Source organism: Anoplopoma fimbria, chromosome 13 (assembly GCF_027596085.1).
Source record: "Anoplopoma fimbria isolate UVic2021 breed Golden Eagle Sablefish chromosome 13, Afim_UVic_2022, whole genome shotgun sequence".
Classification (NCBI taxonomy): Eukaryota; Metazoa; Chordata; class Actinopteri; order Perciformes; family Anoplopomatidae; genus Anoplopoma; species Anoplopoma fimbria.
Window position 1 is genome coordinate 17,747,859 of NC_072461.1, and position 124,728 is coordinate 17,872,586.

Below are 124,728 nucleotides of genomic sequence, written 5' to 3' on the forward strand. Positions count from 1 at the left end.
CAGAGGTGCTTTCAAACACCAACACCACCAAGCTATCCGGCTCACAACGCTAACAGGCTGATGTCAAGCAAGTATTATGTTCAACATATTCAACATCTTGGATAAGCAGACATGTCCACCTGACAAAGCAGCAAAAGCACAGGTGTTACATATGACATTAACGACGGCCTTGTTCTATGTTACAAAAAAACTCCACAGGGCACCTCTGACTACACCGGTGCTTTTCTTAATGTAACATCTCAAAGAGTTTATACTTAGAAAGGTCTATCTAATCTCCCATGTGAATTTAGACTGTTTTACCAAAGAGTCCTCACTGCAGGGGTCGCTGTTCAAATCTGACCTATGGCCCTTGGCTGCATGCCCACCCCCTGTCTTTACCATCACGATTGAATAAAGGAAAAAGCACAGCCCAAAAAAAAAATGTAAATGCGTAGGTCTAGACATGCAATGTATACTATTGCCGTTTTTTTGTAATGCTTTTTATCAAGCAGCCATTGAGGCAACAGCTCATTGCTACGTTGTGATGAATGATGAAAAAGACTAAACTCCAAACATCTTTAACTTATAACTTTTTCTTTTCCCCATTTTCTTTTTACATATTGTTAATTGTTGAGTCCAGAAGAGGTCACTTATGCTGCAACTTCTAGCAAGAGTAAAGTCAATAATTTCGAGTCAGTGCCCGACTTCTTATCTAAATCTGTCTCAGTGCATCTGTTCGGAAACAACATTGACGCCTGTGGAAAACGTTTGTTCAGCAAGTTTCTGAGCTTCACAAGCATCTACAGAGGACGTACATCAAAAACCACAGCACCATTAGAAGAGAAACCACTTCTATAGCAACCATCTTTTAATCAACATCTATGGAATCCTCTGGGTGAATATTTCTGAAAATCTAATTCAAGACATTTCAAGGGATGGGAGGAGTAGGCTGGCGAAGGAGCACAAATAAACTGAATATAAATGGCAGTTACAACATTTGTGCAGCAGGTTGTCTTTGTTCCCTTTAAGGGTCCCAGTGAGCCAGCATGCACACTAGCAGAGCCATGGCACTTATACGTCCAAATGCAGCCTTACTTAATGTTATTGATTACACCGGTGCTTTTTCTGCACAGGTTCTTGGTATATTCTGTTTCCCATGTAAATTAATATGAATATATACACTGGAACTAGAGGATTTAAATATGTTGGTACATGTACTGTTGATTGCATAAAGTTAAATCGGTGCCTAGTTGACACTTAATTTTCCCTCCTGAGGTTTTTGAATGCCTGTTGTGTTTCCATCAAGCAGCCGTTTAACTGAGCTGACAGCTGAATTACAATGAAAAGAAGTTGAGCTTTCTTCACAATGTGCGATTAGAGTCAGAACATGAATAAAGTCTGCCACAGTTTCCATGGAGGATGACTTGTTTAGTCTATCAACGTTCTTCAGAGAATTCACCATCGCTGGCTTCTCACAAGAAGCACAAGGGAGACAGATACAGATGGGATATCTTCATCAAAGCTGCCTGTGTGTTCTGCCCTGCTCTGGAGATGTCACATCCTTTTGTCACTCTACTCTAATCAAGTCTAATCAAGAGGTTAACACTTTCAGGAAAGCTGGGTAGCATTCAGAGGTGAAGGGTATACCTATTTAAAACAGAGAATACACACCTTCTTTATGGACATTCATTTAATGCATTGCCAACTTTTGCACTGCTCTTAGAGTACAAAATACACAAAATTGTTACGTCACCAACCGGATCCACTGTTTATCAGCAGACTGAGCTCTCCATCAGTGTACGAGGAGCAGCCTTGCTATGTATGGGAGTGAAAGTGCAGCTGGATGTTCCAAGATTAGCGTATAGAATTAAACAGGATTTTATCTGTGTCAGTGTGTGCTACCAGTGCACACACACACACACACACACACACACACACACACACACACACACACACACACACACACACACACACACACACACACACACACACACACACACACACACACACACACACACACACACACACACACACACACACACACACACACACTCTAGTAGCCTGCCATGTGTCCCTGAGCAAGACTAAAATAAGCACCAGCGGAGCCACCAGAATCCCACGGCACATAATACATATGCTGCATGTAAGGAATGCTTGAATTAGCACTTAATCACAGAAACATTCCCAGGTTGTTTTGACTTTGAATAAATAAATAAAATATATAGGAACCCATTCAAATGAAAGGTATTAGCTGGTACCTCTGTCAACCTGCGAGTGTCGACTCTATAAGACAGTTAGCAATAGGATCAGCGAGCAGGAAGGAAGAGGAACAAGCTTTGACCCTTTGGAGGTCAGTAACCTTTTTACATTTCATCCCAGTCCAGTGACAGTTGGTATGATTAAATCTTTGACCCCTTATCTGACGAGCTGGTCCACCAGTGATTCTTCTTAACTGTATGTGTGTTAGCATGCGCTCTAGTAGCTGTTTCTTTTCGAGGACTAAAACTCTCACATGGACAGATAGATGTGGAACATAAATGTTATCTGAAGTAAGAATTTCATGATCAAAAACCCAATTAGAATGACCAGTTCAGATAAAGGTACAAAGGATTTAGAAGTAAAATGAATTCATATTGTTTTTATGTTTTGGTATTTGATAAAAGTTACGGTAAGAGTTACGGTTAAGCATGAAATCAGAGCAATTAACATTACTTTGCAAGAATGTGGTGTCTTATGAACTTTTTTTTTCGAAACTGCACAACCAAAATTTGCAAAAGACAAACTTACAGCTTCCAGTTTGTTGTCAGTGTCTCTACCGTAAATGGAAATCACTGCTGATTTTTTAAATACATATTCAGGCTCTTAACTATACAGCTAACAAGAGGAGAGATTAATGCAATGTTAAAAACTTTTTTAAAAAGTGAAAAAGACTGGATGTTTTCAATAAAATCTACATAAACACATAATGTCTATACCACGTTGAGGCTAAATTATTTTCTTTGGGTGAATCACACAGAGCCTCCGCAAACAGCTTGCCATCTCCCATGTGGGCTGGTATCTAGTGCGTACAGTCTTCAGAACCAGACAGCTGCAACGCACACGGTGGACATTTGACTCACACGCTTGCACACACATACACACACACATAGTTCTCACTGTTGCTGAGGACCATTTGTTTGGAGCACATTTGCCAATGTTCAATTAAAAATCCCTCTGATAAAAGATTCAAATGGCTGTCATTGTGAGTAATGAGCTCCTGTATAAGTGAAGAGGCGTTTACTGCGCAGCAGATGAAGACAGATGAGTAAGACCATCCCCTTAGGCTGGAGCTACCATTCGTGCCTCAGTGGCACTAATGCAAATGCATGCGCAAGAGAGGTGCATCCACAGCGATCTGTACTACCTCCAAGTCTCTTATGTGCTACAGTATAAACAGCAGGAATTTAAAATTCTGTGTCGTGGCAGAACATCTTTGAAAATCAATATCTTGACAACTTTGTTTCAGGTTAGTGTTGGGTACAAGGTCTGCATAAAGCTTATGTTTTAGTTTTAGGTCAAAGACAAAAGTACTGTAATATAGTGGAAAATGTATCTGAAAATGTGTGGTATTTAAGTTTGATGCAATCAACAAAATATGATTTAAACACATTTTTAATTATATTCTCATTAACCAGCTTTTCAAATATGAGGATTTGCTACTTTCCTCTGATTTATATCATTGCAAAATTAATATTTAGGTTGTCAGCCTGTTGGTTGGTTCACTACTTTGGCCCAGACTAAAATATCTCTGAAATTTTGTAAAGGCATTCACTGATTATATTCATGTATTATACTAATTACGAGGATCTTCAGATTTTTATTCTAAAGCTACTAGCAAGTCAAACTTTTGAACAACTTTTTTGAACAATTTCTTAACAAATAAAACTTACTTTTCCCTTGTAGTGCCAACATCAGGTCAAAATGTGAATTTGTGTAATACTTTGTTTCGTGACCAAAAACCAGCAAAACATTATAACATCAGCCTCAGCTGTAGTTTTGTGCCAATTAGCAAACGTTAACATGCCAACAGACTCAAATAAGACGGTACACATGGTAAACATTGCTCTGTCAACATTAGCATTGGCTTAGTGACCATGCTAGCATGCTCATTTTATCTCAGAACACCACATTTCTGAGCAGACTCACAAAGCCACAAGCATGGCTGTAGATTTGTACCCTTGTTGGTCTTTACTTTCTGTCAATAAAAGATGATGGTATGTTTGACAGGACCCTTGTGCACAAAGTCTCTACCTGGACTATTCTTGACAAAGAAACAAAACAGCCATCATCAGTATTTACTTCAAGTTACTTTCCCACACTTTATGTTTTTCCTTTTACAAATAAACTCACAATGAACACCTTCAAATCTGGCTTGACTACTAATCATCATTGACTTTACTTGCACTAAATCAAGCTATAGAAGTTAGTAAATATTTTGCTAAAGAAAGCGACTGAAAAAAAAGGTGAGCCTCAGCTGTGAGGCCTGAACACAGCCGTGTTGGTGTTCAGCACCATGGAGAGTTCCCTTGGGACAACAACAGTAGCATGTGGCGTAAACACGGTTGAGTTCAACTATTTTTGTTGATTATGACTCTCCACTGTGAGTTCAGTGCACCGCAACATCTTGATGAAATGAGGTGCACATGCTACATTATCATTTCTGCAATGACTAATTAATACAGAAGGCTTTCCCCATCCTGTTCTCAGCGTTCGGTCTTCTGATCTTTTGTAGTTGGGAAAGCTCTGTGTATAATCTCTGGCAAGCAGGGTTAACCTCATTACTCTCTCTCTTTCATCCCTTGTTGTATTGAATATGCATGATGCGTAATGATGGGTATAATCCTGCCTATGGCTGTGCAAAAAAAAAAAAAAAATGCTAACGTTTTCTACCAGGGGGTCGATTCTATGGGAAACAGAAGATATCTGACGAAGATATCAAATATAGACAGACATGCAGAAGAGTAAGACGTGCTCCAGGATGAGTTTTAAAGCAGCCTCTGTTCTTGTTGCAAAGTATTTTAGGTTAACTTCACATCTAATTATGACACTGAATGATAATCCTTTAAGAAATATGCAGGCACAAAGTGTGCTACAGCTCAGCTGAGCTAAATTATAATAAAACTGATGGCCACCCAAAAGAAAAAGCACTTGACTTTTTACTGGGAGTAGTTATGCTTAGAAACAAACAGTACATCACCTCTAACTGTGGCAAATACTGTAGCTTTACAGCTAATTTGTTGCCTCTCAAAATGTCAGCAGTGCTCCCCGAGATATAAAGTGTCCCGAGACACTTTTTCTTGATATTATGTTTTTGTTGCTTTTCCCCAGCCAAGCCACAGCCAAAGGAAAGGCCATTAAGGAGGCTGGAGGAAAGACTTACAATGTGGAGTGTTCTCAGGGAGGATTTCCCTCTATTACCTAACATCCTAGCACTAGTTTCACTTAGCACCATGTAGTATATGACTATACTGCACATACTGCTGGCCCAGTAATACAGTAATCTAGTCCAGCACAGCAAGCACTTCCGATTTGAAATCATTTGAAATGGCAGAGTGAGTTACATAACCCCTACAGCTTAACTCTGTGTGCGCAGGCACAGATGCTTGCACACCACTAATACTGTACTCGCCTGCCGTCTGCAAGAGCGTATCTATGTTTGTGTGTGTACTGTGCATGCGTGTGTATGCTCAGCAACATGCAGACTGACTGCTGAATCACACATTTACAAGAAAAACAAGAGTAAATCCCAGAGGTCAACAAGTACATTCCTGCACACAGACAGAGAGACCAAGAGCAGAGAAGAAAGGGTATGGGTGAGGTGAGGGGGGAAAAGAGAGACAGTGAATGAACGTGTGATCATGTGAGACGAACGTTAAAGCAGGGAGACCTAGATAGGAGAAAGAATGGGAGAATCGGCGAAATGAAAAATGGGATGGAGGCAGGATTTACCGTCTAAGCTCCTCAGCTCTGCAGCATTCTGTCCCTGGTGTAAGACCCCGGCTAGGCGTCCTCTATCAGGCATATTAAACATCATGCAGCAGTGGCAAAAGGAGTAGCCTAGTCTGGATTCCACTTACTCTCTGCATTTCTCTTTTTTTTCTATCACACTCTATCTGCCTACCAGGATCCACAAGCATCGGCGTGCTGCAGAATCAGAAATGAAGCTGCCACTATCACCGAGGTCTGACCTCTCTGAGCAACTTACGCTACACTACCTGCCTGCTGATGTCTTAAGAGTGTCACGCTTATGAGTCAAGAGCACAAAAGGCGGAGGAGAGAAGAAGGGGGCACAGCAGGGCAGAAGTGAATGAATGATAATGAATGAGGAAAAAAACAAAAGAGGAAAGATCCCGCTACTATCAGAGGCCTTTATAATCAAAGGAGTGATGAAAGGAGAGTGACAGGAGAAGAACAAAAACTGGGTTCTATTAGAAATGAAAGTTTGTTGTAGGAGGCTAATTTGAAAGAGCAGGCTCAGTGTGTGTGAGAGGCTCCAGAGAAAAGACTGTAAATCTGATAATCCCACTGCATGAACACAAAGATGTCAGATGAGACTTTTACCTTAATGGAAACTAAAACAATGACTCATGCAGCCACAACAGACTCCAGAGATAAAAGCGGTTGCCTTTCAGTGCTGTTATATCTATTCATTATGACAATACTGGATTCAATAATGAACGGTTATAAAACTACTGTATGATCAGAAAATAAACAGGTTTTATTTTTGAGTTTTGGCAGCTGAAACCATTTCGCTGACCAAAGGTCCACAGAGAGAACATCTGATGATTACTGCTGCAACCAAGCAAATGCTGGGAGCCCACGGCTGCTGCCCACTCAGACAGACACGGAGGCTTACTCATCCCCAGCTGGATTTGCTGGCCCAGCTTCTGCAGACTGTCATTCGGTTCACATGGTAACCTTCATCTTTCATGGCAGCTCAGTTGATGCCGTGTAACAAAAGACAGTTCTCTTTAAACATGCATCACCTCTGCAGCTCTTATTGTGACTGTTGTCTAGAGAAAACTCTTCTCACCAAAACATCAACCTAAAACTACAGAGTGCTATGTGATGTGTGTGTGGGCGCTACGAGAAGTTATTTTAAATATGTGGACTGTTAACTTTGGGAATCGACTCCCTGCACCATAATGTTTGATAGTAGTCCAGAGATCTATAGCTTCAGAGGTTCACAGCAAGCTTAGTTACATAGACACACACACAGGCCAAATACTCTAAAACCAGGAAAAAAACATGCCAGGAGGGCATCATAGCATCTTTAGTTCAGTAATAATTTGAACTATTACAAATTCAAACAAATCCCTGATAATTTGCAAGATCTTGCAGGTTTTTCAATCCCGTAAACATTTCTGCAAAAACTGGTCAATTTACGGCAATTGTTCATATTAAACTATTATACTACCATTTATTCCTAAAAAAATAAAGTAAATACCACAAATGCTCCAATAGTGCTTTCTCAAACAAGTTAGTTTACTGCCAGGCTGGATATCACTTCCAAACAAGTGCTACAAACAACATAGCTTTTTTTCCTCGCAATTTATTTCTGACAAAAAAGGCTGCCAATTGCGTCCCAATATTTCTGAACAGCCCCTACACAATCAATCACTCTGGCCAGATTCACTATTGACAGTGTGAGATCCTGCTGGGCCTGATATTTCAAAATATAAACAACCCAGCAAGCATTTTACAAAAATGAGTGCCGTGGTGGCCAAAATAATAAGGTAGTGCCCATGGACAACTACAGAACTAGAATCAGCTTGAATTTACATTAAGTTTCCAGTGTTGGTACAGTCTGTCGATATCAATTGAAGGTCAGAAGTTTTACTGTTATATTTTACTGTTAAACTATTAAAAGACAACAGAAATATATCAAACAAATAACTAAAATAATGCCGAAATTCATTACAAGAGATGTATAGCATCACTTGGTTGGAGGCGTTGAGGCACGCAGATGGCCTGTATGTAAACAGACAACACTGAGACCAGAGCTTCACGGCTGGCTCGGTCTCATTAGAGTGGCCAGTAGCCGTGCAGGTAGATGAGCCACTGAGATGATTGACTGTTCTCTGAGCAGTCCAGACGGAGTGTTCAACCCTCAGGAGATGGTGTCAACATTGGAAACTGAGCAGAGAAGCAAATACAGGAGGTCAAAGGAACCATGAATCGAGACCCATTAATACGATGCATCTGTACACACAGGTTATCAAGGTACTTGTAGGGCACAGTTTACCCATTAGCAATAGCAGAGGCCTCTTTTATTCTTTTAGCAGCCTGTTGGCCACAGATACAGAATGTACACAACGTAATAGGTGACATAAATGACAAAATAACTTGTTACTCTTCTTTAAATGTGAAACTGGAAACGAGCTTCCATTGTCTGTAACGCTGATTAATAACTTAAGTTTGCCGTTAGTTAAAATGTTTATGAAATAAGCTTTCTGGATCTGTAAGTACGCTTAATATGTGTTGCACTCTATTGTCAGAGTTCACAATCACAATCATCATATTTCAAATTTAAATATGTGAATAAATAATTTTGATCCAATGTTAAAAGCTTTCTAAAGATTGAACTACAAGATGTTCAGTGTTATACTTTGCAATCATTATCCAAATGTTTAATGTCTAGTGGCACACAAAAATGAAATATAAACAAAGCAGTAAGGACATATTTGATTAGGTCACACTAAAAGGCCCCAAAGCAAATGCCCCTTTGTGTCTGGACCACAATGATTGTGTGTTGCTCTGACTGCAGGTATTAATATGGATGTATAAATTACACAATACTCTGTTGTAAAAATACACATCATTCAGAATAGTTTATTGGAAAGTACAAACAGACAGATTGCAAGATCAGGCAGACATATCAGGAACAGCCATGTCTTAGTATAAAATGACTGTAAAAAAAAATAAGCAAAAGGAGCAGCCATCTTCCCCTTCATGCTGTCTATTTTGCCAGAATCACTCACTCCCTGTCTACGAGGAGTTGTGCTCTCACATCTGCGCCCCTCTCAGTCAGATGCCAACAGAGAAAGAGAATCTCACAAACCTGCCATGATCAAATTAATTCACATCGAACCAGGCTGCCTGTTTGTCTGCACACTTGGGCCCCAACCAGATAAGCTGATTATAACCAAATATTACATGCTGTCCTATTTGTTCTGATCCAGTGTTATCCCAATGTCTCTGGTAATGCAAAATCACTGACCTATGAAATGTCAAGGTAGACTAAGACGGATAATTATGAGGAATATATAGCGATCCATCAGATCCAAACTGGTGCAGCCTTCGACACGAATGGGACTGTTTTAACTGTGAGAATTATGTCCAATATATTCAGCTACACCTGTAATTTATAAAATGATTGAGGAGTCTGTCTTCCACCCACTGGATTACCACCTGTGCTCTACTGTATCAGACAGCAATAACAGCTCTGCGATAGTGCTGTTGTGATTTTGTGATTCATAGCATTAGTGCAGCAGACTCTGTTACACAGCCTGCATTAACCAACACAAGCTCTGATGGTACATGTCCTTTCTTTGCCTCAGTTTAAACCTAAATTCAAAACAACGTCGTGATAAACTCTTAGCAACGTTTATTCTATACTGGCTAATTCAGCCATCTTCCTGCCCCACACAGTGATAGGGCTGGCTGATATAGGCGATGGGGCTGTTGCCAGCTGAGGTGGCCTGTCTTCCGCTTTGATCCTCGGCCAGAGCCACAGACATATGCTGCTCCATCCTGCAGGGAGGAGCTGTGCTGGATACAGGGAACAGCTCTCTATTGCCTTCCCATTCATTAACTACATTTCAACAGCTGCCGACCAATTAGTTGGCTCTCCAGATTGCAAAACCAATATAATGAGTACACCTTAACTTGTATATCCTTTGTCAAAGGGGTACAAACTTAATGTTGGCAAACTATAGTTTGTACAATACTGCTAGTCGAAAGCTGGAATATTTTCACACTAGATTGTTTCCATTTAGTTCAGGCGGAGAATGAGCAGATCATTGTTTTTTTTTTTACTTGAACCTCGGCACCTGGTTTAATCATCTCTCCCTCAGCCCAATCTTCAATGCTTGCCAAGGGCTGCTGTCAGTCTGGCCCCACAGCAGTGTCCATTAATGGGTCTTTAATGCCAGAGAAAGGAAAATGGAAAGGAAGGTCGTACGTGGTCTGTTGTAGAGGATCATCAGTGTGTAAACGTGCGAGTTAGAAAGGCTGCCTGTCTGTGAATTGATCATTATGAGGTGTCAGACTTGGCTTTTGGCCTCAGCAAAGCCAGACAGACTCTGATGTGAGGAGTTTTCACATTAGGGTGTGGGTGACGAGATCCTGTGTCCAGTAATGGAAGACAGGTGGTGCCCAGGAGGAGATAAAGAGTGAGGCTCTCACCCCACAGGAGTCTGGCACAATCGCAGCAGAAACAGACGCCTTTACAGCCAATATGGGGGACACTCTCTTACCATCACTGCCAATTTACAGGACACTCAATTACTGGTCATTATCTGAGCGTGGACTTACTGCCTTCAGCGTCCTAGTGTCAAATCATACATGTGGACAGTTGAAGAAACTAATGATTCCAGCAATGGATACAGGCAAATTTGATTCAGCTATTTTACGGTCATAAAGTTTGCATTACAACCTGTATGAGAGTCATAGGAAAATAGAATATGCAAAGAGGTTTTAAAGATACGAGCCACAACATAGACAGACACATAAAGTGTGTGTGTTTGTGGAATTGGTGTGAGTGTGTGTTTGTTAGCCATTTTGTGCATGCAAGTTATTTCATTGAACAGCATAACACATTGATACAGTAGAGCATGTATAAGACTAAGACTCTACAACCATGCCAGGTGCTCTGTGTTGCTTTGCTAAATGCTAACGCTAGCCACATGGCAAATAATCCAATAGTGGCTGTTCAGATATTTCAGTCTGGATCAAAGTGGTGGACGGACAAACTAACAGACCGATAGCGGCATTAATAGAGCTATGTCTTCTAGTATGGCTAAAAATAATTTAAATATCAAAAGCATCCTCTATGGTATTTCGAATTTTTATTTGAATTTTTTTTTTTTTTTAAAAACAGTTAATGAAGCAAAACATACATGGGAATATATCAGAAAATGTACACAAAAACGTGGTCACCCTGACAAATTTGCTTGAAACAAATGAGGAGGCATCCTTGCCTAGGCTCAATTGAGAACAAATTACTTATCTTTACAGCAAAGTACCCTGTAACTCCAGGGCTTAAAGGAGTCTGAAACTAATTTGCTTCGGGCTTAGCCACAGTGAGGTTAATATTGTGATCAGTGGACATTTTGCTGGTAGAGTTAATTTTACTGGTATCGTGATCTCACAAATGACAAAAGATGCTGTAAAAAGATCATGACAGGTGACGGTTTTGTCCAAAAGAAATTTGAGTTAAGTGTATTTTAACATGCCGTGCCCAAGCAACAGTATAGCAGAAAGTGAGTCATCGTGCAGGTTTGACAGAGTGCCATTAGCATATAAACAACAGCCTGGACTAGATGGCTGCTGCTGCACAAGGCTTGATTGTCAATATGCTCGCTGGTCCTCATCCAGGGATCAGAGAGGAGCTGTCAGGACTTTGATTCCTGCTCACATGGGAGAGGATAAAAAGCTGAAAAACAACACTCCAACCTGTCAATCATTGGACTCTCTATTTCTTTCACTATGGACTCCAATTTGAGCATTCAGCGTGACAAAAAGAGAACTCCAATTTAGCTTTCTGCTTTCGAAAAATTGACTCAGAAAGGTCCAAAACAGACGACTGGATTGGAGACAGGGAGAGGCTAGACAAATGTCCTACTGACGTAATAACCGTCGCAATTGGCTTTTCTGTTTTCACAAATCTAATTCACTGCACTTCACTGAATTTTAACAAGCACGGTGAGGGTTATGATTCCTTTCTGTATTAAACAAACAGCAGAGGAAAAAAAACATATTTCAGGTTAATTTGGAACGGATGGCCATCTAAATTTCATGCTTCCTGCCACAAAAGGTGAAGACATAAACCCGGAGACCGCCAGGGAAAGCGGAGCTTACTGAGCAGTGTTAAATGTGTGTGTGGACACTACTGTAGTGCCATCAATTTCTGCTGCCTCCACTCAGCAGGGGCAGGGTGATGCTGGTTCGGAGGGAACAGAGCCAACACTTGTACTGATTTAAGCACTTAATGCTCACTGGAACTCACTACAAATAACTTTAATTAGCCCTCATACAGTAACACAGCAGCTTGTATGTTTTAGAAGTCTGAACACAGACACTATTGAATATCTGTTTGAATACAGTGACACCAAATACAATGTATAGTGTTCAATGGTTGCTTCTACCGAGGCACAGTCCAGTATAAACAGTGAATACACATTGCAAAATAAGCCTTATTCTACCCTTGGTGCAACACGGGACCACACTGATTATCTTTCCGCTGAGAACACTTGAGCAAATGTTGCACTGCTCTCAGCAGTTACCATGGCATTTGTGCTGGCAAAGCAAAAGTTAGTCTTTGAAAATGAAGATATGCTGTTGTGCAAAAGCTTTGTACATCTTGATACAAGTTGAAGCAGAACTTCACTGTGCTGAGATTCTCATCATTTCCCCCACACAGAATAAAAAGCCACATCAATAGTGTTTCGGTGGAGTCTTAAATGGCTCAAACTGCACTGCTGTGGATTGTTTTATCATTCAGAATGTCTCCATGTCTTCCAAAGCATTTCTGATGCTTTGAAAACAGAGCAACAGAAGGAATAAGATACAGCGTGTGTGTTTGTGTGTAAGTGTGTGTGTGTGTGTGTGTGTGTGTGTGTGTGTGTGTGTGTGTGTGTGTGTGTGTGTGTGTGTGTGTGTGTGTGTGTGTGTGTGTGTGTGTGTGTGTGTGCGTGTGCATGTGTGTGTGAAAGAGAGCGTGACATTACTTCTCTGATATCCCAGCTCATTCAATTAAAACTCTGAACTACTTCAAATATCTGTCTGAGGCTCATTTAGCACCTTAATAGAGTCTCAGCTCAATGTTGATGTCTGAGGTTCAGCTGGTGTAAGATCATGTCAAAGCAGACATACTCTCAACACACTGATGAGACTTGAATGGAACATAATGTGCTTTTAATTTGTGGGACATAATTTTCCTGTAATTTCTCACTTTGAATTCCATGGTTGTTATGATGTTTCTGGAACTGCAGAAAAGTACACAGAACATGATTTAGTTAGTCTTTACTACTCTAACTAAACTACAACTCTTACGACTTAAAGGAATAGATCAACATTTTGGGAAATAAGCTTATTCGCTAATATATATCATTTCCATTATTTACACCAACTCACCATTCTTAAGCAATTAAACCTATAGTTACCTGGCGATTTGGTCAAAATCTTCTATCTCGATATAGGTCATTTTATATCTCAATAACAATATAAATCACAATATAGCTTGTTTTCTGGAAATTCAATAAAAAGATAGTCGATATGAAACTATTTCCACACCCTTGAATCAAAATTACTGAGTATTTTCTCATTTAATTAAGAACTTTAGAGCAGAAATTTGAGGTAACCTGTGCTTGTTATTATCAATTTAGATGACGTTATTGTGTATCACCGTATCTCAATATATGTTTTCATTACGATATGATTCCAAAGACAATAAATTATCATATTGAATTATCACCCAGCCCCACCTACAGTAAACTTATGTGCATAGAGAACAATACATCAATTCCTTAAAACAACAGGAAACTCATCACACGCAGACATCCAATGAAATCTTTGGTAACGGTGTAGGTTTCCATGAGAATATGATAATGATCTGCATGTTACACTTTATCATTATCAGTGGATGGCGTATTAGGAATTCAAGGCACATTCAAGGCTTAGTTTAACCTGCCGAGAGCACTGTGAGTATCGCAGACTGCCCGATACTTCTGAAAATACAACCCTCTACTTTGCATTAAGATGAGGCAGAGCACACAGGAAGCCGACTGACAACAAAGGACAGATCATCCTCTCCTCTTCCGCTGGCCCCTACTGACCTGCCTTCACACTCCAGTACACCGAGAGAGAACCACGCTGCATGCCAGCGGCGATCCACAGCTTTTACAGACTCCCAAAAACATAGACTGCTGTAATTTGGTTTACAAAAAAATCAGTGCACCATGCATTCTCCTTCACCTTAAAAAAAAACTATGAACCAAAAGAGTAGCAAAGAGGAGGGGGGTCAGGGCAAAACAGACAGACGGGGAAAGAGATGAAAACGGGAGAGAAAGGGAGGATGGGAGGGAGAGTGATTGGTAGCTGGCTGCCATTCTGGCCCAGCGGCCCCATGGCTGATGCACAGGGTTGCGTAATGGGTCTGCATGCAGTGTGAAGCTCAGCAAACAGGGCTTCAGCACATGTAGCTGAAGAGACCACTCAAGCCTTCTGGGGCAGGGAAGTTATTTCAGTGAGTACATACATACACAGGATGAGACAGCCGTGTTTTGACACAGTGTGCTAAAAATAGCACGTTCGTAATAGAAGAAAAACTGAGTGGCAGTCAAATCCAGAGTGGCACGAGAGGAGAGAGATAAAACGTTTCTTCTAAAGACAGTCCTGAGAGCTGAACTAGGGGGACGATGGTAAATACGAGGAGAGCGACCCGTTGCAGGGCAAACCACTCTGAATCCTAGACAGCTCACATCTCACTGAGACTGTGATCCCACCTGACACGCATGCTCCGCACAAGGCCACGCAGCCGCAATCCTGTACAATGAACCAACCGAAGCAATTAAGAGTCAGCATGAGCAAGTTTGCAGATCTGTTGTTATGCAATTCTCAGCCTGTGGGGCCGTGTGTTAGGAAATGGCGGCAGACAGGCCTGTTTTGTTTTCTGCTGCACATATATGGCCATTAATCACGCTCTGTCTCTTTGCTCTTTTTTTTTTTCTATTTCCAGAGAACAGAAGCCTGAGGGTAGCGGACCTACGGCACTGCAGCACGTGCAGGATGGACTTCAGCATCACTGCAAATGTCACACAATGTTAGCCCGTTCACTGGAGGGCAGACTACGGTCAGAGGATCACGAGGACAATCTATAAATGGCACCTTTGCACCTAACTCTTAATGGATGTAATGTTTGCTAATGCTTAGGTCTGACACTCACCTCCCTCTGATAAAATGATGAGCCTTTTGTGTTATTCCACCTGTTTGGGAGGTGAAGCACCTTTGTTGCAGAGAATCAAATCGGTTGCCTAAATAAATCAAAATACACCAAAGGGTTTAGCCGTACAATAACACGAGTCTCATTTACACCCTGCAGGGAACTAGAGGGAATACTGATGAGTACAGGTATTTCTGTAAACAGACAGACAGAGCAGGTATCAGGATACATTAACAGGTACTGTGTATGTTAGAACCATATAGAAAACACTTTCCTCTATTTTCTCTTTCTCCCTCTCTCTCTGTCTGTCTCTATCTCTCTCTCTTTCTCTCTCTCGGGTGCATGAGAGAAGATTTTTTCTGAAGGGTGTGTTGGAGTGTGAGTCATCATCGGTGCAGAGAGAGAAAGAGGGGAGAGGCATTCTTTAAGTCGAAGGCAGTGCTTATGGCAGCAATGCAGCAAGGAAATACAACACTCCCTGCCTCTTTAATAGGGTTAAAATCCAAAGCAAATATCAAACAAGCGCAGGTAAAGGACTCCCAGCAGGCACATGTATACGCCATCCAGTCGTTATGCAACAACAACAGATCAGCACAGCAGCTCCAATGTAACCCATTGAATGATCAGAGCAACAGACAATGTTGGGCCAAAGCTGAAGCTTAATGTTTTATGGGCGACTTTCCATCGTGGTCAAGTTACTGTAATGAAGACAGGCCTGCACACACCACTGCATTTCACAAGGTATGACACAATGTATGACAGAGTGTAGGATAAATATGAAACGTTGTCAAGAACAAATTCAGTAAATTACATCTTTAAAGTGCTCATTTTCATAGCTGAAAAAATGAGTCTATTCACTGATTGGCTGATTGACAGAAAAAAATCACTAACAATGTATCTCCAGAGTCCAAAATCTCAAATAAGAAAACTTTTTCTCTGTTTTATATTACTGCAAACTGATTTTTGGGATATTGGACTGTCATGAAATAAAAATGAAACACATGAAGGCAGAATCTTTTGATGGACATTTTTCGCAACTGTTTGATGTTTTATAGACTAAAAGAATAAATGATTAATCCAAAAAAAACCTCAGAGACTGGATCCCCTTGCGAAAACATCAAACAGACATAATTCAATCCACTTGCCTGAATTTTCCTCATACTTATTGTATTTTTCTCACCCACACTGTACAAAGGTAAAGTTTTTCACAGCGCTCTTGCCGGTCTGAGCTTACCTTCTCCCAAACAGAGACGGTGCAAGCCTTAAAGACTAGTTCCCTCATATCCACACAAGCAGCAGGTAACAACGGTAGGTTTCTGTCTCCTCAGTTCTCCACAGGTCTGTCCGGACCGTAGCAGAGGTGGTGAAATAGACGGACCTCTCTTCACAGAGTTCTGAAACCGCAGCATAAGTCTGCAACCTGATCCTGAAGTTCAGCTGAAGTCCAGGCTGCCAGTGCAATACAAGCCTGCTGATTAAATTACTGCATACTGCAATAGCTCCAGTCACCTAATAATACATCATCACAGACTAATTGATAAGCTGCCTGTTTGACAGAGTAAATTCATTTGAACTCAAGGCCAGCATAACAAATACATGTGTTAAAGGACAGTCTCTTTATAAGGAAGTGGTTAAAAAACAGCTTCTTTTTACAATGTTAACATGTATTTTTTTAAACCACCCATTTACTGGTCTTTCTTTTACTCTCTAAAGAAGTGCAAGTTAAAAATTCAGTCCCTTGTAAGTGGCTTGATGTGATATTTGCTCTGTGAGACCACTGTCAGACTACAATTAAAGCTTGTAGAGCACATTTATATGCAGCTCCTAGAGTCGGAGAGTAACTCTGTGGCATCTTTTTTGGATCTTTTGGATCCGTTAAAATATACAAAATATAACAGATGTTTATTCACTCTGATTTTGGAATAAACGGCATATTTAAAAGGACTTTCCTGAGCTGGCTCTCGATTTACTTGAAAGCTGTGTGATATCTAAGGCATCAACTTAGAAGAAAAAAAACCACGAGAAAGAGAGCTAAAAGGAGGGCGAGGCAGTTCAAGCAAATGACCCAGAAAACAACCTTTTTCAATAAACTCATTGAACAAAAAGCAATTTCAGCTGGTTGAGTCATCCCAAGTCAGCCTGTCAGGAGCACTTGCCCCTCACACTCATCCTGATGCACCTACTAAGAACAAAACCTCACAGAAGACAGCTTCTCAAATGCAGCAAGAGGCAGGAGTCTGAACAAAACGCTCAGATGAACAAGCAGTCTCAACTGAGAGAAAGGAGCATTTCAAGGAAGCAGAGAGGGCTATAGATGGATACACTAACAACACTCCAGACACAGGCAAAGCTCCTCACTACTCTTCTGACACTGTGAGTGTCCGGCTTATCAGTCAGCTCCTCTGTCTGTATGAGAAACGCTGGCAGCCATCGTTGGCCTTTAATTCCACCCAGGCACCGATCTAATTAAGGGGCACTCGAATGAGCATAATCACCCACCTCCTGATGATTCACCATTACACAGAGATTTAAAAATAAAGCTTATTCTACAAATGTATGTATGAAATAAATGAATAATACATACAAACATTCAGTATAAAGAGTACTTAGTCTCAAAATCAATTTTTATTAACGGATATCTGGTTAGGTGTTGAAAATGAGGTTTGGAGTTAACACAAGCTGAAGAGATTCTAATGTTTTGTCCTATGACAATAAATACTTCAATAGATATAGATGTAGCCTTATGTTAGCTTTTCTTTATGCTGGGTGCACTTCCGCTTCAAACATCATGTTGCTGAACATAATGTGTAAATATCATAAAACTGTGTTTTCCACAAAGCTTATTTATTGTCTTATTGGCTTTTTATTTAGGGAACCAGTATAATGCTAAATTCCTGGTTGGCCTATAATGACTCTATGACACCAAAAACCATGTAACCACAACATCCCCTGTTTGATTTTGACAGAGGATTGTTGTTGTATATCATTCCAAGAGATCATTTTATGTCAAAAATGTCAAAAGATTGGATTGGAATGGATGGATAAAACCACTTTGAGTGAAAGTGGAGCACACAGCTCAGACGAGAACAGTGGGGCCACGTTTCTTGTGATTAGGCTGAAAAGCTGGACACAGTCTGGTCTGGATTTACAACCTTGGTACCGCCCTGGACGATAATGTTTTCAAAATAAACACCTGTGAGATCACTACTTTTGAATATATATATTTTTCCATATATCAGGTTGACCAAAATCAAGCTTGTATTTATATTTTCCCCATGACAATGCTTACGTGCATAATGTTTAGTAGGCATAATGATGTCATCTCTCTGCCTTGTTTACATTGTTATTTCTTTGATTGTATCTGTCTTTACTATGTAAAGTGCCTTTAAGTACATTTTAAAGCTCTATACAAATAAAATGTATTATTATTATTATTATAATATGTATGTTCACAAGTTTAGCTAGCTAACATCCGGTAATTTGCTCATTATAGGGGCCAGCTGAGGCTCACAGTAATGTCCGCCAAAATGCTCACTGCCCAAAAAATGTAATCTAAATGTAGTGATAAACTGCCCTCTGGGTGAAAGGTTTAGGCGTGAACTGTCCCTTTAAACTGCTCTTTTACTTGACCATGTGCAACTTGGGGTCTTCAATGACAGGCATTGTAATTAGCCACCACATAATGGGAGTGACCTTATTAAGCTGCTGCTAGGTCACAGGCTGACTTAGGTTGCCAAAACATATGAGCTGTTCTTTTCTATCAGGTACTGATAGAAACTGTTGTCATATTTTTTTCTTTATCTCAATTGGCACATGAGTGCACAAAGTCAGATCTTTCTTTAGGAGAGCGTGTATCAATATTTATGCGCTGGCTCCATAAATACCAGTGGCCAGTCGAAAAATCAATGCACGCCTGCTACATATTTTAATCTGCCCATGAAGGTCACATTACTCCAACAACGATTGAGAGGGCGACGCTCACACACACACACACACACGCACACACACACACACACACGCACACACACACACACACACGCTCAACTAGATCAGCCAGCAGCTTTAGCATTCACACCACCCTGACCCAAGCCCAAGTTCAACTAATGTCCCTGAAACACACACTGTATAAAAACGTGTAAAAACAGAGAGAGCTCATGAGCCATGAATGGATTATGAATACCATCACATGGCAGACGCTCTAGCTGCGTCTGAGACGGCTGTGTTTTCAAGGTTTAGCCCTGTGTAACTCATCTACATTATAGATGAGGCAGAGGAGAAGGGGAGTGTTCAGCGGAGCACTATCAGTTACCAGAAGGCCAATCTAAATCTCCCTCATCATGACTAGACTCTATTTCAGAGCCACAGGGGTGACACAGCAACAAGCTCAGCCTTCCCTGCAGGCAGCTGTAAACTAAGGCACAACTCTCCAGCCTCCAGGGAGCTGAAGCAAAAGAAAGAAAAAAAAAAAAACACTGTTCTCATTTCTAAAACTGAGGTGACTGCCAAAGTGATTCCTGCCATCACATGAATGTGTCACTTTGCTAACAGGGCTTATGAAAGTTGGATGAACATTTTACGATCTTGTTAAAACCGGTTACATTATTAAAAGGGCACATTCATCCTGCGAGGCGAGAAAGACAGCCTGTAGCAGATTGAAATTTTAATAAGCTCAATGCAGTGGCTAGAGATTGAGAAACTTGGCAGAGATTTAGCTTTGAAATCCTGAATGTGGGCATGAGATGATTTAGCCTCATTGTATCATGCATGCACTCCGGCGGGTCAAAAGACAGGGGATTCCGCAAACCTGTGATAAACCCATTAACCAGCTTAACTTCAGACACTTCCCCCAGCATTTTAATCTGTGTGATATGAAGCAATGTTTCTAACGCTATTTTTAATGTAGTCCCACTCTAGCCCAGCGTAACAAGATACTATCAGGAATACTAACCGTATATTTTCCAGGTATATTTAACATTACTTTACCGGCATATTGTTATCTCAAACCAGCATGTTTTGCAGTAATGGTGTTTTTTCCCCTACATGGTAGCAGCACAGCACTGCTGGATGAATGAATCTAGAGAGAGCAGGTTAATGCTGAAGCCCATTGCCATCGTGACAGCCCAGACTAGAGATGAAGAGGGCTGGTGTCAGCAGGCTCGGAAACACCGACCCTAGAGGAGAATGGAAAGGACTCCCTCCCTCTCTCTGCTATCTCTGATAAGGCTGGGATAACCGGTATCTCAGCATCATAAGTGTACCGTTATCTGGTAAGGCAGAGGCATTGACGACAGTGCTGTGTATGTATGTGTGTGTGTGTGTGTGTGTGTGTGTGTGTGTGTGTGTGTGTTTGTTTGCCCTTGTCCCATGTGTGCATGCTGGCACCAGACACCCCGTGTGTGTTAAATCATGCCATAGATTCCTCCAGCTCCTTGCAGACTTGTTACGACAGAGAGGCAGTGGGCCTCGTTCCAATAGCAACACAGTCTTACAGTTTACATTTAAGGCTCGTTTCTCGGTCAGGAAATGAGACAGGAGTGAGAACCGTGTTTACTGCTTATGAATGATAACACATGTTCTCTGTGAACTGATAAACAATCATTAGATTTTTCATTTTTTCAAAAAATACTAAACATTCACCATTCACAGCTTGTTTTACTTGCTTTTTCTGTTAAATCATTGCAAATGGATTTGGGTAAGTATTGGTTCCCTGGAGGGGTTGAATGAAAAGCTATTACTGGTATCTGTTTATTTCACAAAAATATTTATATTCATATCTAAATTCAGATTTATAAAGGAAGAGGACAGGGCTAAAACCAAATGTAAGGAATTGTCTAGATTGCTAAATGTTGGTGTTTAAAGTGTTTTAGCCTGCCATTTGTGCTCTTCATATGTATCCTGTAAATTTAGCATGCCAAAAAAATCTACAAATTAAAAAAATATTTAATCACCTAAACTAATCAAATAATTGACAATATTCTTTTTTTATTTAAAACCTTTCTTCAAAAAAATGTAAGTTTAAATTAAATAAAAGTTGAGTAAATGTTATGGTCAAGGAGGAAATGACTCATGGAAAAACACAATTCAGAACTGCACAGAATCATATTGCATAGCACACATTAACTGCAGTTTGATTGATTAAGTTGGTCTAAAGACACATAATTAAAATAAATGAGAAAGCTATTGTCAAGAAAACAGGCCATAATAGTTTGATGGATCGTATTGCGTGATTCTTTAAAAAGAAGATCGCACATGCAATGGGATGAGGTCCAGATGGAAATAAAGTTAGTTTTAAGTGTCTATGGGAAAAAAATGACAGCTGTATGACAATCATTCAAGTTTTATCCTGCATTGCCAAACAAGTATTGCCAGTATTGAGAATACATTTTGCTATATGTCTGAATATTGAACATAAAACTATTTACACTTCATTGTTTTTATAAATAATCACTGCTAGCAAGAAGAGATGTGACAGAAACATAGGAAAGTGGAATAAAAAAAGCATGCTCCAGTGTTGTAGATATTTAGTACAAGTATTTGACTTGGAGCTGCTACTACAGTCATAAACAAACACATTGGTATGAAGGAGAATCCTCTGTGACCCCTTTGCATCAGTAAGAAGATCACTAATAACTAGTTAGTCCACTGGTGAAGCAGAATGGGCCGCTGAGTGAATGTTGTGTAGCAAAAGCAGTGTGCGGTCCTGGGTCAGCCAGCAGCATCTGAGCGTTAATAAGGGGGGTAATTGAATTAGAGGATCAGCGGAGGCCTGTAGTGTGGGCGCCACACCGCTCTAATTCCATTACAAGTGATGTAAACATGAGGTTGGCCCCCAGTGCGGGGGCCTCCCACATCAATACATGCACGAACACATGCTCACACACACAACAACACAACGCTCCTATATAAAAATAAATTACAAACCCACAAATCTACACCTGCTTGTTTCATGTAACATCCTGTCCCACCCTGCAGAGATTTCTGCCTGTGTAATAGTTTGTGAGAGAGCGACACTAATGAAGTAATAAAGGTGAAACAGGGGGGGTAATCAGCATTATGTGGCACAAGAAGAGCAGGAACACAGCATCAGGTATTCAAATTCAAAGTGTCGTGCAGCATGGGGGCTCAGTTGTTAGCACTGTTGTCTCATAGCAAGAGGGAGATCGATTCTCTGCTCTTCTGTGTGGTGTTTATGTGTTCTTAAAATGAATGATCTATAAATCTGGCATTGATGGTCGTGTAGGCAAGAGTATATGAGACATTAAGTTGACACCAGTGGATATTTTTAGTTATGTTGTTTAGAGGAACATGATGGGTAACCAAAATCTATGATATCTATCCTGCGAAGTGATTTTTTCCAATCTTTGTGATGCATATTAATGATCAGCACTCAAATGTGCCTCGACCTAATGATTCACTTGACCGTCAAACCGAGCACAGCCAAAGTAAAACCGTAGGCTTGACTGTAGGCCCTTTTCATATGATGAATAGTCATGAGGAACGAGTTAACCAGGGAAAAAACTGTTCATATCCCTAATATTTATTTTCCCTTTCCATCTCAGCTCTGACAATGAATCACTCCCAGAGACATATGGGTTATAGGTCTTATCCTCAGCTTTTCAACATGCAGGTGGGCAAATCAGAGCACAGGAATTAACCTGACGGATATAGAGACACAAGGTAAGAGAAACACATTGCCTAACTCTTTGCCAAAACATCACACATCCCATTACTTCATTGGGAAGTAAATCAGTAAATCTTCCCTACTTAAAAAAGCATATATGTTCATGCTACTCCCATATATCAAACGCTGAATGTAAAAAAAATGCTCAAACCTTGCTTTGACCAGTCTTTGACAGATGCCCCTGTTCTATTTTTTGACAACCTGCAGAGCCTGACAATTTACCTCACAAGTTTACCCCTGCAGCAGAGCAGGAGGAAAACATGGATGAGGAGAGACTTATCAGGGTTAGGGATAAACAACACACCTCCTGTTTTTGTCAAATAATAACACCTTTTGCAGATAAAAAGGTGAATACATGAGCAATAACACACCTTTGCTCAAGTCAATACACCAACTGTTTTTGCCGATACATACCGGACATTACTGGATCATTTTACTCACATAATAATTCTTCTCTGTGTGTTTTTGTCTTTCTATTCTTCTCTACAAAGTTTACCATTATTAGGTAGTTGGTCATTTCTGGCCACAGTGTCTTCTGCTCAGTCAAAGTTACGCAGTATCGCCTTTAAGAAAGAGTAGGTTTGGGGGGATATAAATGGAGGTGAACCTGGGCTGTTTATATTGTTGTTTCTTTCTGCTCTTGTATTCTGGAGAACAGCAACAACATCTCTCATCTTCTACGTACATAAGAAGCTTGTCTATTGGTTGGTTTGGATCCACATTATCCTGCTCATATCAGCACAACAGGAATACAATATGGAGCACTGTACATTATTTCCAAATGTGACTGACACGTGAGGCTTTAATAACATATATATCTGCGTATTTTTCAAAACTGTTTTGTAGGTGCATAATTTATTGTTAGGAAATTGTCTGAAGTCAGAGAACTGCTTCTTTCCTCTGCCACTTTCCTTGATCTCAAAAACTCCTGCCACCACACACACACTTAAAAAGTCCTATAAGAGAAAAAAAGGTATTGTTGTTGACAGCTTTTGGAGAACAAAGACTACAACTCAGTATCTGTGAAATTCCCTCTTCAGTTCAAATATCCATGCCTAAAAGACGACAAGCAACAAAGGTAAAAAAAAAAATCTCATTAAAGAAAAAAAAAAAACTCTATAAACATCACTCCCTTGAAAACTCCCACGCTGCAATAGACGGGCAGACAGCTGTGTACACAAGGAAAATACCTTTAGCAGAGTACGTCTGCGGTTTGTTGATTGCATCTCCATCATAAGATAACAGAGCTGCAGGCTAATGGGGCTTGCTTTAGAAGTGCCTCATGCTCTGTCAGTTTTTCATTACCTCTTCACTCATCCTTAGGTAGACCCATTCAGTATTGATAATTACTGATGCTGTACGCCAATCTTTCAGTATCCATAATCAGCTGTTTTTTTCACTTCAGGGAACTAACTACACCACCCACATCCTCACCAGTACCTCTGCCCCTCCCAGTCCATTTCTCTGTTGAGTAAGCGGAGCAAAAACACCAGCTTAATGACCCAATAGGTTGCACGTTGACTTCAAAAGCACTTGTTTCCCAGCAACCGCCACAGGTATGAGAGAAGAGCTTCATTCAGCAATGGTATAATTACCAGAAGATTTAGACCTGAACGAAGGCAACAGATGCCATAAAGTAATACCATAAACTCCATAAATAATAATAAATGATCTTTACACAGAATTGTTGCAGGAAGCTATACATATGTTTCTACTTTCCACTATTTAAAATATGTGATTATTCACATTTGGTTTCTTTGAAAATGCTGCTGCATACGGCTAAAATTGCAGCAAGAAATGTTGACAAGCTAATTATCAAGTAGCCCTGTCACAAGCAGGCGGAGAGTTTAAAAATAAAGTTCACACCACCCTCATTATGTAAACAATCCCAGTCAGCAGTGCTAACCTCACACCCCTATCGACTACAGCTGGTGGACTTTACCAAGAAGGCCGCACTCTCTCAGTGTGTGAGACAAGAAGGTTTGAGCGCTGTGAAAGGCGTGTGAGAATATCGTTTGTGCAATGTGTCCAAACCAAAGCCAAGGAAGTTAAAAAGAGAACGATGATACAGTCAACACCTTTGATAAGTTTCTTATGTCACCATTATCACTGATACAATGCATCTCTCTTCAGAGCACAAATATCACTCAAATGAACTGTTCATTAACACGCGAGGAAAAGCTGCTAATAACAAATCTTCAGTTTACGGTTCAGCCCAAAAGATGTCACCCATAACGTCGCCCACTGTGAAAACAACAGTCTGGTAAGTGCTGAGGGGACGCAGGACAGAAAGCCAGCAGCCACACACACACACACACACACACACACACACACACACACACACACACACACACACACACACACACACACACACACACACACACACACACACACACACACACACACACACACACACACACACACACACACACACACACACACACACACACACGACTCATCCCCTTTGTGCACCATGCTGAGGTCTAATCGATGCAGCTCATTCATATTGTACCACAGACGTCAGGGGAAGCCGGGGGAATTACAAGCAGCCTCCGCTGTGATATTGTAGTCTAGAGGAAGCCTGAGGAAGACTTCGCTCTGTTAACCTGCCGCTGTCCAAGGCATTTTCAACAACATGGCTACTGGGTCTCTTCGCTCCACAGGAAATGACACTGAACAGGCAGTACTTAAACCACCTTGTTAAAAATACAATTGTGATATGTAAACATTGTCTTATCTGTAGGAAAATCATACGTTTGACCCCAGATGGTTTTTCTCTGGGGGTCTGTAGTAGCATCAACATACACTGTGGTGAATTAAAACTACTTGAGTACATTGAGTGCCCATGTACATGACAGTGTGTCGAGATAACTGTGGGTAAAAATGCAGAAGTCACTTTCAGCACCCTTATCATTTCAGTGTATGTTTTACATAAGTGGTGCATTGACACATTTATGATTAATGAAATTACCTAAATTGCTCAGTGAACCCCGGCCTTTGGGGTTGCTTTGATATGTAGGCCTATTTATTTCCCTAGCAGTAACTCTACAGTTCCTATTAACATCTTCACTCCCTTTAAAATCAGGGACAATTTTCTCTACAATCTTCTACACAAAACTGATGCTGCAAACATTGGTTGCCAAGTATCACTGACAATACATTTAAAAAAGGAAAAATTACCTCTAGCCCTTCATTCATGAAAATATGGATGATTTGATATCCTCATTTTTCTAACTTAAAGTAAGTGAATGGGCCATTCATCCTGTTGGCCCGATCTTGTCCTCATGAAGTGAACACACAAGCCTTTAAATTAAGGGACATTGTCTCTTGACTTTTCCCTCACATGGTCAATGGTCATGAAATGCAGAGAAAACTGCCCCTTTGACCCCAATTTGTCTCAATGTTGACTCTGAATGAACACAAATAAAAACCAACAACTGGAGGAAAAATAACTCATGGTTCACAAGTTCACCATCCAGAGCAGAGAGAGGAGCATGAAAGCCAGACAACTGCTGGAAGCAAATGCCTCCACAGTCTTCAACTGCCCCTAATGGACCATGCAGTCCAGCATCAACAAGCCTTTATCTCCCTTTCACACACAGAACTCACCAGTAACTTCTGCTTTAGCTTTTGGTGGCTCAGTGTTTCCGGGTTGAGTCTTAGAGCTCCGCTGTTGTCCTCTAGAAGACGAAAGCTGTCCAAACGCTGCACACCTGGGAGCTGGAGGGGCAAAACTTCATTTCTCAGCTGTGATGGAAACAGAAAAGAACACATGATGAGGTCATTTAAAGCATTTCATTAAAATCAATTTAGTAAAAAATATTACTTTGCATTTTCTTATTACAAATAACTTTTCACCACTGCCGGTCCCACTGGTGATGAAATCATCCAGCACTCTCAGTGTAGGAGAGCAGTTAGAGCCAGCAGGTGGTCTGAGTGGAAAAACAGCCAACAGCTACACTCAAGCAGAGCAAACAGTGTGTTCTCTCTTCATTGATCTTCACAGGTTCAGTGTGACAATGACACTACCTGCCCACCTCCTGCTTTAAGCATGTTCGACACAGAATACAACTAAACTTCTAACGGATGTTAGAAGTTTTTCTAATGGATCAGCTGTAAAATCAAGTCCTGAAGGGCTGGGCTTGTTAATCTGTGCATGTCACAAGACATGATTGGTATAATGGTGACTTAATTGTATTATCCCAGTCACCTAGATGCTTCCCACAACTCTGTTTACACACACCAAAATCTTCAAACAACCAAGCAACATGTTGACCTAGTGTATCAATGAAAAATAACACTGAAGGACTCATTCAACCAGATGCTTACAAACCCACACTAGTATAAGATGCCAACAAGGTAAAATAACATCCTCTCTCCATGTTCAACCACTTAGCCGGCAATGCTGATAGCACTACCTAAACTGCTTGTTATTGCCAAGCTAGTGGAGCTGGCTGCAAATAATAATGCCCCCTATTAAATTATTCATGGCTCCAGTCAGGTGGAACCAGATGCTGCTTTTGTGTCATAGAGGGAGCGCTGTAACTCGACTCAAGCATGGAAGGCCATCGCTGCATGGAGGTAAAGACTTCATGGAACCAGCGTGGATGCTGCTGGGCTACAAACAAAACACAGGATGTCATGACACTCACTCGGCTGTTTCCATGTGACATTTTCCTGCAAGTGTTCAAACAGAGGACGGAGATGCAGCAGGCTGGACCAAACGGGGCGAAGCCTGAAATGCTGCTCAGAGTTCACCCACCCTGTGTTGGTATTGCTGCACCCCACCCTGACATTAGTGGCCATGGCCAGAAGATGACCTTCTTTTTTCTTTTTTTTCTTCTCCGTGCCATGCTTTAGTGCTGAATGCTAATGCTATGGTGCCCGCCACTCATGGGAACAAGCAGTGCTATTTTTAGCCGCATGTCCCCAGCTGCACATGTCCAATCCCGGGGCCAATGAGCAATTAGTGTTTGTTTCTAATGGCAGGAGGCAGTGCCGTAACCTCCCTAACGCAAACAGACATCTGGACAAAGACGGTCTCTGTCCTGCCCCGTAACCCCTGCCGCAAGACAGGCAAGACACCTGAAGCCATGTAGTCCCTCCATCCACCTGAACCTTCAAAGGTACCGAGAAGCTCATCAGCTGCCATTCAGGCTGGAAACTAGATGACTTATTTACCTACCTATGTAATCATTTGTGGCCTTTTAAGTACAAGAACCTGCTTGTCTGTAAAAGGGGACATTAACTCTAACTGTCCGAATATTTCAGGAGGCTACATGGAGTTATTTATGGAACTGCAATTTATGATTATTTTCCTCATTAATTAATCTACAAATTATTTCACCCACAGCTTTCTGAAGCCTAAATTGACAGAACAAACTACAAACAAAAAGTCATGGTTAGGTGATGTTCAATATTTTATTAAATTAATTTAGTTATCTTAAATTATTTGATTCATCATTTCACTTGTAGGTATTTATGGTAAATGGTAAATGGACTGTACTTGTATAGCGCTTTTTCTAGTCTTTCAACCACTCAAAGCGCTTTTGCACTACATGTCATCATCTACCCATTCACACCCATTCATACCCATTCATACACTGATGGCAGGGGCTACCATGCAAGGTGCCACCTGCCATCAGGACTCTAACTAACATTCATACACATACATACACCGCAGGAACAGCCTGCTGGAGCAATTTGGGGTTTATGATGACTTCAATTTTTTAGAAGTAGAGTTCAAAACATTTCATCACTGTGTACGTGATCTGATTGAATGACATTTCAGAACAGTATGGGCTCATCATTTGTGGTAATGTGTAATGATAATGCCGAGGGTAAGCTTTTTACTAGGATGAATATTCCATGCAGGCATTTTTAATTAAGCAGAATTAGACACCATTTTCGAGCATGCAGACAGTTCCTGAAACCCATCTTGGGCTGAGGTCCTTGACAGTCAGCTACTCTAAGATAATACAGAATATTATGATATATCTGGCTGAGCGGGTGTAATGAGTCAGTTTGGGAGTCCGTATGTCATGAAGGCCTCTTTAATTCATTTTAGTCAGGGCAAAGCTAATTCAATCCACCTTATTACAGCTTCTTCATGCAATTACCCTGTGCCCCTGTTCATTGATGGACCAGCATGGAGGCAGTGGATAGGACGGCAGACTTACCAAGCCCACAGAGACCTAGAACATAGAACAATGTAGCATGGCCTATCATACAGTTAACAAAGATGAATCACTGCAGAAAACAACAAATAGTTCACTGCACACCCGAGCACTTCTTTTCTAGTAATCTGCTGTGAAATTCCACTTGATCGGGACATTAGAATCAATTATATCCTCACATAAACACAAAGCATTAACTCTGAAGCACATTAGCACCCTATTAATCATCCACAACATTAAAGTGTTGAAGAAACTGCAAGTGTGCCTTGAACTGACTGGCACAGTGTGTTGGTAGCACTGCCTGCCAATAACATGTTATGAAAGAGAGTGCAATTAACCTCCAACATGGTGGACGATACACCGAGTACAGCATGTACGTAGAAAGAACATGAACACTGGACATGGTGTTCAACAACCACCACAGACATCAGAGGACTCGGCTCTGGTTGCCTACTGTTGTCAACTATAAGCTGAATAAATCAAATGAACCAGGGTTCACATCACTGTGCATTGCCTTTTGGGAAAAATAAAATTTAGCAAGTTTGTGTAAACGTATGCAACATGAAACCGAATATGATTACGCTTTTAAAGAAAATATAAGTAAAGTGTGGACAAAGCAGATGCAGTGAGCAAAACCTGTAAGCAGAAAGGCAGAGAGAGAGAGAGAGAGAGAGAGAGAGAGAGAGAGAGAGAGAGAGAGAGAGAGAGAGAGAGAGAGAGAGAGAGAGAGAGACCGAGATTGAACCTGTGGAGATAAGCTTTTTTATTACAAAGCAAATCCTGACGAATAATCATCACTGCTTGTGGATTTTGGCAAGATCCACATAATCTTCCCCGGCCCCCACCCTCAGGCGACATCGTCCACCTTTCAGAACGGATCCAAGCGCTCCCGCACTTATTCCTATAAACACAACCAATGAATTGTCCGTAGCAATGTAACACTAATGAAGCTTTTTACTACCATGGCAGGGCCTGCAGCTTTTAATGCAAACATTTGTTGCTGTGATAAAATGTCACAGCTGTCAGTCACATCTAGAAAATAAACTGGAGCGGGAAAACAAATTGCAATGTACTACTGCAGCTGACTTCTGGGGTCCCATCTAATCGCATGCTGTTTACACCAGATCAGTGTTGTCCATCTGACTGAGTGGACAGTGCTGATCAACTCCAGGAACAATCAATTATGAATGCAGTCAGATCCCCGAGGTGATTACCGGCTACTCTCCTCTGACCTCCAGAGGAGTCAGCATCCAGTACTGTGAGCGGCCTGTGAGCGACTTCAGCAGCCCGTCAAACTGCCTACATGTCGACAGTTGACACAACATATCTACTTACATGAAATTTTAGCTGCAGGAGCTATGGCGTAACACAAACATGTGCTGTAAACATACACATGCACATATGTAATGTGATACAAACTGCAACAATCACACACTTGTGTAAAGACACATGCATGCAGATAGACAAAAACATGTACACACATACATTGAACATGTGTTTAAAGCGGATCTAATCCAGTGGCTTATATGGCGCAAAACATCTACATAAATCTGCCCTCGCATGGAGATTCCCTCTGGACACACAAGAGACACATGCTGGCTTTGTCATGCACAGGTCAGTCCAACAATCAGAGCAAGTGATGCAGTTGCTGACAATGATAATGCACTTTCACTCTCAGTCTCCCAGAGCCATCTTTACAGAGATTTCCCAGTGAAGATGGTGTTATGTAACAGCGGCCGTGGACCCTGCTGTTCATATCACTAATGCCTCACACCGTGGCGGGGTCACGTGCTTTATCCAGGCCACATCCAGCAGCAGCAGCAGCAGTAGCAGTGTTCCAGCTGTTACTACAGCAGAGTCTCAGCCACTCAGGAGCATGCTGAGCCATGCTCCTCTCACACTGCCACATCCTCCACTGAGCAGCCATGTTCACCACTTAAGCGGCACTCCTCCTTTCACTTTTGTCCCTCTAACAGCAGCAGTGGAGACAATGCTTCATACCGCTTAACCACCAAGCAATGTGCACAATACCAATTCTAGGAGATGCTGATGCACTCTGATGGTATTTCAACTGAGAATTGATTACATACTGAAGAGGAATGGTATCTTAAAGAAAATTTTAAACACATTTGTGTCCTGCATTCTAACTTTGTTGCCAGCTGCTATCTTTGTACACATCTAGATTGTTTAAAAGGTTGCTCTTTGTGTCTTTATCCAAGGTTGCAAACGCTATCAACACAAGCTGTAAGGTGCCTTCAAAGTGTTAACCATCTTTATATAGACCTTAACAGATCAGCTTCAAAGGGAATTTGCAAATAACTTAGCATCTTTATAATTTCTTCTGAACACGTTTAGCATTTGTTTTAACCTGCTTCATGTGTTCAGAGTCAAACTGATAACCCTGCATGGCAATTTCATGATTTTAACTTATCCCAGATAAATCAGTAATTAAGGGTCAATATTATTTTATTGCAATTATAAATAATCTTTATTTGAATCAGACAAAACTCTGTTATAACACTTAATAAACTTCTTCATAAACTAATATGGGCAAATACCAAATGGCTTCAATGTGGTATAAAATCAGTGAGGAGATGTTTTTTAAATCAAATTCAGTTTAGTTTGCTGTGACTCAGAACAAAATGTCTGAACTCCCAATGCGGTAAACCCCACCCGCTTGGTGCCACCACAGGGAGAATATAAACACTAAGAATTTTATGCAAATATTATTTGACCCAAGGCTGGATTAAAAAAGAAAAAAAAGAAGCTCAACAGTACTCTTCCTCCCTCCTTGAACTCTCCCAACACCAACAACCTTGCCTCGTCTCGTCTCTCCAACTCATTGCAGGGAAAACATATTTTGGTTAGAAATATGAATCCCTGTCTCCTGTGCATAGTGAAGATAAAAGTCACATGCTGGCAGTTCAGGGATAACCAGTGAAATGATGAATATCCATACGTGCTTGTCAAGGTGGGCAGGAGGAGCTACAGTATGAATGGGAGTTTGGGAGTACTCCCTCATATCTGAGGTGTGGGTCGAGACTGACAACCCTAATTTTGGAAGCTCTTGACACGAGTGACCTTGGGAGGCAGCAGAAACATCCATATCTGTGCACACACACACACACACACACACACACACACACGCACACACATAGTAAAAATCACAGTTCAGCTTCCACTCTTCATTCACTCTGCGACCCTCTGCTCTCGTGACTGCCACCTATAGGATGTTGTCTCACTGCAATCTGAGCTCTGGAGCTGATGACACACCATACAGAAACACGTATGCTTTACATATTTTATTAATGGCCTCTACATTCCACGGTGCCCATTTATAATACACACATACACACAAACATACAACATACTCAAGGACACCTTTTTATGTAAGTGTGGGGGGGGAAACACCAACCCAAACCCTGTTGTCTTAACAGCCTCGCATTGATAACAGTATACACTGGTAAACAACACTTGAGGGATAATCTGCACAAATGTTTGACAAAATCCATGCAAGCAATGAGCAAGCACCAGATGACTGGTTTCTTCCAATCAGCATTCATATCTCCCATTCATCAACACATATCTCCCATTCATCAACACCTAATGATTTTTTCCTCAACTAAAAACTAACACATCTGCTCTGCCTGAAGACTCTGCAGAAAGCGTCATCTGACAGACATGGGTGGCAGTGACAACCGGAACCAACGTCAACCCTAAATATCATGTTATATCACCCACAGACACTAATCACACTGCTACCTGCTATACAGTTGTTTTAAACACACTGCAGCTGCACTGTTTTCAGGTGAGACGAGAAACTCATTACAAGAATATGACAGTGAATCCTCACTGAATGCAAATGATGTGCAATGTCCTCTGGCTCCTCTCAGTGCTGTCAACACTGGATATTCTGCACTCCTGTGCAGAGCAGCTGAAAAACAGGTTCATCCATCTGTTAAGAAATGCACATAAGGGTAGTGGCTACATGTGTGTGATAACCTGAGACTACATTTCCATCATTGTAGGCGCTAAGAGTCTAAAAACACTAAGACATGATGATCCTTATCCCTCCAGCAGCAGCAGCAACAGCAGCAGCAGCAGCACAGGGATCCTGCAGCAGAGGCAGCACAACAATCCTTCGCTCAGAAAAACAACACACACACACACACACACACACACACACACACACACACACACACACACACACACACACGGGTTGACAGCAGACAGGAGATGGTACAGTACCTTAGATGCAGCAGTTAAAAGGACCGATGCAGAGGCAGGTGTTTTCTGCTGTGTTGGAAGGACAGAAAAAAAAACCCAGCAGAACGAGGACGATGTCTATGGCAGCTCTGTAGCATAAAATGGTTCATCAATGCTCGGCAGAAAGAGGCACAGCCAGGCAGCGCAGAGAGAGAGAGAGAGAGAGAGAGAGAGAGAGAGAGAGAGAGAGACAGAGAGACAGCCAGCGAGCATCACTCAGCTCACACTACCGTGGCTGTGCAGCAGAGCACACACACACACACACACACACAACACGCCCCCTTCTCTCTCTCTCTCTCTCTTTCTCACTTTCTCTCTCTCTCACACACACACACACACACACGCGTTTAGTCACACGGACACAGGCACGCAGGGGTGCAGAGGCAGTGCAGTGCGCAGCAGTGCTGAGCAGCGCTCCTTCTCCAGGATGTCTTTTTTTTTTGTGTCCTCCTTCATCAGAATTGGTCATTCTCTATCTCTATCCTATTTCTCAGCAGTCACAGACGATCCTGTCAATAAAGCCTCCCAGCCACGTGCTCCATCGTACCGCCTGCCCACCTAAACGCCACTGATGAGCAGCCATGATTGAAGATGGCAAGGTCATGTGAGGTTCTCTGGCGTCCCCCCCTTTGGTCTTTGCTCACAGTTTGGTTGCAGTGTTTCTCTGCAAATCATTTTTTTTCTTTTTTTTTGCAAGCTGATATACAGGGCCTGGCCTCCTCATGGGTCATTATGCCACAGAGGCTACCTGGAGGCTCAGCTTGACAAACCCTCACTCACTAAAAGGTTGGTCCAGAACCAATCAGCTATCACAGACAGCACCATCACCATCACCATCCAATCACAAGTCAGGGAATCAAGTGCAGAAGGGTATTAAAGGGGATTATTTGGGCCATCCTGGGTTTTTGTTTTTTTTCACTGGAGGGAGATGAAGAGGAGCAGCTCTCTGTGGCCCTCTGTGGCTGACAGCAGTGCTGCACTCTGTTGTGGGAGAAGGAGAGAGAGAAGAGGAGCAGGGCCCAAAACAGATATGCTTTCCTCAGCGTGGATGCCTAGCAACCACAGCAGCTCCTTACCTCCGTTTCGAGCCTTTCCTTCCCCCTCCAGACCAGCGGGACCCTCCCTGCAATCCCAATTGAGAGCCCATATTGCACAGTGGCTGTTTAACACTCAAACCAACACGACATCAGGATTGATGTCAAATGTTCCCGCTCCTGTCCTCCACCTGGCGTGTGAACGCTGAAGGAGGAGGTGCTGAGCTCTGACGATGAGCAGGAAGTACACCTGATGTTTTCACTATAGCGTCAGCTGCTGTGGGCAACTGCACTGTAGATGAGATAACCCTCGGGGGCCATTAGTGGATCAACTAAAAACAAAACACTGCAGGATTAAAAGTACAACTGCAAACATAACACTTCCTTAATGCTTTTTGAAAGGGGAACTGTGTTTGTGTAGGTAAACTACTGTAGCTATGTGCTTTCAAAGTTTGGGTCAAAGGGAACAAAAAAAATGAATGCCTGAACATTTTATTAAAAGTCCTTAACTGTTAACATCAAATAAAGTCTGAGCCAAGTGGAATCAAGGTATTTCTGGCTCTTCAATAGGGAGGGCAGAGCTATGTTAGGTGCATCAACTAGCTGGTGCTGCTGCTGGTCGTGTGTTCATTTTATGTATTTTTTTTTAGATAATGATTCAGAGGATGCCTGCCTACCTTAGAATGTTAAAGGGAACCAAACCTGTTCAGACAGCTGTCAGAGGACGTCAGAAGGCAGACCAGGAGCTCCAGGCCTGCCTTAACTCATCTGGCTGAGACACGTTTCGGAGGTGTGAACAACTGTTTTGACATTCCCTTTTGTGAAGGGGATCTGCAGATTAATAAAAACACTGTGTGAGGTGCAGAACAACGGAAGTTTAGGTAGCTCATACATCCAGAGGCAGCGAATAAACAGGAATATAGAACAGCGACACTGATGATGTGTGGATAAATATTGATGCAGACACACAAGACTTACAAAAGATATCTTGAGATTGTTTTTTTTTTAAATAATTGGTATATGTTGGCCAAGCCAACAAGGAAGGAGCCTTCATTGTTAAATTCGCAGTAGTCTGATTGCCAAAATCACGGATAATATCTAGTCTTATTGTGATGATGATATCTACCAATATAAAACCTCCTGCTGAGTTCGAATCCATCTTCTTCCCCATTCCAAAGCAGGACATAGCCTTTGTGGCCACAGACCTGTGGCACATACTTCAGACAAACTTCCTTATAAAGCAGGTCCTGTCCTGCCTCCTGCTGTTTGCCTGCAGAGTGAACTACTGATGCTGTCCATAAACAGCCTCCACTGAGCACTTACACACCTCTTGTTTCTACATCAGAGTCCTGTCTGAAGACTTTGGCTGTACTTTCTAAACAAGCCACCATTAGCAAGGAGAGTCCGATGGAATGGCGCACACATATTTGTCAATGGATTGTGGATTTTCTTAATAGGCAAAGGCTGTATGTGATAACAAACCCCTGCTACTCCCTCTGCAGATACAGCTTCACTCTCCCCTCTCCTAATGTCCCACTGACAATATTACCTTTGATTTAACATTTTAATGCAGTAGAGATAAGTACCGATTTTCACAAGTACCCATAATAACTTTCCTCTTGAAACTAACTTTAAACAACGTGGGATTTAGTCAACATCAAGCAGAGGACATTGTGGAGGATGTGTCAGGTGGACAACATCATTCTAGTCAACTATTACAATCATACTTTTCATCCTCTAGCTATAAGGATATAAGTACCTATCCATCAAACACTTTCCTAAAATTAGAGCATGGAGACACAGAAACTGTCTGAGTTTACTTTCTACCCTCTGGAAGTTTTACTGCATCCCTGACCAAAGTTAATCTAAAGTGTATCTGCATGTTTTCAAGAGAAATTGGGCATTTTAATTATTAACAAAATATATTTACGTTACCCCAGCCAAATGTTGGAGGTACACCAAAAACAACAAACAATGATCTTGTTTTATTTACTCGGTTCCAATATAAATTTAAAGTGAAAGGAATCATGGGAAGTAAGCCATGCGTAGCACCATGAGGGTTGTAGATTTCGTTGGACCAATTTAGCTCTTGCTCATTCAATTGATATCAGTAAGTCGAAGAACTGACATAATATTTGAATCTTATAACCAAGCATTGTGATAATAATAAAATTAAATAATAATAAAATTACCTCAACTATACTTGTAAATTTAATAATAATGTTATGTAAATTGTTCCACTAAATGTTTATAAATGGATCAAGCAGGATTTTTTTTTGTGATATTTCAAATGTGTGTCAGTATGACTGAACAGTTGTTGATTGAACCTAATATCAAGAGTTCAGTGCAATGACGTTGAACTATTTATTCTAGTGAAGTTTAGTTAACTCTTTTCTTTGAGGCAGCAGGGGAACTAGCGTTTCAGTTGAACCAGCTTGAAACAATTTACAGTGTGCTGTTCTACAATCCATCACCCATTTCCACATCTAAAAAGGGTTCTTACATAGTCACACTCAGAGAATACAAAAATACACAACACTCTGTGATGACAGACTGACTGTTAATCTGCACATAGACATTGATATAAGCTTCTCAGGCTATTTACCGACCCAGCTGCATTTTGCACATCTGAATAATAATTGCATTTCATTTTGCATCAACGGATTTCTGCACTATCGATGCTTGAACAGCAACTTAGAACTGTTTACTTTCTGCCTGACATTCAAATTCTTTTAACCCACACCTTGTATGTCATATTATGGTTATAAACAAGGTTTAAATGTGATTAGGTAGGTTTTTCACAAATATAAACATATATAATACAGATGTATAGATGTGGGTATGTACTGTTATAAACTAATGCAAAAAAAAAAAAGCCCCAATGGAATTTATTTGTTGGAAATAGGAAATTTCAGGTTGTATTTAGTAAAATGCATATTACATAATGACAAGTTGGGTAACCTCTTTGTAAACAAGCACTCACAGCACTACAGTATCTTGTTTGTTTGGTAGCTAAATGAATAAGAGATGAAAACACAATCACTAAGTGCCACGTATGGTTTCATTTGTTAATGATGAGCCTTGATGACAGTAAAGAGTCTTGACTGAGGAGTACAGGCTGAGGTCAGATTATGGCTGCAGGCATCAACAAGTGCTGATCCCGTCAGTGTCCAGACACGGACGAATCAGAGCTTATTCATCGGGAGCTTTACAACCAAACACACATGAACACAACACACACCGCTCACCTTATCTGTGCTTCTCGTCCGGCTGTTCCTCTTTGTTGTGGCTAACCTCTGTCTCTGGCTCCACGCTACTTCCCACTGTGACTGTTTCAGGAGTTTCTCCACTTTGCAAGTCTTCTGACAACCCATTGTCCCCTGGCACATGGAAACAGATGTCAAGTTAAGCCATGCATAGATCACATAACATATATCTCAATGATGCATTCCCTGTTTGTTACAAGCCATTCCCTACCATGACAGAACGGTTCGCATGCTTCCCCAAACGCTCGTCATGGTCAGCAGTGCCGGATGATGTCATAACGCCAGCATGTTCAGATTATAAATATCTGTATTCAGCAGAGTTACATAATAATGGATGTTGGATTATTGTCAGTACACACAGACAGAAAAGATGACACATCTGCCACAGGAAACACATAAAATGACAAAACCATCTCAAATTAAATTTGGTTGATCAACAGAAAGCAGACAAGAGCTACATGTGAGAAATGTACTGTGTCTTTAGAGTGTTTAGTGTATTTCTTCTGAAAGGACCTTGTTTTGTTGATGAAATTAAAAAGATTATGGAATCACAAGCACATGGATATGATAACAGTTATACAGTGTCACTGAAGAAATAATAAGTGTAGGTTATATTTCGCTTGGTTGAATCGACACATTTTTTGAATGCATTTCTAGTTAAAAAAACATAATATTTAAAAGGTAAGAAGACATTTAGATAATAATCAGACTAGAGCTTACATTTAAACATTTCATTGTACATAAAAGTGTGATTCACAGTAGCTGTGGGCTATAATTCCGCTACAGACTAATAACACTCTACTAAATCAAGTAGATTTGTTTAATATTTTACGACTCACCTCTGATGCAGGATAAGCCGGGCTCCAGCAGAAATGAGGCAGCAATTAAAATGTCCAGTGGTCCGGTCATCACTTACAGTACGGTTTCCATGGGTCATCCAGGCCAGCGTTCTCCAAAGAAACACTGCAGAAGAGACTATTTCTCCTCCCTGTCAGCTCCAATTCCAGTTAGACCAAGCACTTTATTGTGCTATGCAATTCACTTGCAGAGACATAGCTCATACAGTCCACACAATAACATAAAAATCTCTCTACAGCCTTTAAATGCAATGAGAGTTGCTGCCATACAGGCTAAGTTAGGTGACGCCTCCTGCATCTCTTAGAGACACTGCAACCTGAGGTTCACTATTTTATTCTCATTAGTCAAATAAATGTTTGTCACCTGTTAAGTCATACTAAACTGTCCTCTGTATTTTATTATGTAAGAATCTCTAGCAGCTTTTAATATATGAAGCCCAGGAGGTTATATCTGCACACAACTGTACACACAGGCTCTAATTTGTTAACAATAAGTATGAAGTATTTGCTTGTTATCTCCTATATCAAATATGCATGAACCATGACTATTTTGTCCAAAAAGTAAACATAAAGAGCATCAACATGTTACAGTTTTGAACTTTGATAATTCCAGTTTGGATTTTCCAACTACCAGTTTTCATCACAGACCCCCATAGATCAGGTGTGAGCCCTCCAGAGCCAGGTCGATAAAGGTCAAATCAGTCTCTAATGTTACTGATTACTCATTGTGACTCCTGGAAATAAAACATCCAAAATACACATTTTACTGTTTATTTAACTAGAATGTGTCTATTTGCGTCTGTGGATTTTTTCTAAATTCACTTAAAGTTAGTATGAGATAATGTCTCATTTCCAAATAAAAACAATCAATATCAGAGAATTTTTTTATCTTATTTTAGCCCTTAAAATAACCTGTAATAAAGGGTGAGTATATTTCCAATCATTTCTCATCCGCAATAGCAAGTTCAGTCCAGCAGAGGGCAGTGATGGCGCTGCAGAGGAAAAAACTGCGCTTCCCGGTGGGAGGCAGAGTAGACTGACACAACAGAGCCATAGCGAGCTAAAAGCAAAAAAGCAAAGAAAACACGCAGAGTTTAAATTTAAAACGCAAAATAACGGGTTGAGGCTTCTTCTGAACGAAATTCATCCCAAAATCGGTTAACATAGTATCGAGTTTGAAGTTCTGCCGAGTATTTGATGATCTGGGTTATCCGTTCTCCGGTGGGTATTAGCATTCTGAATAAGAATTTGAATAATTAATGTAATTTAACTAAATTGTGTGTCTTTGATAAGACATTGACTAAAAAACTATTTAAGTTAAGGAACATGCCAGTCACATTGCTGTTTGGGATGTTAGCGCCAAAGTTTTACAAATCCATCAGTTACAAATCCAAAAACCTGCTGTAAAGTAATTAATTTGGATTTTTGAGTGATATTGGCTCCAGAACTTGTAATATTTGAATTTAAAAGGGAAAACCTAACGTTGGCCTACTTGCAGGTTGCAGGTTGGGTTTTTTGCAGATGATAATTGGTGAGAGAGACTGCTATTTGGGCAAGTCACTGATGGACATAAAACAGACTATCAGTGTCTGGATGCATAGCCGATGAGGAGCAAGAGGACTGATTCACTCCATCTTCATCACATTGTACAGATAAGCACTTTGCACCACACTCCAGTATAAGGGGAGAAAACACCCTACCCTTATGAGCATTGGTTTTATTTGATTTGGTTTGGAACTGATTTTTTTATTTTGTTTATTTTTCTCCTCAAATTGAGTTGTTGAAGGGGCAAGGAAAAGACACAGAGTTTCCCAATTTAAAGGACAGCATAAATTGTATTTTGTTTATTGTTACTGTAAATAAATGCAGGCTATGTGTTCTTAGCAGAACTGGCTCTAGGTAATCTAACCTGTTTTTTGTGTATTTATTCATCTACTTCTCTTTGAAAAGTACCTAGAACTGCTTGTGCATATATCATCCCAGGGTGCTCAGGTGGTGCTTACATAAGGAATCAACCAGAGACGTTTCATGGTGATATATATTTGTTGATTTTTTTTGTACCCGACAGATGAGGTGTCTTGCATAAGTATTATGTATGTATTTCACAATACAAAGCAATCATCTCAAAATCATTTTTTTCTCATACTCTGAACCATAGATCTCCACTTCTCCAATTGTATTCCTATCAATATTCTGAAGGTAACAGCAGGGTGTGTTCATATATGATTCATAGCCATAGATTTATGGAACTATTCATTCCTAAAAACATGGGGAATTATTTTTTTTACAGCTACTGACAGTATTTTCTGATTAATGGAGTGATGTGAAAGAAAGAAAAACATTTGAATTTTGAACCTGGTTTTATCCAATGTCCAGAAATCTGTTCTGGACATTGTACAAAGCCAGGTTCAAATTAGAAAAATTAGCACAAATTTGATAAGATAATGCTTCATTTGCATATATAAACTTGCAATACAAAAAAAAAATGTCTTAGTGTAATTAATTTACTGGGAAAAGTGTAATGGTTATTTTCTTGTTATTTATTCACCTGCGGTGTCTCACACACGTATCACAATGACACTTAGCTTAGTTTGAATAATTACATCAAGGCAGAATGCAGTAGTTGTAGTTCTGAAGCGTGATATATCCTAGGCTTACTGCGACACAGTCAGCACAGTGTTCTAATGCACTGCCCTCGGACCAGCCTTCACAGCCGGAGCTCGCTGCATTCTGCGCTGTGGTCTGGTGCCCCTGTTTGAAAGCCAAAACGTTACTCCGACAATGGGGGGGGGGGGGGGGGAGGCCAAGAAGGCTTCGTCTCATCTGTATTTCCAGGAAAAATCTGACAAATTGGCAAAAGAAGCAACTTAAAAAAGGAATTGAATTTTTTTGAGGAAAAGCAGTGTGGAGAAAAAATAATCACCAGTGGCAATATTATAGGGACACTCAATTTTGTTTTTCAAAACAAAAATACACTATATATATATCAAAATATTATTTCTACACATTTTTTCTCACCAAATCTTCCAACACCTACAGCTGGTCACAGAGATTACTCATCCAAATAAACTGCTGTGTCCAAGTTTAAATCACAGTTCATAATATCACTCTTGACATCTCGGATGTCATGCTCAGTGACCTGAAAACACCCTCATGTACACATTTTAAGGACACTCACTATTTCACTCTAAGTGCACCTCTGAAATCTCCTTTGATCTAATTCAAAGAGAGAAAAGAACTTGCCCTCGGGGGACTTCCACTTTCTTCACTAATCTTGTTTGGTTGATTACATGGAAGTCAAGCATTTTGTGCAAAGTGCTCATTAGTCCTCAAGTAAACAGCACCCTCTGCTTCTTTCTGTTTTCCTCTAAACACACTGAACATACAAATGTTTGGAGCGCTAAAAGAACACAGAAAATAACCTTAATTGCGTCTGACAAATTCAGACGTGTTTGCAATTTAAAAGTTGCTCTGTATTTATGACTTAATGAATTCAACTTCAGCACCTTCGATATGAAAGGAAATGAACAAACAATACACTCTGCAATGTCTTTTTACTCTTTATCTTTTAATTACATGACTTAATTACTCTGTTTCGATATAAAAAACAAGATATAACTTACAAGAATCAAATGTATCAAAATTAAAAATGTGTGCTCTTGAAATAACATAATCCAAGAGTCCTACAATGTAGCATAACTCTTTTCACAATAAATATTTCAGTCATCACACAGCTTGGTCCTGATAAATAAAATATATTCAATAAGTTAAGGTTTCTTATAAAATGTCAACAAGGCACTTTTATAAGGTTGTTGATTTAGAGTTGTTGAATGAGGGGATGAATTATATTCGATCGATCTGAAAATATTTTGTCCGATTGAGACACAGTTCACTAGAAAACTAGAATATATTTTCTTAATATTTACTGTAATTCACATGAATTATAGTAAATGCATAAAAGGACAAGAGAACAAAAGCATGAGCATACATTTGAACATGTAAACACAAATTATGCCATTAATTTATAAAGACAATTGTCACAATAACTATAGTTCAATTCTTGTCAAGAGTTAGATGAGAATATCACTCTCACGTCTGCAGGCCAAATATGATGCTGCAGCTGCTTAGCTTAGCACAAAGACTGGGAACAAATGGGAACAGCTAGCCTGGCTCTGCCTAAAGGTAACAAGATCAGCCAACCATCTCTAACACTCTCTGACAACCACATTATATCTTGTTTGTTTAATCTGTACTCAAACAGTAGTGTTAAAAACAACACATTGTTTACGAAGGCCTGTGTGCTAGAAGAAGTGGCCTCCTGGAGCATCGGCTAGTTGCCTGGCAACCTCACAATAACAACAAGACTCCAGGAAGTCACTGCGCCTGGCCAAGAAATAGTTTGGCACATAACCATTTTTTTTTAACTTTTGGCAGAGCCAGGCTAGATGTCTTTCTGTTCCCAGTCTTCATGCTAAGCTAAGCTATTACAGCAGCTGCTGGTACAGACATGAGCCATAATCAATCCTCTTATATAACTTTCAGCAAGAAGACGAATGAGCTTATTTACCAAAATTTCCTCTGAAATCATTTGACAAAGAAATATCTGTGAACGATACTTAAAGCTAGGGTTGGTAATCTTTAGAAAACTCACAAAGTAGGCTAAATGAAATATATTATGAACATAAACAATGAACATGGCTATCGTTAGCACTCACAGCTGTCAAACAGGCAGCTTCTGTAAGACCAATGAGTGCAGAGAGGCAGCAGGCAGGCAGTCCGTTCAATCATTACATACTGGATTTTTTGTTTTTGTTTTTGTCAAAGCATTTGATTCATTGATTTTTGTCAAGATGTAATGAAAATTTCAACAGAAATATCAAAAATGTTTTTAAAGAAGATTACAAACCCTACCTTCAACATTGAAAAAATGTCAGCATTACAGAACGGACACCAGTTTTAAAATCCGATGTGCTGTCAGTGTTCATTATATGAAGGCTGAGTGTAGGGGATGTGTGCTGACAGGATCCTTTGTTCTAGCTATACAGTACAGTGTTGCTCCAGGACAGTTTATCATGAGGTCTGATGTTACTGCTGCAAAGTGGATCACACACATTATACTTACTCCAGTGCGGTTCCAGAGATCCCCTCTGTAATGCTGTTGGATTGAGAAAGACTTATTGTTGTCTTATTATGAAGCTCTTCTTTGTTTCATCACCACTGGAACTGCATCCTGCTGACTGCAGTAAGGGTGGGAGTCATGACTCAAAGACTCCAACTATTATGATGAGTAAAAGGAGTAAACCTGCGACCACACACATGATAAGGCCCAGAAGTTTCTGTCAAAAAGAGAAGGAAAGAGACAAATGCATTACATATCCTCTAAGCCATTTAATGGATAAATGAAAGAATGACTTCCTGGATGTATAGATGAATGGATGGATGAATGGATGCGGTGTTTAAGGAATGGTAGTTGTGCATGAAGTGTTACCTCACGCAGTAATCACAGTAGTTCTCATACAGGGGGTTTGGTTAGTCCAACAGACAGGCCAACAATTAGTGCAATGACAGCAAGAAGGATCAACAGAGCAAAGGCAAGGATAATGTATTTCTGTCGAGTGAAAAAATAGAGGGTGTTATTGAACTTCATTAAAAAGGCCATGAACAGATTAATGCAGCCATCTTAAATAATAATTGACGTATATTAATTTAAGATTTAAGCAACACGGAATCAGAAAGGAGCACATACCCTCCGGGATTTTTTCTGGTATCTCACTGCCTTTTTGGTCTCCTCCTTTGCACTACCAATGTATTCGGCTGCATTGGAGACGTTCTTTTCAATGTTGTTAACCATTTCGCCCTGTAAATGACAGAATCAAAATATTGTTTTGGTAGTATTGGTAAAGAAGCACAGTGGTCATAAACTGGTACGCATGTAAGATGTGAGGAAGTATCACAAAGCATATACTATTAGATGTTGATGAACTAAAGAGTAGTTTTTATCTATGAACCTCTCCACTTAGATGTAGCTGTTACCTGAGTTTCTACCAACATTGCCATGTCCATGAACATTGCATGGAGCTCTCTGATGCTCGACTCCAGACGCATAATGTCCTGATGCCGGGACTCTATCTCATTCAGGGCCTGACGTGTGATCTGGGAATCAGATATGATCTGAGGGAGAGAAGGTCAAATAATTCATCCAAATACACCAACAGATGCTCCCAGCCGTGCGTAGTAAAAAGAATAAAAAATACAGCACACTACCCCACCCGAAATGATTTACTCCTCCTCCACCACTAGATGGCAGTCATAGCTTTTAACCCTGCAACAATAGTATACTATTATATTAATAATTATTGTTATAATAATACACTCTTCGATACCTATCATAACATAAAATGCAGTTCAAAGTGCTTTACAATAGAAATAAATCAATATCACAGGTATTCAAAAACAGGGGACACAAGGAGCGAAAACAATACAATAAAATCCTAAAGAGATACATAATAGGATAATACAATTGATGAAAACAAGTTGATAATAGTAAAAACATTTTTTAAGCTATAAACCATAAAAACAAGTATGATAAATATAAAGTAAACATAAAATAATAGCAATGCCTTATAGAAAAGTGGAATGAATTAAAAGCAATATTGTAAACATTGTAATTACAATTACAAAAGCATTGGTCGACGTTTTGGCATCCTCCAAAGAGAGGTAATAATATAATAATAATAATAATGGATTTTATTTATATAGCACACTTTAAAATACAATGAAATCTCAAGGTAGGGTGTAACTCTGTACTGCACAGTAAAGCTTGAGAAAACTTACATCAGATGTGAAGATAGATGGATTTCCACTTTCCAACATGCCCTCTAGTTCTTCATTTGTGGTCACTTTTCCAGCTAAAAGAATAAATAGCAAACAATGATTATCCAGCAATGAACAGAACCAACCTCTTGTATATACATGTCAAAGTGTTGTGAAATGACCTTTAAATATGACTGGATGCTAGATCTAAAGATGCCCATGACTGCACATCAGGCCATTTTTAAGATTGTAGTTCCAAAACACCCAGAAATTAGAATAGAGAATCTGATTTTTTTGTGAATAAGATATAATTTACAGGCCAACGAAGATTTTATACCAAAAGGGCTTCTGATAGCTTACTAGGAGAAAATTGAGTCATGAGATTTAATAAGATACCATTCCTACTCATGCGATTTTTATATTCTTGCTCTTGACCTTAGATTCAGTATCTATCAATAACATTTTTAAGGCAGCTGTGGCTCAGTAGGTAGAGCGAGTCGTCCTTTAACCACAAGGGTCGATCCCCAGCTCCTTCTGTCAACATGTCAAAGTGTCCTTGAGCAAGGCACTGAAGGATAGGTTAAATGCAAATTTAATTATGTATATGAAGAATGTAATAAAGTTTACATATATGTGGAACGCAAGTGGACTGAGCTCTCTTAACCTTTTATTTATCAGACTAACTAGTTGCGCCTAACATTTGGTTTTGGTTTAAACAGCTGTCTTTGACTAAAAGACTAATTATCTGACGCATCCTGTTTTAATTGAGGATTTGTGTTCATCATTCGTCATTCTTTTAAAGCCATAAAAACTCAACTCTGACATTTAATAGACAAAATTCACAGAGTAGTAAGTGTTGCACTATTATAAAGAATGTAAACAACAAATGTCTGTGCAATATTTACTTTAATGTGCTTAATTACAGGCTAATACATCTGTTTATAGAGCCCGCTGGTTGAAGAGAAGAAGCATCATTATTGATTGAGCTTACAGAAAAATTCTATCTTTGTTATCCAGCCAGGAGGCACTGCTACAAACACAATGTTAACTTTTCCCCAAGTAGAGAGAGATGGATTGTTAATTTCAACAAGTTAAGACAAATGTGAAATAACTCATAATGCGTTTGACGCTGTTAAAGAGAGGCACACTAAGGGTTGCTATTTAAGTTAAGATGACTTTTGTGAACATGTTTTTAAGAATCAAATGACTAATGTTCTTATTATACTAATTTGACTACTGGAAATGAAAATGCGCCAATTAAACGACAAATCTCATTGGAACAGTTAACAAAGCAATTATCCGTGAGTGGTTGTGTTTGTGACTATGATTAGAAGTGTCTGAGGCACAAAGGAAGCCAGCGGCCCTCGTAGACAAACAGCTGCTGAAACTCTATAAACAGAAAGCGTTCTTTTTCTGGAGCCATGCCTGCTGTTGTACAACACTCTCCCTGGAGAGGCCGATCTCTGCGCTTACTTTATGTCACAAACCTTTTGCAATATTCCCCAGAGAGCCGGAGCCAAACACAGCAAAAACACACAACCATTACATCACGTCAGGCAAACAAGGTATCACTTCTGGATGACGTGAATGAATGGTGTTAGTCCAGAAGACTGAGGTTCATGTGGCCGTGTCAGAGACAGGTGAACTACTGTTACACTGGCTGGCTGAGCGCTCTGCCCGTTTCCCAGGCAACGCAAACACAACAAGGCGTCTCCAGTATCAGGCTCCTCCATCTGCAGTGTGGAGAACTGGAGCCGCTCATTAATGCCGGCCGCAGGGAATGTGAGAGACAGTCCTATTTTTTTTCTTTTCATATTGTCTCGTGTTATTCATGTGTATAATACAATGCAGTATTTACGTATGTTTGTACTGTAATTGTGAACAGAGATGACTGAACATACTCCTCTGAAAAATGATGGAAAATACCAAGTTAAAATTTTACATGTGTAATAATAATAATAAAAAAAAATAATCCTGCCCTGTTTGTCAACACTTAGTTTCCAGAGAAGCAGAGAGGAAACCGGTGCAGTCTGTTTCCTGGATCCTGTCCTTACACAGCTTCAAGGTTTTATTCGTCACTCTTTTATCTCTGTATTTACATTTAAATCGTGTTCGTGCAACCAAATTTAAGCCATTGATGTGTTAACAAAAACAGGAGTACTTCCTGTTTGTAGTCGCAATTTACATTCATGATTACTAAAAAGCTTCAAAGACTAATCTATAAATATATCCATAATTCCTGGCCCTGTGAGGGTTTTGGAGGCTTATTATTTATCACTTACTTATCTCCAGCTGTCTCTTGATCCTTCCTTTGCTTCTTTCCCGAAAGGACACTTGAGTCTCATTGTACTGGGTCATGACCTCCACAAACTTCCTGGACAGCACTGTGTGCTGAGGACAAGTGAAAACAGAGGCTGAAAATGTGGACATTCAGCCCTGAAAGCAGTTCTGTCCAAGATACGTGAATTGTTGGAATTAAAAGTACATTTTTAATGGGTTATTGTCTGCAGGGTTTAGAAGTACTTTGAAATAAAATGCCAATCTACAAACACATTTTGTAAAATAAAGAATGTGGCAGGTACATTTTATAATTTCACAGTAAATAATTATAAAGTGCTTTATTTCTTTACATTGTTGATACACCTATACAAAAACATTTCACTCCTGTAGTTTGTGTACAACTGACATATGGCTGATGACGACATATGTCATATTTGTGTATGTGAGGAGTTAGCAGCCATCAATCTGTTTCCTGACCTGCGTTTTCTGGATCCTGAAGTCAACAGTGGATCTGTTAGCCACATCGTCTTTGGGCATACTGTGCTCCATGGCTTCAGAGGGAGAGAGTTATGATGCATTACGCAGCAGCTGACAACATCTGCTTTTGTATGATGAAGTCAGTGAATAAGTGTAATGACAATCACGTCATAAATCAACTCACATTTTAGTTTGGCTCGCACCACGTTGGCATTGCCTTTGATATCGATGGTCAGTGCATCCAGCTGCTCTTTTGTTTCTTCACACAGACACAAATAGGAAACACGTCAGTATTGGTTTGCTGATGAGGAAAAATAATGTCATCCAGCTAATCACTGCGCCCCTCTCTCCTGTAAATATTGGGTTTGCTGTGATTTCATTGTAACTTGGCAACAGCCCTGTGGCGATATTGCAGAGGTCACACAGCACAAGGCTCTTTGTTTTTCTCCCTGGTGACCATTTCCACGTCATGGATGTTAAAGCACTGTGCTGTGTTACATTAAACATAATCGCTGATGATGACATTGCCCTGTAAACTGGCTCTTTGTCTTGCAGGGTCCTGAGGCTCACACACTGAACAAAGCCAGGAACTGAGTTCACCCAGTAGTTACACTGTTCTCGCTCTTATACAGCTTTGAATCAATGGAAATACTTTATAAAATGTATCTGATAAGAAAGAGAAAATGTACATAATACACAGGTGCCTATACACATCTGCCAAACACTGAATGTTTGAATCCCTGGCTGTTTAGAGGTTCCTGACAGAACAAGTCAGATCCTAAACTACAATGGTTTGTGCATTTTGGGGGGGAAAAAGGAGCCGTTTCCTTCACAGGTTTCCGGCCAGGCAGCCATTCATTTACAATGAGGAGGAAAACGTAACTAAAGGAAGTGAGACATTTTCACTATGTGCCTAAAAAGTTTAACTCCAGCGAAGCAGTTTTCAATACAACCGAATGCAACCCTTGAAAACAACAAAAAATGTCACCATTGAAATTCAAATGCTCTCTGTCTTCATCCTAACTCTTTACAAAGACACACACTTACTGTCATCTGGGTTGGGTGCTGACAGGATCATGCTGTGTATCTTCCTCACCTCTTCCACATGGTGGGAGATCTTATCAATGAGTCCTCTGACTTCTTCCACCTATAACAATCAATAACACATCAGTGTCTTCAATCATGGCGGCGGCACCCAAACCTGTGCACATCCTGAAACTCACCTTTCTGAAAAAGCTCTCCATGAAGCCATCTCTGTCCACTGCGACTGTGACATCCTCCTCTGCTCGTGGCCTAGTCTGTATGGGTAGAAAAAAAAAATGTGTATGTGTTTTGTTTTTTTTGTGATGCCAGTATGTTTTACCTGTCAAGGTGTAAACAGTTGAAGCAGGAAAATAGACTCACAGCAGTCAGTTCGGCCAGTCGGTCCTTCATCACAGCGATCAGCTCGTCTCCTGCCCAGATGATTCTAGTAAAACACCCGCTGGGTCATCCCGTCAGTCTCCATGTGTAGAGTAACATTGATTCCACTTTACTGAGCTCTGGGATCGAATTATTGTGATGAGGAACACAGCAGGCCAACGTTGGCAGCGTTATCAAGGCGCTAGAAATAGGAAGAGAGCGCGTCAGGTCTAAAAAGTTTTAATTCTAACAACACTTGGGTCTACAATACAGTTCTTAAAACAAATGAAAGCTCTACAAAAAAAAGTCTAAAGTGACGTTTTTTTCTGGTCTAGTCCGTGTCAATATATTCTCACCGAGCAAGGGTAACAGATCCACAATATCTATCTCTCCGGGATCCGCCTTTCTCCCTCTCTCCCTCCCCTCTCTCCCTCCCTCTCTCTCTCACAGCCTCGGGTGGGGGGGTATTGTTCCAGCCTCAATTAAATTTGATTGGACCATCACGATAAGCAAACTAAATTAATGTAATCATATTATGTTTTAAGAGAGTAAATTGGTAAAAGAAAAAGAGGAAAAAAAAGAACATTAAAAACTCCTCCTAAGTACCACTATGACACAGTACATATCTCTTTTGTGTTTGTTTATGTTAAAAACTGTGATTTTATCAGCTGATGAATATTAGTTTGACAGCAATCCCACCAACAGATAGTTTACATGAGAAGGTTTAATAAATAATAGATAAACACGCCACTTATCTATTGGCAATCTGACCACACGGTGGCGCTGTTCACCTTGTTATGTGTGCAAGTTGGCCTTGGCAGCGTCTAAGTGGTTCTGATGACTCCTCCACCTGTTGGTTTCCTCCTTTCTATCAGTGTTTCACTTACATAATGTAACACAAGAAAACACTAAAATGTGACCCTCATCTCTTCTGTTACATATGACATTCTTAAGATTATTTAGTAAATCTATAAGTGGTTTAAAAGAAGGCTAACTAAACCCACCAGGTCACTCATAAACATTTTATTATATTTATATATATATATGCAATCATTTGTGTTGCAGATACTGTATACGTGCGACTCCAGTGATCTCTAGGTCTGTCCAGGAACAGCATCCCTGTTGTCCCCGTGAGTCCGGGGTGTTGTCCTGTAATGTAACCCAATATCGAAACTACTCGTGAGTGCACATGCTAATGCGCATCTTTTATCTAAACAACATTTTGGATCGCAGAGTTCAGATCCTGATCTCATTCACTCCCCGCGCAATCTCCAATTACGCACACGTAAAATGCCATTTACGCACAGCTCCAACGCCCCTCCTCAGAAGATCCAATAATGACATCACGCTTTGCAATTCCCACGTTCGGTCCAACAAGCCAGCACGGAGCTTCTCTGATCCTTGCCTTTTCCAGATGCAGCCACAGAAACTCAAAAGAAACAAGTACTAGTTCACTGTAGGAATCACGATCACGGATTACAGTTTTCTGCGTGGAAGTTTGGTGTTCAGATTTTTTATCATGAGAAGGTAAAACTTCTGAAGTTTTTCTGCCACATGCCAGAACACTAAATTGATTCCTTTTTTTTTTATATTTTAGTACTGTTATTATTATTTATATATATTTCGTAGTTTGGAAACATGGACTGATCAAAAGTTTTCATATCTTGGAATAATGTGTGGCTCCTCCTGGATTCATCTTCATTTGGGGATTTAACCGCTGTTTTAGAAAAGAATGTATATTGTACATTTTACAAAAGCTATGGAATTTTCTTTGCGAATTCACCTCTTTACAGCTTTTGTCTGCTGTATTAAGGTAAGCACATACAACACATTTTAATAATATCCTATCATATTATTCACATGTCTGATCATCTCTTGTATGGCATCTTATACAGTAGATACATTTGATTTCTTTACAGGTTTATGCTCAAGTGGTACAACCTGCAAAGCATCCAGGTAGTTGTCGTTTTTTTATGGGTGGCGGTGTGATTGCTTTAAATTTTTCTATTCTGTTTTAAATTTGCCAAATTTGAATAAGATTACATTTTGTGGGATCAGAAAACCACTGTGAACTGTAAAAGTGTTTTACCGTTTGCCAACCGCCAAACCAAAGAATGTTGTTGGTTAGTTTACTGCCTACTCATTAACCAGAAAAGTTTGTAAAACTTTTACAGCTGTTCGATTCCTTGTGATCAATCTTTTAAACCCCCAAAATCCCAAAAGGGGTGCCAGGAAAATAAATTTTGAGTAATAGGACAGAGCTTGATTGGGGGGGAAAGCCCTTTCTGCATGCTTGTTTACCCGTAAACTCTTCGCCCAGGCCTGCAGGTGTTGGCCACGGCATCACATTATTGGCCTCTCGACGCTGTTGATGGAATCCATGAGCTGTGGGACCAGATTGGAAACAGACCAGGTTATGTTAACGGAAGTAACATAAGTATGTGCATACATATACAGACTGTGTATACTCATGGGAATGCACCACCTTAATGTCTTGCTCTCTGCATGGTCTCAAGCTTTTTTTTTTTCACCATCCACCTTCCAGCCGCAGCCATCATGCTTTTTAAATGTGCTCGGAGTGTTCATAATATATGTCAGATTTATCACTGAAATTGTAGAACAGAATATTTGGTGTGTGACGTAACTTGTGATGCAATGCTTTATATGCAGTATCCCATAATCCGGAGGTGGTAAAAGTCTGAAAAACAAGTAAAGAAATGTAGGGAATAGAAAATGATTCTGCTCTCATAGTTGTTTTAATTGGTGACAGACTGAAACACAATAACTTCTGTCACGTGCGTAGATTTTTCAGCCTGGTTGACCCTCCATAATTCAGTGCAAAGTTATATGAAAGTGTTAAAGTTGAAGAGGGATCAGGTATAGACGTGAGTATGATGTGGAGTCTCTCTGAGTTCAGGAAAATCCTCAAGTTAAGAGGAAAAGCTGAAACTCTTTGAGCGCTTCCACTGTGCACTCAGCTCAGCATCACATCACTCGTCTCATACCTGCACACCACGTCCCTCCTGTTGTCTTCCTCTCACTGTTCTCTTGTGTCCTCTGTTATGTGTCTACGTAGGTGTGAATCACTGTTTCTCTCCGTTGTCTTTGTCCAGCTCTCAGAATCCACAACCACACTGTGCTCCCTTCCTCCCATAACTCTTCCTATGTGTATACCAATGACTCTGCCTACACTAACATTTCTGCAACAGTAGGTGAGAATCAATCACTTTTCCGCTCACTGAAATTCATTTATGCATCACCTGCCGCTCACTGTTGTCCTCTCTGTGTCTACATACGGTTGAACTGTTGAGTTTGTTCTTGTGCAGTCTTTTGTCCGTTCGGCACAAATCAGGAATTCTGAGCCTTTTTTATTTTTTTGTTATTGTAAATTAGATTTTATTAGCATCCAAGCCACTTGTTTAATGCCTTTGTAGAATTTTACTAGATATAAAGTAGGCTGTACAACTTTCTTGTTCATCAGTTGCATAAAAATGACGTTAACTGTTAACTGTGAACTGAACATTTGGAATATTTGGCAACATTAATAGACCCCCATTAGACCCCCTGGCTATTATAATTTTCAAGCAAAATGATGCCCTTGATTTGTGCTGTGCTGCAGATATTGTTGAGGGAATGGTCAACAAAGGCATCTTTCTAAATGGAGACAACGGCGGTACCTTTCTCCACTTTGGAAACTACCAGAACTCTTGTATTAGTGACCCTACATGGTGTGGTCCTGAGGGTGAGTGCACAATAGTTAATGCATATGATAATTTAGCAAAAAACATTTATTACTTTCAATCCATTTGAGACTGGTGATTTTTCATTTCTCTATCATTCTCTAGGGATTACCTTCTCCTTTTTTTGGAAAAACTGTGAGGCAGAGTCCCGTTTTGCTGTCGCGTCTGGAGGGAAAGTTATCTCCAATGGCTTCTCTGTCTACACCAATCCCCACGGAGGATATGTTGAGTTTTACACAAGAGGCAACAACCATAGATGGAAGGCCAACATCAGTGTCCCAGGTACTGCGGATTCATTTGCTTTTGTATCACAGTGTTCTTTTACTTGCAACATTCCCATCGGCACACATGACATGTATTTTGTTCTTTGAATGATATATGTTTTTGTCTTCAACAATAAATTGTTGTGTAATTGCATTCATGGTTTGGTTAACTGAAACCAGATGTAGATGTGTCAACTGAGAGAGTTGATTTGGCAAGTCAAAGATTTATTTTATAAATCTTTTGCTCTATCACAAAACATACAATTATTATGGATGTTTAATGAGATGCGGTCATTTCCTTCTTAAATAGGCTACAAGAATATTTGGTGATTGAGTTAGATGAAATTTGAAACATCATAACAAAGTGTGACAAAAAAATTTTCATTCAATTCTGAAAATACTAGATTTAAATGAGATCAAACTGTTTTGACAAAATGACAAAAAAAAACATAAGGCTTAACGTTATGTCAAACCTTTCCAGCCAGTATTTTGTTCTCAAATGTCTTCTGTCATCTTTGTTTTTGCTGCAGTTACTCAAGGTTGTGCTCACGGGTGTCATAACTCAATTTAGATTTGAATGTTCAGTCACAGACGATCAAACGTCATCTGGTCCTCATATGTGAGTCATGTCAAAGTTTCAGGACATCCTCTTCAAGTATGAGGAAAAGCTTTTAGGGTGATAGATTAAACCTGGAGGTGCACTGTGACCAAATATAGTTATCACTGAACGCTGAGAATGTTACATTATACATCTCTCTGCATAAAAAAAAGAGAAAGAGAGGGTTAAAACTTGGAAGTGGGTCTTTGGCACATGTGGTTTATATTCTAACCGCAACTGAGATGTGTTTTGCTCTGCTGGTGGAAGTGTTTTCAGATGTGTTGTCTAATGGGACTCCCCTCATTATCAATTTACTTCAGAGATACAAGGGGGAAGTAAGTTCTTTGTAGTGTAAAATTGACTGGCGAGAGCTTGCAGGACCAGAACGGACCTGACCTCAAGTTCTTGTTGGTGGACAGTATTTACTCCATTACGTAAAATAACAAAGACAAATAAAATGGTTTTAGTTGAAACTAAGAGCCGACCACATCATCAGATTGTCAGGAAGTTAAACCTTATCAGCGACAATTTTGATTAGCAATTAACATCGTTTTCAGTTAACTTTAGCTTTATTCTCGATTCATTCTAATAACATAGATGAATCTGTTAATGACATTCTGATCAGCCTCAGCTCTACTTTGTGTTATGTGTTATTTAGCAAACTTAAGCATGCTAACACTCGAATCTAAAATAGTGAACGTGGCAAACAGTATACCTGCTAAACATTGGCATATTAGCATTTACACTGTAGCATGTTAGCATGACGTAAGCACCGCTGTGTCTCCCAGAGCCGCTAGCATTACTGTTGATGCTTCATCTGGTTCAACCAAACTATTTCCTGCTTCAAGCATTTTAAATGTGAGGATGTGTTGCTTTTTTTTGTCATATGCAACAAGAAGCAGAATATCTTTGGGTTTTCGACTGTTTTTTTAAACAATCTATTTTAATGTGTAGGAAACTACAATGGACATTTTTAATGATTTTAATGATCATTTTTACATTTAATAGAAAAAGGAGTCTAATCGATAAAAATAGGCTGGTTAATAGCCTTCACAATGTAAATAATCAAAGGTAACCACTTTAAAAAAGTCAGAGTTGTAACGATCCACCATGTAAATGTCAGCAACAACAAAAACGATTTTGGATGAAAAGCCATATTAATACCCGAATTCCTGTGTCCTGCTCAGTTTTTAATCATTCTCTTTCTTTTGCTCTGATCACTCGCTCTTCCGTTGCTTGAACATTTAATGTGCAATTTTACATAAGTCATATATACTGTATAAGTAGTACGTTTCCTTTTTCAGGGCCTTACTGGACCCACATTCTCTTCACATGGAAGAAAAAGGATGGTCTGACGGTCTACATCAACGGGACCTTCACTGCTGGTGACACAGATGGCGGTGTCTCAGAGAACTACGGTGACCCTTATCCTGACCTTATCATTGGAACTGGCAACGACAGGGCATATGGTCACTATGTAACCGGCGCCTTCGATGAGTTTGTCATCTGGGAAAGGGCCCTTTCTCCTAACGAGATCTTGCTCTACTACAGTGCAGCCACAGGTAGGACATCACGCTCTACTGGAAAGTATTTTACTTAATTCTACGATATGGCATATCTGTTATAATGCTTCCTCCCTCTTGACCCTACTCTGAGGAAATAGGACAAAAAAACAATTTCCGTCCTTGTCTACACTACATTCCGTCCACAGCATTCATGCATAACAACAAGATATTATACTAAACAAATAAACCCCAGCTCCCTGTCAAATGGCTCTTCTTGCCTAAAACATAATCATGACCTTCCGCTATATAAGTGACTTGGCTCACATAGTTCTGCCTTATAAGTATTTAGAAGAGTGCAGAGGCGTGTTGGGTCGCAAGGGGCAGATCATTATGATTTAATGTGACAGATTATTACACGCTGGGAGGACAAAAAACTCAGACTCTTGACTGTTTTTGTTCTCTCGCTGTTAACCACGTTCGGTCAGGAGAGTGCCAAAAACATGTTGACATTTATGAGAACTTATAAATAAAAGAATTATGCTGTGTAATATAACTTATTTATACATCTCACGGTAGTCTGACAAATGGTCAAAACCTGATGAAATGTACTTTTTTAACATGTTGGCAGAATCGTCTTTTGTTGCGTGTGAATCATACAGATTAGTGACGGTTAAAGTATATGAAAACTATTTCTGTGCACTGTTAGAGCTTAAAGCATTAAGTGCACGCTGCCTCGATTTCTTCTCCAAAGTAGTTACCAAACGCAATATATTCCAGAGACTATTACCAGACGCAAAGAGCCCAACTGTTATGGTTACAGAAAAATATTTTTACCTCTGCAGCTCACTCCTATAAAATGTTGCATTGAACCAAAGAAGAGCAGGAATGGTTAAGACTGATACCTCTAATGTACGGCCATATATGGTCGTTTCTCTGGTAGCTAGTTAGTGCGGTTTTTATTAAACGACAACAAAGACATAAAATGTATCTTAGCCTTGTACAGAAGCTAGTGGTAGAGTATTATGTGGTCGATTATCCCAGTTTTGTGGAGGTTGTAATCTGTCTGCTTTCATGACTGGCCATGGTCCGGCCTCATAAACTGTAAGCTGATAAAACCCAGTTACATTACAGCAGCCTCGCAAGTTTAGGTTTAATTAAGGATCTAATAACAAAGATGCTTCTCAAATGGGGAAATCCAAACTATTAAATTTGACACAATGTATAAATGTCACCCATGTGGTTCCTAACACATTGTAATATAGCCCTTTGTGTTGTCTTTTCTAGGCCGGGCCATGGTTTCTGCCACAACACCCAGAGTCTCCAAAGAAGTCACTTCAACTGCACCAACAGCTGTAAGTTTGTAAACTCTGACTATGCAAGGCTCTTAGGTGAAGAAAAACAGATGCAATACCTAAATCTGATTGTATAAACTACATGTGTGAATCATCTGTTCACAAATATAACATCGTCATAGAAATGGTATGAACAATTTGCATACAGTTTTGGGGACATTGCCAACAGTTTATTTCTTATTGAGCTGTTCTTTCCTTTTGGAGATAGAGGAGCTGGAAAAAAAAGGTTATTGAGAGCACATGTGCATGGATCCATCCTGTTTATTAAAGGGCTTTGGAGGTAGAAAACGGATAAAGAAATAGAAGAAAGTGGAGACAGATGCTCAACAGTACGCACAAAATGGCTCCCTGTAGGGCACTAGGCTGAAAAAGAGCAACACTGAATCACTTGTCTAAAGAGAATTTCCCGAACTCCGTCACTTAACATCCTGTGTATGTTGGAAATTGGTGCTCCTTCGGAAACCGCCTCCTGATTGTAAACTTAATTTGATGCCTGATGTGTTGTCTCCCCAGAGCGCCCCTGAAGTGAGTCCTCCTGTCATCAGCAGCCAGAGAGAGGACGTCCAAAGGTCCCAGGATCCGGAGTCCTTGCCGGTGTTGGGCTTCCTTAAGGCGCTTCCCAATAGGACCATTCCTCACAACACTGCCAACAACCTCACACAGGTATTGGAGCACAGTCCAACACACACACAAACACACACATGTAACACTTGCAAAACCAGTTCACACATAGACACAATGCCCACCCATGTGCGTATGATGCAACAGTTCCGTGATGTCCATTTTCTTCCATCCAGGCTTTTCTCAAAAGTGTGGAAGAAGTGCTGTCCTCTCCAGGGCTGCCAGAGGTAAATGAGTTCACACTGTTGTTGTGCAATGTTTAAACATGACATCATGTAACATATGCAATTTGGTGAATACTTTCATCCAAAGCACTGAAGGGATCCATGAGTTTGAGATTTTAACACTGCATATTTTGGCACAAATGGGGCCAGCAGCAATAACAGAGCCTGGCAGTTTACCCACACAGGATTACAGTATGCAGTCAAATACAGTGGTGCAAATTGCATTTGACTATTAAGTGCTCTACAACACAATATAGAATGTAAATGTGGAGCCTCCTTGACTGTAGACTCATCCCGACATAATCTCCAGGCTCTTATATGCAAACAGAAGAAAGGCATTTTGAGCAAATGTGTGGTTTCAGCACATTGACTTCTCAGAACAAGCATGCTTGTTTTTGTAGGAGCAAGCTGAAACAGATGTTCACGTATGAGAAAGCAAAAACTTGGACATTAAATACAGTGTTCAGTCAAGGCCTTTGTGATTACCAGCTCTGATCAGATTCATGCTGAGTGTTGTCTCTCTTTATCAACAATTGCATGACTTTTAATCTACACCATATGGCCTGCAGGCTGTGCTCAATTTGTTTGTTATCAATCTAATTCAATTGAGTTCAGCATTTTAGCTTGATGCAAGTATTTTAGGATTAAGCACTATCTCCAAAGTGTCATTTGTAGCCACAGTTCCCGCTAAATGGGACCATGATTTACTAAATGAACATCATGCTTCTTTGGAGAAGACTTGAAACTAGAGACTGAGAACTTAATCTCATGTTAACAATCTTTACTGAGGTAATAAATCAAGTGAGAAGTACAGTTATTTTCTAGTAGACCACTATAGAATCATACTTTTTCCAACCAGAGGAGTCGCCCCCTGCTGGCCATTATGGAGAATGCACGTTTATAACACTTCTGCACGCATGCTAAAAACACTGGATTCTGCTTTTGCCATTAGCACAATTACTTTCTTATACTTTAGAATGCTCCCTGCATAGCCACATAAGACAGACTCCATGAAGAGAAAATTGACCTTTGTGTGCCCTTTTAACTTGACGTATTTTATATTTGTAAATGGAACCTGTGAAGAGAATTTTACAAAAGAAATCTCTAAAGATGTGACACCAGGTTAGCATAAAACAATGCTGGACTCTGGATGCACCGACTGTGAATTAATTGTTAACATTTTCTGTGTGGTCATTGTTCAGCAGCAGTCCATCCCCGTGGTCAGCGGTCTGATCGAGACCGTGGACAGGGTGATGGAACACATGGTGACTAACCTAGAGCCCAGCCCGAACTCCCTCATCTCCCTTGCTGGAACATCTTTTGTTGCAGGTCAGTATGCTGTCAGCTCTCCAATAAGTTGACTCACTCTGTGTAGTTTGTGTGTTAGGGTAGAAGGACAGTGAGTGCCGAGGTGACATCATTTGTTTTCTTAATCAGAGAACATACGGGTCAGAAAAGCACAGATCAAACCCCTCCACTTTAACTCTCAGGGGTAAAGGTCTTTTTTCTTTTGAATAATATTTTGCTTGCCATTAAGCTTGCTTTTGTCTTTCTCCCAAGGGTGGCTTCAGTTATTGTATCCACCCCTGATGAAACAGATGGGTCTTGATGCTTGCCACTACGTTTGTTTCTCTCAACAGTTTTTTTGCTCTGACCCCCACAGACTACTCTCTGATGAAATTCCCACAGAACTACAACCTGCCACATTACCGCTTCCCCACACAAGGCAAAAGTTACATCTCTGTGCCAGGAGAGGCTTTCAACATGCAGTGTAAGTGCAACTATTACAGTACTACAGATGTTCAGGGGCATGTCTCGAGTGATGTACAAGGTGGACGTGTCCTAGCCGGAGGATTCTCTGTATAAAAAGTAGTAGCTTCTCTGAGTGTGAATGCAGCACATTAGTCATGGTCTGATTCTGCCAAGAGAAAATTGTCCAGCTTGAAGGCTCTTGTTATTTGCCAGTAATTTATTATGCTAAGATTTAAGACTGCTAACATACAGTGTAGGACAGGAGTACCATGAGAGCTTTTGTGTGACTTTATGGTGCACCGTAGAAATCCAGCTATGACTTTAATGTTGGCAGTTACCCTTTTATTCAAAACAGGAAGAATGAGAGAGAGAGCACTTTCTCTCCACTTTCCTCTGTCATTAAAAAGAATGGACCTACATAGTGGAGTGAGGGAGAGCAGTAATTACGGCGGGCATTAAACTCTGCTTGTTTGACTTTGTGTTCAGGTCAGATTCCCCTGGCTCCACCTGGCACCATGTACTGTGCACCCATACAATCACTGGAATAAACCGTTTTAATAACTCATTAAAAGACTGTTATCAGAAATTGAATATGTGTTATTGCGTGACACATTAGAGCAAGGGCCAAATTAACTCATAGCTCTGGATACCTGGCTGTATGAAATACATGAGGGGAGGTTTTATAACCCAATTAGGTGGAAAGTGAGCCACACATTGGTGTGTTTGGATACTTTATTATATTTTTCCTTATGCGCTCTCGCCCTTAATAGAGTTGAACAAGCAAACTGGCCACCTTGAGATCTCTTGGGGACTTGCCGGGGGGCATTGTGTCGAAATAATTTTGTAGAAGGTTAAGAACTCTACTGCAGTTACCACACCACACATTTGTTTGACATCAGCGAGTTCATGTTGTCACAGTCAGCGGGGCCCCGGGTAGAGGGCCTTTGAAATGAGGAACAGAACCATTAAGGGTTTCCTCCAATTTCATTGTTTATCTTGCAGTATTGAGGTGGGACCGAGATGGATGATAGGTCAGATTAGGGGAGGGGGCCCAGACCTCCTGCTCTCCTGGTGAAGTCATATAGAGGTTCATAAGATTTCCTAGCATCCACATGGTTTGCGGCCCTCTCCTTTCACCCTTGTGCGAGCATTCGGTCGTCCCATTAGCCAGCCGGTGCCAGCGTGCGGCGACAAGGCAGCGCTAATTAACTTCCCCTCTTTGTGAGCATTTTAGCGGCACCGCATTACATTCCTAGCCCGCCGTCAAAGACGTTCAACTACTGTATGTTGTCTTCTTTACTTCAGCTCAAACCACCATCGTTGGCCTCTTCTACCACAACATGCACAACTACTACAACGAGATCAGCCCTGTCAAGACCAGGTAAGAGAACAGAGGCAACACCCAATGTGAAGAGTCAATCATACCACTTTGGTCTCGGCCAGGGTTTTATCCCTGTATATATATATATATATATTCTAAACAAAATTGTTCAAACAATTCCACAACAAAAAGGATCCGGCTTCTCTCTTAGTACATCCTGTGTGGGGGATCAGGTCCACTGGACCTATGGCGCCCCTGCTTCCTGAGCCACAGGACGGCTGATGCCTGGGGCCAGGGCCTTATCTGTCCTCTTTCCTATCTCTAATCTCACCACTCAACCTACTGACTGATACACCCTGCTATTAGCTCCTCATATCCCCCTCAGTTATTGTCTCATCGCTGGCCCAGCTTGTTCCACTCGTGCAATTTTTTTTTTCTGACATTACAGCATCAAAGCATCCTGTTTTTCCACCTTTTATATTTCATAGAACTTCAAGTAGAATTTAACTTTAAAATATCAAAAATTTGTGACAGTACATTTTGAGGTGTTTGTGACTGATCAGTTTTTAATATGGCTCTCCCACTGCCCGACTTCTCTGTGGGTGAGAATTTCCCCTCTGTGTCATGATAGAGAGGTGATGCTTGTATGAGCCCAATGTCACATATCAGATTGCCTTGAAAAACTATTGATGCAATGCCACTGCTTGTCAGTGTGATAATTATATAGACAGACGATCGAAGTCCCACTTTAATGCTAGTGCTCTGGGCCGGTGTGTAACACTTATGTGTTAATGTGAGTAGCAGATTACAGTTCTTTTTCTGATATTTTTGACTGTATTTGATTATGGCTGTCTTGACCTTCCTTTTTTTCGGTCTCTTTCTTTTTAATTGTATCAGTGACTCTTATTTCTACCCTTATATTTTCCTGTCACGCTGCCTTTCTTTTTTCGCATTCTCTGAGTCTCTTCTCTCTTTTTTCGCCTCTTAGAATTAACGAAGCAGCTGATTTTAAGGATCACAAGATTCAAGTAGCAAGCTGTCTGATCTCTCTGAAAGTGGAGCCTTCGCCGGCCCTGTCAGTAAACCTCTCTGGAGCGCCACTCATCAAGATTGTCCTCACCCACATCCTGGTAAGAATCAACCCATACGATGCCTCAGTTTTTCTTCTTATTTGACTCATATCTTTATTTTCTATCTGTGTGAATCAGTCATACTGGGAAAGGTGAGTGCTTTTCCAGTTGGCTGGCGCAGTTGTTGGGTGTGGGACATCCACCTTATCAGAGCGAAGACAGCCTTGTCGTGCCTTTGGCTACAGTAGCCGGATCCCCCCTTTTAAAATCCATCAGCTCTATTTTTGGTGTTCTCTTATGTAAGAAGATGAGTGTCTATCACTCGGCCTGTGCAGCTGGGCACCCACCAGCACAAAAAATGAAGCCTATTTTGGTTTTCATTAGCCTGCCTCACGAAGCATGTGGCCTCCAGAAAGCAAGCTGATTATGGACATTTGAAATGCAGACTTAGGGCGCTTTGAATGGAACAATAACTTTCTTTTATGAACAACATATTTTTTCTTTTTGGCTTTATGGCAGGAGCTGTGCCAGTTTTCCATGGGAAATGCAGTCGAAACTCATAATGAAAATTAAAAATGTGTATCGAATTAGCTTGCTTCCCTGTAAAGTCAAAAATGTGGCAGTATTCTTCACAGCCATGTATATATCTTTTTTATTTTTTGCACATTATCAGGATTTTTGAAGTCGTTCTTTTAATCTAAATGAATTGTGTTAATAGCATATTATACTATCATACAATAGCATTAATTAGTTAATTTACTGAACCACACAACAATGTGGTTCTGTTTCCCTCCAGGAATTATTCACTTTCTATTGAAGTGAACCACCAATACTTGTTTTTTTCTCTCCTCACTCGTAAGAGCACAAATGAAAGCCATGCAGCTTCATGAAACCATGGTTATACTGCTTTGTTTGCCTTCATTTCCCCTGGTGAAATAAATGTTTATGCTGCAATCATCTGGCTTGGTTCCTGTAACAATGATTACTGTGTTTGTTTTAGCGGACACCATGGGAGAAGGCTTATAATCTCCTTTGTTATGGGAGTGCTGGAGATGCTCACCAGCTCTGCTGTCTGTTGAGTGAAGGTGTTTCTATTTTAGTTGGATTGCCTTTCCCTATGATGTAAGGATAAATCAGGTTTCTCACATTCTTTCCCCTCTATCCCATTATGAATACGCTACTTATTACTAACACGGCACATACTAATTGGAATGCAACATGCCAGCATATTTCAACTTAATTTAGGCTGCATAGCTTAGAAGAAGGTTTTTATTTAAGAGCTGCATCGTAATTTGGCACACAGCACTTCTGGCTGTGATCGCGCTCAGAAAAAAAGGGGTTGTTTTGCTGTAACTGTGTTGCTGCACAGACCTGTTGTTGGATTTAGTCAAAATACAACTATTTTTGGAGTTTTAATGTCTTTGGCAGGTGGTGGATACTTATCACCTCCCTAGCTTGGAGGCAGGGAGGGCGGCTCGCAAAGTATTAGGCCGACCTATCACGCCATTGTTAATGTCGCTCTTTGCTGTGTTAAAGTTAAACCTCAAAGATGTCAACTCATGGCACCAGTTCAGTGGCCGAGAGTAAGTGATTTGCAACCTGTTTATCCCCAGAAAGTAGACAAACACATTCATTTCATTAAAACTTAGGGGGAGGGGGAACTGAATGTGTCCGAAACTGAATTGTGTCAGTGTCCTCATCTGTCTTCTCGTGCTGTCATGGTAACAACAAGTCCTAGGTGCCATCTCTTGTTCTGTACAAACAGGCACCTACTTTCACGTGTCTCTATCTGACACCTGCCATGATAAAATGTATTGTACCTCGGATTGATGGAGTCACAGACTTGTGAAAAACCTTGTGTCGTGGCAGGTACCACTCACTGAAGGTCAAATCCGTTTGTTTGGGGTCTGAGTGACCTTGCAGTCGTGATTGATGCCCTCTGAGTACACCGAAACAGCCTGCTGAGGTAATGCCATTCCCAGCTGACTCAGTCAGAGCCGAGCTGCAGCCATCACACGTTATGTGGCACAGAGCGGGTTTGATACCCAGACAAGGTGTTATCAAGGCTGCTGGAGGCCCACATGCTTTTCTCACGGCATTCGGCCACAGTGTTGATTGGACCCTGGCTCCATCAGTGATTTATTACTGCTGTCTGACTCAGGTTCAGTTTGAGAGAGCCTAAGGAGAGAAGAAGGGGAGAAACGGGAGGGTGGGAGGCATCGGGTGCATAGTTAAACATTAATTATAAAAGGCCGACGCCTCTTCTCTGTCCTCGTCTTCTGTCAAAGCATAAAGCTAATGGTATGAAGTGAAGGAATGGAAAGATTGATTTCATGAGCAAAGTGAATTTATAAGGTAAAAACTCAGAGGATTTAAAAAACAGATTTTGACTAGCGGGCCTGAATTTACGGGCTTATAAAGCAAAGTGTTAGGTTGGCGGCTTCTTAAGAAGAGCCAAGGCAATTGGGTGGAACCGGGCCGCAGCACAGGTGGCCTCTATCAGTCCCTCAAATTACCTTTATATCAATTCATCTGTGATGTAGAACTATGAATCATTAACGTCTAGAATTTTTTTTTAGATTTTGCCTTCTGGTAGAGAGTTATGTATGTTTGACATAAGGCCACAGCTAGCAGCTTGTTAGCATAGCTTAGCTTAAAGACTGGAAACAGGGGGAACAAGCTAGCATGGCTCAATCGAAAGCAAACCAAAACAAAATCCACCTGTCAGCACATCTAAAGCTCACTAATTAACACCTTTATGTCAATTCCCATGTGCCAGTCAATTTCTTGGTTCACTGTTTTCCTCTGTTTCCAGTCTTTTGTGCAAAGCTAATATAACTGACTGTTGTATTTAACAGTCATGAGAGGGATATCAATCTTCTCATCTAATCTCAAATAAGAGTATTTCCCAAAAATTGTGCTCAAACAACAACTTATTTTCTACACACACTGAAAAATAAAGAACAATGCTCTTTACCCATTACTCTGTCAGTTCAAATATTCACCAAGTGACTGGACAAGTAGCTGTTAGTGACTAACTCGTCCATTAAGCTTTATCCATCGGGTGCCCCCCATGATTTTAAGGACATGAAAGAGAGTTTGGTGGGAAGTGAGTAAAGAGGTCAGGGGCAGAAGGGGAAACTGGGTGGTTTGTGTTTACAAAGACGTCTAGACTTGTTGGAGCTGGTGGATCAATTGTTCAGCAACTTTGAAAATAAACATACAAAAGTTATTTTTACACTTTCTGATACCAATGTTGTTAATTGTGTATGCCAATGCCGGTATCAGTCCTTTCTGCCACAATAATAAGCGCTCTTTATTGCCGGTCTTTTTATAACTCCTAGAACACACCCAGCTTAAACCTTGTGGTCTAGATCTCTCCTCCATCCCTCTCTCTCTCTCTCTCTCCTAACTGCCCACACCCATCCATACACCAACACACATACAAACCAAGCTGTGTGAGCCAACATGCTGATCAATCACAGATGGAGGTCTGGCTATTGCTATTCCACCCCTGCCAAAAGATTTAGAGTCTCTTTTTTACGGCCCCTCCCATTCAGCACCCCCTTTTCCATCACCACTCAAACCTCGCGACCCCAACCTCTTGGTAGTGCTGAACAGCAGAACTTGAGCCAAGAAAATAAGTAAAAAAGGATCCTGATTCTCTCTCTATGATTCTATGGCCTCAGATAATGTCAACAAATAATTTAAAAACCTGTGGTTGCAAAATCACCCTTTGTACATTTTTGTTTGTGAATGTGTCGAAATGATTTGTAGTTGTAGAAAAGGTTTGGAAATGTCTAGGTAAAATTCTTGAAAACAAAGATAATACAAAGACAAAACAACTCCTTTTGCAAGGTACATGCAAGTCTGTAAAAGTCTTAAAAAGCACTGAATTTAGTTCCCTTCGTAAAAATGTCTTAAACAGTATTAAAAAGTCTTAGCCATAGGCAGTAATGTTAATTGTGAATTTAGTTATCTATCTGACTGCGGACTGTTGGGAGATGTTAAACCTTTATAAACCAAAATTGTGAATGTTGGGATTATGGCTTGTGTGTTCAGGACACTATTCCATCTTTGTTTTCAGTCAGCACCATCAGATCTACAGCATCCTGTTAGCTACAGGAGCTAGGGAGCTTATTGTCTCATAATGGACAAGTGTTTAGCAAGAACTTTAAATTATCATGTAATATCATTATGTGTTATTGTTATATACTGCTTGGAAATGCAAAAAAAAAAAAAAAGATATGATAATTAAGCCTGGAACAATTAGTAAATTAATCAGTTAAATAGAAAATGAATCTATAACATTTTTGATAATCTATATATCGTGAGAATCTTTTTTCAAGCAGAAATGCCCAAAATTCACTGGTTCCTGCTTCTCAGATGTTAACATTTGCTACTTTTCTTTATCTTATCTTATCTGATATTAAATGGAAATCTCAAAATTAGTATTAAAAAGTCTTACATTTAACTTGGTAGACCCTGCAGAAGCCCTTTTTGGTGACCATCTGAATGCAGATTCAAAACAGAAGGTTCATTTTTTGTTAAACACTAAATTTAAATGCAAACTTTTGCCCATTAGCAACTATAAAATCGGTAATACATTTGTGTAACTTCAGTTTCTCACACAGTGTGGGAACTTTGGGTTTCACTGTAATCTGCTTTGTTTTTTTCACAGGTTTACAAAGGACGCTGTACCACTCTAGGATTTCAAATATATTGGCTAAAAATCTTATTTACCCTTAATTGATATCATGTGTTTCCCCTGTTCAAAGTTCTCTGCAAAGACTCAATAAGCAGCGCTCAACTTGTGAATGCAAACATGTTCCTACAGAAACAAGCCAGAAACCAGAGATATATAACAGTGGCCTCATTTGAAAGCTTGTGGGAACATATGAAAACCTCTCTACTTGTAATGTGAGCTTACCTCAAAAAGTCGTATTTGATGTTTCGAGAAAAAATGGCCACAGTGCAATATTTCTGTGACTCGTCACGCTCACCTTATCAAAAACAACTGCCATTTCAGTTTTTTTTATTGTCCCCAGTTTTCCTCACACCCTGCATACCTATCAACACTTCTCGTTGCTTTCGGTGTCTACCTCAGAGACGGCGCTGAGGCCACAGCTGCATGTCTTATTACATTTCCCCTGAAGGCATGATCTCACTCAAGGCCAGTTATGTTTTACTGCATGGACTCCGATTGTTACTCCACATGCTGACTATGGATCAGCTTTAGTCTGACCTCTGACTCAAAAACCCTGTGATAACATCGCAGAGATCTGTACTCAATCAGCGCCGCAGGTTGTGTCAGTGTGATGCTTTTATATATTGACCCAAAGGTGGTGAAACAGAAAGATTTTTCTCAAACTCGAGGCGAAAGTTTGAGCTGTGGTTGGTCTTTTTGAGCCTGCTGGACCGAGCAATGTTACACTATACCTTGGTGTGCCTTTCCCAGACATACTGCATTAAAGTGTTTCCTTCCCTTACTAAATTTAAGAGCAGTCAATGTAGCTTTTGGGGAATGCATGTATGGCCTCTGTTGTTATGCAGAACAATTTAGCCATTGTCAAAGCCTGGCTACATCTAAGCCTTTCTGTTGACTCATATTTTAACTTTCTCCTACTGTACACTTCCATAAAAACAGAAGATGATGGTAGTTTTAATTGATGTTTTGTCATTAGGTAATGTGTGACTGATGGGTTTAAATGATGTTATGGGCCCTGCTGACAGCTTCACTGTAAAAAAAATTGATTTCTATACCAAATGCAGAAAGTGCCGTCCAAATTACACCTTGGCTTTCTGCGCTCTCAAATATTTGGAACGTTTGAAGGAAAAGGAGAAGATCGCTTACTTATTCACTTACACGGTTGTTTCTTTTTTTTCCCTGCTTTTTTAAATTTAGCACAACCAAAGCCTGTATTTAGATTTCTTTGCTCTTTCGCTCTTGTGGCTGCATATTCTTGTACCAATGCTGGATGGAATGAGTGGGTGTGTGCAGGACTTTTTTTACAAGGGATATTTTTTATATTTATTCAAGGTCCACTTACTAGCCCTTTATGTAGCGTTCAACTGCATCTCATGTTCTCAAGCTAATATCAAGCTCTGGAAAAAGCGAGGAGTTGGACTAAAAACTAAAGACTTTGTTATGTCAAATTACTGTTTCTAAGATAAAAGTAAGAATGAACCGTCATCCTCATTTTTCCATATTGTGTCAATTAGAGGTCCCATTAAATTTTATTAATTTTATTGTCCCCTGTAACTGGTAGAATAGATATCCACACACTTAAATCTACCAGTTTGAGCTTTTTTGATTCTTCCAGCACCTTGTCTTAGATAAAGCCGCGTAAAGCGGTGGTCATCCTGCATTTTCCACTGTAACTGAAATAGAATCCGGCTTCCAGCTATGCCCGTCATGGTAGGTCTGAAAGACACCACATAGGACAGAGAAGCTTGCATTTATACAAATTGCTGGTTGCCGTGTGTCATCTGGGCCTTAAATGCTTTTGTGATGCATGAGAGTGTTTATTTTCATCCTTCATCATTTTATCCAACAGGCTCAACATAGTCATAAAAGAGCAAAAGGAGGAGGTGTGCTTTCTGTTAGAGAGATTTACACATCAGACAAAAGCCAGTCGCTCTCATACAGATGTTGAAGGCCCGTTTGTTCCAAATCACAGCTGACTGGTGTGGTGGTGTAATTGGCTGGTAAGGGTGTGTTGCCATTAGCAAGTTATCAGGATGCACCATTAAATATCTATTCACTGTCATATTATACATATGCTGATGACCACATGGCAGCTAAGAGTGTTTATTCCCTCCAAAATAGTTGCATTATGATTTACAGTTCTCATACCCCCATGCAGCATTTTCAACTGAAATCCAAATCAACACCAAGACTAACTCCATGTATTATAGCTGCCAGTGGCGGAGAGTAATAAAGTGCATTTATTCCAGTGTCATATTTAAGAACAATTATGAAATACTTGTACGTTACTTGAGTATCCTTTTTATGCTAGATCATACTTCTACTCCAATACATTTGATAGGGAGACACTGTACTTTTTACTCAGAACCATATACTTTAATTATTTCTTTAAATACATCTTTAAACATTTTACCAGTGGTTCCCAACATTTTTTGGCCTGTGTACACCTAACACCTCTTGCAGTTCCACCAAAAAATGAATCCTTTAAATGTATTTCTTTTATCCCAAAGAGGTAAAACTACTACTACAATATTTCATATAAAGTAAAGATTAGAGAAAAGGGGAAAAATTTATATAATTATGTGTAGCAGAACCTAATTATGTCTAGTCTTCTGACCCTTTGGATGAGGTCTGACCCTTAGGTTGGGAACCACTGGACTGAACTACCTACCTGTAACTGTATATAAAATAGTGAGGTCACCTTCTGAAATGGTGCATCACGATTAACCGTCTAATAATGGCATATATAATGATAATATTTGTCGATTTGTCTGCAGAAGGAATTATTTTACTTAGCTACGATTATGAATGCAGGATATTGACTTACTTCACGTATTACGCATTCATTTCACATTCTTGCACTGGTATACTTGAATATACGTAAGTATCTAAATTTTGTATTTCACTACCATGGAGGGTGAGGTGGGATTAAGGTAAGCACTCTTGCTGCTCCATTTGCAGACATAGTGACACAGAAGCACCAGAGACACCTTGACTATCTTTGATTTATCAGCCTCTCTCTCTCTGACCCGTCTCCTCTATCAGCTGTCACTCTGTATCACTCTGCTGTCATGCTGTGTCACTCTGCTGTCACTAGCTTTCACCCTCTTCTTCCTCTCTACATGTATTCTCCTCATGAGGCTCAAAGGGATTTCCAAGGCGGTGTTTGCTTGCCTTCTGTTGTTAATAAAAAGCTGGAGCGCCAACTTCAGTCTTGGCTGGTGACTGAGGCCTCAGGGCACTGAGGGAACAACGGTGTGCACTCAAATCTCGGCCAGATCTCCAAGTGTATTTTAACACTTACCAATGACTCTCAGGTTCCTGCACCTTTCCTCAGATAACAACTGGAAACACGCTGGATGTTCCACAAACAGCAAATTGCTAGAGAGGAAGCATGGCCAAAGAGCACTCCTTATGTGTGTGATGGTCTGTTAGTCAATGTATATTTTAGCTTGTGTCTGGTTCATATCATGGTTTGATAATGTTTATATTTGTGCTTAATGTGGATAATTAGTCTTCCTTCATTGCACAGGAACATTAAAGGTTCATTGTAAGAGAGCAAACACGACACTGTAAAGCAAGTGTTACAGTGTGCCAATTACAGTTTGTTTCTCTTCCATCTGCTTTCATTTACACCCAACAAGCAATGGGACTTATTAAAACCCACAGGGGTGGCAGTAAATTCACCCACGGGGATGCTTGCAGCTCCTCAAAGCTGGCCGCCGGCTTGTGATGATGGGGTGCATTTATGGCGCTCTCATGGTTCTTGGATCCATTGTGCTGCCTGCTGTAATGGGCCACATGAATATTCATCCATTGCATTCATCTCAAGGGTCACAATACATGATGACTAAAGAGCTACATGTGCGAAACAGACAGAATGAGAGCAACAATTTGGTTACGCAATGAAGTCAATGTATTTTTTTTCTTTATTTTTTTTTGCTGTGCTTTGTAATATGAATCACTGAGAATATGGGCCAGGAAACAGACAGGCTGAGTGTCAGTTTCACTCTCTTTAGCTCACTTTTTCCAGAAGGAAATAGTGCAGACACAGTCCATCTAATCATACTCTTATTCAGTCTGAGAGTCGAGGCTTGGTGAATGAGAAGAGGTGTGCAGTCTCTCAGTATACACCAAACCTGCCAATGAAAGTGTTGTTTTCCTCAGATGACAGATTGAGGAGGGTAGTGGTTTGACCCGAAACCAGGGCCAAGCCCCAATTACTGCATTCTTGCACTGTAGCCATTAGCTCACTGTCTCCGGAGACTCCAAATCTCATATTAAGGAATGACACGGAAAAAGTGAGTTATAATCAAATAAGATTCTTGACGACAGCAGGGATTTTCGCTCAGAGTAATAATCACCTTTGCTAAATGTCGATATTCATCTTCTCTGTCATCTAATGTGATCTCAGACCTCTTTAGTCTTTTTTATTGGAATTCTAGCACCGATTAAGGATTTTATTTAATATCAGAAGCAACATTTTTTTATTGGTTTGCTCTTCTTTAGATACAAAAGAAACTTAAACAGTAATTGAATATATTATCTAATATATCAATATCTGATCAGTCTGCATTTGGATAAAAAGAAAGCCAAAGAGCATAAAGGAAAGAAATATAAATCTTCCACTGCTTCGAAATGTTTTTCGTATATCACATACCATTTTCTCTGGTAATTAAAGACCTCATTTTATTCAACTTTTCTTTTTCAGACTAAAGAACAGCAGGAGCAAGTCTTAAATCAGAGCAATAAAGTCTTCCTCTACTGTGCCTTCTTGGACTACAGGTGGGTCTGTGTTTGTGATTTAGATGCAGCATGTCTCAATTATTCATTCAGATGTAGAGCCAAATAGATTTTTTGCATATCTTTTTTGTTCAAGTCTTAAAGGTTCTAAAGCATGAGTAATGTCCAGTGATTTGGAAAAGGTGTATTTCCCTTTTGTCATTCAAATCAAAAGCAGACAGAGTTACATGTGTTCCTGTTTCAGTTTGATGTATCTTGAGCAACAGCCCTCTATAAAATGAATATGGCGATAACTTTAAAGGAGCCAAAACACTATTAAGAAAGCTTAAATCATTTTAAAAGGGAGTATGTTTTGGTTGGATTCAAAGGCTTCTTCTCCTTACTCCCCTTTGCCCTAAAGCTCAAGAAAGAAAATGTGAAATTATTGGATTGCCCTTTCAGATTGCCCTGGTAAATTCAGCAAAACAATTCTCTGTGTGCCTCTTGTAATGGAACATGCTGAGGGATCCTTGCCAGCGGTCTCTGTTAATAATAAACAATTGTCATCCTTTTCAGTTCAAATGAGGGAGTGTGGTCCAATGAAGGTTGTGTACGCTCAGATGGAAACATGACGTACTCTGTGTGTTTGTGCAACCACCTCACCAACTTTGCCATACTTATGCAAGTGGTGCCATTAAAGGTTTGACATTTTTCCTATTCTTTAAAGCTGCTCTAACTTTTTTTTTTTCATATTAACAATGGATTGCATCAGGGGGAAAAGTACAGGTGTAAAGAACAAAATTAATTCCATTTAGCTGCTTTAGTATTAAGGGAGCAGACTATGGTGCAATCTCAGCCTTGCTGTGTCCCAGTGGCCAATCAGGATACTGCAATAAAATCCCCCACGGCCCTACAAGCTTTTTCCCCACAGACCTCCTATATTTAAGAGACGTTTGTAAAAGCTGCGCCACAAATTGCAAACAAATGTAATTATTGCTTAGTTTATGAACTATTATTTTTGTAAAACGTTTCCATACCCTTAAAAAGAAATATAAGACAGTAAAAAGTTTATAGGCCTAGCGCCCGCACAACACAGGGGCTAACCCGGAAGCCAGAAACCTTCTTGATTATGTGCTTGGCCAGTTATTTTCATTGAAGTGAATGAGCCCCAGCTCATTGTCAAACTGTTGTGCCTTAAACATCAATAGAACCTAGCCATTGTGAAAGTTATTAGTAACAAGTCAAAATGCCTGCTGTGAACAAGACCTATTGATGATTTTTACAACCGTGCTTTTCATTTCATCTGTTTTTAGAAACAGTGAACCTCCCCACACCTATTTACAGGAAGGTTTATCCTTCTACCCCTGCCATATTCAAAAGTCTATCCCTCCCTCTGGGTCTTTGTCACAAAATAAGTACATTTGTAGGAACATAATTGGACAGGAAGCAGAGGTTAACCACACAGTAAACCACCAACCAGAACTCCCCACTGCAGCCTTTGGACAGTTTATCGTTCCTCCCTGTAGGTCAATAGTGAGGAGACCTATACAGTCACAATGTCGGTTTCACTGGTGGTTTTATACAGAAGTACTTCAGGCAACCATGATTAAGTGTGGTATTTTTGGGTTGCTACGTAGGTCAGTGGTCCAGTCCTCAAGGACCACACTCACTTAAGAAACTAGAAACTGTCCGTTTGAACTGTCCTCCAAAAACTGTCTCCTTAAAACATCTGGGATAACACTCGTTCTCTTCTCTGAACACTGTCCTGCACAGTATTTTTCATTAATATTATGTGCATGTACAGCATTTTGGAATGGCAAACCTGAACACTTTGTCACCACAGTCCCACATGACTTTTTGTTACCCAAGAATATGTGCTATGGGAGTGTGGTCAGCATCCACGATGGCTTCTTTAAATAGAAAAGAGGACTTCTTACTGCAGCTAAGAGGGCCAGTGCTGTATTTAAGGAGCAGAAGTCTATTTGATGCTATACTTTCCCTTAGCCAGTCTCTAATTAGTGGGCTGCCTCATCCGCCAGCTGCGAGGGAACATCCCACATATCCCATTTCTGGAAGGCTGAGACTCCTTTGGCCTTCATAATGACAAGGCACATTTGAAGACAGTTAATGGAGAATCAAATCCAAACCATCAAAATAGCCTGGACTCCAAAACAACATCGATGCAGTGGGCTATATGTCATGAATATATGCATATGGAGAAACACCATCTACCAGCTTTATGGGCAATGCATTTTTTGCATCCTCAAAAAGTCAAAACAAAGTGGTATTTTACTCCACATTAACAGTAGAAACCTTAGCTACAAAACTGTTAAAACATGTATCATAACAAATACACATAATCTGAATTTATAACGTTTGTGTTTTATCCAATTTAGACAAGAGGAATTAAACCATTATGCTAAAGCCTTATGACAGTATGCCCAGTGTTGGAGAGTAGCCTGCCTGATAAATAATAATGAGACTCAGCATTGTGTTCATCATTATAAACTCCACTGGGCCCCTTTGAATTTCCTGGCTAATGATACAGGCTTAAAGAAAACTGGCTAAACTACATTTGTTTGTGCATTTGTGGCACCGACCCACCATGTAGGCAAAATAATAATGTTTTTTACATGTTGCCTTGGTCTTTGTTCACAGCTCACTACTGGCCACAGGGTGGCACTATCAACCATTGGTTATGTCGGCTGCTCAATTTCCATCGTCTGTCTTGCCATCACTCTGGTCACTTTTGCAGTTCTGTCGTAAGTATCATCACTTTAAAAACCTGTGCTGTACATCTGTATTCAAAACATGAACCTTTGTATGTTTACTAAGTGTTTTTTTTTTTACCAAAGCACAGCAGCAAGTTAATGTGATGTTGTCCCTCTGCAGGTCAGTGAGTACCATCCGTAACCAACGCTACCACATCCACGCCAACCTGTCCTTTGCCATCCTGGTGGCTGAGATCTTACTGCTCATCAGCTCTCGCTTTGAACCGGGCACGGTACGTCCACAGTACAAATGATGTTGTCGATGATGATTATAATGATGACAATGACAATAAGTGATAACATTTATTATGATTGTTACAATGATAATGATGGGAATTGTGTCTTGTTATTTATTTTAATAATATTTAGATTATTAGAATAAATAATGAGAGTTAGTGTAGTCTTCGAGGATGTATAAAGTGAAATACAATGTACAATATGGTTAAGTTAAACAACCACTAAATGATTACATTTTTGTAGAAGGAAAGATCGTAGATCTAAAAGAAAAAACTACAGTCCACTGGAGAAGCAAAAAAGCAGACCAGAGGATAGATAGATTTAAAAAAGGAAAATAGCGATTATTAAAACGCCTTTTGATTATAATGCATTCATAAATAATGATAGAAAAGAGAATGCTTTGATGGTAAAAATCTTTATTTTGTCCCCTGTCTCAGTTGCCATGTAAGGTGATGGCTGTCCTGCTTCACTTCTTCTTTCTGAGCGCCTTCGCCTGGATGCTTGTGGAGGGCCTCCACCTCTACAGTATGGTTGTCAAGGTGTTTGGCTCTGAGGGCAGCAAACACTTCTACTACTACGGCATTGGCTGGGGTAGGTCTGCTCTGATGTATCTAATTACTGCACTTAGATGTAAAACACAGATGATGATATAGCTGCTATATTTGCCTCAGACTATAGCAAAGATGCCTGTCTTATTCCTTGTGTGCCATTTTATTATACTGACCCTAATTTCACCCAGTGTCCTGCCTCGACCTCATGCCAGTCCATTACTGTAAATTTGATTTTTACCATTTTTGTAAGTGACCTCACTGTTCAAGTATTTTTTTTTACAAAAAGTAAGTTACTTTGACCCTGTTGAATAAATCTGCTTTGAGTTACATTCCAACATAACAATTGCCTTTCCTGATCTAAGTGAACTGGAGTTTGATGGACAGATAAAAAAGAATCTGGGACATACGTACTGTCTTTGGCTGCTGAAGAATGCATACTCTCTCCTTCACATGCTGAACCCATTAGTTGAAAACGATCCCTTTTTTATTACTTCCTTTCTTCAGGCCAGAGGGATTTTTCATTTTGTGTGGCCAACTGGAGACTTGTCTGAAAGTTAGACATATAGCTATTATACATAAAAAGTAAATACTTGTTTTATAATTAAATGCCGCTGCTATTAGTTTTGGTAAAGGCTGTTGACTACTTTATCTTTCATGTCCTCCTTCAAAGTAAACATTTCCTTGTACTGTAGTTTAGCATGCTGGAAACCTTTGGGCTTGGCCAGCCAAATGATCAAAAGAGTTATTTTGGGGGGAAATTAGCAATTAGTAGCACAGCAGATAAATAACACCACCACAGGGCGTAAAACCGATCCAAAGATAGGTGCGAAAAGGGGTGTTTACCATGTTGGACACTTTAACAAGATGTTTAACAGGGCCACGAGGCGTTTTGCTAAAATTAACTGAGGCATTCTTTCAGATGACACTGTGAAGATTAAAATACTGTATGCATTGTGTTGTAATCACTATTGGACATAGATCTATCAGAAATGTATATCTGTGGCCTTTGTCAAAGCCTTTTAGGTCTACAAGGTTGTTTGGAGATGATTCTTAAATATTTCTGTGGATTCCAGTCCTGTTGATCCAAGAATATGAAAGTGCTTGTAATTTGTTTTGATGCTGTGATTAACATTAAACCACAGGGGCCTCAAAGCTTCAGGTTTAATGTGTGTCAATTTTTGTTTGTGGTGTTTTAAATCAAGGTAATTTTGAGTTTTTGACCACAAGTAGTGCTATGGAGCAACATTTTTAAGAGTGGAACCTATTTTTCTTCATATTGTGCATGCGCATGATGAGGGATGCACATATGGACAAGCGATACACGACCCTGCCATTCTGCTGATCAACAGTTTAGCCTCTGCCAACAAAGAAGGAGGCATAATGTTAGTACGCAAACATAGATGTAAATAATGCAGGATTTAAGATTTTTTTTAATTAGTTTTATGAGGAGGCAACCAATCGTACTTGATGCATATTCACATATGAATTTGTACTTGATTGGTACTTGAACGCAGCAGAATACATGCACAGTGTAAAGAGAGTGGGAGAAATACTCGGTCAATTGGGCCCCACAACGTGTCAATCCAGTCATCACGGGTGCTATGTGACATCTTTTATAAAAGTAACATGGGTGTTTGTCTCTTTGTTTATTATCAGGCTCTCCATTGGTGATATGTGTGGTTTCCGTGACATCGGCTCTAAACAGTTATGGCGAGGTTGACAAGTAAGTATGACCTGCACTTTAAACAAATCCTGTGAATTATATGGAATTGATTTCATTCATTCAAAGCTCAGTGGAGTTGCATAAGAATGACATCACTTGTAGGAGAGATTGAAAAACATCAACTGTGTTCAATGTTATTCAAAAGCAACAGTAACTACACGTCATTCCACATTGACATTAGAGCATTTTTACTTGGAGGGGAACACGGTGTGATTTCCTTTTTCACCCTTGCCCCTGTCCTTGCTTCTCAGCTGTTGGCTGTCACTGACGAATGGAGCCATCTGGGCATTTGTGGCACCAGCTCTGTTTGTCATTGTGGTGAGAATTTTGCATCAATTAGCATTTGTCATTTTTCACAGTTCCCAATTTGCTGCGTAATTTGATCAAGAATTTAAACTGTATTCATTGTAAACTTTTAGTCTATTTGAGGAGGAACAAACAAGATTTTACCTCCTGTGTCACTGTGTTAAATGTGTGTGTATATATATATATATATATATATAATACCTTATTTCTGATATCCAGGTGAACATTGGCATTCTGATATCTGTGACCAGGATCATATCTCGAATCAGCGGAGAGAGCTACAAAGTTCATGGAGATGCCAATGCAGTCAAGTGAGTTAATTAGTTTTCATGATCAGATCAGTGCACTTTTGATGTTGTTTTCTTATTAAAGACTTTGTTTCAAGGCTGACAGTAAAGGCCGTGGCCGTGCTCCTGCCCATACTCGGCATTTCCTGGATCTTTGGCGTTCTCGCTTTCAACGCACACTCTTTGCCATTCCTGTATATTTTTGCTGTATTCAACTCGTTACAGGTAAGTTCTTCACTCTGGGATCCTTTCTTTTCTAAAATGTTTGCAGCCATTTCTGAAAATGATGCTAAAGTTCACCTTTTTTTCTGTTCTCCTTAGGGGTTCTTTGTCTTCTTGTTTCACTGTCTTCTCAACTCTGAGGTATGGTGCTAAATCTATTGGATGTATGTTTAAATGTTTTGATGTGTCACGTTTTGGAGGAGAAAATGTACAAAGCCCAAACCATCAATTAGTCTAGATATTTATTCTAATTAGCAGTAAAGGGACTATGTTCTCTGTTGCAAACCCAATTTCTGATTAAGTATGATGTGATGTATTCTGCCTGACATTTATCACCAACATCTGTTATGGCTTTGCTTCTTTCTGTAGGTCAGAGCTGCTTTCAAACACAAAACCAAGGTGTGGTCTCTTACTAGCAGCTCCATCCGAAACATCAATGTGAAGCCATTCAACTCAGACATTGTGAGTGCTGGTGTTAAAGATTTCAACATTCAACTCTCAACTGCCTGACTCTAACATTTTCTTTCCCATCTTCTAGATGAATGGAAACAAGGAATGCGTGACTCCGACCAAGATGAACACATGGGAAAAAAGCACCAACTCGGCCAATCGTATCGACCTCTCCGCTGTGTAGGATCATTTTTCTTTCTGTGGCAGGAGAGCAATCTGCAGCTCACTAGTGTAGAATGACAAACACTAGTCAGAGTATTCTCCAACAATGTTATGCAATGAATTGGACACTCATCCGCTCAAGTGAAAGAGATACCAAAGGAGATGTTCTGTAGCTGAATAATAGCTTCACCTTTAAAGACAAACAGACTGTAAGGACTGTGCCTTTTTATTGTCTCCTAAAAACATATTGTGTTCCCAAAAAACAAGAGCAGGGATTTCTGAGGAGGTCAGTGAGAGTCTTAGCATCCAGGAGTGCAGTTCAGGGTCTGGCAACAACGCTCTGTGTAGAGGAGCATCTGGACTTGTAAGTTGCATAATCCCTCTGTATATTGCAGTTGATTTTCTAATTGGCAAGAGTTTATGTAACAGAATAGTTCAATATTTTGGAAAATAAGCTTATTTATTTTTCTTGCTGAGAGATGAAAAGATTTATACCAACTGTATGTCTGTTCGGTGAATATTAAGCCACTGCCAGCAGCTGATTAGCTTACCTTAGCACAAAGAATAGAAACAGCTAACCTGCCTCTGTCATTAAATAACACATATAACAAAACAGACGTGTAAAAATGACACATTATGGATTCACTGTTATGTGCCTGACTAGCAAGCCGTGCTATCTGTTTCCCCTGTTTCCAGAATTTGTGCCAAACTAAGCTGAAGTAATCTGCTGCTGGCTGCATATTTAACATACATACATGAGAGTAACAGTAAACTTTTCATCAAGCTCTCCGCAAGAAAGCAGATAAGCTTTAATGAAGCAATTTCATCTGCTTTAATTTACTTGCAGATATTGTAACATTAGAGATCATAAGTATTTTAAGGGTATGGTAGGTTACAAATAGGCTAAATAAACTTGGATAGGAAAAAAACAAGGAAAGCGGTATATTAGATTTGTGCCTTTGAACAAAGACATAATGATTTCACCAGCTGTTAAGAGTATTCATCATCACAAATGACAAAATGCTTATTTTACCTGGATGAACTTCTCCAAAATGTACCTGGTTCATGCAACTTTAATCCAATGTTGGGCACGGCGCAACACAACAACTGCATGATCACAATGGATGAAGCAGCAATGTAATTCTGATATAATGTATTTATTTATTTGATGATTCTGTATAATTTCTTCTGCAAAATGTCACAGCTCAACAAACTGTATGGTCTCATGTTAAATTCTGTGTCTATTTGAGTGTTTTCTCTCTTGAAATGGTATATTTGCAGTACCTCACATCTTAGTAAGCTGCAATATGTTGTGCCTTTTGAGGAATAGTGAATAATTGCTGAGTGTTTTGGACACAATTCTGTGAAGTTTCATGGTGTCTTAACTATTTCTGTTGCTTATTTCTTTTACATTTTCATATATACTTTTGTACAATGAAATATGTTCTATAACAGAGAGACTTGATAAGGTTGTGGCTTTTTTTTCTTAAATACTGTGAGAATGGAGGGAGATGCCATATTTCAAAATGTCATTGATCTTACACTGTACCAACATTAGGTTTCCTAAAACAGGATTTACTGTAAGTCACTCTGCGCTCACTTTTCATGTCAAATTTAAAGTTAAATATTTCAATATGTCTATGCTTGTATGGCCTTTAATTGATTGTTGTTTTATGGTACTATGGTTTGTGCTTCCAATTATCTTTATTATAAAACGTTTATGACAACAAATCAGCGTCATCTTCATTACATACCCTTCACCATTTTGTTCAAATGTTCATATTTGTATGTGTGTGTGTGTATCGAATATATATCAGTCAAAAGTTTGGACACACCTTCTCATTCAATGGTTTTTCTTTATTTTTATTTTTTTCTACATTGTAGATTAATATAAGTGATTTTAACCATCAAATGTGACCCAAAGAAGCAGTGGTCTGCAGGCTTTGTCTGTTGAGTCACCCAAGTATGCCAGTATGGCGAAATAAGCAGTTGTGCTATAAGGAAGTATTGGATTTCGTTTTTTCAGTTTCATTTGATTTTTACATTATTGTGATGATTGTGTTGTTACTGAATTTGAAAGGTATACAATTTACTGAACTATTCTAGAACTATTCTTGTTACTGTTTTTTTTATATACTAAACTCTGATATATGAATACAGTGATATAAAATTGCATACAGTACCAGTCAAAAGTTTGGACACACCTTCTCCTTTTCCGTTTTTTTCTTTATTTTTATTTTTTTCTACATTGTAGATTAATATTGAAGACATCCAAACTATGAAGGAACACATATGGAATTATGTGGTAAACAAACAAATGCTCAACAAACCAGAATATGTTTTAGATTCTTCAAAGTAGTTGAATGAGAAGGTGTGTCCAAACTTTTGACTGGTACTGTATATACACTGTATATATAATATTTAAAAATTGGTCTTCCCCGATTTTAGCCACATTAAGACATCAAATTACGAGTTTACGAGGTGTCCCTGAACTCGCCATCACCAAACCACTGCCAGTCTGTCTGCGCATGCGCGCCGTCAGATATGAATAACTTCAGCGTATGGTTCGGAAGGTGAGCGAGACGATAATATCTGACCTCAGTGTCTCAAAACAAGCAGTACTAACGTGAGCTTTAACTTGTACTGGGTCTAGAAAAGTAAAGAGGACTCATTTGAATCGTTAAATAAGCACAGTGGGTCTCTAATATTGTGTTTACATACAGTTGTTTATTCCTACGCACGTTGTTGTTTTTTTTACTTTTTGTGTTGACAGAAACTTCGTCATGTTGTTTTCTTCGCGTATGAAGCTTGTCACATGTGAAGACAGCATTTTCCATCTATGAAATGGGATTTACCGGCACGAGGGAAGTGTCGCGGGATTGTACGTTTGTTTCAGCTGGAAAATCCACCTCTTGAACCTGCTCGGATACTTAAACGCGTTTATTTTTTTATTATTATTCATGGAGACTGTTGGGAAGTTTGAGTTCAACAGGAAAGACCTGATTGGTCACGGTGCCTTTGCAGTTGTGTTCAAAGGCAGACATAAAGAGGTAACTTTTATATCTGATGCAACTTTTGTCTTTGTCATTGATGATACATGTAAGACTGGTGTGTTTTAAATCCTACTTTTATTTCACTTTTCAAGAAACGTGACTGGGTGGTTGCTGTGAAATGTATCAACAAGAAAAACTTGGCCAAATCGCAGGTTTTGCTTGGTAAAGAAATCAAAATATTGAAGGTACTAAGATGACTTTTAATGTTGTAACACATTCTGTGTCAGTCTCTCTGTGTACCTTTTGAACGAAAATGTTTTTTCTCACCTCCTGTAGGAACTCAAACATGAAAACATTGTCAGACTTCTTGACTATCAGGTAAAGACGGTTTGTTTTCTCTTTTCCCTCTCTCCTTACACACACACACACACACATCAGCACAGACCTATGCTCTGTAACCACACCTGTTGACTTTGCTACAACATGTTGCCACAACATTAAACACCGCTTGCACATGTGAAGCATAATTGGCTGTCGGATGTTGTAGTTTTTCATGGGGCGAGCAACCTCAACGACCTGAAGTGGATCTGTAGTTTATATTTCTTTCTTCAAACAAATTATTCTAAAATTATTCCAAAAGATTAAAAAACTGGTTGTATGGCAGCTTTATTAGCACGATATTGATTAGTCACTGCATTTCACTGTATGCCTTAGACTAAATGAATATCTTTAAACTTTTAAAGAGGTCACAAGCAGTACAGGCAATTAACTGTTTGCTCTGATGTGAGTTGACATGAGTGTGTGTGTTTCCCTCTTCTCACATTACTGACACCTGCCATACATCAGACAGGGGGGAGGTGATCTCTCACTATCCCTGACAGATGGCATGGTGCAGCCGGTTAAACAATGGCTTATTAAACACATAGTGTGAGTAAGTAGCGTCTCACAGCTGACACAAACCAGCATGCAAAGCCAAAGACTTTAAATTATACATTCTAGGTCAGGCTGCAGGAGCCTTTTGTTGACAGCAAAGTGTGAATTTACCTGTCCTCAGCACAACCTGTGCTCCTTGTTTTCTGTTAAAGGGATACTTACTGTGTTGTATAACTAGAGTGTTATTTGTACCAAAGTACAGGTGGTTAACACTTTAAGTTTCACTCAAATACACAGAGTCTCTAGCTTTATCTTGATGTAAAAAAAAAAAAAGACTCAATCAGGTGGATTGACACATCAAGTCTCCCTGCCCCATCACGTCGCATCAACGCTATGTGACTGTTTGAAATGGAAATCGGGAGGGGTTCTTGATGATTCAGGGGGACTGGACAGGACCCACGGTGGGCTACAGTTTCAGGCCCCTTGGTTAGCTGCTGTCACTGGACCCCGAATTTCAGAAGTGCTGCTAGAGGCGAGCCAAAAAGAGTCAACTCAGTCTAAGAAGCTGCTGTCACTTGTTGTGTAATTTGGGGCACAGCTGCTAAGACAATTATTGATTATTGGAGTGATAATTTCCCATATCTCTACATTAAATAGATTGTTGTCATTTTTACACTGTATTTGAGTTACTGTAGCTTTTTAAAAATAATATGGTTTCATCTGGTTTATCAACAGGAAATGGGAGGGTGTGTGTATCTCGTCATGGAGGTGAGTTCTGTTTGAAATAACGATGTCTGGTCTGTGAGAATGGAAATGCAAATCACTAAACATTGCAGCATTGTGAAAGCCTCTAATAAGACTTTACTGTCTCATCTTTTCAGTACTGCAATGGAGGCGACCTGGCAGAGTATCTTCACTGTAAGTTTGCTACAGGGCTTAATATAGCTCACCGCTCGCTACTGTAAAGTTTGTGTTTCACCTGCAGTCAAAGCAAACAGATTGGGACATTCACGCCACTCCACACTGTTGCATCAGAAGATCAAACTTAGCGTTTGTTATCTGTAAACATGTTTGTAGCAGCTTACTGTTATACTGGCAGGTCAATTTGCCTTTTAAGAGGCTTGTCTAAGCTTTTTCAGTGTTTTGGAGAAATAATAGGATTTTGAGGAGGCAGAGCAGAGCAACCATAGAGTTCAGATTTAAGGTTCCAACAGGTCAGTGGGTAAATGATCACTAATACTAATACTCCCAAGTGCTTAACCCAGATAAAATTAAACCCCTAAGATTGGCTATTTATTGTGAAGTTTTTCCCTACAAAGGATGTAGAAGCCAGAACAAAACGAGTATTATAATAATAATAACTTTATTTATATAGCACCTTTTAAAAACAAGGTTTACAAAGTGCTTCGACAGACAAGCCAGCAAAACAGTGCAATAGAAGAAACATTAAGAACAATCGTTAGGATAAAACTAAACAAAGAAACAAAATGAAATAACAAGTGACAATCAAATAAATGAACAAAATAAATAAAATCAAGTGAATTCGGTAAAATATAGTAAACGAATATAATAATACTAAGACCAAATGAAAATGAAACATTAAAACGACGGCGTCACATAAAAGCCATTCTGAAAAAATGTGTTTTAAAAAGAAGTGATTTAAAAGAGATCACTGGTTCTGCAAGCCTTATCTCCTCCGGCAGGTCGAGTATAACTCCCAGCTTTTATTTTGGAGTTTGTTTTCTTTAAGAACACCTTGTGATTTCACCACGTCATAATACTCAGAATGATATAAAAACTTTTCTCACTAGACTATCGCACGGAAAATGTTACCGCTTCAAATTTCAAACCCTACTCCAAAATATGAGGACGCATCTGAGTGCATGGAGTTGATTTTTCTCAGGCCGAATTTACCTCGTTGATGTGTATTTAAATGTGGATCGTCGGTCTAATTCTGTCACCTCGCCGGCGTCTCTTATTTTGTAAACCTGTCCATTCTGTGTCGCTGCCAAGGCGGCACATCCAGCTATTTGCGGCACAACAGTCACTCACACTTGGCAAGGTTCACGGCGCACTCCTGTGACCTCACCCATCTGCCACTCACTTATCCTCTGTGCTCTGATGGAAAAACACTGCAGCTAGAAATACTGACTGTCCCGGGAAGGTAGTGTGGGGTGTGTGAGCATGTAAGACGGCCCTGACATTAATATCCAAATGAAGCCCCCTCGTAAACAAAATTCTCTTCCCCGAAGTTGGACGGCAGTGACGCTGATGTGATAAGAATGTTTGCATCGTCACCTTACATTATATTTGAGTTCCTGGTGAGAATGTTATAACAAACAAAGCTTATCCACATTTTTTAATTAAGATCAAGGGCTACAGAGAACAATTCTTTTCATTATTATTAACCTTTTCATTATTTTCCTAATTATCCATTCAAATTACAATTTCCCAAAACCCTAGTTGACATACTAAAATAATTTTTTTGGTCTGACCAAATGTCCAAAATCCAAAAATGTGTAGTTTAATATCATAGAAGACTAGAAGGAGACAAAAATATTCACATTTCAAAAGCTGAAGCCGGTAAATATTTGTCTTTTGTGCTTAAAAGGTGACTTTAATGATTAATCGATAGTCAAATAGTACCAGTTATTGTTCTATTGATTGACTAATCTTTTAATCTCTTATAACATCTGGATGCTTGTTAGCATCACAACGTTAATAAATCTTCCCATTTAACAAATGTAAAGTCTTTCAGAAGTCACTTTAATATCTTTAGATGTTAAAAAATAAAAAGGCAAAATAGCTATTTATATTTGATTCATCAGTATAATACTGCTAAAGCGATTCATCAATTAATTAACAATGAAAAGCAGTAATGACAATTCTTCATTTATTAAGTATCATTGATATATTTGTATTACATCAGTCCCTGGTAACTTTTATTCTTTATATTTATATATAAAACAGTTAATCTTAGAAATCAAGTATCAAAGTAATAGTTGCATCATTACAGTCACTTTAGCGCCTCCAACAAGCCGTCACCTGTCCACCTGTATCTACATTCCATGCAATATGATGAACCTTATATTAATTGCCATCCTAACGTCCTCTTTGATCATCTTTTTAATATCATCCCTCTGAACCTCAGCTAAGGGCATGTTGAGTGAGGACACCATCCGCGTATTCCTGCAGCAGATCGGTCAGGCCATGAAGGTCTTGCAGGGCAAAGGCATCCTCCACAGAGACCTCAAACCTCAGAACATCTTGCTTTGCCACCCAGAGGGGCGCAGGTCCAGCCCCATCAATACCTCTATTAAGATAGGTAATAATTCACTAAGCAGAGTATTAGAAGAAGTGAATCTAAAGTATGTAAAAGGAAATGTGTTGTTTAGTTAAAGTCTTACTGTACATACACACAGTACTGTATGTCCCTCACCTTGTTTACTTACCCTACAGCTGATTTCGGGTTTGCACGTCATCTTCAGACGAACACCATGGCAGCCACGCTGTGTGGCTCTCCCATGTACATGGTGAGTATTACGAGATTCACGCGCCAACGAGTTCACGAGCTGTAGTGTCATCGTTTCTCTGAGCTGCGTTTGTTTTGACACAGGCTCCTGAGGTCATCATGTCCCAGAACTATGATGCCAAGGCTGATCTGTGGAGCATAGGTACCATTGTGTATCAGTGTCTGACTGGAAAGGCACCATTTCACGTGAGTACACATACACATGCAGGTTCAAAAACTGTTACATCACTCTTTTTGGGTGTAAAGGGGAATTGATTAAGAAATTCAGGAACAAATGTTTGCTTAAGTCCCTGACATAATCAAAAATAGTCATGAAATTGTTTTGCTTTACTTCCTAGAAACGCAAACTCATTATTATCAACACACAACATGATACATCCATTTCACAACACAGAAAAACAACACATGATCCACAACACAACAATTAGACTACACCTGCCTGCTTGGTGACACTCTCACTGATCTCCAGTGTTATTAGTTGGAAAATGCTGCAACAGCTTGGTTACTTGTTAGGAAAGCACCTTGTTTACAGATAGGGGGGCATGCGGATATGGCTGCGAGCCATTTCCCCCAAACCAAAGTGAATATTGTTTCACAACCCTGGGTATTACTTTCTGCTGTTCACGTGTTCGCTAAGGTGACACCATTAAACTGTTAGTTGAATATTTATTCAGTTGTCATTTATGTATAGACAAACATATAATGTTTTGTTTCCTCTTTGGTCCCTTCTTTGTTTGAAGTAAATTTTATGCCCATATATATGCAGTAAAAGAATTGGAAACACTTGACCTTTTGTACATTTTGAGGTTATTTATGTTGCAGTTTCCTTGAAAGCGTTTTCTCTGAGAATGAGAGGGAAGATTGAATTCTATTTCTGCCCAAGAAGGTCCCTGAGTTGAGCTAAGTCCAAGGGTCAGTGTGAGGTTAGCTGCTGCTGCTAATGGTGTTTACTTAGCTGGCTTAGCTGGCATCACCAAGCATTCCACTTTGCCCATGGTGTGATCATCAAACGCCCACATATGATTTATGTTTGGATTATAAACTCTGTGCCATCACTAGTTTTTTGTAGATTTGTAATAATATAGTCAAAAAAATAGTCAAAAGTTCCACTATCATACAGTCAAATGCTTGTTTGTATAGATGCAGGTGCATTCTTTTTCTGTGTTTGCATATGAACGGTCATTTTCAAGTGTAACTCCTGTTTGTGGTCTCTGTGTGTAGGCCAGCACACCGCAGGAGCTGCGTCTGTTTTATGAAAGCAACATGACCCTCCTACCCAGGTTAGTAGATGACACCACGCCAACACATATATGTATTGTACACCCACACTACGCACAGGAAGAGGATAGGAGGAGGCTTAAACAGGCATTACCGCGACAGCTGTCTTCTCTGCGCTCAGTTTGATGTTTGGTGTGCACACAAACAGTTTAGCACTCAATAAATCCCAAACCGCCACTAAAAATAGTCTTAATGTGGAAAAAATGTATACCGATGCTAAATCTAGTGTAATGCCTATAGTATACTTCTCTATGTGAGATATTGTCCATGTGTAATGTGAATCCATACGTATCTGCCTTAATCTCTGTTGACAAATACCTTTACAGTTATTTCTCTTGGCTATTAAAAGCCATTTGAACGCGTATGCCGTCATGCCTGGAAAGCCTTCATAGGATTTGTTTTCTCTATGTTTTCATGGTGTACTTTGTCGGTCTGTGTTTGGCTCGTGGCCACGCTTATCTTTTGCGGTGTTAAAGCCGTGTGATAAGACGCAGGGTTAGGGAACATGGTTTGTTGTTTTCTTGTCATTCTATATATAACCAGCTCAAAGTTTCCAGCTAGTGACCTGTATGGCTATCACTTTCCACATGACCCACATAGCTCCATGCAGACGTAAACACACACACACACACACACACACACACACACACACACACACACACACACACACACACACACACACACACACACACACACAGTATGCACTAACTCTGAGTGTCCTGATGCCCTGAGGTTTTGCACTGAAGCCGCAAATTTGATTAAAAATTCACACATTTCACAGCTCACTTTGAATTTATGAAACACAAGTGACCTAAATATTATTTATTTTAAGACCACATACATCATGCAAACACAGTGAACATCATGAAGCAGCTAGTTCAAAATATGACTATAATAATAGATAAATATAATATCAACATGAAGGCTACACATACAACACAGTGTATAAAGCTGAATGCAGAAATGAACATAAACAATGATTTCCCCCTTTTTCCCAGCGTCCCAAAGGAGACTTCTCTTAACCTAAGGCACTTACTGTTGGGACTGCTGCAGAGAAACCACAAAGAACGGATTGGCTTTGGTAAGCCTCTTCTTTTTATAATTCAGAAACTCTTTTCATAATGACATTTTAAAAAAAAGCCTCTCTTACATCTTAATCTTTACATTTGCAGATGAGTTTTTCCAACATCCTTTCTTGGAGACGATCTCACCCGCAAAGAAATGTATGAACTGTATCTTACTTGTCCCCTTACATCTTCAGAATCTATAAAGGTGCTTTAGCCAGGATCCTGACACAAGCGCATCTGTGTTTTTTGACAGGCTCTCCAGCTCCTGTGATCTCTTTCCCCAGCTCAGGCTCAGTCAGTTCCTCCGGCAGCTCCTCCACATCCCATCAGACCCCCCCTCAAGTGCGTACACCTCTCTTTAGTGTTTTTATAAAACAAAATCCCTTTGTCAAAGAAGTGAAATGTAATGTGCTTTTAAAAGCATAGTGTATGTGTTTCCTTGTAATATATCATACTATTTGATCAAACCGTTCTTTATTTTCCACTCTCTTAGCATTCCGATGGAGAAATGCAGCAATTTCAGCCCAAAACACAGTATTCTCCTACAGAGGACACCCACGGCTTGCTCCTGAAAGAAATAGTTAATCAAGACAGTAAGAACATCGCTTCTTACTCAGAGGACTTTGTCATGGTGCCTGCCCATTTTCCAAGTGAGACCTCACTCTGTAGATATCAGGATTATTTTATTCATCATCATTTATCAGCACAAGGAGTCTGACTATTTTTTATTGTACTACTTTGTAGGTGGGTGCACATGTGAAGTGGACGTTGGGTCACCCATTGAAAGTTGCCTGTTATACAGTGGGTGAGTAGTCACTCCGAAGGGTGCACAATAACTTCAATTAATCAGCAATTATTGTTGATAATATGATTTTACTTTATTGATTTATATGAAATTTGCCTCGTATATATATACAATAATTTACTATTTGGATGATTTAAGTTTGAGCTTTACTTTATCCACAATGGACCATTTCTGTTAAAAATTATTGTAATAAAAGTAGTTTTGAAATGTTTTATAAATAGATCAGTTTCTTTGGTATAAAGCAGATATCGGATTAAGGATCCATTGGCTGCAGAAAAAATGATCAGATCAGATTTGTTTTAAAATGTTTTGCATATGAATGTACGTTAATTAATGTATATTATTCATTGTGCACATTGAGCTAACAAAAATCTCTCTTTAGAAGCTCACTAATGGCTGAGAGAGGTTTCAGAAATGCAGGAAAGACACCTCCACCCTCTCCCCTGCTACATTCTCCCTCCAAGCCTGTTAGGTAAGAGAAAGCCAGGCAGGTTCAGATTTTGGTGACTTAAAGAAAAAAGGTGTTCTGGGGTAGATGAGGCAGTTTTGTCTGTTTTTAAATCTAACAATATTTATATTCATGTTATGTCCAATATGAGAAATGATGGGTTAGGAACATGTATCCACAGTTTTATTTAATTGATTTATAAAATCACACCTCTGTGTCTCCTTTGCTTCCTCTCTCATCAATGCAGCAGGACTGTTGGCCGGAAGTGCAGCCCCTCTGTTCCCATTCCTGTCCCAACTCAGATCCAAAACTACCAGCGTATTGCTCAGAACCTGCAACCCGTCGGCCTCCATGGCTCCACCAGGCATGTTCAGCTGCTAAGTTGTCTTACCTCAGCTCCAACCTCAGTGTCTTGTTATTACCCATGCTTTTCTGCCTCTGTCTCATCATGTCTCATGTCATTCAGGGTCACACTCTGTTGTGCTGGCAGCAGTTCCCCACAACGTGGACTCTGGAGAGCTCCAAGTCCAGGACTAATCCTCAACTCCCAAAAGCTGACAACTCAAGGAGCCCGACCACAGCAGTCCTCCCCGCTAGGTAGGCATCTCAATCAGCTTTTGTTTCAACCATTTAGGGAGGGTTTCTCAAGCAGAGCTCTTTTACAGCAACTTTCTAGGTCACACTCCTACAGCTTAACACACTACATGGGAATTTGCCGGTACAATGTCACTTGTTGTTGGCCACCGGGGTGACATCACTTGGGTGTTACGAACAAATTCCACCATCTAAAATATGTCATGTTCTGTACATTCCCAGAGTTGTTTTGTGGTGACGTGTTGCTATTTGATTTTCTCTGTACCCACTTTCCTTCTGACTGACTTGTGATTGAATGGGTGAATCTTTATGATATTCTACTCTAGTGGGAATGACTCCAAAGACCTCGGAGCAGACTCTCCCGCTTAGCACAAGGACTGGACTGCTCGCTGGCTCTCCAGACGGGCAGGACACCTCCAGTCCCAAGGTCAGCTTTCAGAACATCTATATTACCACAAAACATCATGTGCATTTGTTTAACAATGCACACAGCTTGTTAGCTGGTACAATTTTCTCTCTCTCTCTCTCTCTCTCTCTCTCTCTCTCTCTCTCTCTCTCTCCCTTAAAACAGCTTTGCTCTATAAGAGCAAAGACTTGCAGTAGAATTGTTCTAAAATCCAACAATACATGATTGTACAGTAAATATGCTAGCAATTAGATACCTTTTCAGTATTATCATTTGCTTTTCAACAACAGGTTCAATCAAGAAGGCAAAACAGAATCAGGACAGTCCTAGACCTGCAGTCCCTTGACCCATCTCCTGCTTCCCAGACCAGCTGTATATCAGCCAATGAAAATGTCCCTTGCAAAAGGTCAGAACAGTAAAATATTGATATATTATAATTCATTCATTCATTCATTTTCCTTAACCTGCTTATCCAGTTAAGGGTCGCAGGGGTGCTGGAGCCGATCTCAGCTGTCAATGGGCGAAGGCTGATATATTATAATGAATATTACAATTAGAGTTATATGATAATGTGTTCTACAAAATCATTTGCATGTGTTTATGTCACTTAACCACATCAAATTGAGATAGAGATTATTAAACCTGCCATATGGCACCTAGAGATGTCACGCAGTACAACAGACAAGCCATGTAATAAATAATTGAATGGTGTCTATGCCTGTGTTGGATTTCCAGATCACTGAGCACACGCAGGCTGTCTGACATGCTACTGAAGGCGGCCTTTGGAGCTCACCTTTCTGGGGAAGGCACCGACGAGAGCCTCAACTGTGAGAAAAGCATGGATATAACGGGTACCATTCGAACAAATAGGACCAGTCTAATGGTTTCTACTGATACTGTTTGTATTTGTTCACAAGTATTTAAGACTAGGATAGATATTTCATAGCCAGGTATAGTTAAACAACACTTTAAAGTCATGTCATAGTTAATGGAATAATAAAATCAATAGCTATTGTAAAATAAGAACATACATAATTGTGGAGGCAAGGTAAGGTATTACTATGTTTGTCACATGCAGAAGTTACAAAGCACATATTTTGAGGAATTTACAGCTATGACCATCGACATGTCATTTACTGGGCTGCAGTTTAGCTGGGTTACGCTTGCCAATGACATCTTTGAACCTTTAAACTCTTCTTATTTGCTCCTACAGCTCCACCTACTGGTTGTCATAGAGGCTTTCAGTACGCAGACAGCCCACCTCCTACAATCTTCACTATGGGGCCTCAATCCAGAGGAAACACTCCTCCTGATACCACGGTGCCAAGGATGCTCTCAGGTAGATGTTCTTACTACCCTGAACATTGTCTTACTGTTGAGTAAATTCATTTGTACTGTTATTTTTTGTGTTGAAGGAGGTTTGTGGGAAGTCTCTTAATTAGGTAAATTTCTGAGTGATCCAGTGAGGATGTATTTGTATTATGTACTGCTTTCTGCAGTTTAGAGTTCATTAAGACCATCAATTATGTAAGGTGTAGCTTTCCAACCATTTACACATTGGGCAAGTACAAGAACAAACTGTGATTTTTCTTCTTTTTTTTTTCTTCTTTTATAGTTACAGTTTCTGAATCAATATATTAATTAAACAACAGACAATAAGAGCCACCAAGTTTTTGCAAACCTAAAACACGTTACTCCTATGCTCTCTTCATTAACCTCTAACTTTTAATTGCAGGCTCCCCCAACTACATTAACTCAGCCTGGCTACTTAACAGTCGCCTTCTCCAGGGAGGAAGCCGTAGAAACAGTGAGACTGAAGCCATGGACGCTACTCCGCACAGCAGTCTCGTCTTTCACCCTCCAGAGCTGCCGGAAGATACACTGATGGAGGTACTGACGAATACTATGATGATACATTGAGTTGAACCCTCCAGGTTATTTTTGAAATAACAGACAATTGCAGATGAACATTAAATAGACAAATTCAAATTCACAGTATTTGTTATTTTTCACAGCCGGCTCACACTGATGCCCTGAGTGAGCTCCGTTTCACCTTAGCTTTTGCCCACTGTGTCATGGAATTGGCTTTGTCTAAGGACTCAGGGCTGGATGCCACCAGCAGTCCTGATGTTTCCTTTCTAGAGCAGAGCTTGGTGACGGATCAGATCAGCCTTCTGAGTAGAGAATGGAGGTGAGAGGCTTTTTACGTTTTCTCAACATGTGCAATAGCTCCCTTCCCTCACAAATCTTCTTGGAGATGACTGCTGTTTATTTTGTCTGTATTCCAGCTTTGCAGAGCAGTTAGTGTTGTACATGAAGGCTGAAGAGTTTCTGTCATCAGCACTGCACACTGCTAAAGAGACTATCAAACAAGGCCAACTCCTTCCCTCTTCTACAGTCAAACAAGGTGAGACCATGGACCTCTTTTTTTTTTTTTTTTTTTTTTTTTACTATCAAGCACTCTCCTTTTGTAAACTTGAAAGATGTCTGTTAAATGTTTGTATTTTGTAGTCCTTCCGGAAGAACAAAAGCTTTCAGGTGTTATGGTCTTAAAAAAATGAAAGCATTAAAAATTCAATGAGAGCTGTTTGTTCCATCCAGTTAGTCTAACTGAATGAGAATTATCATTCCAGGTTGAAGCGTTATCGCGAGGGTCTGTTTGTATTTTTTAAGGATAATGACATGTCTTTGCATACTATATTTCCTTTGTGCAGTGATAAGGAAGCTGAATGAAATGTACAAGAGCTGTGTAACATACTGTCGCACTCTAAACCATCGCCTGCAGACCTTCTTGCTTGACAAACAAAAGATTATGGACTGCTTCACTGGACTCACAGCAGAGAAGCTCATCTACAGCCACACTGTGAATATGGTGAGCTCACCTCACAGCAGGCGATGTTGATATTCACTTCATTCAAATTCCTTCCAGCATATGTATCCAGTAGGCATCTTTATCTTTGCCTTAATGTGTCTGTTCTTACTGCATTCAGGTACAGGGTGCTGCCCTAGATGAGATGTTCCACTATGGCACAGCATCAGTCCAGCGTTACCAGAAAGCCCTTTTGCTGATGGAGGGTCTTACACGAACCATCACAGAGCAGAAGGACATCGACAGCATAGAGAAAAGTATGTAGCAGCACTTTGACAAACTAACCAGCAGATAGTAGTTTAAAACACTATAATCAGAACCTATGGGAATGGAATCCTTGTGTGATCTTGCCTAGGGCTTGACTAAAGTGTATTCTAATCTGAATATTTCAATATCTCTGTTCTCAGGTAAGCAGTGTATTGAGCGTCGCCTTTCTGCTCTGCAGACTTAGCAGCGGCCATGGGCTCTCCAGCTGCGGCCACACCAACGGCATTATCCTGTCTCATTTATCTGCCCTCAATTTCGATGGATCCTCCTAGACTGTCAGTACATACAAGCACTTTGATCTGTCTTAAGGGAAATGACCACTGGAGCATCTGCTCTTATCCCACCAGCCAGTCTGTAATCTTTACATAAATGCACAAAAAGACTGTAAATCCTGTTTTGGACAAGTTCTAGAATAAAGATAATGTCATGATTGTTTGAATACTTTGATCAGGTGACTTGCTCACAGTATTTGTTGTGTTTTGTTACAGACTGAAATATGTTAGTGTGTTCTTTTGGGTTTTGCACATAGAATAATCAGATTAAATAATAACTGTTTTTAAATGTATTTTACTTGAAACAAATGTTATGTAGGTGTTTTATGTATTTGAAGGGTTGGTGTTATGTGTACTGTTAAAGTTCACTGGCCAACATGAGTCAGAATATTTTGGATGAGATGACCAAATGTGTAGCAGTAATATTAAAACTGTGCCTGTTTTTTTTATTACATTTTTCATCCCACCAGAGTAGTGAATGGAAAGGTAATGAAAGTATGTCTTGACCACATACAGAATGATTGTCTTACAGTCATATAGACTAACAGCATAGACTGCAATAGTTATTTTTAGATATTTGAATGACATTTTTGTGATCCAACAATGCCCTCCTTCAGTGGTGATGTACTCAATCATGTACGTTAAGCGAAATTAACTGCATGCCACATTACTTCTTTTTATCTGCTGTTTCTTTGTGTGTATGTGTGCATTCGTTTGTTATTTCCCCGGACAGCTGTTTGGATTTATGGAAAGAGAATGTTAATTTGTGAATGAATTTGTACACTATTTTGCGATGGTAAACTAGTTTATTACAATTCAATATTCAGTATTTTCTGAAAATGTTAGTGTTAAAACGAAATTTTGTTAGAATTTATCAAATTGTTTTTCTACTTGTTTTTATGACTGCAAGTCAAATTTGCCAAAAACGAATTGTTACGCACTGTGTGAGGAAAATAAATAATATTTATTGTTAAATTATTGTAAGCAAGTCTTGTTTTCTTTGCATGCAAAATCAGTAACGTTATACTTTAGTTTTCCATAATATTTATAACTATGTATATTTATAACTTATCCTGATTGTCAATCTCCGAATCATTTATTTAATATGTGCATTAATCAGTTTATAAGGAATAAACCAGAATAAAAAATAAAAAATTCGTTCCCATGGTTTTTCCATTTCCTGGAGACGGAACTACATCCGGGTCACTCAAAAGGTCACCGCCGTCGCCATGTTGGTGAATGAAATTAGCTCCAAAACATTGAATAGCCGCTAGCAATATCGATATTTTATTTTCTCGCGGAATAACATTTGTTACAGCATGTGACTCATTGTAAATATGACTTAGGATTTATGAAACCACTGCAGGAGTCCCATTCCCCGTAAGTAACACAGATGAGGTGGTAACATGTATTTATTCATTTGAAGTTGGCCTGCTAGCAATAACAAGCTAACATCGCTAGCATTGGCTAGCACGCGTCCCGTAGCAAGGGTTGTTGTAATTGTTGATTTTGTGCACAGGCAGCATTATCGCAAATGTCACAGTTAAATATGTGTAATGTAAAACGGGTATATGTTTCACCCAGCACACAGTCCATACCTAAATGTATTTAAAATGGCAGGTTTCTATGCATTAATGTAATGCTACTACCTAGCTACCGATGGCTAACGTTGTGCCCCGGAGCGAGACGGGTAGAGGGAGCTCACGTCAACGTCGCTACACACAATGAAACTGTGAGCCAGTAACGTTACCCAGAAACGAATGCTATATGTGGGTACTTTCTGTTATAAATGTGATGTTATATAAACGGCCTAGAGCAATCTGAATAACACCTCAACGCTGTAACGTTACAGGACAACAGTAACAAACAACCAGCACCTACATCACTAACACTATATCATCTTTGTTTGCAGATTTGCTTTGGGTGTTTATTCACAGTGGTAAACAAGCTCTACCCCATCACTTCACATCACCCACCCACAACATGACAGTCTATATCTGGCAATAGAGATATTTTGCCTGGCACTTAAACGTGCACATATATTTACAATAGTGTAAAGATTGTTGTGGCTTTTTTATATGTTTAAAGATGTAATTCAAAAGCAACATTAACTGCTTGCAAGTTATATGACCTGGTCTTAAAGGTAAGACCAGGTAAAACTTTGTTATTAAACCAAATAATCACATTTGTATGTGTGTGAAGATGTGCCAGCTGTCAAGTGTGTAGCTGTCAACTGCACTGACCACAATTTGCCCACTGTTTCTACATTACAATTATCTAAATGCATGTGGCACTGTGTGTATGTATGTATGTGTGTGTGTGTGTGTGTGTGTGTGTGTGTGTGTGTGTGTGTGTGTATACGTGTATACGATTACCAGTTGACTACTAGAAGCTGGTGATTTGGAAAAAACTCCAAGATGTACAGTACCAGTCAAAAGTTAGGACACACTTTCTCATTCAACTACTTTGAAGAATCTAAAATACAAAACATATTCTGGTTTGTTGAGCATTTGTTTGTTTACCACATAATTCCATATGTGTTCCCTCATAGTTTGGATGTAGTTCTACAATGTAGAAAAAAATAAAAATAAAGAAAAACCATTGAATGAGAAGGTGTGTCCAAACTTTTGACTGGTACTGTATGCAATTTTATATCACGGTATTCATATATCAGGATTTAGTATATAAAAAAAACAGTAACAAGAAAAGTTCTAGAATAGTTAAGTAAATTGTATACCTTTCAAATTAAGTAACAACACAATCCTCACAGTAAAATCAAATGAAACTGAAAAAACGAAATCCAATACTTCATTATAGCACAACTGCTTATTTCGCTGCAACACTGCCGACAATAGTCTAATACACCCAGAGATTGTTAAAGGATTTGCATAGGCGTAAACGATATGGGATAATCTGACACATGAAAAATGCATATTACCTTTTATATGCTATTTAAAGAGAACCCATTTTAAATAACAATTCATTAAGATGTTTACAACCTGAGACCAACTTGGATTTTTTATAGTTATGTGACAATATGTTCCTAATTTATGACATACTTGGGTGACTTAACAGACAAAGCCTGCAGACCACTGCTTCTTTGGGTCACATTTGATGGTTAAAATCACTTATTGTTGTGCTTTGCTGTGCCCTTTTCCACAGATTATTGTGTTTAGACATAGTAACAGTGTCACGCAATGCAACATGGAAGTGGATCACAAAATATGCAACGACAGCTTCAGAGATCCAAGTCTGCCAGTGGGGCTGAAGCAGAGGAGCAACAGCAGCAGCCCACCATGGCAGTCACACAGCAAGCTACAGTTACCCACCCTCAATCTCCTGTGACCACATTTTCCTCTGCTGCCAGCCCTTCAGCCCCCCAGTCACCCAATTATCAGATAATCATGAGTCGTAGCCCAGTCACTGGCCAGAACATGAACATCACATTACAAAATGTGGGACAGATGGTGACTGGTAACCAGCAGATCACCCTAACCCCTCTTCCCATCCAGAACCCAGCATCCCCTGGATTCCAGCATACTACACCTCAGTGGAGGTTTGAGCATGCTCCATCTTCCTACATCCAGGTCACTTCACCTGTGCCCCAGCCCATGCAGCCCCAAAGTCCCACCCAGCACAGCCCAGTCCCTCTTCAAGGTGTGACAAGGCCAGGAGCACCTGCAACAGCATTGAGTGTGTGTGGACAGAGTCCAACACGATTTGTTGAAACTGGAATGTTAGTGCGGCAAATCAGTTTAAGCAGTCCTTCGGGAAGTGGCCACTTTGTTTACCAGGAAGGGACAGGACTGGCCCAGATTGCCCCAGCCACACCTGGTCAGATCCAGCTGACCTCTCCAGGAGTACCAGGCTCTGTGAGGGAACGCCGACTCTCTCAGCCTCACTCACAAACTGGAGGCACCATCCACCACCACGGACCTCAAAGTCCTGCGCCCACCAGTACTACCCTCCCCAATCTTGGCAGTCCTGGTCACATCACCACTTCCAACCTACCTCCACAGATCAGCAGTATCATTCAAGGGCAGCTGGCACGCCCTATGATATTTGAGAAGACGCAGCAGGGTGTGGTTGCTGGAGTAGGAACCACAGCCACAGCCTCATTCAGTATACCCTCCTCCATTACAACGTCTAGCCCATCCCTCACCAGTCCAACCCAAGGGATCCCCAATAATCCCCTTGCACCCACCAGCATGGCTGTTGCCACTGTGAAGAAACAGGTTCCCAAGAAGTTGGAGGAAATTGCTCCTTCTACTCCAGAGATTGCCCAGCTGAGAAAACTGTGCTTGGAGCACCACAACAAGAAGATGGACAGTGTGAAAGAAGTGTTCAAAGAATACCTGATTGAGCTTTTCTTTCTGCAGCACCTCCAAGGAAACATGATGGACTATGTTGCTTTTAAGAAAAAGCCCTGTGTTCCCTTGTATACTTACTTGAGACAGAACGACTTGGACATTGAAGATGAAGAGGAAGAAGAAGAACAATCGGAGGTCATTAATGATGAGGTATTACATTGTCTGGTTCTTATTGTGAGATGAAGTAGGATTTTTTTACTTAGAAACCTGTATGTTTATTTCATCCAATGAATATAGTTCATCCATTTAAATCTGTGTTTTTTCAGGTTAAGGTTGTTACTGGAAAGGATGGCCAAGCAGTGACACCAGTTGCCATAGCAACACAGCTTCCTCCCAATGTTTCTGCAGCTTTCTCTGTCCAGCAACCGTTTCAGGTGATGAGGCACATTTGTTTGAGCACTTATTACAATAAAACTATTTGCTGTATCTTTCTTTAAAGCTATTTAGAATCTATATTGCTAATCCCTTGAGAGGTTGTTTTTGCAGGGACACCAAGGGACTGCTGGTGGCACCATGACAAACCCTGGAGACATGGATGCCTTTAAGAGGCAACAGGCTATGGTGCAAGCAGGTAGGGCAAGGATCAGAGACTCCTGTCTCTCTTATGTTGCTTTGTTTCCTCCCCGTTTGCTTTATTTTTCTGTTTGTTTTCTTTTCTCCCTCTAATTGCTTCTGCTTTTAGATATTTTGCACCCCCTACTAGCGCTCTGTGTTGAAGTCTTAACCCGAGGAAGGAGAGGTGACCTGTAAGGTCTTCCGAAGGTCATTGCTCTGTGCCGAGTGCTTTTTTTGCGTTATGAGGGTATTGTGTGTTTTAAATCCCAGATCAGGCTAAGAGGTCCCGGATTGACGTTGGTCGCCATGGGCTGATTTTCCAGCATCCTGGTGTAGCTCTAGGATCACCTGGCGTTCCACTCCAGCAGCTTATGCCAACTGCGCAAGGTAGGAGTGCTACTACCAGGCCGCTCTGTGTTCTGTTCGATGCTGCTGGACTTATCCGCGTCCTCAAACTAAGGAGATTTTAAAAAGTGAATCACGACCCTCCTCTTCTACAAAAAAACTTCAAGAAGCATCGACAAACAGATCTTCATCCAGCTGCTGGATTTCTCAGCAGTCCTCAGGAAGTTCAAGCTTAGCTGTACCACCACCATCTCTCTCTGTCAGGATAAATGGGAAAGAAGACAATTGAAGTCTGAAGAAGAGTAGCCACTCAATGGGAAGATGCCATGTCTTATGATTTTCCTTTTTTGTTTTAACTATCGATCACCCGTCGTTATTCATCTCTTCCTTTCTGAAGTTTGTTCCTGTTAGTCCTCTTTATTTGGACAGACTTTCCCGTGCTGATGGATTTTCATCTTTTTTGGAGGTGGATCACAGTGAGAACCCCGTGGGAATAAATTCACTTTCAAATGGGTTTTGCTTGTTTTCCCATTTTATGAATCCACGTGTCATGCTTCCTTTTGGTTTCCCATTGTCATTCCTTCACTAGTCTTTTACTCTCCGATTGTCCGTCCTTGCATCATCAATATGGATTCAAAATCATCATCGTAAATCCATACGTCACATCTTCAAGAGTGTCTTTTATTTATCTCATGTTCACATTTAGTTGATTTCCTTCCATGTTATTTCATGGCATTTTGTTCTGACTTGGCTTCTTTCCCTAAGTCTAAGTAGGAGGGGAATCATGTCGAGGAGTTGCGTTCACGGCACAGGTTTTTGCGATTGTGGTGGTGTGGGTGTGTCAGGGCCAGGTCTTGATGGCGTCTAGGCAAGGTGGTGTGACGTGCAGGGAGGTAAGGCAGGTGCTGCTTTAGTGTGCACAGCTCCGCTCAGGCCTGCTGTCTGCAAGACCCCATGTGTGTCCTTTTGCTCACCTCTGTGCTTTGTCGCTATGTGAGGCATCCAGATGCCTTTGTTACCGCTAGAATGACATTGCTTCATGCATGCCAAACATGGTGTTTTTGTGGGTGTCCGCTCTATATTTTAATTTCCCTTTTCTTCTCCCTGTCTCTTGACTGTCAGAAGTTCTTTTTTCATTTTCCTTTCTAACATTTCAATTCTTCCTCTCTTAAAAAACTCTCTTATTGCATGTATAAGTTTTGATGTTTTTAACCATATTCTCTAAACATTTGAAATGCAATATTTTGGTTTTGCATTTATCAAATTAGTATTTTATTTGAGAGACATGTAGATTCTCACATTGATTTCATTTCTTCTGTAATCATTTTGCTGTATGACTTTCATTAGTTTCTGCTCTGATCATCAGGAAGTAGTACACTACTGTTGATTCATACAGTACATCTAGTTCAAGGTTCTGAGGAGCTCTAATAGCTGAAGCTCATTTAAAAGTTCTCTCTCATTATCTACTCATATCTTAAAAAATATAACTTGTATAAATGGGTCTCTCAAATGTATATTAAGGGAAAGCTACAATTTAATGTCATTTAAAACCGTTTTATTCAAGCACTAGCACAAAAAGACATTTACAAAGCACTTCACTTACGTAAGATGACATGATTGTCAACTTGATTTTTAACTGTCTTTCCTGTTGCTTTCTATACCACCCCCTTGTTTGTCCTATAATTTGATTACTATGTGTACAGGCGGGATGCCGCCTACTCCTCAAGCGATCCAGATTGCAGGACAGAAGCAGAACCAGCAACAATACGACCCATCCAAGGGACCCCCAGTGCAGAATGCAGCCAGCCTGCACACCCCTCCTCCCCAGCTGCCTGCTCGGTTGCCCCAAGGTGCCCTTTCTATGGCCGGCCTGTCCATGACGCTCTCTCACCAGGCTCAGTTAGTGGAGAACACAGCTCAGCCTGGTGGTCAGCTCCAGGCACAAGTGAAGGTGCAGACAGGTGGGCCTCTCATGGCCACACTAAACACCCACACACAGCTCCAGGCCCAACTGCAGCAGCAGATGCAGCCAGGTCTTCATCTCCAGTTGCAACCCCAGCAGCAACCATCCCAGGCAATACTACAGTCAGGACAAGCGGTCAGTCTACCTGAAATAAAGCAAATACAGTTTTCATGTATTTTTATGACTAAATGCTGATGCTGCAAATGGACCTAATAAGAATATTGTTTTCCTGTCTTCGTTATAGACGGTGGCACTTGCTCGCCCTGGTACTGAGTCAAACCAGCCAGCTCAGAGGATTATGACCAACTCGATATCCATGACATCCATGTCTCCTGCTCCACTCTCTGTTCCCAATTCTGTACCAGCCCCCCAGATTGCAAGTCCACTCCGCCCTCTTGGCTCTAACATCAACCCAAGCACCCAGTCCAAACTGACTGGAACCAATGGTATATCTACAGTCAAAAGTGGTGGCGTTGGTCAAAGTGCGGCCATGCAGTCCTCACAGGAGTGTTCTCAAGATAAACAAGTTGAGCAAGCCAAACTGGTGAGTTCCTTAAGCACACTTTAGTTGATGATGATATTGCTTTGAATAGATGCGGTTTCTTCAATGGTGTTGAATACACGTATCTTCAATACTGTCTGTAGTCTTTTTTTATGAAAGCAAAGATTACTTTTAACTTTTTCATAGTTACTTTTTAATGACATTTAATAACTTTTTCATAGTTACTTATAATGACATTTGATAAATAAGAATAATTGGCATACAGATATTGATAATGGCCATTGATGTCTGTTGTTTGTATTGTGTTCTGCTTTATAGTATTGTGTTGTATTTGAGAATGCTCTTTGAGGTTTTGAATTTGGGAGCAACTGAAACAAGAATAAATATTCTTGATTTCTATTCTGAATTGAAATGCTGTTTTCTATTTCCCAGGAGAGTCAAGTGCATCAGCGCATCTCTGAGCTAAGGAAGGAGGGCCAGTGGTCAGCCAGTAGGCTCCCAAAGCTTGTGGAAGCTTCACGTCCAAAGTCCCACTGGGACTATCTCCTGGAGGAGATGCAGTGGATGGCAGCTGACTTTGCCCAGGAGAGGAGATGGAAAGAGGCTGCTGCTAAGAAGGTATGGCAAATGTGAAATAACACATCGGCACAACAAAAGGAGGAGTCACTGCAGAAACTGATGTTTTATTGAAAACCAAACCGTCTCATGTGTCTCCTCCACAGCTTGTTCGCACATGTGCCCGTTACCATCAAGAGCAAAAGAAAAGTGAAGAGAGGTCAAAGAAAGAACGGGAAATTCATCTTCGTCACATTGCCAGCACAATCGCTCGTGAGGTGGAATTCTTCTGGTCAAACATTGAGCAGGTATGTTTATTTATTTAATTTTCCGAATTATGAAATGCCGGCAGGAATTACAAATAATAAAAGTATTTTTTCCAGTTGTAATTATGTATTTTTTTTCTCTCAGGTCGTGGAAATTAAACTCCAGTTTGAAATTTATGAAAAGAGGCTCAAAGCTCTCAGCTTACAAAAAGCCTCAGCCAAAGGTACGTCACACTGAGCAGCTACCAAAAGTAATACAAACATATTTGCTTTAAATCATGAGGTCATACTTTCCCATCCATTGGTTCCGGTTCAAAGCTGAACTGTGCCAGTCTACCTCACCTGTGAGTACTTTTTTTGAAGACGAGATTTTTGTAATGAAAATAAATTACTTGTGTTTCAGTACCTGGTCCGTCAACAGGAATCAAAGCTGAAAAAGAGGTAGGTGCTGCACTGACTATACAAATTCACGTTTTCCATCTTATTTAAAAAAAAAAAAAAATTGATACATGTTATTTTCTTTTTTTTTTCTAGGAGGTTGTGACTTCAGCTAAAAAAAGGAAATCAAGTTCGTCCTTGGTTGATGAACACGGTATGATAATAAAACAATGGATGTTTAACAGTGTTTGCTGTTGCCTTTACTCTGCGTAATTATTCACAATTGTTCTTTTCTTTTAGTCACAGATGAAGAGAGCACCATAGAGGAACAGGAGGCCCTAGAGGGGGAAGCAGACCACAAAGCAGAGTTGGTTGACCTGGCCAAAGATGGTACATATTTACTTAACTTCTCTGTCTGTGCATAAGTCAAAGGGTCAGGATTATGGTTTATTTCTGAACCGTATTTGCATTATATTCTCTTGTGCATAAAATACTTTATATGCAGGTTATCATCAAACTATGCTTTCTGGTACTAATTTAGTTTATAAAGTGACATTACACTGGGGTACACAGCACATACTGACACTCGGTACGGCTGGAAGTGGTCTTACCAACACCAAAGTTTTACCTTATCTTAATTACATCTAGACAGTTTGTGTTACCTAATATAACCTATTAGTTATTAGGGTTAGGTTTAAATTATTTTATGATTCAAATTAATCTTCATTTCAATGATCCAATATCAATTCATAAAACGGAGACATCAAGCTTTTAATAAAAGCCTTTTTCTGTGGATGCGCAAAGCTTTAAAATGACTAGGGAATTTGGATTGAATCAAATCATACCGTGAGCTGCTCCTGCAATAAGTCTGTGTGTGACATTGTACATTACATTATACAAGACCACATTACCGCTCATTTATTCTCTGCAGATTGCTAAAGGATTGCTTAGTTATTATTTTATTTTTATGTGTGCAACATTATGTTAACAACCCTTCTATTTACTGTTTTGTTGCTTAGTCAAATATACCATTCAAGTACCAGAATATCTGTGAATATGTTTGCATTGCTTGCTAAAGTGCTTTTGTATTTGTTTTTTAGCTGAGATGCCTCTTGATGCTTTGAAGAAGCAGTATGCTGGTGCTTACGTTGACAGCTTTGACTGGCCTCAGCCTAGCGATGAGGACGACATGGAAGAGACTGAAGGTGCCTTCTTAATTAAAAAATAAAATTGTCATGTTCATCCTCACAACTGTTTTATTCGTTAAGCAGTTGGGAATTATGTGATGTGTGAAATAGATGATATTGTTTATTTTTCAGAAATGGAGTGTCCTACAGGCAGCCCAGCTGAGGCAGTGTTGATTGACTCCCTGCTGAGTGTGGACCAGTACCGTGGTGTGGATAAAGCCACTTCCTCTGACACCGATAAGAAGCCTGCTAAAGACATAGCAGAAGTGGCTGCTGCCACAGAGCTCATCCTGCCTAAGGGCAGCTTCAGGACCACTTCCTCTGTAAGCCACGCACACCAACACACACACATATAAAAGAAAAAAAGGCTTTTTATCATTTTTTTTTAATCTTATGCAATCTGTTTTATCATTTTATTTTACCAGACCCGCAGCCCAGCTCCTTTACTACTGCATGGGGCGCTGCGAGAGTATCAACAAATTGGAGTGGACTGGCTGGTAAACCTTCACAAGAAACACCTCAATGGCATCCTTGCTGATGAGACCGGCCTCGGCAAGACCGTACAGACAGTGGCTTACATGGCGCAGTTAGCTGGCCAAGAGGGTATGCCTCTCTGCAGTGCTATACACAATCTTTTAAATAGTGAATATTTTTCATTATCCTTATTTATTAAAAGTGAATTTTATTAAGATGTAGTCTGTTTTTATCCATAGGCATCTGGGGACCCCACCTTATTGTAGTTAGGACGTGCAAGTTGCTTAATTGGGAGGTGGAGTTCAAGCGCTGGTGTCCTGGCCTGAAGATCCTCTTGTACCTTGGCAACAGAAAGGAGCGCAGATCTAAGAGAATGGTAGTTATGCTTTATTTAAACAACACATATTGGCAACATTACTCAATATAGAAGGCCTTCATTTTCAATAAACCGCTTTAATTGTAATAACAAATCATCACTGATATCTACAGTGGTGGGGGGAAGCCAACAGCTTCCATGTATGTGTGACATCCTACAAGCTGCTGATGAAAGACCAGAGCCATTTTGTGAGGAGAAAGTGGAGGCACCTGGTCCTAGATGAGGTGCAGCTCATCAAAAACATGACTGAGAAACACTGGGAAACAATCTTTGCTCTCAGAAGGTGAGCAGGGTGATAAACATGATATTAATTCCTAATATTTAATTTGATATATTAATGTTTTTTGGGGGGGTTTGTTTAATAATCTGTAATGAGGATCATGGTTAACCCCCTTTTTTGTTTTCTTGATGATTACACTACTAAGAGCTTTTTGTGCATATGTGCAGGTAGTTTTATGCAAATTATTAGACTGATGTGATATTTCCCATGTATTTTTGTCTTTCTTTGTTAAATCACTTTGATATCCCGCCAGATGCTTTTTAAGTAAAAACATTTCCGTGCATTTTGCAGTGAGCAGAGGATTCTCCTCATCAACACTCCTCTACAGAATACTCTGAAGGAGTTGTGGACCATGATCCACTTCCTTTTGCCCGGAATCACCAGGTCCTATTCTGACTTCCCTGTTAAGGCAGGCACCGACCAGAACCAGGACTACTGCCACAAACTGGTCATTCGCCTGCACAGGGTGGGTGAAGCGCCCGCAAATTCCTCTGCCTGTCAAACTGTGCAACATCAAAATTCAGAAACGTGACATCTTCCTCCTTACTGTAGATGATTCAGCCTTTCATCCTGAGGCGCTCCAAAAGGGACGTGGAGAAACAACTGCCCAAGAAGTACGAGCATATTCTAAAGTGCCGTCTCTCGACCAGACAGAAAAACCTCTACGAAGACATCCTCACTAAACCAGGGTGAGATATACAAACGCATCACAGGGCGGCAGTTTACTCTTAATTATAACATGTTTTATGGCCATATAACTTTTATCACATTACATTTTATCAAATCAAATTTTTTTTCTTCTGTAAAACAAAACATTTAAATGCAATTTCTTTTTCTTTAAATGTTTTGAATGGTGCAGATCTTGCAACTAGTATCAAAATAATTCAAGATTAGCTTTAGAATGTTAGTTTTCACTGGGAAGGCCCTTTTATTGTCTGTTCTATTTGGAAAAACTTAAAAGATACAATTTTTAATAGGTCAATATGTGCATGTCTTTTAGTATTGGTTGCATCTTTCTCTGGTTTTGAACTGTTCATAATCATGTCTTCTGTCTGGGTGTGCTCCCCTAGAGCTCAGGAGGCGCTGAAGACGGGTCATTTTGTCAGTGTGCTTCAGGTCTTGATGCAGTTACAGCGAGTGTGCAACCACCCTGAGCTGGTGGCACCCAGGGAGACCAGCAGCTCCTTCTTCTGCTCCTCTCTGCAATACAACGTCCCATCACTGGTGCTGGGAGCTCTTCAGAATGACTCAAGCAAGGTATACAATAGTCATTTTCATTGCTAATGTGCAACAAGATGTTTGCTAAACCTGTTTAACTGTCACTCAAAAAATGTTGTGTTGGCAACCAAGATGGCAAGCATGTTTTAAAAAAAATGTCAAAGTACTAATATTAATAATTTTGGTATTTGGGTGAGCAAAATCATAGGACAGACAGAAATGAGCTGTATTAAGACATCAATTTGGGCTCTGGCAACTTGTGATTGGCATTATTGTTTGACTTTTAAAACTTTTGCACACTGTTTCTTGTGTAAGACCCTGCCTGGCTATTCATTTTTTTTTTATATTACATAATTTGTCTTGCTTTATTTTGAACCTTGGCCATATATTAAAAAAAAAAAAAAAATAATAAAAAAATATATGTGTGTGATTATAAGTATTTTTTTTATATATATATTTTCATAATCAATTTGCACTGATCCCCCTCTGCTGTTGTCTTTTTATCTCATTCTCTTCCTAGATTGCCAACATGTCTATATTTGATCTGATCAATAACGAGAACAGACTGACTCGGTATCAGACTGAAGAGGCGGTACCCAAACTAAAGATCACTCAGCAGCTCATAGAAGAGATCCACGCTGGTCCAGAACCACCACCAAGACCAAAGCCATGTCCGATAAAACCCTTGAGGTCAGCATTAAAATCTCCAAGTGACTTGACATGGTTGATGTGGAGATCATTGGACATTTTCAGTTTGCTCTGAAATGTAAACCTCATATTGTAATACTGATTATCTGGCATCAAATCATAATTAGATTTTTATCTTTAGTAGATTGTTCCAGCCAGTGCAGTATGGAACAAAGCCAGAAGGTCGCCTGGCTGCCATCACAAGTGCCGCACCCCAACGTCCTCCAACAAGTTCTCCCGTTACAAGCACCTCTGTTTCCACCACCAACCAGTCAGCCCAGGCCAGGGGCAAGTCCCCTGTCACCACGGCAACTACTACAGCAACCTCTCACGGTAAGACCATTTCAGGTAAAGGACACTAAATGTTGTTTTCAGTGGGTAAAGGATTACAGATGATGTCGTCAACATCAGACAAACCGTACTACCCATAGCTGTTTTGCCTTTACCTAATGTTCTAGTTTTAACCTTGTGTTACATACTGAGTTATAACACAGTATGCATATATGCTGCATGATTGTGACACAAGGGATTTAAATAAACCTAATTTACTTTGTCATGCTTATAACTGTCATATATTGTTATCATTAGTGTTTGGAGCACATTTAAAAATCATGTACAGTGTGTATATATTCATGCACTCTCCTCCTGCAACTTTAGGGAGAGGTTTAGGACTCCCTCACTGGAGGTTTCATTTGTTTAGATTTATATTTCTATGCAGCAGTGGTGGGCTGGCCTCATCTTTTTGACCTAATGGCTGCACAGCTAGGATATTATGAAAGAAGCAACAGTCAAAGTAAACTTTTCAGATGAAGAGCTGCAGGCAAAAAGCTTTTACTGCAGTTTAGGTGCACTTGACTTCCACAGAATTAATCCACACAGATGGAACTGATGGACTAGAGATACACAATTACTGTCACACCAACTTTGGTCACTGTCAGGTAGTAGATTTTTATCAATCAGATTTTTAGCAGTGATTTATCTGTCCGTTAATAATCAATAACATCTCTAATCCTGCTTGCTGTGTTGGCCCACTACTGCTGAGTGACTTGTATGGATGAAATTGTTTGATTGTATCAATGATTTGACTTAATTTTGGGTTACCCTTAACATGTAGTCCCATACCCCATTACCTTGTATTTCACAGCAGTTGGAACAGCCACTCAGAGAGCCCAGACTACCCCTCCTGTCAGCAGCAACAGCAACGCTGCCTCTGGGAGCAGTGGCATTGGGCAGCATGTGTTGGGGGCTGCCTCTGTGTCCTTAGCTAGCACAGTTGTGGGATCTTTAGCTCCCATCAGCCAGCCTGCATTAGCACAGGTCCCAAGGCCAGCTCTAGCCCCCAGCCATGCCATCCAGCCCAGCTTACTGTCCCAGAGGCTGGTTCTTACATCTCAGGCCCAGGCACGGTTGCCTAGTAAGTGGCCTCCCCTCCCTCTCAGTGTTTCCCCTCCACCTCTGGCACAACAGTATGGGCTGCTCTACACTGAGGCCTTTACTTGAGGCACTGCTGATATGTGTTCAGTCTTCTCTGCGCCAGAAAAAGTTATTTGTACATAGACACAAACTCGTGTAATGAAATGGTAACAGCACTGCTGGTGCAGCAATTTTGGTCATGGCCGGGATGCCATTTATCAGTATTTACAAAACTAATAGTGATTAAAGAAGATATCCCCATAAGATTAGATCTGTAGCCATATCAGCAGCATCTCCACAGCCTCAGCATTCTCCAATTTCTTTCTTGATACCTGCATGTTCACTATAAACAACCCACTTATGTTATACCACACATCACTATACTATATATCTTAATTATGATGTCCCCTTCTTTTCAAATATTTTTTTCTCCCAGTTTACTAATATTCTTTTGTCTCTTGCATCAGCCCAGCTGCAGGAAAAAATCCCAAAGCTTTGGTTGTTAAATTTTTTTCTTTGCTGATGTTATGATTTCACCCTGATGTGGAGCATCACTGCAAAGCATGTGGAACAAGTCCCACAGATTGCCAACCCTTTCAGCCTCAAATGTGAACAGAGAATCCGTTTCAGTAACATCACTCAGTATTTAATACATAAATAGGGAAAATAATAATAATAATAATAGGGTTTTTTTTGTTTTGTTGGAACTGAAGTTGCTGAAACACTTTTTCACATAATTTGCTCAGCAGGTACATGATTTGATGATTTGTGAGCATATATTAGTGGTATGTAAACTTGACTTAATAATTCATGCACACTTATTTATTATACCCAGTAATTAGCAATGTGTGCCTTGTAAATACTTCATGCAGTTCATAACTTGTGTGCATGAAAAAATGGAATTCACAGAATTCATGAAGGGATGCCAAAAATAACTTGTTTGCAACCAAAACCCATAAGTATATCTAAAGTATATGTGAACCATATATTTTTTATCCACAGCCTGGAAACCGTTACCTGGTGTATTTTCACTGCATTTATCCAGCACAATGTGTTGCCATCACTATTACTGATTTGTGCACACAAATTGTCAAATCCATTTTCTCTCATAGCTTCTGGGCTTCATTTTATTAATTAAATTATCATTAATGTTTGTGCATTGATCTTTCTTTGCTCTGCAATTTATAACCTTAGTAAACAATTTTATATTGACTATTACACATTTTCAACTTACTAATATTGTTGATTACTTTTTTGATTACTTTGTTACTTCAAATTTGAGTAGTTCTGAGAATTGCAGAGCTAGTCAAAGGTTTCTAAACACCCCTCATTGTAGGCACAGGGTCATTTCTACTGGTCACTCTATTTTTGTGTGTGCCACTTTTCAAATTTAATCTCTGTAGAATGCTTTACAATTTCAAACATTGAGTCAGTGGTACCAGACAGTAGAAATATGAAATATATAATAATGTTACCGTAATCCTCAGTTTTTCAATTTAATAGTTGCTTTAAAAATAATATTTATTATAAGGAAAACCTTCATGCCATCAAGGCACTTTAATTTGAAATTGACTGGGAAATCAATCCTGCCATTCCATTTCCAAATTACTTTTAGTTATTTACAAAAATAAAGTGACAGTGTTATGAATTGTCAATTTATCATTTACACCTTTTACACCTCGCATATATATATTCTTATGTAATGATCTACCAGAATGAGTGCATTGCTTCACCAGAAATGACTAAAAACGATTGAAAGCAGTGTTTTGTCATATTAAATGAAAAATAATGATTGATTAATAGGGGGTGTTGTTGTTATAATGGATAGTATTGTTTTACAACAATCCTTAAGTATACTTCCTACATATATACATACTTCTTAAAAGTGCATCAAGTGCAGTGCTTTATGTATGTGTATGTTTCAGGTTCTCTGTTTCACCTGAGGACTGCCCTTACAGCCCTTTTCTTTTCTCTTCAGGGATTGTAGAAGTGGGAGCTGCTATAGTTCTGTTGTGGAGGGCGGCTGTGCTCGTTCCTCTGATTAATCCACCCTGGTTTTGCATGTCTTGTCTCTTTTTCACCCTTAAACTAACTGATGCAGAGTATATTGTATTGTAACTATTAAAATGTCAGACATTTCAGCCTGGCCTTTTTAATGCCGCATTTGATGAGGTGTCTGTTCTTTCTTTCCATTGAAGGTGGAGATGTGGTGAAGTTTGCCCAACTGGCCAACATAGCGGGCAATCAGAATCGTATCTCCCAGCCAGAGACTCCTGTCACTCTGCAGTTTCAGGGTAACAAGTTCACGTTGTCCCCCAGCCAGCTCCGCCAACTCACCACCGGACAGCCCTTGCAGCTCCAAGGTACACTCGGTAATGTACATTCCATTGTCACACTTTTATCTTAACATATTTCTCTTTTGTATCCACTTATTCTACCTGTCTGCAAGTCCTCAATGAACTAGAAGCGCTTAAAATGCGTACTATTATCATTTCAACTTCCCTATTGTTTCTGTTGGGGGACCTTTTGTTTCTTGCCATCAGCCTCTCTCCCCATGTGTCCTGTCTTTCTTTTATCAGCTGTTAATAAATGCAAAAAAAGGTGGAAATATACATTTCTTTTATACTGTTAAAGATAAACATATTGTCTTCATTTTCAAGACATTTTTTCGTCTGCTTCAACATGCATAGCTGCCCTGTGTATGTCACCTGTCCTGCCTTCTCCTTTGAGAAAAAAATCAGGGTGGAATTTTGTATATTTTAGTTGGCATCTCCTAGTATTGCATTTATTCATCGGAATACCATTGGTAATCCGTCTATGCAGCTGGAGACCTTATTTTGATACAGCCAATTACGTCATGCACATAACAGTAACATCAGTGTTGCATCATAGGCAGAGCTGCCTTCACACTCAGACAGACTCTGATGGTGTTGCAATTTCCTTGATGTACTATTGCTTCTGCCTTGTCACGCAACCCTCAATGTTGATAGCATGATTGTTGTTTTTATTTTTCACATTTATTTTAAAGGCCAAGCGGGTCTAAACTGCCACTCTAGCCAATGTTAGGTTTTGAGAATGCACCTCTAATATTTGTTTCTTAATGTGTCATGGATTTAGGCAACATCCTCCAGATTGTGTCAGCTCCAGGGCAGCAGATCATCAGACCACAGGGATCCATGGTAATGCAAACGATGCCACAAGCTGTCCCTGCCTCCAATGCCTCGGCTACACCGGGCCCACCTCATCCTACCCTGTCAACAGCTCAACAAGGTGACTTATTCACAGTGAAGATATTGTGATGTTATCTCCTATTAATCAAGTCTGTCTCATCACCTATTTAGTCACATCAGCATGACCAATATATTATTATAATGCTGAAAGTTAATAGATTTTTGTGGGGCATAAAATGCTTCCTTCCACAACTAGACATCTTTGGTAAATTGATAGAATTTATTCTTATTATTGACGTTGTGTTTTTCTTTTTAAGCATTGGGTGTAACAACAAATGCCACATCAGCCCCCGCCAAGCTCACAACTGCAACTAATGCTGGTTCTCAGGTCAGTTCATCACTTTCAAGCAAATGTTTATGATCTCTGGTTTGACTTGTTTTATAATCTGAAGACAAAGCAGTTTACAGTCTACATTTTTAAATACTAATTAACAGTTGTGCTTGTGTGTACCGTCTCTCACTGTAATCTTCAGGAGTCTTCAGAAGAAAAGACTCAGCAGCTGAAGGAGCGCTTGTGCCGCCTGTTTCAAGCAAACGAGCGGCGCTGTAGCCGCAGAGTGTTGTATGGGTCAGACCTGCTGAAGGCTTGCACTTTGAGCACAGAGCCTGGTCACTCTGCCCTGACTGCTGGAGGCTGGAGGTGGGTGGGCAGAGAGAGCTGCCTCAGGGCCCAGAGAACCTGCGTGGGTACCACCTCTGCACTGCGGTCCACGCTGATCTCTGTGGAGGATCGTCTGGAGGCTGCCAACAGCCTTATCAAGAGGTACTTACACCTAGTATTGAAGCCTCTTTTCATCTGTACGGCACATATTATTTGAGACATCATAAAATACCTTGTAAATCCATGCATGGTAGTTATGTGTAGCTTAATAGCCCTGTTGTTAGAATGGCAATTTTGGGGGTACATTTTTTTTCTTTTTTTATTGCAATATTTAAAATAATCAATCTCTGCCACCATCTTGATAAATAAATTAACAACTTACCTAAGAGGTTTAATCAAAATGCAATTCCATATGTTTTGATTCTTAATTCAAATAATGACTATCTGATGGACTATCGTCATGTTCTAGGTTGGTATGCGTGGTGCCTCCAGCTGAAGCCACACCTGCTCACCTGTATGCAGCCAATCCCCCGGTTCCCTACAGCCTGGAGCAGAAATCCCTTCACCGTCGTCTACAGGAGGCCTCTGCTGCCCAAAGTGCTGACATCCACCACTTGGCATCAAGGCCACTCCTTCGTTTTTCTGACCTGCAGTTAATGCAGATGGACTCAGGTTAGCCTAGCACCTTAATAACATGTAGGGTTAACTGCAATATAACTAATAACAAATATTTATGTGAAAACACGACTGTCATTCTTCTGCATTCACAGGGTGAATGACTCTTATCCCAAGTTTGTTTAGTATACCTTTCTTCAAACAGAGAAGAATAGGCTCTCCATACATTACCATCTCTCGTACACATTAAACACCATATTTGAATATAATTAAAAAATAAACAGTGCTGTTGTCATCTGTCTGCGCTATAGAACAGTTTAAGGGAAGAATACAATGTAGAAGACAATGAAAAAGTGAAGTAAATTAGTTTTGTTTTTTGTTGTTCATGCTCCGATCTAGTATTTTCAATCAATCTAGACATTGTATAAACTGTTGGGATTACAGACAAAAATGCACCTGCTTATTTTAACACATTATGCTCTTTATAATTATTATAGTAACTAAAATAATTCTCTCTGTGGTATTTCAGCTGCAAATAATTATAACTTTTTATTTTTTTCATATTTTTCAAAGGTAAACTGGAAGCTCTTGCCATTCTGCTGCAGAAGCTCAGGTCAGACAGCCGGCGTGTCCTCATCTTTACTCAGATGGTGAAGATGCTAGACATCCTGGAGGCCTTCCTAGATTACAGACAGCTCACTTATGTGCGGGTCGATGAAAGCTTCTCTCCTGACGTACGACAGGTAAAATCACCACCACTTGGTTCTGACAAGCAATACATATAACAAACTTCTGAGTTGAAATTAAGTCAGCGTTTACCTTAATAATGTGTGCCGTTGTGTCACTGGCAATTATAGGTATAATTATAGCACTAACTATAGTCATAGAGAGCGATGGGGCAGGGTATAACAGTTGACCAGTAGTGGGCAAGCATGTGCCATGAAGGGCAAGAGTGTATTTAGGTTCTATGTCTTTCCTCCTCATGACCCAAGAAAGTTCTTATGACAGTTTACCAGTTTGTTCACTTGGTTGGTGTTTTGCCCCTGCAGGAGAATATGAAGAAGTTCAACAGGAACAGGAAGGTGTTCTGCAGCATCCTGACCAACCGCTGCTGTTCTGCAGTTGGGACTTTGTTTGATGCAGACACCATCATCTTCTACGACACAGACCTCAATCCCAGCATGGATGCCCGCACCCAGGAGTGGTGTGACAAAATAGGACGTTCCAAGGATATACACATATACAGGTGATATTATCAACACAGGGATTTTTATTTTAATGATCCATAACAAAAACACTAGTTAAACGCTAAATTTAACTTACCCACATTGAAATTGTGTTACTTTTTGTTGCCCAGGTTGGAGAGTGGGAACTCCATTGAAGAGAAGCTGCTGAAGAACGGCACCAAGGACCTGATCAGAGAGGTGGCTGCCCAGGGTACTGACTACACCTTGGCTTTCCTCACACAAGTAAGATGAATTCACTTTGGTCTTCTTGTCCTGGAGTTTCAGAAACTCTACACACTTCTTTTATTTTGAATTTCTTAAAACAAAATGTATTCAATCTATGAAAGTTTTTTTTGTGCGTGAATCAGTAAAGCTGTAATGTTCTTCACCTGTGGAACCAAGACCCATGACTATACTTTAATTCAACTGGGGACATATAAAAACTGACCTGATATTTTGTTTTTTCAGCGGACAATACAGGATCTGTTTGAGGTGGAGGCTGGCTCAGGAGAGAAGGTGGAGGAGTTTGTGGTTCTCCACCAGGAGCCATCGGCCTCTGAGGCCATCTCTCCCAGAGTGGCTAGACCATACATCCAGGCTCTCAACAGCATAAACCTGGATTCCCAGCCAGAGGAGGAGGAAGAGCAGCAGCAGGATGAGGAGTTATCAAGCAAGGACTCAACAGAGGACAACCAGGAGTCAGAGGTACAGGCTAAAGAAGAGCCTGCTCAGAAAGAGGAGCTGAACGCAGTCATGGAACAGGTAGCTTTACTTTTTTTATATAAACCATTTGTAAAATAGTGTAAACCGAAAATTACAAATACAGGACGTGTATCAGAATCAAATAATTTTATTGCTGTTTGTCTTATATTTGCATTTACTTACCTTATCTTAAACAGCTCACACCAATTGAAAGGTATGCCCTGCATTACTTGGAGTACCTCCACATCAGTGACGATGAAACTGCTCTCAAGGTAACTTTCACTGTAGATTCTTTTTTTTATTATTATATAGATTTGAGGTATATCTTTACAGATTTAAAATATATGATACATGTTTATTTTCATCAGGAGCGGTTGGAGTGCGCGAAGAGAAGCTGGGAGCTAAAGCAGCTGCAGAAGCTGAAGGAGGAGGAGGAGGAGCAGCAGATTATGGAGGGAGATGAAGATCTCTTCACCTACACCAGAGAGGATGCCTACAACATGGTGGGTGGCCGTGGCGATCTCTGCTAATCAAACTACAAGTGGTGTGGATTGTGCCGCACTGTTGTAGACATTAACCTTTTCTCTGCGTTTCAACAGGAATATGTATTTGATGCAGAGGACGGCAATACAGAAATCATGCCGGTAAGACACCAAATGTGATATAATTGGCAACAATTCAGATATGCATAATATTTTAAATGGTGTCTAAAATGGTACATTTTTGAGAATAGCATCAGTACCTATGGAATCTGAACATATGTGTAGATTTTTACACACATCCTTGTATTATCTGAATTTGGATCGACTGTTCTTACTCATCATGAAGTCCTGCACGGAGGTCTGGCTTTGTTCTGACTTTTGATATTCTGACACAGCTTTGGACTCCACCGACACCACCACAGGATGACAATGACATTTACATTGACTCTGTGATGATGCTGATGTATGACACCACACCCATGCCAGAGTCCAAGCTGCCTCCAATCTACATCCGCAAGGAGCACAAAAGACTCAAAATGGACCCCTCAGGTAAATGGAGATTTGTCATTAAGGCCTTCATTATCTCCTTTGTGCAACAATAAGTCAGTCCTGCACCACATGTTTAGATACTTCTACTGAGAGTATCTAGTTTTGCTGTAAACACTAGTTTCTTCTGTCATTCAAAGAATTTTTTTATTAGTTTTATTGCAGTTTTGTTTGGTTTCACTGTCCTAACTCGAGTGTGTTTGTCCAGCAGCAGCCAGAAAGAAGAAGAAGGGCCATGGGGAGACGGTCATTCCTCCACGCTCCCTTTTCGAAAAGGCCAGCATGCTAAAGGTTCGCCGAGAGGGAAAAGACCAGAAAAAGAACTTCTCCCTCAAGCAGCAGGCGCCCTTTGCCAAACCCCTACCCTCGCTGGTTAAACCGGCCATGGAGGCTGGCCAGGACAACCCAGAGTGGCTCATCAGTGAGGACTGGGCTCTGCTTCAGGTACTGGCTCCACTCTAACCGTTTACATGATGATCTTTCTCACAACTCTAATGGAAATAGATATATCTTGAATTGCACTTCACTTTATAAAACAAGTTCTATTATATGTACATTCGTTATCAAAATATCATTTTTGTTTGCCTCACAGGCTGTAAAGCAGCTGCTGGAGTTGCCTCTGAACCTGACAATCGTGTCTCCTGCCCACACTCCTAATTGGGATCTGGTGAGCGATGTAGTGAACTCCTGCAGCCGCATCTACCGCTCGCCCAAACAGTGTCGCAACCGCTACGAGAATGTCATCATTCCCAGAGAAGAGGGCAAGGTAATGGAGAGTGAGCAGTGAATGCAGAATCACCCTTCCTTTTGTGTTTGTTTGAACCATGTCTCTAACCTTTTCTTTTTCAGTTGGTGTATGAGGCAAACCCCAAGAAGAAAACCAAGAGCATATACAAGGTACCCTTTTGCTGTATTGGATAAATGTTTCTTCTTTGCTGTTGAATTCATGGCCTAACTTTTGTTCTGTGTGTCCTTGTGTCATGTGTCTTTCTACCTGCTCAGTCTAAGAACAGCCGTCCTCTACGGACCTGTCAGATCTACACACAGGATGACAACGCCACTCACATCCAGCTCTACAACAGCCGCTTTGAACTCATGAAGATTATTGCCAGCAAGAGGAGCCCACCAATCAAACCACTGTAAGAACTGATGTTTTCTGTTTAAAATGAATGCTTTCATTGGGGAGTTCATTCAATTTTCATCAAGGGGCTAACACAGAAAACACGGAAAAAAGCCTTTCATAAAATGCAATCAACTAATTATTTTCTATCTGAATCAAAAAGTGAAGTTAAGGTGGGATATTTTCTTTTTAACTGTAATAATTTAATTCATATTGCTTACAGGCTCGGCATGAATCCATTCCAGAAGAATCCCAAACATGCCTCAGTTCTAGCGGAAAGGTATGTTTTTAATGTCACCATTACTGTCGACATCCAAAACTTAAATCCCGATCAGAAGAACAAAGTATAACATGTTTTTTCTTTTCTTCAGTGGGATCAGCTACGACAAGCCCTTACCTCCAATTCAGGTGGCATCTCAACGTGCTGAAAGGATTGCTAAGGAGAAAAAGGTGATTGTCCAAAATTAGGAGCGCCTGCATTGTTTCATCACTGTCGGATCCACGTAGTGCTTGTTTTCATCTTTACTGACATGTTTGCATCGTGTGTGTGATTTCTGTGCATTGTGTGTGTTTCCAGGCCCTTGCAGAGCAGCAGAAGGCTCAGCAGTTGGCCCAGCAGCAGGCTGGAACTCCCCAGGCCCAGGCGACCCCCGGCCAGGCGCAGACTCCCGCTGCCGGCCAGGCTCTGACTCTTGCTCAGGTCCCTCAGGCTGCCACAGTGACCGGAGCTGCTGCGGTGCCTAATGCGGCTGTCCTGGTGAGAATCCAAACATCCTTCTACATCTAACCAAGATTCCTCTGCCTATAGTGAGATCCAAAACAAACAGAATTCTGCCCAGTGGAAGCTAATACAATTACGGTTCATGTTTTTCAGGCTGGAGCCATAAAAAATGCCACTGTGGGCACAACCCTCCAGGCTGGTACGCTGACACACATATGGTTCACAATATAGAGCTGTTGTTGTTCGAATAGTTAATTCATTTCTCTTTTGGTTTTTTCCAGCGACTGTGGGGGGAATGTGATTGTGAACACAGTAGCTGGAGTTCCTCCAAGTCCCTTCCAGGCCAACAAACGCCTGGCATCTCCAGTCATACCGGGCACCCTGTCTGTGAGTCATGTTCATTTATCACTGCAGCTTTGGCTTAACTCAGCCTCCTACTGACTTACTGGAATCATGACGCAAATAGCAGTTGGATTGTCATGAAGCAGAATGCACACCCACTACATCCTGTAGACAGCGTGATCATTACAAGTGTTTGAGCCATTGCTCATTGTATTGCTGTTTGTGTGTTTGTTGGTCCAGCCTGCTGGTGCAGCTGGAGCCCAGGTGGTCCACACACAACAGAGGGCCGTTACGGCCGCCGCTGCCCCTGCCGAGGTGGTCGCCATAGCTACGGGTCAGGGTGTTCGAGCCGTCACTCAAGTGACAGCATCTACGGTAGTTTCTACCACTCTGAGCCCAGCTCAGTCGCAGACTCGTCCTCTGGTCCCTCAGGTTACAGCAGGTACTTGACTGAACACAGACTTTCTCTAACAAGACTTCCCTCGAGTATTCAGTACTGTTTGACAGATCCCACTAATCTGCTCTCCTCCATCCAGCCGCTGCTATGCAGTTGCCCCAAGGAAAGACTCTCACCCCAGCCCACCTGCAGATGCTCCGACAGCAACAGCTGCAGCAGCACCAACAGCAGCAACAGCAGGCTGCTTCCCCACAGATCAAAGCTGTAGGCAAACCGCAGGTACACCACCAGCATATTAACACAATAGCTTCACAAAATGCAGTGGCGTCGGTCACTTTGAGAAATGTGATTCACTGTTTGTCTCTGTTGGATATATTAGCTGCTATGACTGTACTTCCATAGTATGATCACAGTGATGGCAGTACTTTTTACAGTACTTTTTACAGTTTTACCCAGTAAACACTACCATGAAACACTGTTAGGTTTATTACAATGAATTTACCTTGAACTGTTAATCCGTGTGTTTACAGGAGTTGTTGAAGATGCACAAACATAAGTTGCAGCTGCAGCAGCAGCAGCAGCAGGTAGCTGCAGCAGTGGCAGCGGCCCAGGGCCAACAGGCTGCAGGGGCCCAGCAGGCCACCCAGGTTCAGCCTGCACAGGCTGCCCAAGCTAATCCCCAGCTAGCAGCTGTGGCAGCACCCAGACCTGGAGCCGTGCTGACCGGCACCACTGTTGCCAACCTGCAGGTGGCAAGACTGGTAAGATTATGAAACGGAAATTAAATTGACTATATCGAAATACCGAATTTGTTCTTTCTATGATGCAATAATAATGTTTGTTAACAACATGTCAGGGAAAGTGATTCCAGTATGTGTTAGTGTCATTTTAAGTCCTGTTCTCTGCTCTCCGTGTCAGTGGTTGAAGTTGTGGCAGCATTAAACTGGTTGTGTTTCCCTTTCACAGACTCGAGTGCCAACTCAGGGCCAGATTCAGGCCCAGGCAGGACAGACGGCCCAGGTGACCCTCACCAAGCCTCCTGTGGTCTCTGTGCCCACTGTGGTCTCATCAGCTGGCGTCACTACTCTGCCAGTCACAGTAGCAGGAATTAGTGTGGCTATTAATCAGCCCCAGAAAGCAGGTGTGTTAAGTCTTATTGAATCTCTTTGACAGTGGACATTCTTTTTATGACTTTGCCTTGATTGTTATCCTTATAATCATATGCCTGTTCTTGCTCAATCTAAGATACACCACTGATTAGGATCCAAATCAAAACATATTTACGGATTGAGAACATTGTGTTGGACATCTTTTTTATGCAATCCATGCTGTTATTATAATCACCAATGTCTATATCCTAAAGTTCCAATATGTTATTCTCTCTCCTCTCTGCCAGGTGGGCCGGTACTGACGCAGCCATTCCCACAGATGCAGGTCCAGCAGCTGCTTCAGATAAAGAAGCAGCAGCAGGCAGCCGCGGCCGCAGCTCAGCAGAAAGCAGGGCAGCCGCAGCAGGGACAGGCCACCGTGCAGCAGAAGGTAAACACACCACACCAACAGACACTGGACTTTCACATGGTAACAACTGATCATTTGTAAGGAGTTTCAGTTCACAACAGAAGCAACAAATACAGCATACAAACAGATTTGTATACATGTGCATATATCTTAAACTGGGCGTGCTTACTACTGCGGTTTACTTTTTGTAAAGTATATATGGAAGATAAAGTAAACTGTAGTTTTGTTATTTCCCTTAGATCGGCACCCAGCAGGTTACAGTGCAGTCAGCCCAGCCGGCCCAGCAGAAGGTGACCTATGCTACCACCACCCAACTCCAACCAGGAATCAAGACCCAGTTCTTTACTACGTCCATCTCCCAGGCTCAGAAACCCACTGGAGCCCAACAAATCCAGGTACATCATCACTGGCAGTCACTACCGCAAAATAAATATTTGCTGATAAACAGTGGGTTTGTGTGTTGATGTGAGATTTTCTTGTTGACTTCTCTTATCAGGTGGCTAAGCTCCCACAAATAGTGCAGCAGCAAACCACCGTGGCCAATATTCCACAAATTGTGTCTTCTCCTCAGCAGGTAAAGTTTATTTTTTAGGCTGAGCTGAATTTAACCTCTGTATGGCTGATCATTTAACCGTTTGGTTAACACTGTCCCTAAACTGTGTCGTGGACTATTTAGCTGCTCATAAGCCTCACATCGTCAATAAGGCCTGAGGAAAGTGGCTTAAGAGTACTTTGTTTGAATCATCATTTTAACTACATGCTGCCTTTTTTTCACATTACATGCTTTTATGTTTTTACAGTTTGATCAAAGGCTTAAACTATGACAGATTATTTGTTTATATACTCATTTTTAAGTTTAATTTTTTTTATTCAATAAGAGCTTTGTCAGCTCTTTGTAAAAGCCCCATGCATTGGAATGGATCTGATCAAACCTCTACAACAGGACTGATGCATGTTTTGTTTGCGTTGTCTCTCTTCAGATCCAGGCCCAGACTGTGACTCTGACCCAGGCAGCCACGTCTGCTCCTTCTCAGATGCAGATGATTTCTGGCGGGACGACGACGGCCCAGGTAGTCCAGCAGAAGATCCTCCAGCAGCAGGTGGTGACTGCAGCCACCTCACCCCAGATCCAGACGCCTCCTCCCCACAGCCCCGCCCAACAGCCCGCTGCACCCTCTGCTGCAGAGTCGACAGTGCAGCAGGCCGCTCAGACCCAACAAACAACTAAGGGTCAAGCTCGCCAGGGCGGCATCAGGGCCAAAACTCCTGCCAAGCCCAGCGGGGGAAGCAGCTAGGAGAAGCACACTAACGAAACTGAATTTAGCCAGTGTTCTCCTGCGGTACAGATGTGACATCTTATGGATCCCACAGCAGCTAGTACCAGAGACAGACATTGCATCATATTGTTAATCACTCCAAACCATTACCTCACCCCAAACATCTCTAACCCAGACCTCTTATTGGATTCAAACTGCGTTCAACACAAATATTACAGTGCTCATACCTGAACAATTCTAGCAGATCAACCACAGCACCGCTCCCCATTACTCCTGTGGGATCCATAATGTTGCTGTACTGAGTCAACATTGTTACGTCTATTCTTTATGTGTCATGAAATGTGGAAATTTTCTTGACATTACCACAACTTTCCCCTTGACTACTGCCCAAAAACATCAGACGACAGACACAACAGTCATGCCTTCAAATGATGATTATATTATTACTCTTGATATCTGAGGCTTATGGGTAATTCAGCATTGGGAAATGAGCTGTCCATTAGAATAAGTGTATTCATAAATAGTCCCTTTTATGTCTAATTCCCTTGTTGTCAATAGATACTGAATGGAGAATAATGCACGTTCCTTTAGTCATTTGTTTTTTATTGCAGCAAATACACTGTAAACATGTACTTTAGTATTTTGTGTTTTCTCATAAATTGTCTTTTTTTATTGATGTCGAGGAAAAAAAATTGTAAATATCAATGAAAAACATTTGTACTTGTAAAGTAGTCGTGTTTTCATTGGGTTTTTTCAGCCTAATTGTAATAAAGTGTTTTGTTTTTATACACAAATTCATCTTTTTTCCTTTCGTTTTTTTCATTAAATCCGTTGTAACTACTTGGAAATCTTGTGAATTCTTATAACGCATTCCCTGGTTTGTTATGGCATCTGCCGCAATCCTGTTTTTAGCAGCCTAGTATTTGTGTACCTTATTTGTTGTTCTACCAAAATCTGGAGGTTGTAATCTCATTTTGTATTAATAGAAATTATTTTTCTTTTAGTCATTAATTAAAAATGGTCCTGGAGGCAGGCAGGATCTGGAGCAGTAGTTTCACCCCAAAAAAAACACCTCATAGTGGGAGGCTGCTGCAGAGTAAACGTTGTGATTTGGCGTGCAGGTGATCTTGCCTCTTGAGCATCTTGCCTTGGTCCAGGTAGTCAATAGTGACTAGAAAGCCTTCTTGGCAGTGTCTGCTTGGCCCGGCTGGATGCTGACTCTTGCAGATATGTCAGCTAAGTCAAACACAAGGGCGAAGGAGGATTTACCCAGCCGCCCAACACATTATGAACATTTGCCTTTTAGTCCTCCTTCTTTGCAAACACTTTCTAAATCAGTAAAAATTAGACCACCTCTTAAAACAAACATACTAAAAATGATGTACACGCTTGCATTAAAAAAGCGATGTAGATGTGTCTAGTTCCACAAGGGGGCACTGCTGTACCGGTATCACCCAGTGCCCTCTGAGGAAGGCCCACTACTACACTGGCTTTTTACAGCTCATTGAAAAATCCCATCTGCTCCTTGTTGCGTCTCCTCTCTCCACTGGCTCTTGGTGGCCGGTCCACATTCACCACTAAATGAGTGAGACAAGGGAGGTGAGGTGGAAGAGAGGATCGAGGGAGGAACAGATGGGCAAAGCTGGTTCCTTTGGCCCGGGCATCACTCCATCCCTGTGCCCGACCTCTCTTATTTCTATTTAGAAGAACTGTACATTTATAACAGGAGTTTTTTTTATTTCATAATTTGAAGGTCAGAAAAATAAAGGTATTGATAATGTATTAATGCATTAGAGCCGGAAGGAGAAACAGCTAGCATACCTCAGAGCATACGAGCTGTCCTGGTGTGGTTTGGTAGAGCGGATGAATCACACCACTTCAGTTATACATCTCACACTCTTCACATCTCTCTGTGAAGGTGTGCATCTGACGCATTAAGCTGCAGATGATACAGGAAACGTAAACACTCGTGTAACCGTTCTCCACTTCTCCCTCCACCCACCTTTTATTCAAATGTCAATTTATAACTGAAAGGGAATGAGTGTAGGTACACATTACATACAGAACTGTAAACATGCAGACACAGTGTTTCTGCTTTACATTTAGAACCAATAATCCAGGAACTGAAAGTGAAGAGCTGGAAGTTTGGTGTGTAGGAAACCCCAATCTCTGCAACATTTGCAGTGCTTGTGTTTTGATATCTTTATCTCCATTCAAAAAGTCATGCATTAGGAGGGATGAAGGGTAAGCAGAGTGGGAGAAGGGCTGCCGCGGCTGTCGGAGTCAATCCCATCCTCTTGCTAAAACACCAGCCTTCCCACCATGAGAGTGTTTACCTCAGGATGCTCTTTAAAGCCTCTGAAAAATGTCAAGTGTGTGAGCAAGAGATGAAGGCTGCTTTGTCACTGTTGTGTGTGTTTTCCTCCATTTGCACTGAGCTGTGAACAAGAGCCCCCTAAGCATGATGGAAGGCAGAGGAGCCATGTGAATGACAGCCTTTGGAAGCGAGGATGATACAATCATTACGTGTGTTGACACGACAACAGTGAAGAGATCAACATGGCGAGGGCTTTGTTGTTGCCTAAGCGACAAGCAGAGCTGGAGGCAACAGATTCAAAAGGCAAGCTCAGCCAGTTAAAAAAAAAAGGCATCCAGGTACAAAGGAGCCCAGGGAGGGTGGTGCTGTCGGGGCTCAGCCCGGCTGCACCCTGCAGATGATAAAGGCCAAATCCTCCGTCTATCACTCTCTCCACACTCTCTAATGTCCCGGCCAGGCAATGATCACACAGCCCCCGGGGGCTCCCTGCTAATGATGCTCCTCCAATGATGCTGATGATCACCGCCATTGGAAAAAGAAACAGGCCATCTATACTGAAAGGTTGCCATGGCAACCCACTGCGACCCCTTTAGTGCAAATCACAGGGCTGGGGGAACAATGGTTTATGTAGCACACGCTGGCGATGCAGCTTCTCAGTCATGTCTCAGTTCATCATTCTTTAAATAAATCAATCGCACTGAATAAATGGGTGTTTAGCTTTAGGACCAAAATGTGGATTTCATATTTCACTGTGTAAAAGGCTGGTAAGCAAGGTGTTATATATGACAGTGGAATATATATCTTCCAGGTCAAAAAATGGCTACAGCAGCTTTTGAATGATTTGAATATGCTGGCTCTCTGATCCATTCAAACAGGGATAAAAGGTGAAATGATTTCTGTGATGACTTCAGACTTTGCTCTGTTTAGTCATCCCTCTGTGCTCCTTCGCCTACTCCAAGCCTGGAGACTCTGGAGGCCGACACAGGACAGGCCTAATACTCTAAATGATGAGTCACGGGTCTGCCGGCTGATTTCACTGAATCGCATGGGGGTGGTGGTGGTGGTGGTGGTGGTGGTGGTGAGGGGGTGCTATGTGCCAATGGTAATTGCTCTGCATGCAAGATGGGGTGAGAGAGCACCGGAGCTGACACGCTCCACTTCCCTCGACATAGTGATAGGAAGTGTCATTTGGCACTTTGAAAAACGTACCACCGAGTTCCACAGTAGAAGTCTGCCACTCTGTGCTCCCACCTCCCACTCTTTTTCCATGAAATCTCTCTCTCCCCCCCCCCTCTCTGTCTCTCTCTCTCTCTCTCTCTCTGTCTCCCTGGGTTTCTCTTTCTTCTGCTCTCATCTTCCAGGCAAACGTCTTGTGGTATGACAGTCATGTAAGCGAGTGGCTGTGAACCACAAAGGGAATCTCTGTCTTCTCTCTGACTCTCGGCGACAACCTTATGTGTCCTGTATGTGCTTTGTGAAATATTGAGATAGTCCTCACTGAAGCGAGGGAAGATATCCAAGCTTCCCAACCTGAATTGCACTCTGGAGTTATAGATTCTCCTTTCCAAGTGCATGCCAAATGCAGTCATCCACTGTAATTAAGTGTATCCACTATCCTTTGATGGAGCATAAATCATGATCTTC

General features: G+C 40.5%; 4 protein-coding genes across 18 annotated transcripts; 3 read left to right on the plus strand and 1 right to left on the minus strand.

The window, feature by feature from the left end:
* Window positions 1-42,019: 42,019 nt before the first annotated feature.
* stx2b (syntaxin 2b) lies at window positions 42,020-49,853 on the minus strand. 3 transcript variants are annotated; one of them, XM_054610381.1, is made up of 12 exons: window positions 49,789-49,853; window positions 49,436-49,634; window positions 49,255-49,329; window positions 49,079-49,178; window positions 48,216-48,290; window positions 48,032-48,105; window positions 47,557-47,665; window positions 45,296-45,369; window positions 44,495-44,632; window positions 44,208-44,318; window positions 43,950-44,069; window positions 43,711-43,797 (listed from the first exon to the last, which is right to left on the minus strand). In XM_054610381.1, the coding sequence occupies exons 2-11, from the start codon at window positions 49,463-49,465 to the stop codon at window positions 43,974-43,976; spliced, it is 882 nt and encodes a 293-aa protein (XP_054466356.1). In that variant the 5' UTR covers window positions 49,466-49,634; window positions 49,789-49,853; the 3' UTR covers window positions 43,711-43,797; window positions 43,950-43,973. The 3 variants fall into 3 exon arrangements, with proteins under 3 accessions (XP_054466358.1, XP_054466356.1, XP_054466355.1); XM_054610380.1 differs by having other exon boundaries at window positions 49,436-49,805; XM_054610383.1 differs by lacking the exon at window positions 43,950-44,069 and having other exon boundaries at window positions 42,020-43,797; window positions 49,436-49,805.
* A 913-nt stretch (window positions 49,854-50,766) lies between these two features.
* adgrd1 (adhesion G protein-coupled receptor D1) lies at window positions 50,767-79,742 on the plus strand. 3 transcript variants are annotated; one of them, XM_054610798.1, is made up of 25 exons: window positions 50,772-51,245; window positions 51,352-51,388; window positions 51,753-51,869; window positions 53,052-53,174; window positions 53,278-53,454; window positions 55,338-55,595; window positions 56,823-56,890; window positions 57,404-57,553; window positions 57,688-57,738; window positions 58,938-59,064; window positions 59,399-59,506; window positions 60,793-60,868; window positions 61,797-61,938; window positions 71,298-71,371; window positions 71,885-72,008; window positions 73,967-74,070; window positions 74,201-74,312; window positions 74,754-74,907; window positions 76,524-76,590; window positions 76,842-76,908; window positions 77,116-77,207; window positions 77,282-77,408; window positions 77,505-77,546; window positions 77,775-77,867; window positions 77,944-79,742. In XM_054610798.1, the coding sequence occupies exons 1-25, from the start codon at window positions 51,165-51,167 to the stop codon at window positions 78,037-78,039; spliced, it is 2,667 nt and encodes an 888-aa protein (XP_054466773.1). In that variant the 5' UTR covers window positions 50,772-51,164; the 3' UTR covers window positions 78,040-79,742. The 3 variants fall into 3 exon arrangements, with proteins under 3 accessions (XP_054466775.1, XP_054466773.1, XP_054466774.1); XM_054610799.1 differs by having other exon boundaries at window positions 58,941-59,064; XM_054610800.1 differs by lacking the exon at window positions 77,282-77,408 and having other exon boundaries at window positions 50,767-51,245; window positions 77,944-78,034.
* A 787-nt stretch (window positions 79,743-80,529) lies between these two features.
* ulk1a (unc-51 like autophagy activating kinase 1a) lies at window positions 80,530-94,416 on the plus strand. 5 transcript variants are annotated; one of them, XM_054610466.1, is made up of 28 exons: window positions 80,530-80,590; window positions 80,791-81,067; window positions 81,163-81,255; window positions 81,347-81,388; window positions 82,619-82,651; window positions 82,765-82,801; window positions 85,035-85,208; window positions 85,343-85,416; window positions 85,500-85,601; window positions 86,637-86,695; window positions 87,692-87,774; window positions 87,866-87,916; window positions 88,014-88,102; window positions 88,254-88,410; window positions 88,505-88,565; window positions 88,948-89,037; window positions 89,261-89,377; window positions 89,480-89,610; window positions 89,934-90,034; window positions 90,304-90,419; window positions 90,749-90,864; window positions 91,227-91,352; window positions 91,749-91,903; window positions 92,029-92,204; window positions 92,302-92,420; window positions 92,728-92,885; window positions 93,004-93,139; window positions 93,290-94,416. In XM_054610466.1, the coding sequence occupies exons 2-28, from the start codon at window positions 80,978-80,980 to the stop codon at window positions 93,331-93,333; spliced, it is 2,730 nt and encodes a 909-aa protein (XP_054466441.1). In that variant the 5' UTR covers window positions 80,530-80,590; window positions 80,791-80,977; the 3' UTR covers window positions 93,334-94,416. The 5 variants fall into 5 exon arrangements, with proteins under 5 accessions (XP_054466441.1, XP_054466442.1, XP_054466445.1 ...); XM_054610467.1 differs by lacking the exon at window positions 80,530-80,590 and adding an exon at window positions 80,597-80,643; XM_054610470.1 differs by lacking the exon at window positions 80,530-80,590 and having other exon boundaries at window positions 80,617-81,067; window positions 90,749-90,840.
* A 261-nt stretch (window positions 94,417-94,677) lies between these two features.
* On the plus strand, window positions 94,678-121,593 carry ep400 (E1A binding protein p400). 7 transcript variants are annotated; one of them, XM_054610234.1, is made up of 53 exons: window positions 94,678-94,801; window positions 96,584-97,941; window positions 98,058-98,165; window positions 98,278-98,362; window positions 100,395-100,789; window positions 100,899-101,198; window positions 101,589-101,774; window positions 101,879-102,019; window positions 102,123-102,201; window positions 102,381-102,418; window positions 102,512-102,569; window positions 102,656-102,745; window positions 103,456-103,560; window positions 103,675-103,865; window positions 103,968-104,145; window positions 104,256-104,392; window positions 104,506-104,675; window positions 104,964-105,138; window positions 105,225-105,361; window positions 105,743-105,929; window positions 106,411-106,580; window positions 106,723-106,910; window positions 107,722-107,991; window positions 110,189-110,362; window positions 111,108-111,260; window positions 111,478-111,548; window positions 111,694-111,983; window positions 112,291-112,493; window positions 113,010-113,179; window positions 113,486-113,682; window positions 113,794-113,905; window positions 114,131-114,424; window positions 114,562-114,636; window positions 114,733-114,867; window positions 114,964-115,008; window positions 115,242-115,395; window positions 115,601-115,836; window positions 115,985-116,158; window positions 116,242-116,289; window positions 116,395-116,531; window positions 116,736-116,792; window positions 116,884-116,962; window positions 117,090-117,269; window positions 117,387-117,451; window positions 117,515-117,620; window positions 117,816-118,017; window positions 118,112-118,251; window positions 118,503-118,733; window positions 118,939-119,113; window positions 119,369-119,511; window positions 119,730-119,885; window positions 119,987-120,064; window positions 120,471-121,593. In XM_054610234.1, the coding sequence occupies exons 2-53, from the start codon at window positions 96,619-96,621 to the stop codon at window positions 120,783-120,785; spliced, it is 9,306 nt and encodes a 3,101-aa protein (XP_054466209.1). In that variant the 5' UTR covers window positions 94,678-94,801; window positions 96,584-96,618; the 3' UTR covers window positions 120,786-121,593. The 7 variants fall into 7 exon arrangements, with proteins under 7 accessions (XP_054466209.1, XP_054466203.1, XP_054466205.1 ...); XM_054610228.1 differs by lacking the exons at window positions 117,816-118,017; window positions 118,112-118,251; window positions 118,503-118,733; ... (3 more) ...; window positions 119,987-120,064; window positions 120,471-121,593 and having other exon boundaries at window positions 106,720-106,910; window positions 117,387-117,432; window positions 117,515-117,614; XM_054610230.1 differs by lacking the exons at window positions 117,816-118,017; window positions 118,112-118,251; window positions 118,503-118,733; ... (3 more) ...; window positions 119,987-120,064; window positions 120,471-121,593 and having other exon boundaries at window positions 106,720-106,910; window positions 115,604-115,836; window positions 117,387-117,432; window positions 117,515-117,614.
* The last annotated feature ends 3,135 nt before the right edge of the window (window positions 121,594-124,728 follow it).

What these genes read in the sequence shown, in the direction of transcription:
- adgrd1 (XM_054610798.1), top strand. Translation starts at nt 51,165, where the DNA reads ATGTATATTGTACATTTTACAAAAGCTATGGAATTTTCTTTGCGAATT. An exon ending in CTGCCAACAACCTCACACAG is followed by an intron (nt 57,554 to 57,687) that starts GTATTGGAGCAC and finishes TCTTCCATCCAG; the next exon opens with GCTTTTCTCAAAAGTGTGGA. An exon ending in ATCAGCCCTGTCAAGACCAG is followed by an intron (nt 60,869 to 61,796) that starts GTAAGAGAACAG and finishes TTCGCCTCTTAG; the next exon opens with AATTAACGAAGCAGCTGATT.
- stx2b (XM_054610381.1), bottom strand. Translation starts at nt 49,465, where the DNA reads ATGAAGGACCGACTGGCCGAACTGACTGCT. An exon ending in GGTGCGAGCCAAACTAAAAT is followed by an intron (nt 48,106 to 48,215) that starts GTGAGTTGATTT and finishes CTCCCTCTGAAG; the next exon opens with CCATGGAGCACAGTATGCCC. An exon ending in CAAGAGACAGCTGGAGATAA is followed by an intron (nt 45,370 to 47,556) that starts GTAAGTGATAAA and finishes TTATTCTTTTAG; the next exon opens with CTGGAAAAGTGACCACAAAT.
- ep400 (XM_054610234.1), top strand. Translation starts at nt 96,619, where the DNA reads ATGCAACATGGAAGTGGATCACAAAATATGCAACGACAGCTTCAGAGA. An exon ending in AAGTTGAGCAAGCCAAACTG is followed by an intron (nt 101,199 to 101,588) that starts GTGAGTTCCTTA and finishes TCTATTTCCCAG; the next exon opens with GAGAGTCAAGTGCATCAGCG. An exon ending in TAATCAGCCCCAGAAAGCAG is followed by an intron (nt 119,114 to 119,368) that starts GTGTGTTAAGTC and finishes CCTCTCTGCCAG; the next exon opens with GTGGGCCGGTACTGACGCAG.
- ulk1a (XM_054610466.1), top strand. Translation starts at nt 80,978, where the DNA reads ATGGAGACTGTTGGGAAGTTTGAGTTCAACAGGAAAGACCTGATTGGT. An exon ending in CAAAGAACGGATTGGCTTTG is followed by an intron (nt 87,775 to 87,865) that starts GTAAGCCTCTTC and finishes TTACATTTGCAG; the next exon opens with ATGAGTTTTTCCAACATCCT. An exon ending in CTTCTGAGTAGAGAATGGAG is followed by an intron (nt 92,205 to 92,301) that starts GTGAGAGGCTTT and finishes TCTGTATTCCAG; the next exon opens with CTTTGCAGAGCAGTTAGTGT.